At 39.4% G+C, this 141240-nt stretch overlaps 15 protein-coding genes across 22 annotated transcripts in view; 9 read left to right on the top strand and 6 right to left on the bottom strand.

Annotated features, from left to right (window-relative positions):
- The window catches only part of LOC125764191 (insulin gene enhancer protein isl-1), a 29147-nt gene extending 12002 nt beyond the window's left edge, over window positions 1–17145 (top strand). Inside the window, exons 2-8 of the mRNA XM_049428151.1 lie at window positions 8686–8875; window positions 8956–9086; window positions 9198–9419; window positions 12401–12521; window positions 14615–14777; window positions 14884–15096; window positions 15816–17145. Of these exons, the coding sequence (XP_049284108.1) occupies window positions 8686–8875; window positions 8956–9086; window positions 9198–9419; window positions 12401–12521; window positions 14615–14777; window positions 14884–15096; window positions 15816–16022 (1247 nt within the window). The 3' untranslated portion in view covers window positions 16023–17145. The remainder of the gene's footprint in view (window positions 1–8685; window positions 8876–8955; window positions 9087–9197; window positions 9420–12400; window positions 12522–14614; window positions 14778–14883; window positions 15097–15815) is intronic.
- Window positions 17146–17492: 347 nt separating this feature from the next.
- LOC125764197 (mitochondrial import inner membrane translocase subunit Tim23) lies at window positions 17493–18644 on the top strand. Its single transcript, XM_049428159.1, has 3 exons — window positions 17493–17674; window positions 17756–18005; window positions 18068–18644. Exons 1-3 carry the CDS (start codon window positions 17620–17622, stop codon window positions 18360–18362), a joined length of 600 nt encoding a protein of 199 aa, XP_049284116.1. The 5' UTR covers window positions 17493–17619; the 3' UTR covers window positions 18363–18644.
- Window positions 18645–18986: 342 nt separating this feature from the next.
- LOC125764193 (uncharacterized) lies at window positions 18987–20739 on the top strand. Its single transcript, XM_049428154.1, has 3 exons — window positions 18987–19141; window positions 19389–19729; window positions 20021–20739. The coding sequence occupies exons 2-3, from the start codon at window positions 19401–19403 to the stop codon at window positions 20448–20450; spliced, it is 759 nt and encodes a 252-aa protein (XP_049284111.1). The 5' UTR covers window positions 18987–19141; window positions 19389–19400; the 3' UTR covers window positions 20451–20739.
- A 476-nt stretch (window positions 20740–21215) lies between these two features.
- LOC125764200 (prefoldin subunit 1) lies at window positions 21216–21881 on the top strand. The gene is made up of 2 exons (XM_049428163.1): window positions 21216–21382; window positions 21462–21881. The coding sequence occupies exons 1-2, from the start codon at window positions 21362–21364 to the stop codon at window positions 21825–21827; spliced, it is 387 nt and encodes a 128-aa protein (XP_049284120.1). The 5' UTR covers window positions 21216–21361; the 3' UTR covers window positions 21828–21881.
- Window positions 21866–22960, bottom strand: LOC125764194 (protein-lysine N-methyltransferase CG9154). The gene is made up of 3 exons (XM_049428155.1): window positions 22523–22960; window positions 22300–22453; window positions 21866–22242 (listed from the first exon to the last, which is right to left on the bottom strand). The coding sequence occupies exons 1-3, from the start codon at window positions 22724–22726 to the stop codon at window positions 21878–21880; spliced, it is 723 nt and encodes a 240-aa protein (XP_049284112.1). The 5' UTR covers window positions 22727–22960; the 3' UTR covers window positions 21866–21877.
- Window positions 22961–23041: 81 nt separating this feature from the next.
- LOC125764192 (Krueppel homolog 2) lies at window positions 23042–26974 on the top strand. Of its 2 annotated transcripts, none has more exons than XM_049428153.1 (5): window positions 23042–23196; window positions 24630–24797; window positions 25709–25958; window positions 26028–26161; window positions 26236–26974. In XM_049428153.1, exons 2-5 carry the CDS (start codon window positions 24631–24633, stop codon window positions 26471–26473), a joined length of 789 nt encoding a protein of 262 aa, XP_049284110.1. In that variant the 5' UTR covers window positions 23042–23196; window position 24630; the 3' UTR covers window positions 26474–26974. The 2 variants fall into 2 exon arrangements, with proteins under 2 accessions (XP_049284110.1, XP_049284109.1); XM_049428152.1 differs by lacking the exon at window positions 23042–23196 and adding an exon at window positions 23250–24542.
- A 122-nt stretch (window positions 26975–27096) lies between these two features.
- On the bottom strand, window positions 27097–28526 carry LOC125764198 (transmembrane protein 138). Its single transcript, XM_049428160.1, has 3 exons — window positions 28303–28526; window positions 27994–28241; window positions 27097–27927 (listed from the first exon to the last, which is right to left on the bottom strand). The coding sequence occupies exons 1-3, from the start codon at window positions 28434–28436 to the stop codon at window positions 27821–27823; spliced, it is 489 nt and encodes a 162-aa protein (XP_049284117.1). The 5' UTR covers window positions 28437–28526; the 3' UTR covers window positions 27097–27820.
- Window positions 28527–28767: 241 nt separating this feature from the next.
- LOC125764199 (60S ribosomal protein L24) lies at window positions 28768–30398 on the top strand. Its single transcript, XM_049428162.1, has 4 exons — window positions 28768–28899; window positions 28976–29051; window positions 29166–29413; window positions 29587–30398. The coding sequence occupies exons 1-4, from the start codon at window positions 28895–28897 to the stop codon at window positions 29720–29722; spliced, it is 465 nt and encodes a 154-aa protein (XP_049284119.1). The 5' UTR covers window positions 28768–28894; the 3' UTR covers window positions 29723–30398.
- LOC125764190 (protein disulfide-isomerase A5) lies at window positions 30098–32877 on the bottom strand. The gene is made up of 6 exons (XM_049428150.1): window positions 32680–32877; window positions 32126–32560; window positions 31837–32057; window positions 31332–31770; window positions 31112–31253; window positions 30098–31049 (listed from the first exon to the last, which is right to left on the bottom strand). The coding sequence occupies exons 1-6, from the start codon at window positions 32704–32706 to the stop codon at window positions 30409–30411; spliced, it is 1905 nt and encodes a 634-aa protein (XP_049284107.1). The 5' UTR covers window positions 32707–32877; the 3' UTR covers window positions 30098–30408.
- Window positions 32878–32932: 55 nt separating this feature from the next.
- Window positions 32933–39537, top strand: LOC125764189 (serine/threonine-protein kinase 11-interacting protein). 3 transcript variants are annotated; one of them, XM_049428146.1, is made up of 13 exons: window positions 32933–33307; window positions 33411–33640; window positions 33767–34831; window positions 34904–35047; window positions 35150–35644; window positions 35726–35840; window positions 35925–36190; window positions 36262–36492; window positions 36977–37018; window positions 37448–37643; window positions 37719–38564; window positions 38642–38817; window positions 38888–39537. In XM_049428146.1, the coding sequence occupies exons 2-13, from the start codon at window positions 33508–33510 to the stop codon at window positions 39433–39435; spliced, it is 4257 nt and encodes a 1418-aa protein (XP_049284103.1). In that variant the 5' UTR covers window positions 32933–33307; window positions 33411–33507; the 3' UTR covers window positions 39436–39537. The 3 variants fall into 3 exon arrangements, with proteins under 3 accessions (XP_049284103.1, XP_049284104.1, XP_049284105.1); XM_049428147.1 differs by having other exon boundaries at window positions 33380–33640; XM_049428148.1 differs by lacking the exon at window positions 36977–37018 and having other exon boundaries at window positions 32934–33640.
- A 4273-nt stretch (window positions 39538–43810) lies between these two features.
- LOC125764195 (short neuropeptide F) lies at window positions 43811–62443 on the bottom strand. Of its 3 annotated transcripts, none has more exons than XM_049428157.1 (6): window positions 62135–62443; window positions 48475–48565; window positions 47247–47404; window positions 46972–47157; window positions 46630–46842; window positions 43811–45196 (listed from the first exon to the last, which is right to left on the bottom strand). In XM_049428157.1, the coding sequence occupies exons 2-6, from the start codon at window positions 48560–48562 to the stop codon at window positions 45143–45145; spliced, it is 699 nt and encodes a 232-aa protein (XP_049284114.1). In that variant the 5' UTR covers window positions 48563–48565; window positions 62135–62443; the 3' UTR covers window positions 43811–45142. The 3 variants fall into 3 exon arrangements, with proteins under 3 accessions (XP_049284114.1, XP_049284115.1, XP_049284113.1); XM_049428158.1 differs by having other exon boundaries at window positions 46630–46839; XM_049428156.1 differs by having other exon boundaries at window positions 46630–46848; window positions 62135–62439.
- Window positions 62444–65930: 3487 nt separating this feature from the next.
- LOC125766190 (DNA replication licensing factor Mcm6) lies at window positions 65931–68893 on the top strand. Its single transcript, XM_049431913.1, has 4 exons — window positions 65931–66171; window positions 66238–67271; window positions 67348–68552; window positions 68632–68893. Exons 1-4 carry the CDS (start codon window positions 66080–66082, stop codon window positions 68737–68739), a joined length of 2439 nt encoding a protein of 812 aa, XP_049287870.1. The 5' UTR covers window positions 65931–66079; the 3' UTR covers window positions 68740–68893.
- Window positions 68894–69422: 529 nt separating this feature from the next.
- Window positions 69423–70576, bottom strand: LOC125766191 (proliferating cell nuclear antigen). Its single transcript, XM_049431914.1, has 3 exons — window positions 70419–70576; window positions 69832–70334; window positions 69423–69760 (listed from the first exon to the last, which is right to left on the bottom strand). Exons 2-3 carry the CDS (start codon window positions 70325–70327, stop codon window positions 69474–69476), a joined length of 783 nt encoding a protein of 260 aa, XP_049287871.1. The 5' UTR covers window positions 70328–70334; window positions 70419–70576; the 3' UTR covers window positions 69423–69473.
- Window positions 70577–80206: 9630 nt separating this feature from the next.
- LOC125774918 (uncharacterized) lies at window positions 80207–85771 on the bottom strand. Its single transcript, XM_049445288.1, has one exon. The coding sequence runs from the start codon at window positions 85769–85771 to the stop codon at window positions 80207–80209; it is 5565 nt and encodes a 1854-aa protein (XP_049301245.1).
- Window positions 85772–97723: 11952 nt separating this feature from the next.
- LOC125765637 (lachesin-like) lies at window positions 97724–122456 on the top strand. 3 transcript variants are annotated; one of them, XM_049430982.1, is made up of 11 exons: window positions 97724–98715; window positions 103442–103725; window positions 108804–108907; window positions 109253–109460; window positions 110703–110861; window positions 114832–114960; window positions 115074–115211; window positions 117257–117406; window positions 117746–117799; window positions 121426–121506; window positions 121696–122456. In XM_049430982.1, the coding sequence occupies exons 2-11, from the start codon at window positions 103635–103637 to the stop codon at window positions 121851–121853; spliced, it is 1272 nt and encodes a 423-aa protein (XP_049286939.1). In that variant the 5' UTR covers window positions 97724–98715; window positions 103442–103634; the 3' UTR covers window positions 121854–122456. The 3 variants fall into 3 exon arrangements, with proteins under 3 accessions (XP_049286939.1, XP_049286941.1, XP_049286940.1); XM_049430984.1 differs by having other exon boundaries at window positions 97724–98741; XM_049430983.1 differs by having other exon boundaries at window positions 97724–103725.
- Window positions 122457–141240: the final 18784 nt, after the last annotated feature.

Here is a 141240-nt window from a genome sequence, read left to right as displayed (position 1 = left end):
CACCAATACCCCACACAGGAGAAACTGTTGCCTTGTTTAGCGTCTTTTTAAACAATACACAAAGTAGAGATCGTTCTGCGCCCGGCTGGGACAATGTCCCTCGAGGGAAATCGAAATCGATTCCAAACTCGCGGCGAATTTGCTGTAATAACTGAGCCAGATACGCATGAGCTGCATACATATTGCTGTGGGTATCGTGCCACAACACATCAGCCCCATCTGCCGATGATGTGCTCCTCTCGAAGTTGAACAATATTTTAACGCCAACTTACGATCGAAACTCATTGCCACTCGGCCGACGCGCTTTGATGATCGTTGAAGTGTACCACGGCTCGGAGAATGCGGGTTATGGCACAGTCAAGAGGGCAGACGAGACGTTGGTTGATTAAGGAAGAAGCAGCACACTTTTTCCCCATTGAGCTGTGTGGCAGGCGATAGGTGGCGAAAAATCGCCGACGTCAAGGCGCTTCTAACATGGTCACGCTAAGGTCAGTTTGCCGCACGATTGCATCATGCATCATCGGGCGAATGCATTTTTCTTTGATCTTTGTTTAATGGATCACCTACACGATCATTACAAAAATTCTTCTCATTTATGCTTAAGTTTTTCAATTGCAGTGTCGGTCTGGATGTTTTATTTATTAGCGAAACTTATCTTCCAAATTTCTGTTACTGACGTTCAAAGCAAACTGACTCTCCATCCCTAAGGGATATCGAGTGTTCAACTCAACTTTTTATAGTAAAAAACCCCGAAATACTTTGCTACGATAAAAGAACAATCCTACATGAAAACCCAATAAATCGTTCGTAATGAGCTACTCATATCCGTCAGGAGCTAGATTTGTTGAATCTTCTGTTTTCATAAAATGTATTCTACTGTCCGCTCCCGTATCCAAAGTGCTTCCGAAATTCGCTTAGCGCTTATGCTACGTTTTTGGGTCGAAAGCTTCTCGAGACGACTCTTATGATTTATGGATGGTCATAAAAACCGAGCCAAACTACCGGCAAATCAGCATAATTTATAACAAATTATTAATCCATTAAACGAGAATTATTGCCATCCAGCTCGTGGTAGTTTAGTGGTCGAACGGTTTTTCTGGTTTTCAAAAAATCACCAGATCGTTGACTTTCTCCTAGGAACATTTTTTTTGCTCCCCCATTCTCGTGTTTAGACACTTCGATTGTTTTGCTTTATTTGTCCCGTTTCCTTTCCTTTGCCTTGAACATATTCTAGTTCGAGCGTGAACTTTCTGTTCGTTTGTGATTGAGTTTTGTGGGATGGCGCCGTTCCGATTGAAGGAAAGATTGTTTACAATTTTAATCATTTACCTTTGGAGTGGTTAATTTTTTCTCCTTTTCATTTACCACTGCCGCATACATCTTGGAGAACGTCTCGAAGTGAGGATAATTGATTGAACGAAGGAAAGGAAATAACCACACTGCTTTCGTCATTCCACAACCACTTGATGACAGACATTCATTTTCAATGTGTCACCACTCCTGTGGTTGATTGGGTCATTAATAGCGATTACTCACTCGTTTCGAAAATTTGCTAGCATCCCTAAATGCTCTGTTTTGACTGGTTGGTTTTAAACACACTGTCGGATGATCGCACGCAATGATCATCGCCTTGGTGCAGAATATTGCGGTAACATTCTTGAAAATTGCCCCGTTGAATTTCAGTTTCAAAATAATGAACAATAAACAATGCTTTGGAACAGTCATACAGATTGGGCCATGGCGCCAACTTACAAGGCAACAATAAATATAGTAAGGAGTGTGAAAACAGTTCGTATGGTATTTTTTATTCTTGAAAATTTAAACTTTACTGTTGAATATTAGTTATTTATTACGCAGAAGTGTTGATAGGGAATTTAGAAGTGGCCGTTTTTAAATTTCAGCAAAAACATAATTAAAGTCTTTAACTTCATCATAATTTACGAAATGCTGGTTGTTGGCCATGCCCATTTATATTGAGCGAAAGAAATGTAAAATCTGTGTGGCTCATAATAGACCATAACTAACTGATCCCACCAAGCACACGGATAATTCAGCTTTGTTTTTCGTGCTGCGGTTATGTTTACTTTGTTTCTGGTTTTCAATTAATGTAACGGATTCGTTTTAAAGTGTCGGGAACTATTTTGCTTATGGCTTATATGTAATCCAAAAAGGTTATATTATATCAAAACTATACGAACTTTTTTTCACTCCTAACCACATTTTAAACCAATAATTTCTTGTTACTAAAGTTCGTATGAAATCAACTTTGAAAGAAATAAAAAAAGCTAATTGGCCCAAAATCACGTTTTGCGATTCGCTGGAAGGGAAAAATTTAAATATCACTATTTAAAAAAACGGAATCTTAAAATGCGATTCCATGATTTGCAAAGACAGAGAGCGGGAGTAAATTAATCGCTAGGTAATGTGAACAGAATGCGGCTGCTGGTTTATAGATATTTGTTTTTAATATTGCTTTAGCACTACATTGCACAATACGATACCCTGCAGACGTAACAGCCAATAACGTTTTGTTCAGATGCGTATGTTTGGATATTCCGTTGAATTAATGGTGTCATTATCAATCAAATTACTATCATCGAACGGTACTCTTCTCTTTCACATTACAAGCATGGTTGGAAAACCGTGCGAGAGCATGTCACTGGAGGGTACAAAGCGTTCTTTGAAAAACACCGAAACGACACGAACAAGCGAAAGTTACGAATGAAAGATAACCATATTCAAATCAATTCCAACTCATAAACGATCTTCTAAGGTGACACATTTTGTAGGTGTTCAGCATCGTTACTGTAATCGATCGTCTTTATCATCATTAGCATCTAAACGCTGCGAACGGTACCAGCGACAGTTCTTTCCCATCGAATGCCGGAACCGTGCCGTGTCCTAAGAAACAATGAAGGAATAAAACAAAATAACACTCGCACATTCACGCACCAGCATAGAAAAGAAATGCATCGATGCATAGCGGAGGTGCAGCCACAGCTAGTTATCGATGACCATGACGGCGCCTGGGTTGGAAGCCAAACCAAACAACATATTTACGATGGTTCGGGCACCAACCATCAACACAGACCGGCAGCTTTCCTCGTTGACCTTTGCCGCCGGTGGTTTCTGGGATGCTGGGTTCGGTTCTATCGTTGCAAGAGCGTCATGTCTGTTTTTTTTTTGGGTTCTCGCTTCAACCAAGGACAAAACCGCGTGATTGCTTAGCGCGACTCGTCGACGGACAGGCGTCCGTAATAAAGTAGATAAACACTACTGTCTACCCGGCATCATTCCGCCGGTCTTCGGTTGGAAAAGCCGGCTTAGGCAACGGCAGTCACTATACCTATGCTGTCAGAAACGGTCCCCGCAGTCAACGCATTGCGATCGGTTTATCTTGTACCAATCCATCGCATTACTGGTGGCACTGGACTATCGGTGGTGCAGTTCTCCCGTTTTGTTTTTTAATTATTTTGTCTCTCACACACACACACATACATGCATGCACGCACATACGCACGACTGGGGCTCGGATCGGACTCGCCAGTTTTACATCATCCGTTGACGTTTCGCCGTCTGTCTGACGCGCCGATGATGATCTGACTGGCTGTCAGTCAGCCCGCAAAAAACCCAACAGCTGGTGTATTGGACCGAAAGTGACTAGTAGTTATACTTCTACAAAAGATCTCTAGTAGTGCGCTCCATAAACAACGGAATCTTGAAAAAGGAAGATTGGAGGTGATAGCAGGGTTAAAAACTAGAGAGAAGTAAGAAAGAAAAAAAACCTCCGCACACGCGCGATCATCACACTGAGTCTCTCATTTGAAGCAACACGCATCTAAAACTATAAAAAAGTGATCATAAAGATGTAATAAAAACGAGACAACCACGACGGCGGCGACGATCGCTACGGCAGAACAAAAAGATCGCCGAGACCTTTTGGGAAACGATGCAAACGATTCATCAAGGATCAAGGTACGGTACGACGGGCGACCGAGCAGTTTTTGGGTGGCACAGCACGGCCAAAGCTCGGCGAAATTGAAAACAATAAAACAATACAGCAAACTAACAGCACCGACCAAAAGTAACAAAACATTCTCAAATTAACCTAACAAGATACCTGTTTTGGAGTTTATCTTTCCGTCTATAGATTGCTCTTTTCTGTTTATCGCTTCCCTCTGGTTACCGATAGCAAAAGCATTTCCGTGGTGCAACAACACAAAGAAGCCTTTTCGGTTTGAGATATTTACTCGCCCTAGTACGAACTAGTCAAATTGTGGGCCACAGCTCTTGGCCCACGTTCCACCTACCTTTTTCTTTATTTTTTTTTTGGTTGCTTTATTGCCATCGATCTATGGTGTGCTGTTTTTTGTTTATGTTGTGCAAAATTTGTGCATCACATTTAATTTCCTTCTTGTACACTTCGCTCACTGATTTTGGGGTTTGTTGTGTTGGTTTTTTTTTTAACTACCGATCGTGAAGATTTTTGTCACTTTGACATTTTTGTTCTGTTAGCAAACTCCCCAAAAGCCAGGTCGTATACCGCGCGGAGGATGGAATATAAAATTAATCACCATAAAACTTTTCTACCCATGAAAAGTGGACGCGTGCGGCAAATGTACGATTAGCTTCGTGAATTAAACCGGGAAGAGATGGAATGGGAAAGAAAACTTTTTTTTTTTGTTTACATTTTTATCAGTTGTTGGGCTGTCTCATTTTGTAAACGTTCATGATATGATGTGGGAGAAACATTGTAATCGTACATAATTTGTATCCTTCTTTTTGGTTGTTGTTGATGTTTATAATTGTATCCCTTAATCGTATTTATTGTAAAGATTTTTTCCATTTCATATATAACTCCCAAACCAAACTTTCAATTCAAAATGAATGTAACCAACAGTCATAATTGCTTGCGGTTCGGAAAATTACATTGAAAACAGAATCTCAAAGAGACGCGTAAAAGACAAACTTTGAAATATGTGCTACTCTTCAAAAGCGCACACGCCCCACGAACTAAAGAGCCAATTGAAGAATGGAATATGCAAAATGGTTATTTTGGGTGGACGTGTTTCATCCTGCGAGCCCCACAGGCTACGCGGCTCCCACTGTCGGTAAACTTTGAAGTCTCGCCAAGCGGTTGGGACGGTACGTTTTGGTCAATGTAGTTGATGCAGAAACCGGTATGAAGATGGCCGCTTGCCGGTTGATGGTTTCCGTATGACTCCTGGCTGGCCTGTCAGCACTCAAAGACCAGCCAGTTCGGTAGCGAGAAATGAAGATTGTGTGTTAGCCTTGGATCCTGTTTTGCTTATGTTATTTACAGGCGGAGTTCCTTCGGTCGTTCGCCGCACCAGTTGTTGGACTTTTTTTTTTCATTGAATAATTTATTCGACAAAGTGACGGAAGATCATTCGGTGTTGTAACAGTTTTTAAGGATGAAAATAAAGCAGTTCCAAACTATAAACAACGACCATTTATCAGCCAAGTTTGATTGAACTATGCGTGTAAATGTGATTGAAAAAGGAAATAAAACTATTTGAAACTAATGGACAAATATTAAACTCCCCAACCTATGTAGGGTAATTGAAATACGGGAATTGAAACAAGGGTAAATAAAAAAAAAATACTCCCCAAAAAAATTCAAACCACATTCATTCGTCACCCATCGTGTTGGGCATCGTTTTTTTTTTGCACGTGTGGTGGTGTCGGTTTAATGCTGTCACTAATTGAACGAATAATTTGAAAGTATTAAGTTGTTAATGTGGCCCGTGTGAGACGATAATTAAAACGTTTGTCGTTTTTGAAGCAGGTGTTTAAGTTATTCCCCGTTTTTGTTTTTCTCATGTAACCAATGTTCCCTCAGTTACTAAAGTCCAAATTTTAATACCATCTGCCTATGAGTGTTGGAACTTACACCATTCACCGCTAAAAAAAAGTGTGTGCGTTTTTGTACTACTTTATGTGTTGGTATTGAAATACTGAGAGTGATTTCTGTATGTACCATGAAACTTTTTGCTGCTCTCATGCACAATTTTACATTGCAAAAAGTAGCACACAAAGACGCACACAAGTTTTTTTTTCTTTAAAGTCCCTTTCTTTAAACTGACGCAACAGCTTTGCTAATGTTTGACCACTGTTTGGCTCTGGTTCAACGCTGGTATCCTAAACGATCGCGATGTTCATTTATCTTATCATAAAACTCGGAGCAACAAAGTGTTTTAAGAGACTCAACATCCTTTTTCGAGAGCGGAGTTTTTTTTTGTGTGTGTATATTTAAAGATTTTATCGTGAGTTTTAGCAGCCTTTTTGTCTGATACAGTTTTGTTTAAAATTTGTTTAAACTGTTTTTTATGCAAAAGATTGTTTAGAAAAATTGTTCGAACAATCACGAATTACTTATACTTTTAAATTTATTTATACAAATATAATAGATTTTCATTTCTATATTAATTAGTATTATTTTTCATATATTTAATTTAGTTCAACAATTTATCACAAAGTCGACAATCGGGTGAATGTTGTACCAGTCAATTTATCAGGAAACCCTTTTTTTGCAAATGTTATATATAAACTTAAACATATAACAATAATTGTTAAAAATGCATGCCTCAGCTACTCTAAGCAAAGCCGCTTACGAGAGCTCTCCGATTCTGTCGCTGTCGCAGTATAAGTAGGCACCCAAAGATGATGGACAGGCAAACGGAAAATGGTTTCACGGTTTAGAAGGGAAAATCTTCTCTTTCCACTTGAAAAACCGCAGCAATAAATGGATACCAGTGAATCGGAGACTGATGGAAAGATTTGCTTCCCTGCTAGTACCGTCTTTCGGTGGGTTTTTTTTTTGGGGGGAAAACAATCTCCCCGCGGAATGAAGCTGGGTGCTGGGTGTACTAGGTCGAGCTGGGTAGTTGGCAAAAGGGAGAACTGGTGACGAGTGAGTTTCAGTTTTGAGCGCAGACCCCTTGGTTAGTCCTTGCTAGCTTAAGTGTTTTCCGCCATAAAGATAAAAGGGAAAAACGACCAAACGGTTGGGGGTTATCGTTCGAACCTCGGAAAATTCGGAAATGTACACCGAACGATGGCAAAACCTCTCCATAATATCGTACACCTCCATCCCCTGTGTGCGTAGCAAAGAAACGGCTCCGATGAGAACACTTTCGTCGATTATTAGCAGTGGTCGCATACTTTCCCGTGATTCACATGAAATCTCGCTATCGTTCCCTGCTATGTATCGGTCCGTCATCAGGAAGCATAAACCATTCGGGTGGGTTTCGTGCACTCGCATCGCCTGACAGAAATTAGCATGTTTTCTCCGTGTGGTATGGAGGTACTCCATACTCGAATAAAAAACATGCTACAATTGCGTGTCCCCCTTGTTTTTTTTATCAGACAATGCGGAGCTGCAGACCGAAAATGTCTGTTGTTGATAAAACCTTTTTCATATGGTCTGTTCCAGTGAGTTTGATATTGCAAATTTATACAAAATGTATGAAAACAATTTAGACAAGTTCGATAAGCATAAGAATACTATACTCAACTTATATGCGATGCTAATAAGTGAAAATTTATTCTATCAACTGTTGTCAATGTATAAACTATTAATAAATAATCGATAACTGAACAACTTCCATTGCATCAGATAAGTTTGCATAAAGAATTTGTGCATTATTGTTTTAGAATTTCTAGAGATGAGTTTTGCCAAAACAAAGGCCACAAAGTTTTTGTGGGCAAAATTGTACAAATTACAACAATTTAAAAATCACAATGTGTGTAACACTGCTATATACAGCGGGATTGTATATAAAACACTGTGGCAGTGTGTGTGAACTCGAAGGTATTATACGTGCCAGTGTGTGCGTGACATGTATCGCGCAAGCTCCGCCTACAAAGTAAAATTGTAGTGTTTGAGCGGGCTTATATACTTGAGATGTGTAAAAAAAAACATTTTACGCTTTAATGTAAGAAATTCTTTCAAAATTATTGTGCTAAACAACAATAGCAACAGTACGATACAAACGTAATTTTCATATTGATAGGTAACTTTAAATTATACTGGTCGGAGTACTTAGTGCTATTTTCAACTTAACTTTTTTCGTGGCTTCAAAAATGCTATGATTAGTTTTGCTTTACTTTTATATTTTTGTGTAATGTTACTGAAGCATGGAACATTGTTTTAAATTTTTGATTGACAAACTGTTTGACAAAAGTTTATATTTTCTCTGCATTAATCTATGCAATAATAACTGCATTAATCTAAAGTGTACAGATATGAAGGGAACTGCAACAAATATCTTAGCTTCACTATAGAATATGATAATATATAATAACAATATTCAAAATTTAAAAAAAAATCAATATTTGTGAATCTTTTTAATACCAGTATTTTTTTAAAATAAAATTAGAATTACCTAGCAACGTTCCAACACTCGTAGTTTATTTTAATCATTCGTACTGATAAAAAATTTAAACATTCCACACATACTATCACAAAGAGTATTTATAATCAAAATTTCTCTAAGCAAACAAAAAAGTGTTTCCTTCTTTGTTAAAAGACAGTTCATAAATTAACTGACAAGCGTGACGCTTGAACATCATCTGTACTAAAAACGGACATACATCCTGTGTACTAAAAAAGAAGCTTTCGCTACTAACTCCCTGTTTCCTTGATTGTTTTTGAATTTGCAGAAAAAGAACGCCTTTCCCTGTGCGTTGGATGCGGTGGTCAGATCCATGACCAGTACATCCTGCGTGTCGCGCCGGACCTCGAGTGGCACGCAGCCTGCCTCAAGTGCCAGGAATGTCGTCAATTTCTGGACGAGAGCTGTACCTGTTTCGTGCGTGACGGCAAAACCTATTGCAAGCGAGATTATGTGAGGTAAGTTTCGATCACGCAGCACACGAAATTCTTCAGCGCCGGAATACATTTTCCCACTTTCCGTTCCATCCCGGTTACAGATTATTCGGTACCAAATGTGATAAGTGCGGTAGCTCTTTTAGCAAAAACGACTTCGTGATGCGGGCCAAAACGAAAATCTACCACATAGAATGCTTTCGATGTTCGGCCTGCGCTCGGCAACTAATACCAGGTGAATATTGGTGATAGGGACGATTTGTTTTAAAGGGACTTTCTTCCATACTAAATACCATCGTTCTACCAGGCGTACGCTAACATTATCATGCATTATCATCTACTACAGGTGATGAGTTTGCGCTTCGTGATGGTGGTTCGCTTTACTGTAAGGAAGACCACGATCATCTGGAGAAAACGTCCCAAAATGGCCTCATACAGGGCGTGGAGCCCAACAACAATATCAGCGGCAATGCCAACAACAACAACAACAACAACATCAACAGTACCAATAACAACAATAATAGCTTAAGCAATAATAACCACTCGAGTGAACTGGGGTCCATGTCAGGTAAGTGAGCATATCTATATTTGAATATGTTTGGGTTCGAGCGCCGTACTTGTAGACGCAACAAAAAAAACACATTTGGTACACAAATAAATTAACCCAAATGTAGTGGAACGTTTGAACGTGTCGTATAGTACCAAACCAAAGCTGAGTTTTGTGTAATTTTGTACCGAAATGTAAAACAAACGCTTTGGAATATGAAGCTGTGCAAGGTGGGTGATTTCGATGATTTTGTGTACAACCATTTGCAATCGATTCAGACCGCCTGAATATAGTAACGTTCATTAACTGATTTCCCTGGAAATGATCTCTTTACATACACTGCTCGCTTCTCACAACATGTTGTCAGTGTATCTATCGATTGAATAGCTAATCAGTTCTTATCATTATCATCATCAACTCTACAAACAACCAGCAAGCCCATTTTGCAGCACACGTCGCTCTATTCGTTGCGACAGGTGGCTGGGAATGATTATTAAAAGAAAAAAAGTCAACGCAACGAAGCAAAACAAAACCAGCAAAAAAAACAAAAAAAAGTCCAAATAAATACAGTACATATCAACCTGCGCCATCCAGGCGGCATTTAGTCAATCGTGAGTCTAGGCGGCTTGAAGGTAACTCAAACGGTAACAATGATCGGCATCGCTTTATGCTTATGGTCAAGTGGCTTCATGGACAAATATTGTCTGCTGCTCCTGCTCTCCCCTTTCTCCCTATTCTATCCCTAGCGAACGTCCCTTTGGTGTCGCTTTGGTCACCATATGGCAACATACTACGTCCGGGTTGACGACGACGATCCAGTAACGATCCACTTGAGGGCGTGTTTGGGGTGCCCTTTCTTCAACCCAGCATGATAATGTTGGTGTTGATGATGATGATGATGATGATGGTGATGATGATGATGAGTCGTCGCCGTGCCTTTCTCCTTGCATCCCATGCGGGTATCCACTCCCACAAGCTACACCGCAAAATGTCCGGTTTCGGTATTTGTATTTTGCTTCTCCGTTTGCTGCCGTCTCTGGTTTGCTTTGATTCTCGATCAGCTTGTACCCACTTATGTTCCGGTTGTGTAAATACTCCAGACACACGGTCTACATCGACCGAACTTGTCACCCGGGGCCGTGGTTGGTTGTTGTACCGACGGTTGTTCCGCCGCACCGGCCGAACATGCGAAAAAGGGTGACAAGCGGAAAGCCCGATCGGAATCTCTTTTCGGGTTTTGTGCCTTCTGATGATAGAGAGCGCAGCGGTACAACTTCAAACGGGTGTGGGCCGCATTTTTTTTACTCTAGCTTTATCTTGCAGAGAGTATTTTTTTTACATTCTTGTTTTTTCATTCTGTGTTTTGTTTCGTTTGTTTGTAATTTAGTATTTCAATTTTGTTCCTCAATGGGAGTGAATATGAATGTTATTGCGAAATACTTTTCCAACATTAGTATCATAGGATGCAAATGCATCAAAGTAAATAGTTAATATTAAAAAAACTGCCTTAACTTGTTCAACCTTTTCGATCGTCATTCGATACTAAAAACGATAAAACGACACAGGGAACCAGAACCCGGGTGAAAAGGAGTGCAAAGCAGAGCAGCAAAGCAAAACATAAAAACATAAAGCCGAAGCATAAAACAGTGCTACATACAGTACAAATGTTCCAATTTTCGCCCAACATGTTCACCCCCAACACACACCACATTTCGACATCATCACTTCTTCTCCTCTGTGTATACTTGTGTCCCACACGGAGGCCTCCGGCTTTGTTGTTTGGTTGGGCGCGTTTGTATCATGCCGGTTGCCCATGGGTATCGCAGTACCGATAATTGCAATCGCGATCGCGCACCGTAGTACTTAATATCGTTGAAAATGTTGCAGAGAAAATGCGTTCCCCCCACTGGACGGTTGCCGGTGTGCCGGTGTGCTGTCTTTTCCTGCCTTGTTTGGGTGGAGAAGGAAGGTGGGCTGAATGGAAGTATGGGAAAAGGGGGCAGCGGGTGGGCAAGCATTTGGCTCGAGTTTCCGATTTCGGTAACGATTTTCCCGCCCGTAATTAGACGTGTATTGATAATTATCGGTACTGATCGCGGATCTCTACTATTCTGCCGAATTTGGCGGTGCTGTGTTTGTGCGTGCCTTTCCTTTGGTGGCCGTTTTTTTGTTTTGGGTTCACTACTCACAATCTCACAACGGTACGGTCTCTATATCTCGTCCAGCTGTAGTTGTGTAGATAGATTTTTGTTTTTCCTTTATTTTCTTCTTTTGTGGCTGTTGCACCATGTATCTTGTTTAACCCTACACCTTCACCCCCATCTCTTTTTTTTAACTTCTGCTACACGGCTACGTGGCCATGGCCTTTTCCCAGTCCCAGACCTTCCATACAGCGCGCAAACACACTGTGTCTTACACGAAATAATTGACTCACTTCATGGCGGCGGCGGCGTACTACACCTTCTTGGTTTTTTTTTTTTTTTTGGTTTCCCCAATTCCCTGCGCGCTTGCTGGGTACAATTCAATACCGGACTTTGTGGTGCGGCGGCAAATCAATAAAACACGAGAAATAATAATAATAGATGTAATCGCGGCTGGCTCGCGGTTTGTTGTGGTGAGAGATACAACGTACCGAAAGCAGGGTGCAGGGAAGGACAGCATGCAGCAATTTCTTCACCCAAACCAGCGCGCAAATGTAGTTCATGTGAACCGAAGTTTTTGACATGAATTCAATCACTGCGGATTCATTTCCTTTCGGTACGATGTTGATTTTTTTTCCCGGTGGTTGCTCTCCCCATTTTACAATGTATGGTCAAAGGCAACCAAAAATAAAAGACAAGCAAAAGAATTATTTGGAAGATAAAAAGAGATTGGCAGTGCCATAAATTTAACGCGTTTACTAACCAAACTCATAGGCTTTTGTGGTTTAACTAGTACGCAGTATGATTAACTAACTGTTCTTTTTCTGTTATGATATTTATTATTTCTCTACAAACACACAGATTCGGGCAGTGAATCGGGATCTCACAAAAGTTTGCGTGGCAAAGGACCCACCGGACCATCGGACGGTAAACCAACACGTGTGCGGACGGTGTTAAACGAGAAACAGCTTCACACGCTTCGGTAAGTATCAAATCTATCACACCTCAGCAGAAAACTAATGAGATTTCCATTTCCACAACTGCGTCAATCATTTATCGAATCGATGCGATATGTACTATTGTTGGACGTTGGATGAAAAGAATTAATCGATCCTGCTCACCATTTCGTCGTAAACTGCGTATGATTGTAATAGCGGTAATTATGCTGTTTACGATGAAATGCGATACGATGAAATGGTTTCGTACACAATGATGATAAACGTGATGATAATGATATCGAACGTACCGTGTGATCATTACATAGCAGAGGAAATGGATATATTGTGGTTTGCCATGTTTGCATATTGTAGTACTATGGGAATTTTTGTTGAGAACTGTGTCGGGCACTCTTAGATCATGGGTGAAAATTGTCCCCAAAGGTATTGATACCTATCGCCACTTTTGACAACAAAATTTGTACGATCAATTAAACAACTTTGTAGTCATTTTACTATAATTCTAGTCAACTAAGTAATTCATGCAACTCTTAAGTAACCTTATGAATATCGGAGAAGATGCTCAAAATTGCCCAACACCTGTTGATTAGTATTTATTTGGTTAGAAATTTATTTTATTTATCGGTAGTGTCTCGCTCAAAGATAAAAATGACTATTGGATAAAATATTTAATATTTTAATTTAAAAAAAAATAAGAGTAACCTCAAACAAAAGACAACATCTTAGCTAATAACTCTTCACAATTTGTTGAATGGTCGATATTGCTTAACAATATATAAACTTCAAAAAGAACTCCAATGAGTTTTTTTTTTTCAACTGTTTAAAATTAACACAATAGGTTACTGTTATCACGGTATTGTGATAAACGACCCGGTTTCACACGACAGGACCAGGATATCAAATGCCATCCGGATCGGTACCCCCCGTAGCAAGGACTGACTATCTGACTAGTTTGTAAAAATAAGTCCAGTAAGCTAGAAATGGCCGGCGTGAGCCAAAGAAAAGACATTAGTTATTTCCATTTCCAGAGAGATAAATTAAGTAACAAGTATTGCATTTTAAAACAGGCAATTGTAATTTGAGCATTTTTTTTATTTACTAAAAATGTTGGTTTATAATGGGTACCAAAAATATGTTTGATACCCCCTTGCCTTTTTGTTTTAAAATTCGTGTGTTGTAGAAAACGAATCCTAATGAAAAAAAAAAAATATTTGGATAGAACAATAGACAACCAATGACTGCATAAACTCTTTATATCTAATAAATATAATATTTTTATTATTATTTTTCTTCAAGATCTGTTACGTCTTATTTTCTCCTAAAATTTTAAATAGTGATCAAAAAAAGTGTTCTAATGATTTAACGAATTATTGAACGATAAAAGAGAGCGAAGTGTTCGATTGAAATAATTTCATCATTTTGTGCGAAACTTACTCTTTTGTCCCGATCGAATGGTTTGATCTTTTTGTGTGGTAAACACAAACAGCAATTCTACACAAGTACGTTGGGTATACTTTACATTTGCTGTAATTTTCTTTTGCACCAAAGAGAATGCACTACGAAGCGCGTATGTATGCACTATTGAATGCACACCGCCGGCCAACAAAAAGGGTGATCCATCGTCAGACGGCTTAAGCGCCATCGCGTCTCCAGAGTCACTTGAGACACTTCCAAGTCATCACCGTTGCGCTGCTGGATGCGTGTGACCTACCGAACTTCAGTCCAGTCAGTCTGTGAATTATCTCTAATTAGAAGCGCACACATGCACGCGATCACAACAAGCGTGGACGGTGGCGCCCATCATTAATATTGACTGCCCAGCGAAATACAAATTGTGCAAATTATTACCATAATGCAGTAGTTGCAGTCACCGGAACGGCAACTTGTGCGTCAATGAAGCACGCGTCTGCGTCCGTGCAATCTCAAAACGGTACAGACAGTGTTTGCACAGCGCTTCACGCGACCCAAACACATAATGCACATGTGCAATTTGAGATGCATCACTATCGAGTTGTTTTACACTGCCAATAATATGCTCTATCGTTTGCATGTCCGCTTTCTTCTTACGCTTTTCTCACTCTCTATCTGTCTCTCTTTCTCTCGGCCTCTCTCTATACAGTACGTGCTACAATGCCAATCCGCGACCCGACGCACTGATGAAGGAGCAGTTAGTTGAGATGACCGGTTTGTCACCGCGGGTCATACGGGTTTGGTTCCAGAACAAACGCTGCAAGGATAAGAAAAAAACGATCCAAATGAAACTGCAGATGCAGCAAGAGAAGGTAAGCGTTGGAATGGCCGATCCATTTCACCAGCAGCAGCAAAGCCAGGACGAGGATCGGTCTATTAAAGCCAGGTTTTCTTCACTTCTATTCCATTGTACCATAGGAAGGACGAAAACTGGGCTATGGGATGCAGGGTATACCGATGGTGGCCAGCTCGCCTGTGAGGCACGACTCACCGCTTAATCTCCACGGCCTAGAAGTGACCGCCTATCAACCACCGTGGAAGGCACTGTCAGATTTTGCCCTTCATTCTGATCTCGATAGTAACGGATCGATCAATACCCATACACCCGCTTTCCAGCATTTAGTCAATCAGGTAAGTTGTTGATGGAATGATGCCAGTATTAATTACTTTAGAACTAAATGTAAATTTAACTTAAGCGTAAACAATATGTTTCATTTTTGTCATTGTATTATACTGACGAAATAATTATAATTATTTGTGACACTCACACTGCTAAAGACGACTTGTAGTAATATTAAAAGGAAAACTTACCGTACGCTAGATTTAAATTTACACCATAATCCAACGTCGCAACGCAATCAGACGATCATGGAAGACGGTGAACATACAAAATGGAAGTTTTGTCAGTTGAATGCGACGAACAAAGAACAGATAGAGAATGGAATGTATAAAAAAACTGTCTTCTGCCTGTTTTGCCGCCTTGACTAATCCCTTGATTAAGCCGAAAGCCGATGGCAAAAGACGATGCTCGGCGTTGCAGCAACCGAAAGCCAAGCCAATCAAGAAACACGCAAAACGACTCGATCGTATTGTAGCAACAGCTATAACAATCCATGAAATATGCGCTGAATAATATGCGTTTGTGTTGGATCATGTTAGATACCTTCTCTTGGTCCCTACACGGGACCATTTATTGAGCTTAGCAAACTTTTGTAAAGGAGAATCAGCATTTGTTTTTATGTTGTAGTTTATTTGATTTCAACATTGCTAGTTACTGATTATTATTTAATTTGATGGCAGTACATTAGTCCTTAATAATATTTTTTCTCTCTATTTTTTCCATATCACAGATGCATGGATACGACGTCGGCAATGGTGGAGGAGCTGGTGGAGGTCCTGGCGGCGGTCCCGGTGGGATGCCACCGATGCCGGGTCAGGTTGGACAGGTCCCTCCTATTGGATCGCATATGGATCTCAGCGGGCATCACCATCCGGATAGTACGGATTCATACGTAACCTATCTCGAAAGTGATGACAGCATGCAGGGCAGCCCATAAGAATTTTGCTCATACACACCCGCTTTCGACTCCGATCGATAAAGGAGCGAACACAACCGGATGGCAATATACGGCACACAGCTTTTATTGAAGCAACAATAATGTCCTTCAAACTGAAACGCACCAGAGAATGATATTTTAAAGTGTACCAGTAAGCTTTTTGGATCGTTCCTTTCAAGCAAGCAGCTTCTTGAGGCAGGATCGTTCATTTAAATTTCCTTAGACAAACATTGAACATAAAACAACAAAATCGAGCCAAATTGTTCGCCAAGTTACACATGAAGGTTTTTGGTTTCGGTATTACTTTTGGTTGGCATGTTCTTCTTTTTTAATTTAAATTTGCTATAAGAAAGGAATTAACGGGAAAATTTCGACGCAATGCAAGAGGGCTAATGTTACAGATAGATTTATACATTGGTTAGAAACGTTGGCAGAAACTAGTGCGCAAGTAATAGCAAATAGCAAAAAGAGCCGAAATGAAGGCTCGTTGTAAATAATGTAAAAAAACAAAACAAAAATACCACTTAGTAAACGTCCACTGAACACTTCTACCTACCGAATCACTCACTCACGCGCCCTGCACTGTTGCCAGTGGTAATGGAAAATGGTTTTCGTGGAAGAATATTGAAATGATCAAAATAGACAATGTTCTACGGAATAATACAGAAATTGATACGATTAGTATGGTTACAGTTTACGTGTAAAAAAATCTAGAAACAAAACATGGAAAAATATAAACTTCCACGTGAAGATAGAAAATGCACAGGCAAACAAAAAGGTGGACAAAACAAACGAAACCGAAACATATGCATTTCTCATTATGCCAGAGCTGAGGTAAAGTGTGAAAGGTTTTTCACCGACAAGTTGTCACATACGGTACGGAAATAAAAACTTCATAAAGCGCAAAATATTGTGGACTTCTGTGGACAAGCGAGACCATTACGTTGGTACACTCAGTGGAGCAAAGCGAGTGAATCGATTACAAGAAGAAGAAGGTGACGTCCGAGGAAGGAGCTATAGGTTTAAAATATCTAATCATATAAGAAATATCGGTATTTAAAGAAAACATTGAAAAGATAAGCTTAAAAAACAGACAAGAAAATAAAACAAAATACAAACAAAATGTATGTTGTTGAGTTGAATTGATTTCATTTGCTTCACAAATCAATCGGAAGATCCAATCGCCTATAGCAAAAAGGACATCTTTGTTTCGATAGTATTTTAAACGATCCGAAATATTTTTCCCCCTTGCAACGTGAAAATGTGCAAAGATCTCGTTTGTACGTTATTTGCTGTGTTTCGAAAAACTCTTTGCAAATTGCGCCAAAAAATCAGGGTATAATTCGTTATTTCAACAAACACAACATTTCTGTAGCTGCAACCAGCGAGAGTTGGTGTAAAGGTTGCTGTAAAAGCTTTCGGAAAAGCACTACAAGCACTGTCGTTCGTATTGACCGTGCGCGTCCCACAATGATTTGTCACAAACGTCAAAAGGAAGAATTATCAAAACAATACTTTTTTCGGCAGCTCGCACATTTCCTCGATTGTACTTTTCGTGTTTTCATATTTACCAAACGAGCTCACAAAACAAAGCACTATGAGCGACGATTACTTGAATAAACCACTTTCGTTCGGCTCACCTCCGCAATCAGGTATTTATTAGCATTCCAAACTTCGATCGGCAAATTACGCAACATGATTTTACACCACGATGTGTTCCTTTCTGTCAACAGGAATTGCTGCAAGTCCTCAGCTGCAACCTTTGTCGCCGTATCTAAACTACGATGCACGTTACCTTCAAGCGCAACCCGAATTTATTTTTCCCGAAGGAGCTTCCAAACAGCGAGGCAGATTCGAGCTTGCTTTCTCACAGATTGGCTCCTCGGCAATGATAGGTGCCTGTATTGGTGGTGCTGGAGGACTGTACAATGGTATCAATGCAACGCGGCTAGCTAAACAGACTGGAAAATTACGCCGAACACAGTAAGCATTATGAATGTGTAGAAGCGTCCCATCCCAGAAATTAATACCTAAGTTTATTACAGATTGTTAAATCACGTCATGAAGCAAGGTGCTGCGACGGCCAATACGTTTGGCACGATAGCGGTAATGTATTCGGCTTTTGGTGTCGTGCTGCAATACGCTCGCGGTGAAGATGATGAAATCAACACAATCGCGGCTGGTGGTGCCACCGGTTTACTGTACAAATCCACAGCCGGACTACGGAAATGTGCAATCGGTGGAGGAATTGGATTGGCCCTATCGTCCTTGTACGTGGTTTGGTGTATGGCTGGTGGTGGCTCAAAAAAGCTGAGCGATCTTAAGTCGCAGTACTTGTAATGAAACCAACAGAACAGTTATAGAATCTACTGTTAATTTGTAAAACATCCTTAACGTAACAACTGTTCCGGAAATGGTTCAGTGCGGTGTGCAGTCAAATGTTGGAAACATATGAGAGAAAGTGTGGTTCAACTACGAGCATTCAACTAACTGTGTATTACTATAGGCTCAATTAGGTAGTAGACCAATCTCGAAATGTTGGGACATCGCGTAACTCCAGTGTCGCTGCATAAAGCGAAAACATAACCAGTTAATAAACTTATAAGTTTGGAGCTACAAGAAGATTTTATTCCTCTTGATTTGTTATCCTTCTAACGGACTCCATAATGAAATGTTGTTTTGTTACTATTATTTCGTCCCGTTAATTTCTTAATATAATTATTCACAATCCTTATGACGGTTTCAGAGAAAATTAAAGCCTAAAGCTAGTCAGAGGGTGCAATTGGAGCATTACGTTATTTTAATTAGTGACCAAATTAATTATCTTATGTATTCAACGAAGTTCTTAGTTACTCATCATTCCAAATTTAGCATTTATATTTACATATTTAATAAAAATGCTCATTCTATTTGGCCAATTCTTCGCCCGCTATTTCAATGCATATTTAAAAAAGACATAAAAAAACTTGACAGTGTAATTCCGACAGTGGGTGTAACCACTAGCTAAGCGACGCTTGTAAACGTCAAATGCTTGGCTTGCTGTTTACGTTTCATTGTGTTTTTATTTGCAGCTCCTCAGATTATTTATAAAATCTAATTGGAATTTGGTAAACAACCGTGTAAGTACAGTGCACTCTGTTGAACAGAGCCATTAAAGGTGCAAAGTTAACCACAAAGTGCACCAGCCTGTTCTGGATGCCCATCAATTGAGTTAGCCACACAGAAAGTGGAAAGTGGCCAGATGGAAAGCTTTCGGACCAATTCGTATGGTTCCCACGCCCAGTTTTGCCATTTGTGACTGATGACTGATGAAGTATCACATGGATTAAACAGGTTTTTTTTGCAACTTTCTTGTTCTTTTCGTAGACGCCGTTAAGCATGAATCAATATCGAAGCGAAAAACATCTTGCGTATCTGTATCCGATTATCGCAACGTTATCTTTCGTGTGTTGCATATCGACAACCGTAGCATGGCAGCACTGGCGTTATGTTTTGGACACTTGTGTTGAAACGAACTGCGGATGCATTTTACATGGCCGGTCAACACCAACACACTTCACTGGGGGACATGTCGCGTACTGCCACTGGGCGGCCTATGGACTAGTGTTACCCATTATATTCTGCTTTATTTTTGGAATATTTCACGTCTTCCGGGTGTGCTTTGGACGCCGACGACGTTACCCTGAGACAGCCACCGTTAGGCAAAGGTACGTATATATTCGTATTGATTTTGAGGGAGTGGAGTAAGGTCCGAGACGATTCGTAAATGTGGAAATTTTAACTCAATTGCACACCTCGCTCTAGGCGTAGAATCTTGGCTGGAGTGTGCTATTCATACCCATAGTCATCCAAGTGTACACTAGAAGAGGTATCTTTCCGTTTATTTGATTTATGATAGTACAATCATGAATATCGAATCGTTTGGGGTTGTCTAGACGGGAACAGTACAATAAAAGATATTCATATTCATCGATGCCCCCAAACTGTATTCCTCGTAGATCCGGAGACTTAATTGTAATGACTACGAAGACCGATGTGGAAGAAGACGACATAAATCCATACTATTGGATACCGGCCAGCGTTATTGGAAGCTTGATGGCCGCGCTGACACTCGTACATGCCGCAATGTATTTGGATGGATTCTTGAACACCTGCAAGCAGCAACGCAACGAACTAATCAAGTATATGCAGGCCAACGGTAGTTTGGTGCCAATCATTCAAAGCCGCATCTCGTGCTCGTCTGTGTTTGATTTTATGGATTATTTGCATCAAGACGTTGCATTCGATAGACGCCGCGAAGGAAGAATCAATACGGCGGCTGCACTGATCATTGGCTTAGTTTGTTCATGGGTTTGTGTTGGGCTATGGATTTGGACGGTAGTAATTAACGCAAGACGAGCGCGTGCCAGCAAAAACATGCGAATTTAATCCGGAATCAAGTACAGTGCGTAAAAACTTTGATCCATTTTGATCCAATAGTATTAGACATCGTTTTCATAATACCCGGTTATATATGCCATTGATACCGAATGTGCCTGCATTTTAAATCGATGTAATGTTTACAAATTTTACATTTTTACATATTTTACCCAGCACAAATAGTTAGAATTGACATCACGAAGCAACAGAACGACATCAGTTGAATCATTTTTCATATACATGTCTTAATTACATCTAAACGTATACCTTTTTAAATAAACCATATTTTTGGGCTTAAAACATCTTTCGTATTTTGTTTTAGATCGTCTGGACAATATAGCGGAATTTTCAGTGTATGAGTTGGGACTTGTGTTGGTCGTTCGTTCAACTGTTCATTCGGTATTTTTAGTAAATAGTCCAGTTGCAAATGTAGTTCTGTGTAGTTACAACAGCCAAAGCCCTCAAATCACTTCAGTCCGATACTAAGGTATGTATACTATATTCAGTCATGAAGGTTCATTGTCTATAGAAACGATCAGCATAACTATATGTGTTGAATGAATGGATAGACCTTTCAATTAACTTTCTCTCTTTTTATTACAAAAAGTGTTAAGCACTACAAAATAATACCACCTGTGTCGTCCATGCATACAGGCACAACGGATAACATTTGCAGAATGTTTTGTGTTCGATTCGAATTATTCAATTAAAGCCATTCGTGATGACCGCGGCTCGTCTCACAGTGGAGGTATCAAACAAGACCGTCAAATATGACAATTCGTTTTCTTTGTCAATAAAATTGATTCCAAAACTCTCTAATTTGGCCGTAAGCGCACATGCGAAAACAAAGCTTGAAAAAGCGGTAAATAGTGTTTTAAACACATCTAAAAACCAATTCTTGCATTTCGCGCACTGTGAAGATGGATCCAGAATTGAAAAAGGTATGCCAACAATAGTTTCTTGATGTTAATTTTATGTTTCTCTATACATTTGTTTGGCGGCTCCCACATCCATTTTTAGGCATTTACTGAAATGCAGGTGAACAAGATCGATTCTACTAAGAAGATTCGCCTGCTTCACATGAAAACGGATAGTTTGAAGCTTTCTAAGCAGCGTATCGAAGTAACGAATCGACACATCTCCAACCTTGATCCTGCTACCAGAGTGTATGCATCCGTTGGTCGTATGTACGTGTTGAACGATGTGCCAACGTTGACCGAACAGCTAAAAACGAACCAAGCTTCTTACGAAGAAATGATAGCACAGTGTGAGAAGAACAAAGACTTCTTGATTAAAAATCTCAAGGATCAAGAAGAAAGTCTTCGCGAGCTGGTACAACAGAAGAAGGCGGAGACGACCGAAACGAATGGGAAGCCAGCGGAATAATTGTACGGAGTTATAATTTAACCTCAACGAACAATAAATTAATAATCAAATCAACAGCCTTTATTTAAAATATCATCTAAATCGAAATTCGCGTACGAACAAAATTCATTCCCGAGATTGCGTTCATGCTCTGGTCGGAATTGGCACAAACTAACCCCAAGATGTTCCTTTGCCCATTCTTGCACTACGGCCCCAGAGCATAGAATAACTTTTGCATTTTGTTTCGTGATTTTTGTCACGATTGCTCCTATCTTTTCGATACACTCTTCGGACAAGAACGGTGGGTCAGCGATAATCAAATCGAATTGATCGGCATATGCGTCCATGTACTCCGGGTCGAAAGCCTTGTTGTAGTCATACTGTTGAAAATTATCTCCATACGACGCGAATCGCTCATCAAATTCAAATAGCATAGCTAGAATGAAGCGTTAGTTAGTTATTCCATCCGCTTTGCACGTATCAGTAGCCTTACCTTGTTTATTTTCATTAACCACGTGCTTAAACGCAGATGGTGCCGACAATAGCGCTACTCGAAATGTGTCTGAACCACTTTGTTCTTGTAATTTTCTTACGATAAATGCAAGCTTTTGTTTCGTCTCTTCATTATACCAAAACTGGCTCAGTTGCTGTAAGGAATAGGTATGGAATATTAAACAGATGGTGGAAACAATCACAAAATATATCATTTGCCATACCCAATTTTCTTCAAAACATCCTTCTGGCTCAGCTCCAGTTTTTTCAGACCGCTCTTTCAATTCCTTCTCTTGTAAAAACTGCTGCAAGATGAGCATTGTATCTGCCGGTAAAACGTAGGCCTCATCATCGCTCATTTCTTCGCCAGGAACAGAAGACGATTCCGAATTCAGGAGAGCCATGTTGTGGGCAAATTTTGTAAACATAAATAATTAAAAATAAACGTATCTCGCACTGTGCAGAAGAGGTAAAAGGCTGCACAATATTGAACGATTTGACAATAGTCCGCTACGAACAGACAGTTCATATCATGCCAAAGTTGCATTGTTTAGAGTTCCGTTACCTTTGGCCAATTTTATATTCTCTTCAACATTTCATTAAAACTTAAATGGATAATTTCGCAACGTTGTTTGAAAAATATAAAACCAAAAAGGGTAAACATGACAAGCAGAAAACGAACTTGACGCAACCCTGCGCTTGTCCAACGGGCGATGACAGTATGTTGCTTACTATTCGCTCAAACGTCAAACACAGCTAAAGCGAAACGAAAGTGCGTGGAATTTGATTGGATCTCATTTTGATAATTCAGTCTAATTTTTATTTAGCAAGGAACCTGACCCGAAGCAAGCAAGTGATCCGTTTGTTGCATTTCTTTTGGAACCATTCTACAGTGAAGGTAATGTTCGTACGTACGCAAGGAAATCGGTATCTTGAGTAGTGTGTTGTGCTGAGACAGCAATTACTGGCTTTGCGAATCGATTGATTGCTCAGGGTGTGCGTTCACACAGGTGAAATCGTGTGTAGTAGAAGGGTTAATGTGGCTGAAAAGGGGGCACGGGGACAAGCTACCCCGTTAAAGTGGATTCCCTATTAACACATTTCCCATCATCTTGATGAACGAACAGCAATGTTCACATGGCGTATCCTAATTGCAGTTCGCTTCCACCTTCGCGTACCTGGGTGATTGGTACAGCGAGACGCAAACAAAACTTTCGAAATACGCGATAGTGTTTAAGGTGGGGTAGGGAAGGCGGTCAATGATGTATACATGTGTGTTCAGACCGTTCATTAGCTTTTTATACGCATATAAAATATTCAAATCATCACAAACCCAACGTTGCGCTCTGTCTTTTGGCGGACAAGATTCGATATGAATTCTTTTCGACTTTCTTTCCGATGTGAGATAGGTACATATGTTTTATTTTTAGCAACACTATCGTGCTGCGTATATCAAGTGTTTTGCGAGAACATTACAATTCGAGAAAGGTGCAGCGATACACGTCCAATAATTATCATGACGGTTGAAACGCGCTCGTTGTCTATATGTTACTGGGCAGCTACCTAGTCCTAGTGACTGGCACAGTCAGAGGGACCGCCCATTAGTTTATCAGTTTATCTATCATTTTATCTTTAATCGCATACTAGCAGGCGGCGGAATAAACACGATTTCATGTTTTATGACGATCAACGTAATAGTAGGAGGCCTTTGTTTCAATGGCTTGCTTTGCTCTCCGTTTGCAATAACTACGCGGATGCTCATTCAATTGCAACAGTGTAACGGCAACTTTCTTTTTTCTCTGCTTTTCATTTCGTTTTCTGTATTTTAGGAATTAGTTTTCGCTAGGTTTAAGCAAAGTAAAATGCAGCCAATTATTAAATTTCTACTCCAATTCATCTCACATCGTGGTAGAAAACGTGGTGTCGTAGGAATTGATGATTATCGCAAAACCATTTTTTTCATGCTCGTAGATAAATCTCGGTGAATTGAGGTTCACCTTGATTAAATTCCATCCACCCTTTTTTTTGGTTTGTTTGTTACATTACATCATGTGAATGGATGCGAATGATGATAGTAAACCAAAAAGGCGCCGTTGCTTCGAAACGTACGGCTCAATAGTGATCGGTATAACGTGCTGATAATAGTGATAAACACAAAATTGAACACCTTCAATAGCGAACGAGTTACCGCTTATCAGCGACGAGTTTCGTTCGTACCGTCCAGATAGCTTAGCCAGCTTTAATGTATATTTCATGGTCGATGTTTTTTTTGCTAAACCTTAAAGACACTCGCTAAGTAAACATTCGTCTTTCCCTTAACCCACATTGCAGGATGAGCGATCAACAGCGAGATCAACAGTCGCAGCAGCAACAGAGGCAAACTGGTTTTGTCGCACTGAAAGAGCATGTTTTGGCAAACAAACTGGAAACGACGCAATGGGTGTCCCGCGTGCTAACCATCTACTTTGCGCTAGGATACGTTTTACCCTTCCTCTACGGGTAAGTGCTATGGATATCATTACATCTCGTCAAATCGTACATGCGCTCGCTGGATGGCGCGTACACCTTCTCCTTCCCTAACTCTCCGATGATCACCTCACGCGTGGCGAAGTAAAATCCGAGTGTTTAATGGGAGGATGGACAAAAAAATCAAACCTCCCCACCTGCTTTCGCGTCCAAAGCACTTATGTTATGTGAATAACTTGGCGTGCGTTTGAGCAAGCAAAGATGCATGCAACACAACAAAAAGTGCAACACCGGTGGCACAAGGGACTGCTCAGGATCATCTGAACGATTTGCGCGTTTTCACATCACAACACACTGAATGCTCAGCATTTAGGCCTCGCACCAACCCACACTTACATGGCGGCCAGCGTGTGATGACGAGCTACATATATCGGCTTACGTAATGAAATGTCCAAGACAAGAAAAAAAAATCATACTGCGAAGTTACGAGTTCCAGCGCTTGCTGCTAGTTGATTTCCCCACGAGGTGTGTAGGGTGAAAGAAAGAGCATGTTGCTGCAATGAACCTCTTGATATAAGCTAAGTCTACAGGTTGTACTACAGCTAATTATAACAGTTACGTATGATATGAAGTAAAATTAGTGTACAAACTATTGTTATCAATTTACGCTCTGATTCCTTCGAATATTAATTTAACAATGTTCCGCAAATACGAGTTAGTTGGAACACACAAACACTTTTGATGATTCGTGTTGATACATTTCATTGCTAAGTTGAATGCAATCCAGCAGAGAAGATCGAGGTCAAACAAATGTATGATTTGATCAATTCCGCACGTCATGGCGGTTCTGTGTTTCCTAATAACTGCTTTAGGCAAATTAGTAAATGATCTTACATATAATGTATATTAAACCCTATACTAAAACTCCCATTCTTCTCTTACAGTAACTCTGTAAATGCATACTACAAAGTGCTGATGGCAAATGCGGCCACCAGTGCCATACGGTTACACCAACGTCTACCTCCATTTAAACTTTCCCGTGCCTATCTACAGCAAACAATGCTAGAGGATTCGTTCCACTATCTATTGTTTTCCTTAATATTCCTGTACGTGTACCCTATGTTGGTGATAATCTTGCCGGTCGTACTTTTCTCCGTGCTGCATTCCACGAGCTATTCCTTGACCCTGCTTGATGTAAGTTAGTTGTTACCCTTTTTGTGCCATACACATTGATCTTAACGTGTTCCATTTTTCTTGCTGCAGACACTGGGACAGAACTCATGGTGGGGTGCACGTTTACTGATTTCGGTAGTTGAATTCCAAACGCGCAACATTCTAAGATTTGCGGCGTTCTGTGAAATTATCATTATGCCACTGACGGTATTGCTTGTGTTTTTGTAAGTATAGCCATGTTTAGCAAACTAATACGATCTGTGGTAAGGGTGATTTTGATTACTACTTAATTTTTCAGAGGCAAAGCCGGCATCATGACGCCGTTGGTGTACTTCCAATTTTTGGTAATGCGCTACTCGTCCCGCCGCAATCCATACACACGAAACGTGTTCTACGAGTTGCGATTAGTTGCGGAAAACTTTGCCAACGGCACGGGCACACCACCGGTACTGCGTAAAGCTCTACATGCTGCGATCGGTTTCATCAGCCGATTAGCACCACCTACACCGGTACCGCCGCAACAGCAGCAGCAATAGTAGGAACAAAGTACGCCTAAACATTTTATGTTGTTTTGCACATACCACCACCCGCGCATATACATGAGCACGCACGCATAGTGAACATCATACTGGTAGCAGGCCCACTTGGATGGATTGCCGTTCTTTTTTAAACGATGGACGCAGATCTACGCTTTCCTACATGTGCAACGATCGGTAGTGTGCACTGGAGGTTTGTTTTGCTGCGCCGAAAACAATAAACAAAATTCTAAAGAGGGGGGTTTTCACTTTCACGCGAGGCCGCATTCTGCCACATTCGATCAAATATCAATGGTATCAGTTGCGGGCTTCAGAAGCAATCATCTACATCCGTTACATGTAGCTCCATTTGAATTGTGTTTTTCTATCTTCATTTTATGTTCCCCATACCTTACAATATGTTTGTATACAATCAAAGGCCGTTTGTTGATTACTATATTTTTAGGGTGAATGAATGCGTAAATATTACGGAAATGGAAATAAACATTGTCACAAAATGAGGTCAACTGTTTTGTTACTTTCATTTTGTATCGATAAAAACGGGTAAGATAAGAGATTTTGCCGCTATTTAGCTGATTTTAAAAATAGAAGATGACTGTTAAAAAGCCACAAATAAAAATAATCAACAATAATTAATGATTTGGAAAAAGGAACCGTAAACCTTTATACAAAAACATATAAAAAAAGGTCTGCATGGTACTGGAGCTTTCGTTAGTTTTATCTAACAAACCGAATCAGGTTATTCACCAAGCTACTTTCATTACTTCACTAACCTTCTGTATTGAGTTCTGCAATAATCTATGTGGTGTAAGAGGTTTACTGACTTCTATGTTTGAAATTAAGCGCGATTTTCACATTTTCTCAAGGTGTCCATCACACATTGTGTTTCAATTTAAACTCTTTATTCTGATATGTGGAACAAATTAGACATTTATGAGTTTTCACTACATCTAAACCTACCTAGTGCTGGTGCCAGACGAAACACTGTGACTAGAGGCATGACTTTATCAATATCAATTTATAGTTGGATCGGTGCTTGCCTTAAACGACGATTATTTAGTTCCATATTTCTTACAATTAGTTGAACGGACATAATAAGGAATGAGATTACTTTTTCGCACATGAATTAGTGCTTGTGCTTTGGTTAGTTTGGTTGTCATTGGCTAACGCATATGACCTTACTTATTAGCGGAAACTCAGTCTCATAAGTTTAAATTATTCGTACTGAAACTATACTGCCACATAACGAGTTAATACTTTCTGACTAGCTTTGGAGAGTGTAAGTATTATTTTTTCACATGGAACATTTAGTGCGTTTGAGTAAATTATGGTATTCATATTATGAACTTATTTAATCGATAGCTGCGAAGCAATCCAATCCAGATTTTCGTAGAATCGCGGATCACTCATCTTCAAAGCGGATTTCTTGTAGAGGTAATAATAGATGGGCGAAACTGAAGAAATGATAATCATTATCGATAACAATCGGTTTCACCTTTCGAGTGCTATGTTTCACTTACACAGTCGGTGTATGATGAACAGTGCCGTCAGTGCCTTTGGCCATTGGAATTGATACGGTTCGCTAGAGTGTCCAACTACCTGCCACAGGTGGAGAGCGATGCTGAGGAAAAAGTAGATCATGCTTATAAGCAGTGGGGTACGAAATTTTTCGTACAGCAGATTGGCCATTCCCGCCTGGTAGACGTAGGTCGAATATAGACTGAACACGAACGCCGTGAACGAGAGCATTAAGCAGACATCCTGGGCACTAAACAAACGGGAAAGAAACATTTGTTTACGATGCATTTCATAAATGGGGTTTGCCGTACATGAACAGGAAAATCACTGCCGAATGATGACCACGGGCGAGATACGAAAAACTGTTAATTCCCAAATCCACCATGAGAAAAAGCATTTGAAAGAAAAGAACAGAGGCAAATCGTTTTAGCGATAACTTGAGCATTGTAAAATGCTGTTTTGTAAACTTCTATGTTCGATTTTTCCAACACCAAAACAATACTGAACTGACGTTCGTCGAGTTGACAATTGCTTGAAACGAATATTTCCGGCATTGGCAGGGTAGCCAGCTTTACCAAATCGCAGAAATATAAAAATATCAATTGTGGTTTATTGAACACATTCGTGAAATGAGGAAATGAATATCATGTTAAAACGTCGATTTGCATTAACTGTTACAGCATTGAAGGCCGGATTGAAAATAAAACTACCTTCAAAATAACACAATTTAGGAAAACAAAATAGATTGACAACTGGAAGCGTTTCCGAAGCGTTGCGTTTGGTTTGAGGTTCGCTGTGTTGGCAGCATTGTGCGAGCCCTGTCATTCGTAGGTTCTTTTCTGCACACGTTTTCGAAGAGAAACAAGCAGCTTGTGAAACTAAGCTAGTTGGCGGCCTTTAAAAATGAAGTATTTATCGTTTCGAAACAGCTTGCGATAGCGCATTCGATAGTTTGTGGCTCTAACATGTGTTTTTATTCCGCAGGATCGGACTGTGCGCATTCAGCGGGTTCAAAATTTACCCCGCCAGCGGCAAGACTCTTGTCAAAGCCGATGGAAAGGTGAGTGTGAAGGCAAACCTTCTGTCGTAGGGTGGAAGGTTTCTTTGCTTGTTCAATGTTTTCGATGCATCGTGTTGCTATTGTTGTCTGAACTCGTGCTACTATTGTTTTCAGACGTTCACGTTCCTGAACAAAAAATGTGAGCGTTCGTTCCTGATGAAGCGCAACCCGCGCAAGGTGAAGTGGACGGTGCTGTACCGCCGCAAGCACAAGAAGGGTATTGTGGAGGAAGCCTCCAAAAAGCGCACTCGCCGCACGCAGAAGTTCCAGCGTGCCATCGTCGGTGCGTCGCTTTCGGACATCATGGCGAAGAGAAACATGAAGCCCGAAGTTCGTAAAGCCCAGCGTGAACAGGCAATCAAGTAAGTACGATTGTTTTAGGAACCGACATTAGTTTCGAACGAATATCAGAATATCTCCTATGGACAGAAATCAACAAGTTAGTGGATATCGATGAGCTGACCGAAATCCCTCTTGGTGATTGTTGTGGAAAAGTGCACTAAATAATACGCCGCGTTTTTCATTGTTTTCACAGGGCTGCCAAGGAAGCTAAGAAGGCTAAGCAGACCGACAAGAAGCCGAAAACCGCTCAGCAAAATCCTAAGCAGCAGAAAACAAAGGCTGCCAAGGTCTCGCAGAAGGCTGCACCACGCGTTGGAGGAAAACGATAAGAAATGGAAACATGTTTTCATTTCTGTCGATGTGTTGATTGCGTGTCCCTTGCGTGAAGCTTACACCATCTATGCTCAGTTACGTCGGACAGGTTGAAAATGTAATTTTGGGAGTATGAAATAAGAAAACAGCCACCCGTCGGTTGATGGGGCATGTGAAAAAAAATGGTTTTTTTGGAAGATAAGTTGGCTGGCGTAGATGTAAACGAAAGAACTTTGAAGAGATTGCATGGTTGTTTGGAGTTATAATGTTCTCTATTCAATTCGAGGAAGCACTCCAAAAGGATCCTCTGTGCCGCTACGAATAAACCAATCGTGTCGCCCAGGCGGTACGTTGGGAATCGGAGTTCTTTCATCGCACGAAGAAAATGCAAATTTAGAAATGGATGTAGTGAAGTTTGTATTATGTTAAAAAATTAACGTTTGCACAGCTTCCACACAGAGTTTCACGGTACGTGACACGAAGACGATTATATATACACTTAGATTAGACAAAAAGACAATATTGAGGAATTTAAGACAAGAGGTAGAAATATGTTACCTATCCTTCGAAAATGATAGGTAGGTGTAAACTGAGTGAGTACATGGACACAAGGGTTTTCAGCACCTTTGATGCTACAAACAACCCGGTTAAAGAAAATTTGATCGATAATAGAGAACAAAAGTACTAGAAGGAGGCATTTGTTTTACAGCTCATCCTTTGGTAATGAACCACCAGATCGAAGAAACTGCATCATATCCTGGGCAGTGCGTTTACCTTCGTAGTTTTTCTGGAATTGTCCATTGGTGAAAAACTTCAGCGTCGGATAGCCTCGTATTTGGAATTGTTCGGCAAATTTCGTGTGCACCGTACAGTCTAGAGCAGCTACCTTAGCGGGCACCTTTTCATTGGCCAACAGTTTGGCCACCTTCGCAAAGTCGGGCTTCATGTGCTTACAATGGCCACACCACGGGGCATAGAACATAATTAGTAGGTTTGGTTCCTGTTTGGTTACTTCTTCAAAGTTTGCATCCGTTAGAATAAGTATCTCATCAGAGCCAGGAAAATCTCCGAACGGTTCAGCTACTTTATCAGTCTTCGTAGGGGCAGCGTCGGGATCCTTAAGGTAGGCAATAAAATCAGTCTCCGTCCGGCCACCGTTATACTCGCGCACGGTTTTAAGGTAGCTGAAGTACTTAATCGTAGGATATCCGCGCACTTCGAATGTTGAACAAACGGCACTGTGGCGGGTACAGTCGATTGCTGCCAGTTCGGTCTTAGGGTCATCTTTGAAATGTTCTGCCGCCCGAGCAAACTCCGGTTTCGCTCGCTTACAATGGCCGCACCCTGTAAATTAGGATTAGGCAGGTAAAATTATATCGTTTCGAAATACGCCGTTGAATACTTACATGGCGCATAGAACATCACAAGCACATGCTTCTTTTTCTTCAGAAATGGTTTGAACGATTCCTCATTCAAATGGACCACCTCAGAAGGTTCATCTTCCCACGGTGCTTCCGGAGCAGGTGGTGGTGGCGGTTCAGTGGGATTCTACAATATGAAAAAAGCACCAGTCGTGTTAAGATATCGTGTAGCAAAAACAGGGACCTTTGTTAGTTTTAATTTTACCTGCATAAATTTTACGATCTTGTCCGCTTCGCGCACATTAACGTCAAATTTAAATTCACCATTGTTAAAGTATTTTACGGTCGGATACCCTTTCACGCCGTACTGGTGGCCAATGGGGGCTTCCTTAGTTGCATCGAGTGCCGCTAAAACACCGGGAATGTTTTTCGCTTTCATGATCTCGGCCGCCTTTTCGTACTCGGGTTTCATCTTCTTGCAATGACCGCACCACGGAGCGTAAAACATTACTAGTACCGATTTTTCATCCTTAAGCGCTGGTTCGAAATTCCCTACGGTCAGGTGTACAATTTCCGATGAGCTCTCCGACGACCAATCCGGTTCCTTTGGTTTCGTTGGAGGAGGGGCGGCAGGGTTTTTCATGAAAGCTACAATTCCTGCTTTGTTGTTTTCTCCCTCGAATGTGTATTTCATGCGACCATTCCTGCGAACGAAACGATAGCATTTAGTCAAAAATACACAGATATGCCCATTGCATCGGTATATGTACTCGTAGTATAGCAGCGTGGGAAACCCGGTAATGTTGTACTGTTTGCGAATGATAGAATTTTCCGGGCGATTCACATCAATCGCTGCTAGCACGTATCGTCCTTTCAGTTCCGTCGCAGCAGCTGAAAACTCTGGCTTGAGCGTCTTGCAAAATCCGCACCACGGAGCGTAAAACATTACCAGTGTTGGTCTTACTTCTTTTTTCAAAAATTTACCCAAAGTCTGAAAAATAAATTACTCATTACGACGCATTACTACACTAGTAAAACTACGATAATCGAAAAACCTACCACGGCATCAGGAACGTGCATCACATCGATACCGATTGGATCCTCTTCCCAGGGCAGATCACCCGTAGGATCGCGCATAAAGTTGACCATGCTCGTTGCCGTGAGCTGGCGATCGTAATCTTTGTGGAAATCGCCGTCCTTAAAATGTTTCAATGCGAAAGGCGCGGGTGTGGCTTTAAGTTTTTTGCAAATTTTCTTCACCTCGGAATTGTTGCAATCAAGCAACACCATCGTGCCTTGACCTTTTACGGTTTGGGCAGCCTCCTTAAACGACGCCAGTACTGCATTGTTTTCCTTCATCCCGGCCACGAACAGTATCAGTACGTTTGTTTTTGTGCGAAATAGTTTCTTCAGTTCTTTCATGTCGGCTATGTTGTCGATGACGGGGCTTTTTTGCGTTTTGGAATGGACTAAGCAAATGCCAATAGTGGCTATCTGGAATTGTTAGCAAAGCAATTAATGAATAATTTCCTTACATGGTGGGCGATACCGTAGGCGTCATCGGTGCTCGCTCACGGACACACGAATTTTCGGCTCGATAGTTTTGAACTTACTATAAAAAAGTAAACAGACAGCTTCATGATGAAGACGGTGTCTTTTCAGCTAAACTAAACAAACAAGCCAACAACTCCCGTGCTTATCAGCCAAACCTTAACCTAGTGAAACACTTTGCCTGATAAAATACCACATAGCCGGTTTTGCTTTTGTTGCTCGTTGTAAACGTCAACGGGCGCCATCTTTGTACGAGAACGTCAAACTTTGCCTGGAAGTATTTGACAACAGTACGACAGCTGACTTCAAGCGAATGAAGCGAAGCAGTGCGTGTGTGTTGGTACCTAGTTTTGTTTTGGAATCATCGTCCATATTTTTCACTCGTTGTCTATTTTTAATGAAACATAAACATCTAATTGCTCGTCTGTGCATATTGATCTTTACTTTTGTTGCTGTGCTAGATCATTTCGTGTAGCTATTGAATGTGTAAAATAGTTTAAAAGCATTTGAATTTGAGTTAGCTAGCGCTTAGTGGCTTTCTTTGTTTTGCAAATCGAATGAAGGTTATTGTGAAGTGAAAACATTTCGAGAGTGAGTTTGGTGCGCGATTGTGATTTGTTTCGAGTTTGTTTTGCCTTTATCATACAGCGTATAAATTGCTTCAGTGTGAGGAATCCGCTTGTTGGCAAAGTAAATGATCTACGTTTTACGAATTATATAAAAGCTTCCTGCATGAATGGGCAGAAATGAATGAATCATAAGTAATGTTGTTTTCTCCTTTATGCCGTGTAAGTGTATGCATAATAGGATTGCTAGTGCTCTTCTCATAAGCGTATGGCGTTGCATGAATCATATACCACATAAATTCTGTTCCATCTGCGAGTTTATGCATGATCAACAGCAAGTGTGGAAGCCGAGATCAGAAGACAACAATGGATCCGACGCAGATCACGGCGCTGGCAAAGCTTTTGAAGGAAAGCGGTGATAAAGTGCTGAACTCACAGTTCAAACTATCTCTATCAGGTAGGGTTAAACGATTCCATTCGATCGAATTGATAAGACCGATCGATTGATCATGCTGCAAGCGTGTAAGCGATCGGCGTTGGAGTTTTTGGTTTCTTACGAACCCTTCTTTCATTATCTTCACAGGATCATTGCTTCGCGCATTGAACGATTCGTTTAGTTTGATTGTGGATAAAAATGAAACGTTTCCGCCCCAGAACTTTCAAGTGGTGAAACCGAACAATGCGAAATCGGACGTATTTCGCGATTTGCAGTTCGTTTACGATTTCGTCCAGAAAACTGTCATTCTCAGCCTGAACCAATTCGTCAATGATGACCCGTATGAGTTTGCGGTGGATATTAGTAAGTTTCGTAACTTACGCACGCTCGAGGTGCAGAAGATACCCATCAATCAAATAGTTGGGTTATACTATTTGAAAAACCAGCTGCAGGATCTGACTTGCATGAGAAGCATTTCGGACACAATCGATTTACTGTTTGGCTGTGGCGGTGACAAAGCGCCCGATAGCAACCCATGGCGCTCGCTAAAAAGTTTAAACTTGGCCTACAATATGCTGGACTGCGTGGGCTGTTCGCTGGAACGCGCACCGTGGCTTGAGGTGTTGAATCTGAGCCATAACCAACTTGTTAATGTGTTCGCTTTACGAAGTCTTCCAAATTTGCGAGTGGTGAATCTTAGCTACAATCGTCTCAATAAAATCCCTGCCTTTCACGTCGATGCAATGCGGAAGATGAAAGTTTTACTGCTATCGAACAACTTTCTGGAAGATCTGGAAGGCTTGGCTTGTCTGTCGTGCTGTTTGAATGATCTGGACCTGTCCGGGAACTTTATCGTAGATCACGGTGCGTTACTACCGCTTAGCACGCTGGTTGCTCTGCGCAGTGTAAATCTGCTGGAGAATCCGCTTGCTTGTCATCCGAAGCACCGTCAGGCAACAGCACGGTATCTTAATAAAGCTACGTCCGGGAATAAGTTTATATTGGACAACGCGCCACTTTCTCGGTACGAAAAGACGCTGACGGGTAACTACGACAGCTACAAGGCAATATTGGTCCCAAATGCAGTGACAGGCTCGAATTTGAATCTAAGTGGACGAAACACACCAGCATCTAGCACCACTACAATAGCTGCTGGCGATGGAGATTATGAACCTTCCGTAGGGAGCTTTAAAGGAGTCAATGATGAAAGAGGTAGCTTTTTCTTTTGCTGACGAAGAAAGTAAAGATGGAAATTTACCAAAGTTATTATTTTGATTTAAATAGATCAAATGAATCAGTCTGCAGTCAGTCAAAGGAAATTGCGAGTACGACGAGCCGTTATATCGGAGAGCGATAGCGAGGATACGAACGCAAGAAAACATTCTGTAGATGCGAGCAAAGCGATTAACTCTATGCTAACTAACGCAGGTCAGTATCTCGCTACAGGGGCAATATTGAAACGCTATAAGTATAAGTATAACTAACATATAACTAATAAGGAAATGGTTGTGTGTATTTCATATTTTGCAGAAAGCAATCGTGAACATTTGGAGACGAAACGAACGCTGGAAGAACTACGCAGCCAATATGGAAGCGAATGGTTGCAAAGTCAAGCAGGTCACTTGGTTAAGAACGTGATTGGGTTTGATCCGGGCTTGGACAAGGAATACGAAAGTGTAGCACATTATCAGCGAACGAATATGCAACTCAGCAACCAGGTAGCAGCAGCAACTGAAGGCCCTTCAACCGAAACCCATAAACAAGATCAATGTGTTGGACCAGAACGTACCAGTACTCCTGTTGGTGATGAACATGTTCCGTTTCAAATACAAACCTTGAAAGAATCTCCAGTAGAGCAGGATTCTTTATCGGAGACTAGAACTACAATTTCCGACTACAAAAGCGTTGGCGGTAATATTGGTGATACGAAGTATGAATCATTAGATCAGGATACAACAGGCACGAGCACAAAGGGATCGTTAAACTTAACGGATATCTACAGAAATCAAGGAGATATAGATGAAGGTAAATTCAAGTTTGTTTTCACGGTTACGATGTTTTATTTTTGTAATTTAATTTTTAACATTTGCCGCTCTATTGTTCTAGAGTCAGAAATTGAAGATAATGAAGTGTTGTATCATGTTTCCTCGCGTGGGAATGAGTCGAATTTGTCGATCGTAGTTTCGGACAGGAGCATCAAAGAGAAAGACGTAATTGGAAAGTAAGTGTTGTGATGCAAGATACGTGAGATGAATGGTGTATTGTGTTATTAACGTTCCCGTAACTGTTGTCTACCATTTTACAGAACAAAAACACGTTGGGGAATCAAAACGTTAGAAGCATGCGAAAGATCCACTTCGTCACGGATAACATTAACTTTTGACACAATGAAACGTGACAAAAGGGAACGTGTGTACGACATGGACGCACACGATTGTCAGTTGTTGGAGAATCGACTTCGCAATATGCTATCCCAGAGGCCGCTGTCCGAAATGAATCAGCGTTTATACAAATGTGTAGTCTGCGATGCCAAATTTTCACGAGAAGTAAATACCAAGCGTATGTTTGATGGTAAGCTATCCACGTGAAATTGTTTGTTGCGCAATTTGCGTTTGCCTAAAATCCAACTATTTACGTTGCAGATCTACAATGTCCTGAGTGCTTCGGTGGCTATTGTATTGAGATAAAAGAACAGCAGCTGGAGAAGGATGCGGTACTTCCTTCCGGTTCTGGCGCTGGCGAGAATAGCAAAATAGCAATACAACCTGCATCAGGGTCCAATAATGACGTTGCAAGCGCTGTACCCGGACCTTCTGGTACACATATACTGGATCCTGCAATGATGCATAATAGCTCATCGAAAAATAGCCTAGGTACGTATATAGAAATATATATCGAACTTTATGTACATGATTTTGTTGCATTTAATGTCACTGAAACGCTTAACTTAATTGCTCAAAAGTTTGTTTTTGGTTTTGTAGTAGTTTATTATCGATTTAACGGTTTGTGTATTGCATTCTTCTTTCCTAACAACTACTGATAATCCATTTAACAAATAGCTCTTAACGGTCAAAAAATTCTTAACACATCTGTTAGTGCCCACGGCTACTTTTACCTATCTGCAAAATCGATTAAATCAACGACATTTTAATCGCAGTTAAATAAGGTATCTAATGTTTTGTTTGTTTTGTTTTTATTTTTTTAATTGCACGACTTGATGAACAACTTTCAACACTAAAACAAATGGAATTTGGTTGAAATTAACAACTGTAACAATACTTCTTTCTGTGCGCTGTTCAATTATACTGACCGAATTTTGAATGCGGTGTTTGTGCTTGTGTGTATGCAACACTCTAGTGCATCCGGAAATATGGAAATCACCGGTGAAAAATGATCAAAGTAAGCACACGATTAATGATACTTCATCACTTCATGTTTGAACGATTTTTTGGGAATTTCGGAACGTAAAGAATTGTGGAACACATTGGACTCGTTCATTTTACTATATTTATCCTATCATCTGTCGACAAAACATTGTACTATCAAACTGCAATGCATCTCAAACACATGTATTACGAATACAGAGCAAATACACACAATAATATTTTAGTGAAATGGGTCCACGGGTAAAATTATAGTACAAGTAATGATTACTATTTTTTGACGTCGAATAGTAATATTTAAATTGTTATTGAGTTGTACGTAGATTTTTAATAGCATTCATAGTAGTAGGTTGGAAATGAACGAAATGAAAATGATAAGAAAAATTGTCTTTTCCCAACTTTAAACCAAAATTAAAGATAAATTACTATGCTTTCATTTGTTCAGAATCCGGTGAATCATTCAATGATTCTTCATCTGTTTCGCGAATATCGCAACCGGGAAGCTCCTGCGATTCGAATCAAAGCGTTGCAGGCAGTACCAACTCCGAGCGAGATCGAGATGCCGATTTGCTTGGCAACGAGAGTGATATAGAAGTTTTGAGTAACCCTAGTCAGAGCAGCATTGAGGTGTTGGATCGAGGGTGAGTACTACATAAATGCTGCATTCCAACAAAAATACAAGTTACTCTAAACGATATGATTTGCTTTCATCCCAGGTATCATCCCAGTAGAAAAGCTTCCGAAGAACGCCGTATTGCTGGTCTCGAAACAATAAACGATTGTAGTGTGGACTCAATAAGGCAAAATTCTATGATGAGTGGTAATTTGGAGCATGCAGATGTGAGTGCCGGTATAAAAACTAAGCTGGATGAAAGTTTAGACGACACTTTAAAGCAAACATTTGGCAATATTGCCAAAGAGAGTGTCAAAGAAGACACATCGATGGCAAAAAGTGCTAACGTATCGAAACAGCATGCATCTCACGCAACCAAAAAGGCGTTCCTTACGAACGTAAACTTGACAGAAAGTTCTAGTTCCGGCTCGGTAACGGATAGTGTGTGTACGGCTTACGAATCCAGCCAAGGAATAACATCAGACGGATCGGCATTGAAACACGTCGTAAAGGAATCCGCTTTGCCAGAGCAAACTCAACCGCAAGATCACTCAATGGATGATCGTAAAGAGTTGAATGAAAATGTACCGCCGCCAACTAGTACATCAAAGGCGGATAGTTCCGTGCTTACCACCGTACTTGGGGGCTTGTTTCAGTCTACTAATATGCTCATGGCAAAGAATCCGAAAGGAAAATCGGATGACAATTTGCTGAAAAAGTTTTACGAACCAATACGCTACAGCTACAACGATTTTGCCAACGTCGATCATCGGTTAAAGCTGTATCTGTATCAGAACTTGTTTGGGGATGTTCAAGAATCACTGAAATGGCTGGTATCGTGTGTGATTTTTGACGATAATCGTGTCGAGGAGTGGCCTTCTGGGTTCGATGGATTGTTCATCATGTCGACAACAAAGTTCTACATAATGAAGAAAGTGGCAGCAGAAAAGTAAAACCGTGTTGCGCCGTAAGATGTTTTGCATATGTTTAATGGCATTTTTTCGTTACTTTCGGCTTTTTACACAGCGATGATCCCTCTACATGGTTAAAGAAGCACCTTTCCGGGACCATTGATTGCGTTGGAATAGCTCAATCACTGCCATGGAAGATTGGAATAAAATTTATTATAAGTGCGATTGGGGGAGTACACGTCATACTTCAGGATATTCTTCGTACGGATAAGTTGATGTTGTTTTTTAACGGTATGTTACAGTTGCAATCCGTTTGTCACACTTTTCCAATATAAAATCGATGTTTTTTGTTTACTTTTAGAAAACCCTCTACCCCAGTATTGTACCGTTGATTACCAACCTTCGGATCTTTTGAACGGAAAGTTGAAGAAGGCAGCGAAGGGTGAGCAAGTGAAAATGGTAATGGTAATAAACTTTTGTGATGTACTATTGCATGATGAACTGGAAAGCGTGCAGTTGTCGACGCTGATAGTAACAGAAAACCATCTGATGTTAACATCAGACATCAGATGGCTTAACGAAAGCTCGGCCTATCCTGTGGAGCCCAAATTCGCTCAACTCATGACAAACATTGTCGAGCTGGAGGATGTGAACGAGCTATCGTGCCGACTGAATTATATGGACGAGCAGGAGGACAAGTATGAAACGTGGCGTCTTGATTTTGCTACAGCAACGGCGAAAGAAAGCACCGTCAGTACCATTTGCCATCTGTGGGAAAATATTTTCGGTGTGCCTTTGGTTAGTGAAGTGACGGCCGCAGGTGACAATGCCAATAGTAAGAATGACAAAAACTACGGCAATATGAAGAACAACAGGAACAGTGTCAACAATAGTAGTAATATTCGCTAAGTATGTTTATTATAGTTTATTGATTGTACGTGAGTTGATGGAATAGTTATTGACGGTATGATGAGGTTAATAAAATAAAAGTGATATTAGCAATACAACAAATCAATCGTTTCTGGAAATTCTTTCAATATCTACTTTTGCAATAGATCAATTGTTTTTTTCTTTAAAATAAAAAAAAATATAATGAGATGACATTGAAAGTATATCGATTAAAGCTAGAAAGCGAAAAATAAAAACTACAGTACTTAAAAACTTTACATTATTTATATTTGTATATGTTTTATACAATAATCTCAATACAAAAAAAAACTTCAGTAAGCTGTTCCGATCCCTAGACGCGTTGTAGATATTTTTATTTTTATTGTTATTAGAACTTTGGAGGGGCCTGGTGGTGATAAATGGCGCCGGTTCCACACGACAGGATCGGGTATCAAATCCCATCCGGACCGTCTCCCCGAAGCAAGGTCTGACTATCCGGCTACGTGGCTAAAATAAGTCTTGCTAAGTCTTTTAGAAATATAGTACTTAACCTAAGTAGCGGCAAGGGAGAAGGTATCACGAAAACAAGAGCGGAACTTGGGAAATGGAGATACCAAAATCAAAGTCAATTGATTTGCACATTACTTTCCAATATTTTCTTTTTAATTTTTATTGTTTTTACGATTCCTTTTTCACTATTATTTTAATATTCATAATTATTGAATTACTTCCATGTTCACAACTGTTTTCGCACTTATTTCCGAAAAAGTAAATATAAATGTAAATATGCAATAAGTTTTTTTAATACCTAACTAGATTAAATACGACTCTGGCAACATTAGGGAAACATTTAATGCAATCATACCTTTGTCCGATTTTTTTTGTTAAATAAACCAACAATTCATTTGCCGGTGTTAACCCAAGCTTACCGTATGCTGTTTTGTTTATAATTTATAAAAAAATAGTTGTTTGTGCTCAACAACAAAAACAACAATGCATTTCACTCTACAAATCATTTTTAATGTTTGTATATTTATAAACAAAAAAAAATCCCTATATTATGGTATATGTATATGTATTATAATATAATATGTATTATAGTGTATATGAAATACCAGGCACCTCCATGTCAACGATTGAAAAGTACCAGGTACCTCCATGTAAGATGACAATACTTTGCTGAATCGCTTAAAGTTTTTTTTTTAAACTTTCATGATTTTAATGATAAATAATGAAATTTGTCTTATATATTGAATCCAAAATAATTGTACGATTTTACCACAACGAAAATCCCACACGAAAGGCTTAGAAGTTTGTCGAAATGAAAAGTGAATGATTACCTAGCCGGAAATTGCAATCCCTAGCCTTCTGCTAGGGTATCGCTGGTAGTGATCAGGGCTGTATGTAGCTAGCGGCATCATTCAACGCGTAACGTGTCCCACTAAAACGCGTGCAGTCCAAACCATTCGCTGGCTACTGGTCGAACGCAAACGTGTCACCCTTCTGGCCACTTTCCTCGAAAGGCTTGTTTCAGCAAAATGTATCACTGGTTCAAATTACCGTTCGAGATTGTGTGCTACCCAGTTTGATTGGTGATGCCATGTTCAACGAGAAATGGAACTGCAGGAATTCGCCATGCGATTTCTAACCGGAAGTAGCATGTTTCAAATCTACATATGATTGGAACAACGGGTTGCATGGTAGGTTGAAGTTGAAGTAGAATGAGGTCCGATAACGGTATTTGAAATCAATACTGTCTCTAATCACTTTCGTTGCAGAGCATTTTTCATCTGAACATGGTATACCGAAGCATAAGATAATTAATTATCAACCATCTTAATACATGTAACTGTAATTTTTTAAACGTACATATGTTTTATGTTAACACATTTTTATGAAGCATTCTCCAAAATTTTAGGTCTATATGAAAAGCTTCTATTTTTACCAGTCACATCACTGTTCATAAAAATAAAGCAAAGACTGTTGATTAGATTTAAAATAGTTATTAAAACTTGACTATAACCGACGGGATGTGGATAACGCTGTAAGGCATTATCACTAAAAGGTGTGCATAAGTGCAGTTCCTGACTAAGTCACCGGTTGTTTCCGGTAAGCTGAACTGCCGAAGGGAAATGAGAAGATGTGTTATTTAGTCGCAGCTTCTCGGTGTATGTAAACTGAAGGCAGACCAAATGATCCGAGTGGTACACGATCATGACCCGAAAAATGGAGCACTGTAACAGGAAGGGAATGACGGAACCAGGGCCAGAGTTACACAGAGATCCGTACCAAGTAGTCAGTTACCTTGAATTTAGTCTAAGCACCCAAGTACAGCACATGTGCTAGCTGCCGGCAATGGTGCAGCAATGTCACATTGGCCTCATCGTCAGCGCAGGAAGCGCTCGAGCATAATAAAATAATAAATAGCATCGTTCACAGACAGGAGGATTTGGTTTCGTTTCGGACCGTGATGAAAGGCATAGGACTCCCTAAAGTGTTGTATACCAGACGACCACAAGGTAATGGTGGTAGTTTGTGGCCAGTGTGTTCCTATGAAAGTAACACGAATCATTGGAGAGGGCGAGCACTACTGTTAGCTTGTAGGAATGAAAAAGTGTGAAATGAATCCCAGCATTGTGTCAGACATATGGAAAATACTGGCAATTAAATATAACATGAGTTAAGCAAACCCAATAAGCTAAGACAATTCATGGCATGAGGATTATCTGCCACCTGAGAGGTATAAACTTTGATTAGACGTCACGGGTAGATGTTTTTATGGAGAGGCGTCAAGATAGCTTTTCAAACTGTTGCACAAAACCTAGTTGAAAGCTTATGTTTGATATGATGTCTGTATTATTTTCACTGTTTAAATATATTTAAAAGACGATAGCTACTTGCAATGTAAATGGAAAAACAAACAAAAAATCATAATTTAGAACATAACATTTCACATGCATAAAAAGATATTTTGTATCAGCATTCAAATGGATATTAGTTTGCCTATTTTAACATAATTAAGGATCTACGGCTTTGCGCAAAATTGTAATCAAAAGTTTGCATTTCTTTCTTGGAGCCTGTCGGAGACCGCGGGCTAATGGTAGTAGTGATTGGTCATGACAGGGTAATTATTTCCTTTTTGAGGTTTCACCTTACCATGCTCATTGTATGACCTTTGCGAAACGATCACAATACTAGATGGCACGCCTGAGGACACTTGTATCTCATTTATAGAATGCCGCTGGGTGTAAGCAACAAATAAGTTCCGATCAGATGTACCCAACTGCCTTTGATTTGGTAAAAGCAATAACTGAACGAATCAAAATATGGCGTAATTGTGACAATTGTTCTTTTCCATTAAATTATAAAGATTTTTTTGAATGAGCCAAATTCCAAGCCCAATTTTAATCAATTCCATAAACTATTCGTTTCCACAGCTTGCGTTCCCAGAGGATAAAATACGTTTGTGTACAACAAGATGTGCATTACATGTTAACGTGTACCTATGGCGTGTAAAGCATAAACTGCATAAACTGTGCATAAAGATGTTCGCATTATGAACTTTTCATGTTTCGTGAAGAAAGTGTTTTTATTATGGCTGTTTTTACAATGTCCCCACCGTTACAAACATCCTTAGGTTGTAAGATGCATGTGAAGCGTATACACACTTTCTAGAATCTAACAAAACCAACAAACAAACAAAAAATCCATTCATTGAACTGACCTCATTCTCAAAACGTGAACCAAAGACATGCATATTTATAAATTTTTATGGCAAAAAAAATTACTTGTATTTAGTGAAAAGGCTTATTGCGTATGTAATCAACTGAGAGAATTACCAGAAGATGTTTAATACTTCTTGCGTAGGAATAGTGCAACTCATTCAGCGTTACTCCTTAAATGCGTAACGCATAAATTGACAACTAATAAAACTGATGAAAACTAAACTAAACTCTCCGAAATTAATTCTAGAGCAGTCCGATAATGTGTTAAAAATTATGATGATTTTTGAAGTAAATTTTAATTGGTTTGGCTTTTAGCCTGGTTTCGAGAAAGTTCCCTAAACGAAATTACATTTAGATTTAGGATCAATCTAGTTCTTATTTATTTAACGTTATGAAATAGTTATTATCTTAAAATGTTCAAAGTGACCTTCTAAAGTCAAATGAGGATATATTAAATGATATATTAATTTGTCGTATTATAGTTTAAGAATATCAAAGCTCTTTTACAATATAACTGCAGTTGAACCAAGCTATGTAAAAAAATCCAATTTGTATGTGTTTAGTGTTTAATAAGAAAAACCCGTTAGAAGAAATTGCCCGAACGAAACTAATGGCCAAATATACGAATGTCATCACTCTTCTAAAGTAAGTGTAAGATAAAGCAACATAAATGTGGTTGTATCCGCTAGGTAATATTTTATTTGTTTATAAATATATGTACATACACATGATCATTGTTAGTTTATCCTTTCACGATCGGCTGCAGATGCATTAAAAATATGTATTTTTAGACTTGCTTTTATTTATAATATGTTTCAGCTAAGTTTTCACAGTATGCATTGATGCATGCCATCATAAATCTTATAGTCTTATAGCATAACTACTGCTAATATACCGCAATGTATACCGATTGGAATGCATTTGATTTGCTTGGCTTCGAGCAGCAGCGTAGGGTTCGGTTAGGTGTGTGATGTGTGATGTGACATGGCCAACACATTATTTATGCTGTCTCCCTTTTGCTCGGAAAAATTTTACTTCAAACGCATAACCATTGACAAGATCGTGCCCGATTAGTGTGGTATGGTGAATGGTTACAGGCATGTATGCTTATCTATCTGCCTGTATCTTTAAGCAACTAAATGTTTAGCGCGCATTTGTCTTAAGGCAAAAGTATACAAAAAATAAAAGTTTCGTTTGTGTTGCTTGTTGTTCTTTTGATTTTTCTGAACGTAACTCATTTCTTTTGCGCGGTGTTATAGACAGGTGCTGCTCAGGAAAGAAAAAAACTTTCACCGCAAGAGCCGTAAGGTAATCATCATCCATTGAAGGGTGGTTCGCATTATCGCATCTTTAACGTGTAGCTTTGTGTACTTTGTAGATGTTTACATACTAATATATAGCTGATGGAAATGAAATCTGTTGGAATTTTGCTGCAAATTTTCACAAATTTGAATACAATAAAATTTCAACAGATTTGCAGTATGAAAGTGGTGCTGTTAAAGGGTACAGTTAAAGTTGTCATTTGCCATGTACAATCGTTGCTGAACTGTAGAACAACGGTAGCCTTTTGCTAATCAACACGATTGCTAATATATTCTTGCGCTTAGTTTTGTAATTGTTCGATGAAAATGTTCTACTTGCTAGATCGCTTGCTAGACGATCGCGTCTGGATAAATGGCGGCCATCTTGATCGAAACCAAACTAGCCATTGATCAGGGGCAAAAACAAACAACAAATGTCCAGTTGCGTTTATATGGTATTGCGGACAACACGGGTATTATTTGTATGACGATGTCTAGAATTAGCCGCTTCCAACTGTAAGCCATGGCCAACGCATTAAGAGAGTAGTGAAAGATATTCCGTTTGGTACGGAGTTTCTTCCCCTCATATAGCAGCAGGTTTGTCTTGTGTTTCGTTTTTAGGAATGTTCCGGGTACGCGAATGTGCAAATGACGTCGACGACGACGACTGGATGGGATACAGGTAGTTACCGTGCATGTTGTTTACTTGTCATCAACGTTGTTGCCTTCGCTTTCCTCCGCTTCTAGCGCTTTGTCCTGTGGAAGGATGTTGCATTTACAGTGATTTCATTAGTTCGTTTGGTGCAGAAACGCATTGGTCAGGAATGTATACGGACAGTTGTGCCAAACGAAGCAAATAACAATCAATTTAGTGTAACGGATAATTAATTCGAACCAAATAAATGTTAAGGTAAATTTTCACCATTGTAGCAATGGTGATATTTTAAATAATTAATTAGAAACCGAATATGTAATTTAATCAACGATCATAACAAAAATATACATAATTAAACCAAGTAAATAAAGAAGAAACAAAATGTATAATCCAAACTGTTACAAATTTACAAAAGTTTCTTGGAGAGTTGATTGGATTTCGAGATAAAATGAAGTGTAGGATTTCCAAAAAGAAAGAACAAAAACATACAGTTTTTGTGCAATAATGCAACAACCATTAGTAGAATGAGGAAAATGGTTTACTACAAGTAGTACAGATGAACACTTATACGATAGTTATGGAGAAAAAGCCCTTGTTTTTGTATGATCTTAAGTATAAGTTCGATGGCCTTGAACACTTTAATGGATGTTGGCAATATTTTCGAAAACAATAAAAAATTTTGTATGACATGTCATGGGACTCCACAAAAGCTTAGCATTTTAAACGAAGTGCTAGAGATAGGAATTTCACCTTTTATATGTAAATTTCATGTTTTAAATGTATAATACGGTTCTAGGATACTACAATTGACCAGCTCGACTAAAATAACCAGATTGATCGTCGGACCTAAATCTGATGGAAAACTTTAGAAAAATATATTCAATTTCTTTATACTAGAGAAATGATCAAGCTTGGAAGAACAATGTTTAGTACATTTCTTAGAAATCTATCGTTCAATTAATTCTGACACCTGCTAAGATAAAAAAAATTGCTGAAAGTTTTTTTTTGTTTATTAATAACAAATATAGGATTTTCTAGCTTTTCAAATCATGACCATAGAAAAGACGACAAAGTCTTTTTGTTATTAATAGTAATTAAATGTATTAAGTGTTATAAATACATCATTTGAAATTTCATTAAAATGCTGAACGTTACTACAACTTGATGATAATAAAAGCAAAACTAAAGATATACAAGCTCTTTTTCCATAAATTGTAAAAAAGGGGCTCTATAGAATCATGAACGGGGTTTAATTTTAAATAGAACTGAACCGAGAAAATGATAAGAGTGTACAAGTAGAAAACAACAGTTGATTACTCAGCTCAGCTCAGCATACGTTTATGTGGGTCTTATTCAAACGAAACTAATGCGTTGGATATCAAAATAAGATAGACAGACAGGATATTGGATTAGCTATAGTTGTACGACACTGTAGTTATATTCTGTTTTGCGTACCGGAATCTCATATCTATATCTTTCTCACCAATCGCATTCAAACGAATTGTGGTACGAATGTCTAAAATGCGGGACCTACCTCAGAAGAATCTTTCGATAATGCAGGATCGGAACGGCCCCATCGGAGCCTTTGGGTCGGTGCACGTTTTTCACTTGCATCATTGACCACCTGTGACTGCTGACCGGGTGCTAGCTGATGTTCATTGTACATGGCCCAGGATGGATCGGTTCTTCCAAAGCGTAGTCTTAGCTGCGGTGCCCGTATTGCTTTCTGCTGCATCACATCGTCCTGCTGGAACTTGGTGAAGTAAAATGAAATTGGCAAACGAAATGGATATGGTTTTTCTGCGTATTCATAAATGTTCATGGCCAGCGTCTTATCCCATTATCCGATTGGTTGGGCGTTTTTGGGCCCCCTTACCTGGTTAACCAGATTGCCGAATAGGTTCGATCGTCCCCACCGTAGTCTTTGCGATGGTGCTCGCTTTTCAAAGTTTTCCTCCAGCAAAGCATTTTCGTTGAACGAAGTCCAGAGTGGGTCGTTTCTTCCAAACCTCAAACGAAGCTGCGGTGCTCGTATTGCTTTTTGGTCCATCAGTTCATCTTCCTGCGTGTCGAGGGCGGGTTGAGTGAATAATGGAAAAATAAAATACCGAAAATTCACAAGCTGCGTTTATTTACTTGAAATGGTCCTACCTCGGGACGCAATGGCACGCTCGGGTCACTTCGTCTTCCAAAACGTAGCCTCAGCGATGGTGATCGAACTGCCTTTCGCTTGATTTGGTGATCAGCATACGATACGGGGGCAGCATATTCCCGTTGCAGAAGATATTCGTACAAATCTTTGATGGCACCTGCAAATAATTGCAGTTTTTTTAATTGTGGCCCTACAAAAAAGGTGCAACTTTGCATCATTTCTCAATGACGTCATTTAATTCCTATAATTGGGTAGCCTTCTTTGTGCACAAAGATAAATTTTCAAAGGTGACAACAATGGCGTTCAGATGAGGGCACTTTTTTCTGTACTTGTAGAAAGTTTATGTGCAACTGTGTATGGGTGTATGTTGGAATGACTTCAGAGAGGGCAAAATCCATTTGGTGTTTATTTGCAAATCCCACCGTTTTTCCCACCTACAGTTTCACTAGTTAACGCCAGTTGGAAGGATCACTCTTTCCTGTGCACCGCTCAGGAGAGGAAGTGTGCCGAGTAAGATGTAAATACTTAACTTGGGTGACACCGTAAAGTTTGGGGTTAAATTCGCGCAACATTTGTAATTCAAAGACGCTGCAAAAGTCAAACAAAAAGATCCATTCCACCGGGCGTTCCACTCTGCCGTCCGGATCCCGGTCTGATTTCGTTTCACTTGCGGCACCTGAGGCAACGTACCCTTTTGGGCCGCAGGTATCATGCAAACGGGGTAGATGCGGATCGAACCGATGCTCTGCAATTTACTCCCTTTTGCCACAACTCCTCTGCAAATGCTCGTGACCATTTGCTGTGCGGTCACCGTTGGGTATGGGGGGTTTTTCGTGAAGCTTTACCATCCCTTACGGCATTGTGTACCGTACGGTGCAGGGGAAATAAGTTAAAATGTGGAAGCTGCAAACTTAACTCGATGAATTTGGTTGGGAAGGACTAGGTGGGGTGGACAAGGTAGGGAACCAGAAGTACCTTAAAGACCTAATCTGCTTTTCGCCTTCTTGTGTTTGGTGTTGCTGCTGTTTGGGAATGTTTTAGGCGCCATTGTAAGCACAGCACGAGGCAAGATGATTGGTTGTATCGTTTTTTATAGTTTATGAGCCATAAGAAGCTACCTCATCAACAAGTATTGGTGCTGTGTTTGCAAAACATTACGTTAATCTTGATGTGTAGGTTAGGAAGGGAAACAAAAACTGCCGGATAAAACAAATACCAGCCACTTACCATCGGATGGGTGCAACGACTCCGACATCAAACTGCCTACAGTGAGTGCTAAAAGTAATGTAAACGTGGTCAGATTTATTCGATACATAGTCTGGAAAGAAATGAGAATAAAAGGAAATATTACTTTTTTGGCATCACTTGAAAGGGTATTTTTTGTAATTGCTTAATTTAAACAAACCATTTCTCTCTGAAAAAACTCTTTTGGGTGAATTGTAGCTTAATTTAATTTTCAAAAGCCGTAAAAAATCACTCGTTTATCGCAGGGTATAGAGACAGCATCTTAAAAGCATAGAAATGAGGATACAATTCCTAGGACCAAAAGGTAAGCATTTTGTCACCATATTGTTAACGTTACCTCCTCGCGTTAGATTAATGCCATTTTGCACAGCTTTATCTATAAAAATGCAGCAATATAAGCCGGCGTTCGAATGTCTTTCGGTGTAAAATTGCTCAAGGTACCGCGGGGGATAAATAAAAGTGCATTTCATTTGTTTTCCAACTCGCCCGTTGCGCTAGACGAAGGTGCGTTGGCTATTAAACGTTTAGGAAAGTGGAATTGCAGGTGGTTTTACGAAGGTTGTAAGGATCTGCTATTGTAAGGATAGCCATTTTATTGGGCACATCCTACGTACCGGGGATCCGTCGATTGCAACACAGGAACGAGAGGAATCAACGATTGAACCGGAAAAGTTATGTGCATCCGTTCTGGTGGATTTGTTTTTCCGTTTTCAGCTGTGATGCCACTGCAATCATCATTCGGATCGCATTTTTCGCGCACGGCACGTACCCATCGTTAACAAGGGTATTCGGGATGCCAATGATAGTCGTATTAGAGTAGATTACATGGCTTTTTTTGTTTATTTATTTATTTTTTCTCTCTAGATTTCGTCCGCTAGCAAGTGTTTACTTGCTGAGAGTGTGCATGTGCTTTTTTTTGTGCCTCTGTTTATTGTTGTATCATTTTATTGATATTATTTTTGCAGCAATCTGGTTCGATTTTGTGTTGCTTTTAAGCATCTTCGCACTTGAGGATTTTAACAGCGATCAAACCAGCAGTAGAAAAAAAAGGCCAAACACTCAGAAACAATCGTTCGCATAAAGAAAATCACATACCGACCAATTCAAACCACCGCAAGGCGTAAGGCCAGGTCAGGTGAAAAGGAAAACGGCTAAACATGCTCCCAGGTCGATCCGGGTGGATATAAAATCAACAGGTATCTTTCTTCTGTCATCGTTTACGGCGAGCTTCTGGTAGGTTGGTTCCGCTTCCTTTCCTTGGTACCGATGTGCCACCATAGTGGCACACGGTACGGTCTCGTCTGTCCCATTGAATGCAACGGAGCATCACATTCTTGCACATTGGGCGGGCTCAGGATCAGGCGCGCATATGGACATCAGGCGCAACCTTAGTCCCCGATACCATCAGTATCAGAAATGTGGAAGTGATGTAAAATCAATAAAATATTAATAACCCATAGCGCGCATTAAACGCTTCGTGTTGAAGCAATCCGGGCGAAAGTTGGACGAACTGGCCCTGGTGCGTCTTTTGCTTTCGTTGTTAATTTATGTCTCCAAATAATTTGCTACTTTAGATTGTTTTAAATCGATACCAATTTGAAGTTCTTTCGATGAAGTTCTAGGTACCAAGCAATGGTGGAATTAATATGATCGTTACATACCATATAGATTAGTGAAGAAATATTTCTAAAACTCCATATTGTGAAGGTTTTCAAGCAACCTAAAATATTTCCCATACATGCCGAACAGAGTATGGAAGTGTTGAAATGTAAAACAAAAAAACTCTCGTTCGTTTTGATGATGTATCGAAACATGCCTCAAATGATGATTGAATTACAAGTAGGTACAAAAAAAATTAAATCAATTCAAAAACAATATCGCTTATTTACAGCTGGAGCAATCGTGCAAACAAATTACTAATTTATCACTCACACCAGCACACACCAAATTGGTCGATAGAATGCGCACCATCCATTGGCGAAGCTGGGTGAGGAACCATTCCTGGTGGCCGGCGGTACTGGATGTTATTTCATAAACTTTGATCAAGCTCCCGCAGTGCCCGGTTCAAGCAAGTGAAGATGAAAGAAAAAGTTGTATGTAAAATTTTTGTAGCTATCTGAGCGTATTGTGTGATGCAGTAAGCCACTGATGGTGGTACGGTTATATGTAGTGCACGCTGTGAAAATTGAATTGATCATAACTGGTTTCGCGCTCACCACATTCGCGCCCCATGACTCGCTTCTTTCTACTATATTTCAAACGCATTGTTGTGGATAAGTTGTTAAGCGCAAATTTTCATTTTAGCGAGAGAATCTGTCATGTGATATTGCGCCAAAGCGCACATGTTTTTCCAACGAGTCGAGCAAGAACACTAAACCGGGGGGGCCAACCGCACAACAAATACACTCGGGTGGTTCGGAACGACGTAACGTTTTGTGCTATCATTAGTCAGTTTTCCATTAGTAAAGAACAACGCCGTTAAATGGTGAACTAAACGATGCTGCTACTCATCATAGTAATGAGCATAGGTAGTTTAGTGCTAAGTAATGAACAACAATGTGGTAGGTGAAATTGCATCCATATGGAGACGCATGGTAGCTCACTCCGTACAGTGTCAATAACTTCGAGATGGATTTTTTTTACTATTGGAAAATAGTATTGGCAATTGTTGAAAGATTCTCATTACAGATTAAATGAACGCCTTGAATGTTGTAAAATATGTGTAAAAGTTCAGTTTAATTTTTCCTGTTCAACAATACGTCCAATAATATGTATGCAAAGCCATCCCTTAACTGATGTTATCTATTGTAAGCATATAGTGCGTTTAACAAACGCAATAAAACTCTTGAAAATAAAGTATGTTAATGTGGTGCAGTAAAAGCATATAAATATTACATTAGATTGTGAAGCAAGTAAAAGTAGACATGATACATTGCACCAATGGATGTAGATTAATGTATTGATAAGCATATGTTCAATCCATTACCATGCTTTAGCGTTCAGATTAGAAGCCCATCGTTGCCCTTCTTTGAAGTGGTTAAAATTCGTAAAATTGTAAAGTCTAGTTGGATCGATGGCCGGTTCCACGTATTTAAACATTGTTTAACAATAAGTTTGTTCATATAATTGTACATTGTAGAACAATACTCAGATTTACAAATCCTGTTAAGGCAAATATAGAAATAGCATATTATTTTTTTTTGATAATTTGTATATAATTTCAGCTCATTGTTCGTAGAGTGGCAGCTGGCTTTATGGGACTTTCAAACAACAATATGGATACAAAATCCCTTCCAGAAGATAGCTGGATAGGATAAATTATTAACAAGAAAAGTTAGAAATGGCAGGCCAGGATTTCAGAGATTATAATACCACAAAAAGATGTATTAATTATCTGAACAGAAATAAAATTTTCAACACCAATTAACGTTTATCGTTATTGACGCAATATTTGTGGATTTTTTCATCTCTAGTAAGTAATGATAACTCAATAAGGTGAGTTATCTCCGAGTGAGCGGCTCATATAAATGAATTAACTCTTCGACTGACTCTTTAAAGAGTTATACTTTGATTTTTGACTCATGAACGAGTCATGTCACTCTTGAGTTAAATAATTCTTAAAAATGTAATTTAACTGGTAAATTATTCATTAGACTTTTGAAAGAACCACTTTTACGAGATATTTAACACAAGAGTGATCATTATAAGAAAAAGAATGAGTCAAAGGTCGCCACAAAGAGTGGAGACTCCTTCAATAGCTAAATGACTCTTTTCAAGTTAAATGACTCTTTCATGATTGATATCACTCTTTCATGAGCGAAATGACAGTTCTGCAAAAAAATAAAATAAAAAAATGTTCTTTATTTAAATTTCTTTCAGTGAGTTACATTGCTAAAGAATTATAATAATCCTTTGTGGAGATTCAGCTCATTCATTCTCACTCAGTTTGCACATCGCCAGTTCTTACAAAGAAGGCATACACAAAATATCCCGACGGAAAATTAATTGCATCAAATTAAGTTAAAAAAACATAAATCATTATGACTTGACTTGTCATGAGAAAACCAAGGTTGTATAGGCTCAAGTTGATAAAAAACAATTCACAATACTGTATAATGAAATAAGAATTGGGATAAGAATAAGCAACCTTCGAATGTAACCCAGGATACACAAATATGAATGAATTATTTAAGGTTGAATTCCATTTAATCAAAATAATCTTTCTTATTTCTACAATTAGTTAGACAAAAGTTTCTTTTGATACTTGCTTGAGTTGCTTGATACTGTTAAGAATATCGTAAGAAAGTAAATTATTACATGTGCTAGTTTCGTTTGGAAGTAATATTAGAAAAAGTTGTAAATAACTACAATAGTGGTGCTTTGGTTAGGTTTGTTGTTATGTTTCTATTCAACACAACCAACATTAATCATTTCGCGGTGCTGCTTGATTGTATTGGATGGATCAAATTCCAAGTGTATTCATATTGATTGAACTAACGCCATCGATAAACAGGATGTATGATCAATCAATCATCTAAGCAATTATTACACGTGACAGGATACTAATTCTATCAGAGGACCAAGAAATACATTTTATTCTGCGTAAGTAGATATCAATTTGTGATAGCAATTACACATGAATAATCGCTGCAAATTTAACCAATAATTTCTTGTAATGCGTTCTATGAAAATGGTGCGGTTTTGACATCAAAATGATAACATAATCCCACAAACATATATTTTTATTTTTATAATGAATGTAATCTTGTATCATTATGTGAATAGTAGTGAAAACGTCAGAATTTGTTCTGGCTATTTGTAGCATTTTGTTATTTTGATACCCATGCAGTTTAATATAATTGTTTGTTTTACAGGAAAAAATAATAATAAATACTGTATTTCGATGTAAATGTAAAATATGTAACTGATGTGATTTTCAAATTTAAAGAATTTTTTATGGTATTTGAATATTAACTACTTTCTTTTCTTTCAACACAGTGAATGTGTCACGTTATTTTTTCCATTGGTTTACATTCAGACTAACCTATACAAACCCAGCCAGCCACACATGAAAATATCGAAGTGAAAACGAGAAGTAATCCTTTCCTTTCAGAGTTATTTCACTTTCCCGCCAAGAATAAAAGCATTTGCGTAATCAGTGAAAAAGTCTCTATCGAGAAGTAAAATGAGATTTGTTAATGCGATATATATACATACATACACAAACACATACGTATATATGGTATTATTCAATTCATGGGTAAAGTTAGAAGGAGTAAAGTTGTTCTTTTCTTCGCGCGACACAGCACCGTATCGTGTGAAGCATAAAATCCTCGAAAGCAATCATCCGAGCTAAGCGGATCGCTTTGAAGGAAAGTCTATCGACTTACAACAGTGATTATCACTTGCCGCTTGCAGTAGCTATCAATTTAAATGTAAAATTAGTGAGGTGTGGCTTCTGGAACAAACAAAAAAACCGTAAAAAGACGCTACCGTGATGGTATTTTGCAAAGGAACTTAAAGCAGCGATGCCAAATAAATATGTAAGAAGCAATATAAAAGAAGTGAAATTCTAAATCGAAACACTAGTGAAAAGTTAAATTAAAGCATACGTAACGTATCAGACGTAAATAAATGTGTTGATATAGCAATCTGTACAAACATCCAAGCGTAATCTTGTCCTCGTATGGGGTACAGTAACCAAGGAGCACTTTATCATAGGCTCGTACAATAGACGGAGCTTAGCATAAGGCGATAAATATCCGGTGAAAGTCGTTCATTAAACATAGGCAGTAAGTTATCTGTTTCAAAATCTGTTGCTGTGAATGTTGACCGTGCATTTTGTGTAGCTACTGGTGTAAGTAAAGCATAAGCATAAACCACGAATCGAGTATACGAATGCCGCTAGCATGCTGTTTGCCACTATAAACGGATGTACGCGATACATCGGAAGCTCCTCTTAGCGCCTTTGCTCATTATGCAATTAGTGCAAAAAAGGCATCTGTTGCGCCTAATGGATGAAACCAACAATGGTGTATCTATGCAAAGAGTCTCACTAGCACAAAACGTTGGGTTTCATTGGGAAATTTTGTTTATTCGTTATACGCTATACAAATGGGAAGGCTTACGATCATGCAACAAGTTGTTTTGCTGATAGTAAAACGCATGTTGCAGCAGAAGGAATTTACAGCTGGGCCCAAAGTCACTAAATTAAGATCACCTTACTAGAAAGCCAATGAACTATGTTTTTTAAAAATAGCAAGAAATTATGTATACAGTCGCTATTATTCAGCAATAAACATATCGTTTAATAGTTTTTGTGGCTTTCCATTTTTAATTTAATAAGCCGCTAGTGAAGCGAAACACTGAAAGCACGTTTAATGGAAAACGGATGTAGAATTTAGTAGTTTAGTTAAAAAAAAGCTCCCACGCAAAAGATAAGTGATGGGTGATTTTTTTTAAATATATTTTTATTCTATCATAACCCCACAAAGCTGAGTGCTACCTTTTTGAGCAATATTTTTTTACATTATTGCTGGTTGGTATGCGTACCAAGTGGTCCCTGAAAGGCTAAAACGCAATAAAGGAAGGAAAATTAATGGACTGCAAAATTCAATGTAACTAAACAAACAGCAAACCGGACCGGCCATATGTGGGGGCGCGTTATGTGTGTGTGTGTGTGTATTTTTTTTGTTTCTGTAGTCGTCACAATTTATTTCACCGCTTCGAACCACTTCCGCAAATCGGTGACACCTCCTCGCTTAACCGAAGGCCGCGACCAAGCGCAACCTACGTAGTATACGTAGCCATAGCACTTGTTGACTAGCGACCTGTTGGGCTCTAGAACGTATCCGTACGTTCATTCATTTAAGTCCCACAGGTTCGGTCCCTCGTGGTATGTGGTGTAAAACGCGAAAAAATCGATTTAGAAATGGGGTTTTGCTCTAAAGTTATCATTTGGTATCCTGTATAATTTTTTTGTACGTTGCAATACACAACCTGGTGGCGATCATTGTGGGCAATCGGTTCTTTGAAGGCATTATCATTCGCCGTGTTACCATCATCGAACCGTTCGCGGGTGTCGTGTTAGCTTAGAAAAAAAAAACAGGAAAACAAAACCAGCACGACAGCAAAAGTAGTCCTTTAACAAACCTTGGCCGCTATGGTTGGGGCCGTACGAACCTGTCTGCCTTGTAAAGATCAACAATTTCACAAAAATAAGCTTACTGACTCCATAAATTATGAATCGTTGTGCAAACAAAAGAAATGTTTGAATTTGGTATCATCGTGAGAGTAATCGCATCGCGTGCTCTGCTCCCCAACGCTAGTACCATTTTTAGGCGTACATATTTTGTGGCAAAGGGTGCTGGCGGGGGAATGTGAGTTGTGAAGAGCATGGAGGAAGGGGAGAGGTTTGCTTCTCGCTTGGAAACCGCCGGAAACGGGTACAAGGGACATCGAACATTAAAACCGGGACACATTTCCAAACGCACTATGACAAATACGCCTGGGGCAACCCATAGGGTTGGTACGACAGCAAAAACAAGCATGTCGGGACACGTGTTTAAGCAAAAAGGATTATTTTTTTCATCTACCCCAGCACTGTTAAAGGGTTTTAGCCACCTACGAAAATAGCACTCAGTTACAGCATCTTTTAGAAGAAACAAAAGGAAGCATACATCATAACTATTGGCGCTTATGATTAGTGTAGTGAGTGTCGTGAATTCAGTGAATGTAAAGAACATTTAACAGTAACATGTTGCTTAACAAACTCCCAAACGTTGCAGGTGGAAGAATGATTGATAGCGTGACGGGTACACAAAACTGCAGCCGAAGAAGGGATGGGGTTGCATTATTGCAGTGCGCATATTATTGATTTACGTTTAATGAACATATTTTGATGGCAATGCATTCAACCATTCCGATCGTATTGCATATATGTATGCTACAAAACGCGGTAAGAATGTTATGCATTGTAACGTTTTCCCCGTAAGCGTAAGATGGAAACAGTTTAGTTTAAGATTTGTACGCTTTCATGCTGCAATCGTACCACACCACGCAAGAGGCCATTGCAATTCACACCTTCCACAGCTTGCACAAGGTTTGCACCTTAATTCCCGATCTCCATTTGCTGGATGGGATGCTGCTGCTGCTGCTGCTGCGCTCATCTCATCTTATCTCTCCATCAAACAGTCACTCCAGTCAGACAGGGCTGGTAGCATTTGCTACATCAACACTTGAGCGCCTGTCAACAGCGCTGAGGCAACATGCTGTAAAGCCCTCAGAGGTGCAGGACAATGAACATTCTTTTGCTGCAATTGTGTGTACCCTATTGTTAGGGCACTTTTTACAACAATAGTCATGTGTTACTATGCGAACAGGGTGGCGGTTGGGGGGGATGGTTCAAGAGTTTGAGGGGGCCAAAGGGAAGGGTTTTATAATAAGCAGAAACCGTGGACGATAAGCGTATAATTTTATCTTCACTCTCCGCCTGTAAGCGAACACGGTTCGTTTTGTACTGTAAAGTGTAGCGAATCTCAGGTTTCGTCAAAGTTAGTTTCTTATGGCTGTATGTTAGCTTGAGGAATGTGGCGGATTTTGTCCCAAACCTCGCAAAACACGCAGGAAGTCACTGCTGGGAGGGATGAACACACATCTGCAAGTGTGATAGAATGTGGCCCGTATTTATTTAAACACTGTCGACTAATTATTGTGCTTTAAATTGAGCAACGTTACTAAAAAAAGTGTTTTTTTAAGTTACTTTGCAAAAAATGAATGATCTGAATTTCACTCATTTTCCCTTGGATTAGCGTGTTGTGTGCATTTGAATCTAGCCCTGCATTGCTGCTCATCATGGGTAATAAATATTCAAATAATTCTGATAGCATGCCTCCCATGCTATCCCGAAACCGTTGACCGTATCGGGGCGGTGTATCGGGTTTACCAGGACTCCAGGAAGACAAATGAATGGGAGAAAAAGTGTACGTTTGGCAATGTTTTGTTTTATTTTGTTTTCCGTTTTACATCTCTTAACAGATTCACATTCCAATTCCACGGGCCAGGAAAGTATCCTGCAAACGCTCAACAATTTCCCTCCCAGGTTTTACACGATTCATTCGACAGTTTTGCTTGCTCAGGTGCTTGCGCTTTCTCGCTCGCGTTCCTTCTCCCTTTTGCGTAAATTCGTCGCTGCTTTTACGTTAAACACATTCCAACCGGTGCAAGATATCAGTCACCTGCAGTGAATGGTGAAGGTGCGGACACCGGCGGAAACCGTCGTTAGCGAGCGAAAAAGGGAAACAATTTAATTATTTAAATAATTTATTCAACAAACTCCTCCAAGCTCGACCAGTCAAAGCCTGGACAGGTGTACGGTGAGTGTACGCCGTGAATGAAATATAACCATTCCTCATCGGTGCATTGGATTTGGGGGCTGTGTGTACACACATTTGAATGGTCACCGGTGCTGGGATGGTAGGATTGTGCATAAAAGTTGTTTTTTGTTAAGGTGGAAATTTAATTTCCCACGCTTGTGTTTCACGTGCTAGTGCAGATCGTACTGTCTCTGCGTTAGAGCATAAGCAACATCATTCTAAGGGACAAGGCCCGAAATGCAATTTCACCCGATGTATTTGTTTCTAATCTCACACAGAAGTTAGTTTGTTACAGCCAAGCTAACTAAGCTAACTACTACCTGGCAATGTAAATCTTTTTTACTTTATGAAGTTGGGTTTCGATGGCACGTTCCTTTGGCCCGTAATCAATCCACTGAGTCATTGTCGATAGATATATCAATTTAAAACACGGTAAATGTTGCGAGTAATTGTAGGATGAAAAAACTAACCAAACCGAACCGAGCTACACATACACACCACATCAGACGAACACATCGTTATCCCTTTTTAAGATAAATAGAGGTAAGAATGAGATAAGTTTGTTTTTTTTTTGCATTGGTGACCCCCCATCGTCTTACTGCATCCTTTGCCGTAGGAAGTGGTAAGAAACAAGCGACATAGGCATGTTGCGGGGGTCTTTATGCTGTGCTCGGTGCTGTTTGTAATTCGGTGTATCTAGTTAAAACGATATCAGCACAAACAAAAAAAACTCAACCCACACAGCCAGCTGGGAAAACGTTATGGTTTAATGGTTTACAAAATGGTGTATCATTGCACGTTTTCACAATTCATTATCACTTCATTATACGATAAGGGAATAGGGAACTGTGTTACCGGCGGACAAAAAAAAAAAGATCATCACAAGCTCCACCTGCCTAGCGTACGTACTGGTAAATGGTATGAAGTGTGCGAATGTGATGAAAAATCATGAAACATAAATCATGGCCAGTCAGAAGCGTATCTGCGTGGCGGAAATAAACTTTCGCTGGCGCGTATGAAACACACGCACGCACGGTACATGCATTCACAGAACAATATAAAACTCAGCTTCTCAGGTTTCAACCGTAAAGCTTAAGCGTGGGCAATTAGGTGAAAAAAAAGAAAATAACAAAATGATCCATCGCAAGCAACACGCTTGAAGAGAAAGGACGAATAGGAACGAATGGAAAGATATGATTACTTCACCTAGTACTAAGCGTTAATCGAGAATCGTTAAATTGTAAACTGATACTAATCACGCTTCCCTTTACTCCCTACGGGTTCGGCTAGCGTTTAGATATGCACTTTGGCACTTTAAAATAGTTTGTTTACAGCTATTAACCATATTATTCGTCGTAGTGATAACGCTAGACGAGTAATCGATTGTGCGTTAGTTAGTGATATCGATAAAACATACCCATGCTAGCTGTACCGGTTCGAAGGGCTGAAGGGCTCATACAGGTCAATCTAATATTCTAAGATAATTTAGCATCAAAGCCAAAAGGGCAATCGCCATCAGGTGTAACCTTTGAATGATATTATAATAATTAATGAAGCAACCGTACAGGCCAGGCCAGGCTAGTACTATGCCACGAGCGGTATAAAATATTTGTAGAGCTCATTTGCTATACATGTCACATCCATTGATTTATATACACCGGTCATCGAAGCCCTCAAAACTTAACACACCACAACAATTGGGCCCGATTCGACCAACGTTGGTGTGAAGAGTTGACAGAGTGTGTGCGTGTGTGTCCTGTTTAACCAGCGATGTCCTTGGGGATTTTTGAGAAGGGTATTGTTAATAAAACTTCAAAATTGTTCCATCATAACTCATTGTCAAACCACAAATGTATGTAGTCAATGCAGGTCGCAAGATTTCGATTGTCAGCAATTGATGCGATCGATGACGTTGGAATAAATTATAACTGTAGCGCATGGAGCGCCCATTGATCGGCATTATAATGATTGCCGAACATGAAAAGTTGTCTTTTAATATAATTAGGGTGTACAGCACATTACATGCTTTAAAGGAAGCATTACTAACGCAAATGGGTCAATGTACTTGTATTATGTTTCTATTTTAAATTTAAGTTACATTTGAACTTAATTTTACATTTTACCGTTGGGTAAATGAAGATGTTTCTTTGCATTTCGAGGCATATTTTAGAAATATGTTTTTCTACCTTATAGTTATCGCTTTTAAATGTTTCTTGGGATCTGTTGTGAGTTTATAAGAACTACACGTTTTAGTGATTTAAACGTAAAAGATTTATTAAGTAATATTTTAAGTTGCAGAAAAAATAAATTCAATGCAATGTTATACAATTAAAATAAAATTAAAACTACTAAAACAGTCCAATGTAAGTGGTTTTTTTTTGTAAATTTAAACAAAAGAATTATATTTACTTTTTTATCAAATTTACAAAAAATAACTTATTTGAAGATGTATCAAATTCCCTATGATAAACCAAAATGAAGGTTTATTTTACCATTTACATACACTAGACTTTGAATAGATGGAATTAGAATTGAACTGAAATTGAATAGATCATACGCAGTAAACACATTCAACAGAGGCTTATGTAGGTTAAGAACCTTTTCCTATTCTACGTTTTGTTGTGGTTAACCAATCGTTCATTAATTTAAAGTCCGCTAATTGGTACATTAAAACACCTTAAGTGTACGTGTGCGGTTAGTGTGAAGAGCAAGCGATCCTACCCCGTGGATACTTCATTAAACAAAACCACTATTGGGCTCATTGTTAGCTGTTGTTTATACCTATGTTACGCGAGAACTAGCATTTGCCAAAAACCCGGCAACCCACTTCACGGCAAAAACCCTTCACGTAGGTGGCAGTGGCACGTTTCCAGTCGCCCAGTATAATGAATTTCTGTCAGATTTGATTTAAAGCAATTATCGTTCATGTCAACGGATTGATGGGACATGTTTTATCTCGCCCCAGTTTTTACCTATTTGTTTGGGTAATGGATGAGTGCGTTTCTGTGTCGCTATAGGTAAAATGGGAGCACTTTTCGGGCATAAAATAAAGCATTTTGTACGGTATTTATTTTTGCACCATACATACCATACACTGCGGGAAGCAGTCCAGTCAACAAGTGTGAAAAAAGCGGAATTTTGCGATGGATGGTTCGTGTTCTATCTTCATCCAGCAACACACATGAGTGTGAGCTGCTATCGGAAATCATTATTTTTTTATGAAGTTCTGTACAAAATGTGTGCGAGTGTATCGGTCTAGCACCTGTTACACCAATTAAACTCATCGCCTCACTTATTCCATACACTTCACCGTATGCGTGGAATGGAGGAGGCTTTTGAAGCTTACGATTCTGTTTGTAAAATAATTCACCGTGGGGACGAAAGTGTGACAAAAGATGATTTCTTAGAAATTTGCAGTAACACTGATGAAGAATGAATGATTCGAACGTCTCAATGCTATGTGTGTTATCTTTACAGATACGTTGAAGCGTAAATTAGGGTGAGCTGATCTTTAGCATCTTGTGAGCCTGATTGAATGTTTGAAAATCTTTCACTGATTTCACTTACGTTGATTTTGTAGTGAAATCTGTTTTAAAATACATTAGATAAACATTTTAATTTCATAACCTTAGTTTGCTAACTTTTTGTTGTGAATAAAAAAAAACTACTGCCGATCTGAAACAAACGTGTGCAACCAGTTTCAGCCACGTGTGCCACTCATAATAATGTTGTCAAGAAAAAAAAGCGAATGAAAATGGAAAAATATCAACGGGTGATTTTGAATTCATTCCGTGCAACTGTTACATGCACTTATTGGTTCAAAAATTATAATGCTTCTTCTCCTCAATTGCTTTTATTTACTTCTACTACTTTGTTTGCGCTCTAGCTATTGTTGCTTTTTCTTTGGGCACCAACATGATTACGGTTGTACCTACTGATAAATTTGTATCACAAGTGCAAGATTGCGGTGAGGTTCTCGGTGTTTTTGGTAAGGTTCTTGGTTATGATTTTTCTTATGAACCCTTCGTTGCGTGTTGGTTACTTAAGCAAAGTAATATAAGGTTTCTGTAACTATTTTGGAGTTTAACCTGTGTTTGGAGCGAGTTGAAATAGGTCACTATATACATCTGTGTAAAATGATGTACATGCAGGTTTTCATGATGAATAAACGCGATTTTATACATTATAATTGCAGTTATTCAATACAGTTTCACGAAAATGATATGCTTCATTGAATCAACATAATTTATGAGTTTAAAAAGGCTCACCAGAATAATGAGTTAGCACTGTAGTTTTGCAGAAAATATGCACCCTAGGTGTAGCTTTAGGTATATTAAACAAAATGCTGGATGAAACTTGTAAACACTACTTAAATCACCACAACATCCCTCACTTAAAAAAATGACAAACCGACACAAGAACACTGAGTTGAAGATCGCAAGGCTGTGGCTGTGGGCAACACTTTCATTCACTATTTGAATTCTTTCCACACAAACAGGTAAGCAGAGCCAGCGGTTGATCCGTGTTGTCCCGCCGCACGTTGGAAACTTTGTGTCCTTATAAACGGTGGTACACACGTATTTATAAACCGTACGCATCCGCAGATCCTTGCTACAGGACGCATTCCTTTGATACAGGATCCTTAACACTTGCTTGCTCCAGGATGGCGCGTTCGAATGATGAGAACGTTGTGTTTCCATCGCTGATACTGTTAACCGTGCTACATTGCGAGCCTAAACGTGACATCAACGATGCGGTTGATGGAAAAATGACGTCACAGTACGAGATGGTAGGAAAGCAGCAAATAAACAACATACTTATACTGATAACAGCGATATTGTTGATTAAGTGTAGGAGTAATAAGGTGTAAAATGCAAACAAAAAAACCTGCGCATTGAAAAGTTATATATTAAAAATGCAAACCTTACAAGTGGGTCAAAACTCCTGGCATTGATCTTAAACGAAAGGAAATGCGGAAGTATGAAACGTATATAACGCAAGAATTCTCGAACTCCATTCCTATTATTCGGTTAGAAAGCATGTAATAAAAAGAATGCAACTGGATTTACCAACAAATAAATACATGGGGAAGACGACCAAAAACCACGTGGGACTGTGTATTCGACGTGTATCATGCACTTGTTGCTCGAAAAGCTCGTACGTGCAACATTTGAACGTTTCATCTTATATATCAGAGGTGGCAAACATGTCTTTCGGAGGCTGCATTACATACGCACAAATAATGATATTTATTTATCAGTTTCTATTGTCATGCTGAATTCTTGTTACTTTCTTTTAAACGTTAGTATCATACTTTTACGAGTGTATCCAAGTTTGAGTTTTAATGCATTTGTTTTAGCAATTAAAACTAGTTACCCTTTCGTACAACGTCCGACATCCCTGCTATGTACAGTTTTATGCAGATGCAAACATTGTTAATCTTTATTTCAGCATTTTGTAATGTGTTCCAAACACACAACGCTAATTTTTTGGGAAATCATCTCCGGCTTCATTATACTTTTGAATATATGTTTCTATTGATTCTTATATCCCACTTGAAAACTGACGTAGTATTCGATATTGTTTTACAACACTTTGAATTCCTCTCGGCACAATGTAATGCGGTGACTTGTGAAGCGAAAGCCAATGGTCAATATTTCATTATAAACATGCAAAGCTCATTAAAATGACATTTAATACGGATGGCTTATATATCAGCTGATCGATTCGTCGTTTTTGTGACGAATGTTGTGACTTCGTGAACTTGATAAGCGATTAGCCATTTAGATTTGTCATACATCGATCCTAGTACAGCATATCGACTCGGTGGTAGCTATTCATACACAATAGAACATATTTAAAGCTATAAAAATTAAAAATGTCAACAAATTATGACTTTTAGCATCAAATTTATTCTTTGTAACAGCATTCGGGAATATTGGGTGTTAAGTTATTTGAAACTTTTTTATCTTTTTGATGAAAAAAGGAATAAATTCTTTTAATAATTTAAATTAATTGAAAAATTAAATAAATGGCCGGCGTTACCATGAAAAATATAATAATTTACCATCACCACGTTAGTTTACAAGGGCTATTTAATAATAATCGACAGTAATTCTAATTTAAAAAAGTTAACAAAATAATTTAAAAAAAAAACAGACAAAGGTTTTTATTTCCGAAACTGAAATTAAGGTATAATGCGTACCCTTTTTAGTGCTACCAGAAATTATAATTTTTTAGAGTACTGATGATACTTTTTTTAATTTCGATTTTACATGGCAACGAAATGTTACTTGTTGATATTTTTTAAATATTTGAACAGTAATATGTATAAATTTTTTGATAAGAAATGGATTAGCCTTTAAAAATGTTATATCGATAATCTAATCCATTTGTAGGGATTTGTTGCTAAAAAGTTTTTTAAATCGTTCATATAAATTCCCGTTTTTGTTAGTTAGTCAAATATACCATTTAAAAATAATATATGAATATTATTTGCTGTTTTTACCTCTCCATTTGAGTTGTTGAAATTTGGAGAATTGTGTGTTTTTATTTCTAATAATAAATAATCCTTTACATGAGACTTACCAGAAGGCTCCATCAACACACGAAATGTACGATATATCGCACACTGATACGTCCGGTAGTCCTCTACGGGTACGAGTCCTGGACTCTGCTAACGGAGGATGCCAATGCACTCGCTATTTTCGAACGGCGGGTGCTAAGGACTAGAGGAGAATGAACCGCGAGCTAGCTGAGCTGTTTGGCGGCGCAGATATCCTGACAGTGGTCAAAGCTGGAAGGATACGATGGCTGGGGCACGTGATGAGGATGCCGGACTCATGCCCCTCCAGGAAGGTGCTCGTCAGCGATCCGTTCGGCACGAGGCGGAGAGGAGCACAGAGAGCTCGTTGGCTGGATCAAGTGGAGTCAAACCTGTAGGAGATCGGATGCAGCCGTGGATGGAAGACTGCTGCCCTGGACCGAGTTTCCTGGAAACGGATTGGAGACCAGGCCATGTCTACACGACGTGCTCGACCGTGAGCAGGCCACAAAAGAAGAAGAAGACATGAGACTTGCTGGCTTTTCAAAGCCAAACAATTCAAAATAAGTGTTAGTGCGCTGTTATCTGAAATAAAACAAAACATTAATTCAAAACCCTGTTTAGCTAGGAGAATATTACTTTCACGTTTCTTAAAATCACAAATGCCGAGAATAAGATTAAGTTTGAGTTTTTTGCTTACCTACAGATCATTCTATGTTTAACTGCACATGTAAGGTAGAAAATTAGACTGCACATGCAGTAGTTTGTGTAATTCTATAAAATTTAACTATTCTGTAATTGTTTCAAATAGCTTTATCATGTTTTAATGCGTTTTAGTACTCTAATTATTCTAGTTATAGTTATGGTATCCCTATAATTAGTAGCGGGTTTACCGGTAAGCGGCTAACCGACCGCGGGGGCTGCAAGTGTATCAAATCAGAATTATTTTCTTAATGCAAGCATTTTGGAGAACCTCGTTTTCTTTCCCGCTTAGGACTTCCAGAACTTTAAATGCGCCATTGCGTATAATCCAATGAACATTTTCGGCCAATTTAAAATATTCTCTGTTTTGTATTCATATAAGCTTTAAGTAAGACATCGATTTTACTGTATTTAAATTGGCTAAAATCCTAGTGATTTCGTGGCATTTTTGTAGTACTTTTCTTCAGACAATATGATCTGTTTTATAGCCGAATAGATTAAGTTAACAATAATTAGCTACCCGTTTACGTGACAGATCCGGCATAAATGTGTCGGTAGTTCGTTACTCTGAGAATGTATAATTACATACATCATTTATTTTAAAATAAAGTGAGCATGAACGTAATGTGCGTTTTACTAATTGCATTCATTCAAAAATAAACAAACGTATACCAAAACACTTGGTATTTATTATTGAAAAATGGATGAAGGATGAGTGAAGAAAGTTACTACCCCTGGAATACTGGACTGTTTGAAATTCAAATTCAAACCATGTCAAATAAAATGTCCAGTTTTTTAACGTTATGGTAAAATAGACACCAGGTGGCGCTGTGGATCGCGAACGTCATAAGAAATTGGCGCGCGCTTGTTGCTTGTTGGTTGTTTGTGGTTCGTGAAAGGAACATTGTCTCCCATTAAATATAAACTTGCATTTAATTTAACATAACTAGCCATTCGTTAAATTATCATGGACGTAGCAGATGCGCATGTTGGACAGCTTCGTGTACGAGATGAAGTGGGAGTACGATGCCAGAAATTATTCCTGGATTTTCTCGAAGAGTGAGTACGGCAGCAGCCGCTATTGATTGCACTGTGTGTTCATAAGCAACTTACATTGCTCCACAGGTTCAAAGAGGACGGTGAGATCAAGTATCTGAAAACGGTGTTAGATTTGGTCAACCCGGACCGGTCTACGCTGGAGGTCAGTTTTGAAGATGTAGAAAATTACAACCAAACATTGGCTACCGCGATCATTGAGGAGTACTATCGCATCTTTCCCTATCTCTGCCAATCGGTGTCAAATTTTGTGCGGGATCGGACGAGCTTGAAAAAACCGAAAGAATGCTACGTATCGTTTGTGGATGTACCGACGCGCCATAAGGTTCGTGAACTCAGCACTTCCAAGATTGGAACGTTGATTCGCATTTCCGGTCAGGTGGTACGCACGCACCCGGTGCATCCCGAGCTGGTGTTGGGAACGTTCGTCTGCCTGGACTGTCAGACAGAAATCCGTGACGTCGAACAGCAGTTTAAGTTCACGAATCCAACTATTTGCCGCAATCCAGTATGTGCAAACCGTCGTCGTTTCATGCTGGAAGTGGACAAATCGCTGTTCATTGACTTTCAAAAGGTGCGCATTCAGGAGACGCAAGCCGAACTGCCTCGCGGATGTATTCCACGCTCGGTAGAGGTGATTTTGCGAGCAGAAATGGTAGAAACGGTGCAAGCAGGAGACCGATATGATTTCACCGGAACGCTTATCGTAATACCGGATGTGGGAGCACTGCAACTGCCAGGAGCAAAGGCTGAAATCGGATCACGCCATAAGCAGGGTGATAATGCGGCAGAAGGCGTGCGAGGATTGAAGGCTCTGGGTATGCGCGACTTGAATTACAAAATGGCTTTTCTGGCCTGCTCGGTGCAGGTGACTTCGTCTCGTTTCGGCGGTACCGACTTGCCGATGAGTGAAGTAACATCGGAAGACATGAAGAAGCACATGACAGACGCGGAATGGAACAAAGTGTACGAAATGTCGCGCGACCCTAGGCTGTATTCGCACCTAATCAACAGTCTCTTCCCATCGATCTACGGCAACGACGAAGTAAAGCGAGGAATTCTGTTGATGCTGTTCGGAGGTGTTGCCAAAACTACGCAAGAGAGTAAGCTATTGAAAACATTTATAATTTTTTTCACAAATAAGCTAACCACTGGGTTGGGGTTGATTGTATATTGCAGAAACTACTCTCCGTGGTGATCTTAACGTGTGTATTGTAGGCGATCCTAGCACAGCCAAATCTCAGTTCCTGAAACAGGTGTCGGACTTTTCTCCCCGTGCGGTGTACACATCGGGAAAAGCGTCGTCTGCAGCCGGTCTGACGGCGGCCGTAGTAAGAGATGAAGAAAGTTTCGACTTTGTCATCGAAGCCGGAGCACTTATGCTGGCGGACAATGGCATTTGTTGCATCGACGAGTTCGACAAGATGGACCCGCACGATCAGGTTGCGATTCACGAGGCCATGGAACAGCAAACGATTTCCATTGCGAAAGCGGGCGTGCGAGCTACACTGAATGCTCGTACTTCGATCTTGGCCGCTGCCAATCCTATCGGGGGTAGGTATGATCGGTCGAAATCACTGCAGCAGAACATTCAGCTGACGGCTCCAATTATGTCGCGTTTCGATCTGTTTTTCATTCTGGTGGACGAGTGCAATGAGGTGGTTGATTATGCGATCGCCAGAAAGATTGTCGACCTGCACTCCCACATTGAAAATCGTGTTGAACAGGCCTATTCGCGTGAGGATGTGTTGCGGTACATAATGTTTGCACGCCAGTTTAAACCGGTTATCAAACCTGAAGCTATGGAGCTGCTGGTAGAGAACTATGGACATTTGCGTCAGCGTGACACAGGTACGACGGGTAAGAGCACTTGGCGCATTACTGTGCGCCAGCTTGAAAGTATGATTCGTCTGAGTGAAGCGATGGCCAAAATGGAATGCAGCGAGGAGGTAACTGAGCAGCACGTGAAGGAAGCTTACCGATTGCTGAACAAGTCAATCATCCGAGTGGAACAGCCGGACATTCATTTGGACGACGAGGAAGGAGAGGAAAGTGAAAACATTATGGATACTGCAGAGGACACACCCGAAGATACACCAGCAACGAATGGAACTGATGAAAACGGCCACGAATCGACGGCTGCCACTAAGAAGAAGCTCACACTTTCCTTTGAAGAGTACAAAAATCTGTCCAACATGCTGGTCATTCATATGCGTAACGAAGAGAGTCGTATGGAATCAGAGGAGGTTGAACAGGAAGGAATCAGCAAGACGCAACTAATCAACTGGTACCTCGGCCAGGTTGAGGATCAATTGGAATCAATGGAGGAATTGACGGAGCGAAAGATTCTAATCGAAAAGGTGATCGATCGACTGATCTATCATGTAAGTAGCAAGCTTTATTCATCAATTGTTGTAGCGCTTGGATATAGTTTTAACGACTGATGGGTTATTGTTTTGGCAGGATCAAGTCATCATACCTCTGAAGAAGGCTGGACTCGACGAGAAAGGACCATCCGGGGACGAAGATGTGCTGCTGGTAGTTCATCCTAATTACATTGTTGAAAGTTAGTAGTGTTACGAGATTGTGCCGATCCATCGGTGCATACATTTATTATCTCACGTAATTATTAAGCTCAACTTCAGTTTTATTGTAAGTAAGGGCGTGTGTTTCATTTTGCTTTTTTTATACCACATGAACAATAAACATTACAATGATGCCATTACGCTGATATGTTGATGTAGTACAAATAGATGACACGTAGATGGAAATTAATAAAATTTATTGCTTGATATCAAATCAAATACAATCAGCATGCGTTTGTAATTACTTTACTCACATTTATCAAACAATCAATAAACAGTTGCCCTGTATCTTATTTCGTTTTGACCCTTTTTATTTGGTTTGGTAGCCTCGGCCAGTTACGGTGAAATATTGATTCTTAGCCGTAGCGCATACCTTTCTTCTTAAAGTTGGCTACAAAATCTCAGTTGGGTTGAATCTTCCATTTCTCTTATTTACCGTTTGTTTGATTGGACAACAACAGTTATAATGGGGTATGCTCAGACAATTCTTACTTTCCTTAAAACATTTTTAGTTTTTCTTCCTGTAAATCCATGAAAATAATACAAGGATTACTAATCGATGATACAACTCAATTACACATCTGAATTGGGCTCCATTCTCTACGAACGATAAGATTGACCGAGGAGCTAAGATCAACAAAATTTATAGAGCCAAATAAAAAAAGAAAGATTAATTAAGAAGGTACATAAAAGATGGTCTTTCTTGTATTTTTATTTAACTTAATTCTCATCGTCTTCAATCTTAGGTGCGAGATAGTAGCGGATGTGGCCCAAGTCTGGAATTCGGTATTCAACAACCAGCGGCACATCAGCCGACATGGACAGCTGCACTTGGTTACACAGCGGCGTTGCTTTTGTAAAGGAGTTCAAATAGCGGCAAGCGAAGGTAAGTGTTACTGGTTCTTGCATTTCGATGATGACTGATTCTTCCTCTTTATCTACGGTTGCAGTTTGTGCGAGCTTGATGTTGGCCGACCCAGCATCACCAGAAGCGGAGAATTTAACACCTGCCACGAAACATGAGAATATTTATATTATACATCCGCGGTATTGCTTATTGAATCGTGTTGGCTCTTACCTTCTTTGGTGCACGAAATGACTACGGACTCGCCGAACTGGGACAGATCACGACAGATGCGAGCAAACTCCATTGCAGGCATTCGTACCACGCATGCATAGTCCGTTTCCGGGATGCCCAAGTGCTCCTGGTCTAGATTCATCAGTTTCATTTCATAATCAGATACCTTCTCTTGGTTCTGCGATTCGAACATGAAAGTAACGGTGTCAGCATTATCCTGCGCTTTCATAGTTAGGGTATCATCGTTGTTTGCACACTTCATGATCTTGGCCATGTTAGCCAAGTTCATTCCCATCGACAAGTTTCGATCACACCGGTATTTGTCGAATCCGTCGGAGCGTAGCGATAGCGACACAAGGGAAACGTGGGAGTTATCCATCGCTTGCAATTGAATGCCCGAATCACTGCAATCGAATGTGGCTTCATTTAGAAGATCCTTGATAGCGTCCAGGACCTTCTTCAGGACGCTGCTGGCGTCCAGTCGTGCTTCAAACATGATGATGCTACAAAAACAAAACCAGACCTTATTTTAGCACTAAACAAACTTAAACATAAGCACCAAATAAATTATCATTGAAAATACTCACTTTAAATGGGGCGAAACAAACTAGTTTTGAGAAAACTCCACACGTACGTGCGTGCGCGGCCAAGATGTGAAGACAAATACGCGTAGATTCCTGTAATTTGGCGGACCAACATTGATGCCCACAAAAAGGCGCGAAATAACAACAGCAATGTGTCAAAACGAATGGCAGTTTTGACGTTTCGTTAGCACAATGGTCGATGACTGCTTTCATGAAGTAGTTTTTTTTGTTTGATTTTATAAACAAAGATTTTTTTCTATTAATTATGTCTACAAAGAAATAATTTTCGTACGTTATTTTTCAAAAATAAATTTAACACGCTGTGTGCCAAGTCTATCATTTTTGTGACAGTGAATTTTCTTGGGGGCCATGTTAATCATTTTTGATAGAGAGTACTCGCCATTTTCAAACTGTTATTTCTCCCTTTTTTAACTTACAACCTTAAAAAAATATTAAGATAGGACTTTTATGAAACTAATTGTATAGTTGTTTCTATTGTTTGTTATGCGAGTGAGACAAATATATGTTTGCACAACAGACGATCGAACGGTGCGACATAAGAGATAGCAATAGGAACAAAACGTACGGTTTTTCGAAAAAAGGCAGCTCAAAAATAAACTTTTATAAATTGATTGACTAAGGATTTGCGAAAACCAACTATATAATTAGTTTCATAAATGTCTAATTTGCATATTTGTCGAAGTTTTTTTTTGAAAATAGTGGCATCTCCGAGGAGAAATAACAGTTTCAAATTTATATTTCCAAAAATGATAGACAGTTAATTTGTAAACAAAAACGCCGTGTCCTGCTAGGAAACATCACCAAAAACGTGTTAACGACCGTTTCGACAGTCTTGAGCCTAGACCCCCAACTCGCTCCATGTTCAACTCGTGGTGCGATATGCGCAATCCACATTCATTTACTAAATCCTGTTTCACGGAATTGACGATCTTAGCCGACTTGAGCTTATTTGCTCCATTTCGCATCCTTCGATCCAGTTTACCTCTAGTCTTATCAAAACGCCTCACGCAGTTTGATAGAAAATATTTAACTCATTACTATGTGCGTGTTTTCAACAACTTCGCCAATTTGTTTGATTTTAGCGCATATATGTATTTCCAATATATGTATGGTATGTTTTTGTAAATCATACTTTCCTAATCAGGGTGAAACGTGTAAATTGTTCTTTCTTCTATCCGTATGTATTTCTATTATCCCGCTCTAGTGGTGGATTTATACTTTTGGGGTGAACATGTGGCGTGCTAGTCGGGAAAGCAAACGAGCCTTCTGTGAAATACTTGATTAATAGCTTGAATAAAAAATTTGTTGCTGCTGATTTCTTGAGCAGAATCCAGCTGAATCCTGAAACATGAAAACCTAAAAAAATGTCTCAATACACAGGAAATGCTGTTTAATGGTGAAGGAGCAGGAGTTTTGTTTTAAAATTTCAATTTATTTCAATTTAGACTAATTTAATCTAATAAAAGGCTGCTAATCGGCTGAACAATATTGTCGAGTTACTCATCAGCCCGGAGCGAAAAGTCTCAAACAACCCGTTTGAGAGCGACTGACGGTATACGGAAGGACAAATTCATCCCACCGATCGGGCTTGCGCTGTTTCACCGCAGAGGGCGGTAATGTCGATTAAAGGAACCTGAAAGAAGCCGAATCAGCGCTGGAACGATGACCGTAGACGGTAACTTGACGATCGAAGGAACGATGGATATATTTAAACGCGTGTCCAAGAGAGACACGCACTTTTTAGCACGATCTAAAAGCACAAGTGATTATTTAACCCTTCGAAATAAACGTCGTTACGCCGTGTTTGCTGTCCGCGTTTTCAAAGAGGAAAGAAAAGTGTCTGTTGCGTAGACACAACACGTACTGTACAATCTTAGGCATTTTTTCAATACTGAAGAAACTGAACTGGAGACACATATCATGAAACGCGGTTAGGTGTAACATTCTCTACATAGTGGTGATAAACTGAACAGTTTCTGTAGTTTACTGTGCAAAAGTTGTAGAACAATTACGTCATGAAGATGTTTTGTTTGTTAATTTTCTTTACTGCAGATATTTTTGTATTTGGGAAGTATTAGTTTCTCAACGTTTTATATAAGACGCTGTCTGAAAAAGCTCTATAATGGCTTCTATTTTTTTTTGTTTTTTGAAGGAGATTACAATGTTAGCAACATGATTTAAGTTATTTTGCAATGTATAATATTATCAACTGAAGGATTTATTTATATGTTACCAACTTTTTCGAGCGATGATGGAAATATCCAGTATGTCGTAATATTTCACATTCTGTTTAGAAAGAATTATTCTCCTGTTCACCAGCCTTGGCGATAGATTCTGGAGCCATCATTGCCGTATGGAGTTGTTAGACGTATTTTCAAGACAATGTGTACGGCATTCATGTCTATTAGTGTGTTCCAGTGGCTATTCTTTATCATACCGATGCCTTCGTACGTAGCAATGCCTAGGAACAAGGGGCACAGATTTGCCGAAAGGATAATACGCTTCTTACGGAAAGTGGCTACAAACCGCGACATGCAGTAAGGTGAAAGGAGCTAAAATTTAGCAAGAAATTAATTATAAAGCTAGCAGCGTACGTGTCTGATGTATGTAAATTTGATTGGTGTTATCTCATTTGCATATAATTGAGCGTATTACGTATGTATAAACCTTTTGTTCGGCGGTGTTGATGGCTTGCGTGAAGGTGCTTGAATCTTGTTCACACACCAGTGGTGCAGAAAATGGTTAGACCTTTTTGCATCGAAAGAAGGCTACGCGTCCAACCATGGTGCATACAGCCATAACGCATGGCCGTTGCTTGATCCAATGGTTCAATGACGGATGGTACTAGAGCAATTTGAAAGTATTCAAATTTAATACGAAACGGATACAACTATATATTGCGAGTTACTATTAACTGAGGGCCCATTAAAATTGATATATCGATAGTTTGCAGGATCGGTACAATCAAGAATCTTTCGCTGTAAGAATAGACATTATAGCGTGAGTTAGATACGTTGTAAATAATGATGAGAAGTCCGGCTTTCAACACTACATTCTACATATTTTAGTTGTGTACCGGCAAAATGAAAAAGGAAAACAAAAACAACGGAGGGTGATAAGTGCGTCTGAAGCAACATAACAAAAGCATAAAACATTAGTAGTAGAAGAAATATGTGACATTTTGTGTTTTAGTTTAAATAAATAGGTATGATATGATATGAATAAAATGAACTTTTCAATATGTTGCGGTGTACCAATACGTATGTGTGGTGTAAAAGTGGAAAACTCGATAAAAGTGTTAAGTAAATAAAATTGGAAAAGTTGTATCTAATATCGGTTAATAAAAATAGATCTTTTATATAGATTGTTTTTCTCCCATTTGGATAGACATGCCATACAATTTGGAGAAGCTGTTTGATCGTCTACAAACGATAGCATTGCTTGGGGTGTTATTTTCTCATAGCTCTATGTTTCTTGGTAGGTCGATTTAAACGCCTGTGGACGCCTGCAAAACGTGCAAGACTTGTTATGAAAATATCGAACTAAATCATTTCACCACCGTGCTAGTCTTTTGCTCGGAGTGGACACAGTACAGAGGGCATTTCGGTGTCCATTCCTTTGTCGAATGACCGCTCAAATCTAATGCACTTTAAGTAAAAACTGTGGGGGAACCAGAGCTAATGTGGGTTGCATTTTGCATCACGGAGTAATTCCTCTAGTTGACGCTAGGCAGTGCGTTCAATCATTTTTGCAGCTCCTTGCAGTAGGTATAACGTTAGGGTAAGTTTTGGTTTATGTTTTACACGCCGGCCGCACTGAGAACACGCAACGTACGTTGGAGAGAATCGTCATTCACTGGAAACACGTGTTTTGCTTTCCTGTAAGCATGCGTTGGAAGTTACTGAGCGAGTGAAGGGGAAATGGTGGCCACGGTCACTCAATATGCGGACCGTAGAAGAACCCAATTGTATACTTTGCTGGATAGCTGCTTGGTTTGCAAAGGATGTATATACGTGTTCACAATAGCATACCTTTTGTCAGATGAAAGGAAGCTGTTGGTCAAGTGATTAATGAGTATACACTAAAAGACAAAAAAAAAATAAACGTTGCATTGGGCTATGAGGAAAAGCTGAATTGTTTCTAAAAGTGTACAAGTAAAAGTATCGAAAAATGAAAATGAAAAGTGCCTGCAAGCGAAAGATAGTGTCATTGACCACAAGATTGAATACGCTGTGCAGTGTGATGATACAATACAAAAAAAGCATTATTGTTGTGAAATATTGTATTAAAAAGAAGTAACTTTAGATAGTTGAATCAAACTTTAAAACACTTTTGAATCTCTCACAAAATTTATTTTCTTCTAATGTTATCTTCTTGGTTTTTATATTAATAAGCATATGTTAAGAAACATTTGTTAGGTACGCATCACTTCTTTACAGCAAAAGAAAAATGTTCCATTTTAACCCTTTCGGTGGTAAAAATGCCGTTGCAAATAATCATCATCTGTTAATCTAGCCACTGTCAACCTGTAAATTCACGGCACTTCATCAGACCAGCGGAAATCGACCAAGGGCGGTTCGGTTTACGCTAGTATTCTGTACAGATGTGTGAAGAAGTGGATTTACTGGTGTACTAGTAACAGAAAATACTTGCACTATCATCGTTCTGGACTTGGGCAAAGGTTGGTCATCGTGGGTGCAGCCGTATGTTGTTGCCCTAACGTGCGGCATATTACAAACGATCTCCACTAGACTCGATTGTTTCTTTTGGGAGCAATACATCACTTTGGAAAGTTTACTGAAAGAAGCATGCTATCACCTCAAGAAACAGATGAACCGTTTGATTTATAGGGCATTTCTGGTGGAGCTTATTTTGTACGAAGCTCCACCGTGTAAGGAACCAGATTTTGTAGCAGTTCCATCGTCACGGTGGCTTAGTTTTTAAGTTTTTCTTGTAGCTATTTGTATGCTGCTCTTTCATTTATATTTCCATCATAATCGTTTATTTCTGCAACCTTGTAGCGGGTGGGATGAATAAATGAAAGTTTGGCCAGGTGAATTTTGTACCATCGGGAAAATAGCTGAATCGTGCACTAGCTTTGATTTAGTCAATACATTAAGTTTTTGTGCTCCGTTGGCGTTATCATTACACGTAGCATGTCAGACATCTAGACATACGTTACGGGCCGTAAGGTCCACGCACTGATTGTAAGGGAGAAAGGAAAGGAAGGATGAAAAAAACTACGGTTGCAATGTTTCTTTGATTTCTTCGGCGTATTTGGTGTCTCATCGTCCTTTCGTCATTGAAGCAGATATAAAACATGATACCATCAATGCATTAGCGCAGCACAACGTGATGTGCATGGGTATATGGTTGACTGGATGTTGGCCTTTACGCGTTCCATATCTCCAATCGAGTTGACCTGCTATTAGGGTTGATTGAAATCAAGTATCGAGCACCATAAACTACAGATGAGAATCGTGGTGCTTTATCAGATAACTGGCATTGACAATAATTTCACATGCATTTGTACATTACTCACAAAGTAAATCATATTGCTGATCTGACTGAGTGATTGAAATTGAAAAAAAAACAAAACAAAATTTGAAAATGTTTTTTAAACAGCGGTAAAATATCATACATTTGAGAAGGAGCGAAATAAAATTTGTTCTTCAAATGTAGAAGTTAGCTTTGTGGAAAAAAACCCGGATGGGTTGAATTCCTTCAATCGCTGGTTAATAGTAGACAGCACATGTTACCACACATAATAAAGCATTTCGTGTAACTAAAGAAAACCGAATCAACACTTGAATGAAGCAAAGGCTAGTTCTCGTATACTTTGTTCTGGCAGCAAAAAAAGCTAGAAAGAAACACCAAGTTTGATGCAGTGAATTCAATAATGTAACCATATTCCATGCCCCAAAACGACGACCGCAGTACAAAACATACTTCATTCGCACATGTGTAGACATCGATCGGCTTCTGTAGCGAATGTGTATCGTAGGCTTTTACGGTTCACCGATGTTAAGTAGCTATTGAGCAATAGATTTTTTTCTTCTTGCTGTTGCACTCGGTTCCTCGCTGACACCATTTTTGGTGACTTGTTGTGGTAGAGTTGTTATTGACACGTTTTTGAGGAGAAGAAGAAAAAAAACCGGTCACAAGGGTTTAAGGCCACAATGGTGTAAATGTGTAGCGAAGCATTATATTTAGAACGTGGGTGATGAAGAAAATTGAAAATGACTACTACTGGAAAGCACGCTTAGAGGTGAAATTCTGTCAAATTTTAAGAAAATCGAAGCTAAAACATAGTCAAAGGTCGAAAGGATGCCGAAACGTGTTAGTGGGATAGGAAGTTAAAGCGTCGTAAATTGGAAAAAAAGAAAAGCATAAAACTTTAAGTAGTGTTAAAGCAGTGTACTGAAGTTAAATCGGTTGAATGAATTATATGTAGCAACTGAATTTGAATTTGATGAATTTACAACCGACAATAACATTTCGCTTGTTTATTTGACGATTTTTTTGTTGTTTTTTGTACAGAGCTATACATCTTTTGATTACTTTTTAAATCATGTGGTGAAATATTCCAAACAAAAATTTCATTATTAAAAGTAGTGTTGTAGAAAGCTATATGAAATAATTTTTACATAGCAAAAGACACGAAGCGTAACATTGTAGCAGCACCTTTGAGTACATATTGTAATAAGTATTAAATTTTGAAAATTTAACATTCTATGTTTTATGTATGCTTTAAACGTTACTACAAAAGGAACGTCGAACAGAAGAAAATAATAAAACGCCAAGAGTTTTGCACTCCATTTTTAAATTCTGTTTCCTGAAAACAAAAAGGATTCAGCAGCTTGAAAGATGCACCATAAAGATTTTATTAGCCAGCACAGTTGCATGGAAGGCTTTTAGCCATTGCGTAAAGACGAGTGGTCAGTCGTTTTGGTTAATCTGGTCTTGTTTGTAGTGTAGTCACAGGATTAGGGCAGCATTACAGCTATTTTATCAACAATCATAGCACGAGAACGTTATGATGAAAACTACCATCAGCCGAGCTATTCATCACGTCCCGGGTTTGCCATTGAGCCTTCAACTTGATTTGATGCTCTATCTTCTTGGAACGACAAAGATGAGCGCACTTTTCGTTCAGCGGACCATAATCGCGATGCGGAGGATAAATCGTATTTATGCTAAGACAAAAAAGCAGTATTAAACGAATTGAAATAGACAAGATAGTAGTGTGGTAGTAGTAGCAAGAGAAGGAAAAATTAAAAGCAAAGCTGATCAACAGCGTGTGGCATGGATTTTATTTCCATGTTTTTGCTGCTATTTCATTAGTTGCTATTTTGAAAAGCATTTTGCATGCTTTGTATGGAGGTTTTCAGTGTTTACTTAATGATGGACTGAGCAAATGGATAGCATTGCCAATGAATTCATATTCGAAATGAGCGTTCACCACGGAAACAGCAATGTTCACAGTTTGCTTAGCGAAGGCACTTAGTGTACGGTTAATTGCAAACTATTCAGTTTTACATGAGACTGAAAGGTTGTCAGTAATGAATGAATGTATAAATGTGGTGATATTTTATGCAAACGTTGTTAATTAAAAGTCTAGCTTCCAGCATGATGCGTCGATAGGAGTTGCGTTGCGTAATACTGATAATTGTTAAGAGTTCTAGAATGACAAATTGTTTTCATTAAATTTTTGTTTCTATTGTTAGCTACTACCAAAAAAAAAAACAGATATTTGACGGACCTTTTATTAATTCCAAATTTTGTGTGTAATAATACAAGTTGTTTTTGTGTTAATAAAAAAATTGGTTTATTCCATAAAAACATTGGACGAACATCTGTGAATTTAAATGTGCTTATCATAATAGAACGTTGTTTATTTCCCAGCAGAGTCCGTTATTGGCCAGCAAACGTGTTGCAACAATGATATTAAAATAATTGTTACCGAATTGGCGTTCAAATATTTGGCACAACTTTATCTCTTACCTCTTTACGTAGCTTTACCATGAGCTCGAATGGCGAACCAGACCTGAGCTGATTGAACTTGATTCGGGTCAATTCGATTATTGTTCAAATAGCGTTGTTGGTGCACATTCTTCGACATGATAACAAATGTCAAATGTAGCTTCTGGACAATGGACGGGTTTGGGGGTTTGCAATATGAAATAAGAGCTCAGCATGGCTGTTTGCTTGCGGTTGCCACAATCTGCAGCAAACTTCCCTTGAAAATGAAGCTGTTGATTGTTATTGCTATTGTTTCAAGGGATGCTGTTTGGTATAATGCATCAACTTCGGCCTGCTGGCTTGATATTTGTATGCTTTTGCTCGAGGAGAAAACGATTTAATAAAGTTATGAATTCGATTGTCTCGAGCACATAATCCATGAATAATAGAGGAATGAGTTGGACCGTAATGAAATAAACGTGTCGCGTATTGCATCCCAGATGCTACTATATTGCCAAGGTGGTGTACCACGTGTACAATGGCATGCGGCGTTCGTGCACTTCTTCAATGTGGCTCTTATTTATTATCTGGTTAAGCAAGAGTATGAGAGTGAGCGAAAGGCCAGCATGCGAAAGAAAGAGATCGAAAATTTGTGAATTATTAACATTTTCATTTCCAATCAATGAACCAAGCGTGAAATTTACCTTAAGTTCAGGAAGTCTAATTTCGTGACACAAAAGCACGGCATAGTTGTGGTATGTCTTGAAGTCTGGAAATTACGAACGCCATTATTGTTTGGAAGTGGCGGAGGTATCTATAGACCTAACATAGAATATAACTCTTAACTCGTCATAAAATAATCGAATTTATTACAATTATCGGAAACGCTGGAAGTTAACAGTCTGATCGAGATTACCTTACCCAGCCGATCGAAGTTATGCTATTTCACCGTACGTGGAGATCCTGTTGGATCACGTAAGAGATATAACCGGAGAGGCTGAAAAGACGAGAGAGGATCGAGAAGGTGATATAAGCATTTGATTTACTATAACTGACTAAACCTCCTATAACGAGGGATTAGGTGAGCAAAATAGACCAAATTTTGTTAATCAATTAGTGAAGTACATTTGAATTCAGCAAACTTTGGAAGCTTGGTAGTACATCACAGTTCGTAATGCTCGTAATTAAAATATGCTCTTATACTGAGCATTCAAGTAAATGTATGTGGTGTATGTGACAACGGTGCCAATTTCAATCGACAGATTAACAAATCTCATCAGGACCGTCCCTCTGTAGCAAGGACTTACTATCCGGCTAAGGACTTACTACGAGGTTGAAATAAGTGTAGACTGGTCGTTCCTAAAGAAAAAAAGTATTCGAATACAAAAAGTGTAGATGATGCATGATTACTTTTGATGGCCTAGGTCCAAGATCATGTCACACAAGTCCGGAAAAATGATCATATTCAAGAAATGTTCAAGATAGTTTACACTTTCATAAAAGACATGTTAACTATTTTGTAGTCTGGGTGTAAAGATAATTGCGGTCAGGTTCGGCGTTTTGAAAGTAATATTTATTAATAAGTTCCTCTAATAGTTCACGGAGGGAAATATAACAAAAAACAACTTCAAAAAAAAGGTCCGCCTCAGATCCGCTGCCTTTATCTTTTGCTCTCTGACTGCCGATCGAATCCGCGCCGCTCACACACCCACACACGCTACTAATTCCGCTCAGCAGCAGTGTGGCCAGCTTAAGCCGTGTCGGAGCGGGCGCTTCCGACAACCGTTTCGCCCGGTTGCAGGGTTCGCTTACGTTGCTTTGTTAACATCCCCCAGCCCGTGACCAGACGGTTGCTGGTCACCATGTCTCACTTCCAACAATGCCAACTTCGCCACCGGTCTTCTTAGGGTCCCCGTGTTGGTGCGTACCCAGGCTTGCCGCACACGTCCGTCTGCTCCAGGTATCACGCGTTCGACCATTCCTCGCTTCCATTGGTTCCTTACACCGGCATCCACTATTAGTACCAAATCTCCTACCACCAGCTCCCTCACCGGCTCAAACCACTTCGTTTGTCGCGCCAAAACTGGAAGGTATTCTCTTATCCATCGTCTCCACATTCCGTCCAGAATGTGTTGCGTCATTTTCCAGCTGCTTTGGAGACCTGCCTGCAAGCTTGTTGACGCCACCGGTCGCTGTTTTACTCCTGACGAGCTCCCCATCAGAAAGTGGTTGGGAGTAAGGGCCTCTTGACTCGCCGAATCCAACGGAAGATACGTTAAAGGTCGAGAGTTGATCATGCCTTCCGCCTCCGCCATGACGGTAAGCAATGTCTCATCGTCGGGTGTACGTTGAAGTTCCGCTACCGTTCCAATCGCAGCTTTTACCGAGCGCACCATACGCTCCCATACCCCTCCCATGTGGGGTGCTCCAGGTGGATTGAACGTCCACCGGGTGTTCGCGTTCGTGAAGGTGGTAGCCAGGGTCTCATTTCGCGCGTCAATTTCCCTCCTCAGCTGTTGGCTGGCGCCCTGGAAGTTAGTCCCGTTATCGCTGAAGAATTCAACTGGTGAGCCCCTTCTCGCCACAAATCGCCTTACTGCCATAATGCACGAATCCGTGGAGAGACTACTGACAACTTCCAGATGAATGGCTCTAACGGTCAAACATGTAAAAAGCGCTACCCAGCGCTTTTCTCTCGCTCTACCCCTTCGAACAAACAATGGTCCGAAGTAATCCAGACCTACGTATGTAAAGGCCCGTACATGGGAAGTAAGCCTTTGTGCCGGAAGAGGTGCCATCGGGGGGATCTGTGGCAAAGAACGTCGGATCAGGCAGAATACACAGCATCGGGCCACCTTTGCCACCAACCGTCTCATCTTGGGAATTTGATACTGCTGCCTCAGCTCGTTCACCACGGTTTCGTTATTAGCGTGTCGAAATCGTCGATGGTACATATCCACCAATAGATGAGTAATCCGAGAGTCACGCGGTAGGATTACTGGAAACCGCGCGGAGTATGGTAGTTCGGGAGCCGCACCAATGCGACCCCTCATTCGCAAAATACCGAATTCATCCGCGTAGGGTAGAAGTCCGTATATTGGGCTGTCCTTTGATACCGTGCGACATCTAGCTTCCTCGCCCATATCCTTCAAACCTCGTACTTCTTCCTGAAAGAATTCTCCCTGCGCTCGTCGCCACATAACCCTTTCTGCCCGTTCCATCTCCTCTTGCGTAAGCAAGCCAAAATACTTGGGCTTTCCATCCACACTTCGCTTCAAGTTATCTGCATATCTGATGATCCAAGCCAGTGTTCGAAGCATTCTCTCCAGACGGCTGAAGCGCTCCGCATCGAGAGGTAGAAGATCATGATTCACTTTCTCCAGATGAAGATGAACCCGCCGTATTTCCTCCTCTGGAGTAGTGGAAACCGGTTTTTTCATCGGCCACGATGATTCATCCAGTAGCAAAAACGTTGGACCCTGGAACCAGATGCTGTCCCAGCCGAGTTTAGTCGGCCCCTTCCATTTCGTCGTCTCGTCCGCTGGATTCTCGTGAGTAGGCACCCATCGCCATTCGGTGAGATCCGACTTCTCGCGAATCTCCGCCACTCGATTGGCAACGAACGGTCTGTAGTTCCTCGGATCCGCGTGTATCCATGACAGTGCCACCATACTGTCCGTCCAAAGAACCCTTCTCTTGGTGCGAAATGGGTGATGGCTTTCCATTGTTCTCAGCGTTCGCACCCCCAATAGGCAGGCCTGCAGCTCCATCTTCGGGATAGTCAGCGGTTTCAGAGGAGCTACTTTGGACTTGCCGCATACCAATGTACAATGCGGCTCCCCGCCGGCGTCGATGACCCTCAGATACACCACACACCCATAAGCCAGCTGACTAGCGTCCACAAAGAGGTGCATCTCCGCCTGGTCGTACGTCTCTTCCAGCGCTCCCGGGAAATAGCATCTCGGAATCCTGATTTGCGCTACTATTGGAAACAAGTCCACCCATCGGCGCCAATCACGAATCTGTCTCTGGTCGATAGTTTCGTCCCATGCAGTGCCTGCACGCCAAAGATCCTGAATCAATATCCTACCGTGGATAGTATAATGTGCCAGCAGCCCTAATGGATCGAAGAGCGACATCACGCATTTCAGTACCTCTCTTTTAGTGGGCGTGTGTTCTGTGTCGAAGATCCTTGCCATTTCCTTGCACGTCTGGGTGTAGAATGTCAGTTCATCTGATTTCGGGCTCCACCGTAACCCCAACACTCGCTCTCCTTCGTCCGTGGCCGACGTCAAGCTCTTAGCATTCAAGAAGGTGTTGTCAAGACCAAGTTGCTCCAGCACATTTCCATCATTTGATAACCAGTTACGCAGTACGAACCCTCCATTTTGGAAAATTCTGTGGACATCTTTAGCAACTCGGGCCGCCTCTTCCACTGTACCAAAGCTGTCGAGATAGTCGTCCACGTATGTGCTGGAGACAATTCCACTCTCAGCCCTAGGATACATTTCAGCGTGCTCTTTTGCGTTACGGTTCTTGACGTATTGTGCGGTGGCCGGGGAGCATGCTGACCCAAACGTAACGACGTCAACCAGATAGACCTCCACGTCATCAGCGGGATTTTCTCGCCACAGGAAACGTTGTGCATGCGTGTCCTCCTTCCGCATGCGGATTTGCAGGAACATCTCCTTTACATCAGCACACACCGCTATGCCGTACGCTCTGAAACGAAACAACACTCCTGGCAAAGACGCCAGTTCGTCCGGTCCTTTTAGTAGCATGTCGTTAAGAGAAGTTCCTTGCACCTTCGCAGCCGCGTCCCAGATAATGCGCACCTTCCCGGGCTTTTTCGGATTAGTTACCACTCCCAGTGGCAAGTACCAGATACGTTTCGGATCCGCCCCGGAAAGCTCAGCAGCCGTGGCCTTATGAATGTAGCCCTTTTCTAGCAGGTCCTTCACCTGACAATGAACCACGGTTTTCAGATTGATATCTCGCTCCATCCTCCTCTCCAGACATTCCAGTCTGCGACGCGCCATCCCCAGGCTCGAAGGTAGCTCGAAATCGTCCAGTTTCCATAACAGCCCGCTCTCAAATCGATTACCGATCCGTTTAGTCGTGGACTCCAGGATAGTCTGTGCCCGCCGCACGTCCGGGTCCTGCGCCTCACTGGTAACCGCCCCGAGCTGCTCCAACTCGTAGAATTTGCGTAAAGCTTCCTGAATGCAGGGATTTGCGTCCCCTACATTGCACTCGCAAATGTGCAGTACCTTCCCAGAATGTGCGCCACTGGCTTTCCCGTACACACTCCATCCAAGCCTACACTTTACTGCTACAGGATCCCCCGGGGACCCCTCTCTTGTCTTTAACGGCACGGCCAGCCGGATATTGTCCAGTCCGATCAATATTCTGGGTCGAGCATCCTGATACTCCTGGATAGGCAGCTGTTTAAGATGATCCCACGACCCGTCACCCATCTTGAACGTCTGCTGCGGAAGGCTGAGCCTGCTCACGGTTCGTACAGCTTTCATAGGGAATCTCTTGCTCGCTGTAACAGGTCCAATTTCGAAATCGATCTTCATCGAGGAGGGTTCCATCCGGGTGGTATCGCCAGTCCACTTAATACACAGAGGCTCCCTCTCTCCCTTTACACCCAACTGCACGGCCAGATCCTCGTCCACCAACGTCATTGAAGACCCCTCGTCCAGGAATGCGAATGTGTTTACCGCTGCACTTGCCCCGTAAACCGTTACCGGGACTATTCTAAACAGCGCTGCCGCCGGACTCATCTGATGAAGGTTATGAACCGCTTGGCTGCCCTCCGACCCTTGTCGTTTCAGCTGGTCCCGCCGAACAACTGAAGATGACCCGGCCGGTTCATTTGGCTCATGAAGCAACACATGATGCCGGTATGTACAGCCGTTGATGCCACATCGATGACGATTTTTACACGATCGCCAGTTGTGCTTCTCCAAGCACCCGAAACACACCGAAAGCTCTCGTGCCCTTTGCCATCGTTCTTTCAGTGGAAGCTCCTGAAATTTAAAACACTTTTCCAGCGCATGGCCCCCAACGTTGCACAACAGACAACCATTTTCCGCCGTTGGTGTAGTTGCGCTCACAGGAGGTTCCGCATGCGCGTGGACGTATCCCTTCGTAGGTCTTCCTTTGCCGGTACCACTCAGTGATACAGAATCAAGCACCGTCAGCCTTGCAGCGTCTTCCGCCAACTCTTCCATATAGTCGCCAAAGGTAGCCAGGTCCACCGATGCCATATCCCGTATGTGCCGTGACCAGAGCATTTGCTGGTCCACCGGAAGCTTATTTACGACCTCCTCCAGCAGAAGTGGGTTGGTGATGTGCGCCCGTTCACCCGCCGCCACCATGTGATCCACCATGCACTGCACCGCCTCGCCATACTCGATGATGCTCTCCAGTTTATCCATTCTCGGCACCGGAATCCTACGCACCTTCTCGATCAGGGATTTCAGTAGATGCACTGGTCGCCCAAAACGTTTCCGAAGCTTTTCGATAACCTGTGGCACTGCTTCCGGTAACACCAACCGACTTCGCACGGTTTCCAGAGCTGGACCCTTTAAGCACTTCTGTAGGCGAAGCATGTTCTCCCAGTTACTGTAACCGCATCGTCTGGTAGAGTTTTCGTAGTTCGATATAAACATCGGCCATTCACCAGGGTCACCGGAGAAAATAGGGAGCTCCTTAGATATGGTTTTCCGCGCAGCTTCCTGTCGGTTAGTCAAATCGGGTTCTTCTTCTTCTTCGCCGTATTTCACCGCTCTCTTTCCCGGCTGAAAAGAGTTAACTTGAGGTGAATTTGAAGATAAATCGTCCCGACCCAACCCAAGAAGAGCTTCCTCTTCCTGCACGAATCTTAGCTGCATTTCCAGTTCCAGGCGTCTCCTTTCCACCTCCTGACGTCGCTTCAGTACTGCGAGCTGACGTGCCACGTCATCACCAGCAGTGTCCTGATTGAGGTTAGGCGATGGTTCTCCCACGTGTTCCTTCGTCACCGATGGTGTTCCCTTGTTCGCCCCAGCAATCGATCGTACGCTCTTCGTGGCGGTATTCCTGCCTGCCACGCCTTCCCCCGTAGTAGCCAGTTTGAGGTTAGGATCCACTAGTTTCGAAGGATGGGGCTCCTCGGTGGCTTTTGGTAAGGACAAATGATCCTTGCGCGCCCTGGTAACACACTTTTTACACAGCCAAGGATAGTCCTGCATGGATTCGATTGGCTTGGTTACACCGGCGCATGAAAAGTGCCACCAATCGTCGCACTCGTCACACTGCACATACGTATCGTCTTCTTTTTTATCACCACATGCTTTGCAACCACGTGCGGCTTTCGGGCCCATTGTTCTACCTTTAAAGCACAAAAATACACGTCGGATACGCACTGAAGGACTTTTTTTTGAAGGCAAACGATTGTAAAGATAATTGCGGTCAGGTTCGGCGTTTTGAAAGTAATATTTATTAATAAGTTCCTCTAATAGTTCACGGAGGGAAATATAACAAAAAACAACTTCAAAAAAAAGGTCCGCCTCAGATCCGCTGCCTTTATCTTTTGCTCTCTGACTGCCGATCGAATCCGCGCCGCTCACACACCCACACACGCTACTAATTCCGCTCAGCAGCAGTGTGGCCAGCTTAAGCCGTGTCGGAGCGGGCGCTTCCGACAACCGTTTCGCCCGGTTGCAGGGTTCGCTTACGTTGCTTTGTTAACACTGGGTTTGTGGAGGAAGATGAAGTATACGCAGCGTTTTTGCAGTTGGTATAAAATAGTTGTAAAATTTATTGAAGTAATTATAAATGTAATCAACCTTTAAAACAATTTCGAAATGCAGATTGCTGATCAAACTCAGCGAAACCTATCAATTGTTTTTTGTTGTGTGTCATCAAAATAACATCGTATTTTCTATTTATTTATTTTTTTATTTATATGCTTGATTTTTGCTATTATCAATTATTTTAGTAAATAAAACCGTTTGGTTTGTGAAAGTAAAATCAATATATCATGACTTTCAAAATTTAATTTAAGACAAGAATTCTTTGTAAAAGGTAAAAAACGAAATAAACTGCATATTCTAATCATAGTTAATGGTACGAGCTGTAAAACGCAATTGCATTTAGAAAATATATGGCTGTTTCTCGTTATTTGGTCTAAAATAAAGTTTTGCCACAGCAAAACCCAAGAGGCCATACTGTCGGCTCATGTCTTTTCGTACCTAGTAGAGTTACCTATGAGGCAAGGTTAGTTCCATGGATTTGTGTGCCATGCTAGGTGTGGTGATTTTCATTGCAGAAAGTGGGAAGTTAAACATATTAACGACGATTTATATGCAATATCATGAATATTACAGCAACTGGACACTAATAATCGTAAATCGCGAAAAAGGACAATAAACAATGGAACCTTAATGGGAATCAAATCGCGTCGGAGGTAGCGTGGAACGGGTCCGTGGTTGCTCCAGAAGGTGGCCAAAGAATTGACCGGTTTGGTGCACTAGGGGACTATGACGTTCCCAAGACGTTTCGGAAAATGGCCATGTTGATTGCCAGCAGAACCTAATAAAAATAGTTTCACGTTCCAATGTGGTAATGTGCCGTCCTAAATCGGAGCCCTCTGGTTTCCTTAGAACAGGAAGCAACCTGGTGACGGAAAATGTTTCGAGCTGCCAACCTTCCTGCACATTGGCTGTGGGGATTAGTTCTAGCTTGAACTCCGCACAACCGCGGCATGGCACTCGGAAGAAATTAGCATTGCAACATTGGTCAATCGGACATGATGGAAATGAAGTGTCGCTAAAGCTTTAACAATGTAGAGCTTCCGAGTGAAAGCTTGATGAAAACTCTTTTCTGCCAACATCGGTATGGCATCGGTTCCGTGGCAACCATTGACAGGTAAATGTACGATTCAAATGGTTTCCATTTGATTTAGCTTTGAAAATGCCTTTTTGTGAGCGTTATTCTAAACATGGTGAAAGCTATGACCAACTGGATTGCGCGACAATGAGCAGTATAAGCAGTAAGGAAAATCGTATCCGGAAGTCATTGAATCCGAAGGTTTAGTACCAGAAGGGGTCAATAATTTCTAGCTGTCTGCATTGGGTACGGTGGGTCGTGTTTCGGCAATGGTGATGTGTAGTTTGGCGTGAGTGTATTTATCGATCGGGAGTTTACCACGCGCAGTGTGGTAGTTTCATGCTGATATTAAAAAAAAGGAAACTTCACAAACGAAATATGATGACTGTTAGTTGTTTGAACACCATAATAACAAGGAAATCAGAGTTTTTTGGTGGAAGATTTGAATTTTTATTATGGCATGTTTTACTGTAAACAGCAATTAATTCTATTTATAAGACACGTAAATAACGTAAATTTAAAAAAAAATAAGAAAGATAGGTGTTTCAAAACAACCGGTTCCGGTATGTGCTGTGAAAGCAAAAAAAAGGTTTTTTTTTGGTGGATGTAAAACAAAAATGTGTAACTCATCTGAAATTATTTCATCTAGTTTCGTATAAAAATGAAAACAGAAATTAAAATCACAGATGAATGAATTTGAATGTTTATGTATCTGCCAAGCAACCAATTAAAAGAATGCGAAAAGCTCAAAATCTTCTATAAGTTAAAATACATGTTTGTAATCTTGTCAGAATAATTAAATATGTTAACACATTAGTATTGATAAAGTGGGTTTAATAAATTTAAACTACAATATCAATCGATGAACCTTAAATACATCTCGTCTAAAAATGTCCTAATGACAAAACAAACGATTTTCGACTACAGGAATAAAAATGACTTTAAGCAAATCGATACACCATGGATTAGATGTAAATAATTAAAATGAAGGAAACAGTATCCAGTTTTACAACGAAATTGTTACCTTGTGAATAAAAACCTCGTACCTGCACTGACCAGGTAGCGTACATCGCATAACCCAATCATTTCCAATAATGAGTAGGTATTATTTGACAATACAAAAATATAATTATATAGCATGCGTTTTGGAACGATCGCACAGAAAACCAGATTTAAATACAGTTTTGGGCTGGGTAGGTGTACAAATTCGGGGTTTTAAGGGTTTTAAAAAATGACAATACCTCACTCAAATTAATGGTTTTTTCTCGCCAGCGTATTGTAGAAAATACGTTTAAGTTAAAGTAAAAGTAGTATAGGAAGTTGTTTTTTATCTTTCTGTTGTCAGTTGGAAAAGATAGTAGAACGTTTATTCGTATGTTATAAAGTCAGCTCTAATATTCTACATTCATCTACTAAGGCATATGGATTCTTGAATTGCTTGACACGCTGAGAAAACCCTGAGTGATAAGTACCGCCCATTGACCGTTGTGTATTATGTAAATTGGTGTTTGATATTCATTAGAGGTTTTCCAGACATCCAGTGTCAGTAATAGCTAAAGAATCGGTTGAGTTGATAGAATGGAATGCATATGTTCGGAGCATAAACGATTGAGGAAGCATAAGAATGGTCCTTTTATTTGCTCATATCTCACTCAACAAAGAACTCCGCTCAAAAGTCCGAGAACAATAATCCTGAATAGAGTTGTTCTGGTCACTTGCAGTAAGAATAAAACAGATTGGTTGGCTCAAGCACGGAAGAAGTATTCCGGTCATGGGTTTCCGAAAATTGGGACTTAATCCTATCGCTGCTCCTTTCAAGGCTGGTCATAATCAAGAATGCATTATTCATGAAATAAGTATGAAAACTCCTCCACTTAATCGCCACTTAAGGCATTAAGACATTAAAATATTTATTTATTTTCTCACTCTCCGTGATGCTAAAACTTTGCATTCTGGCGTTTCTTCATGCAAAATGTAAGCAAAACGCTGCAGAAGATTTGGCTAAACAGGGTCTGAGAAGGGAAGCGACAAAATCAACTTTCCACCTATTAATTGTTATTATAATTTCCGGACTGTTCGGAGTTTGTTCTCGGTTCGTTCGACGGTTCGACCGATGGTGACTTTCGAAATTTCTTTCTCATCTAGTTGTTGCGATCGCATAATGCTAACTTGCTGCGGCAGGGTAGGCAAAAAAAGGTCTTAGTATTTCGTTATTGATATTAGTACTGCAAAGTATGTTTTTTTTTGTTCCATGTACAAAACAAAACACACTGAATGCGATGAGAAAGCGCGCAAATGTTGTTGCCTGCCAGAAGATTTATTATTATTTAATTCTGAAATAAAATGCTAACGTGTGTGTAAGTGGTATGAGACAGAGGAAGAGAGGTAGAAGGAGGGAGCGAGTGGCTTCAGTTCGGATTGGCACGAAGCAAATGGAAATGGTTCACTGCACGCCGATTGTAGAGGAGAAGTTTTCACAGTACCGAATGAAGCCAGCGCTTTCTCGTTGGGCTGGAAGAAAACAGACGAAAATCCAACACAAATATTGAGGGAACCCCTTGGTGGAAGCAGCAGCAAACACCGATAGCTTACAACAAACTCACGTTGATGGCTGCTCGCCTAGGTTAGCAACACCCCACACAGGTTAGGCATTCAGATGTACCACAATTTCCGACAGATAGTGGGTTTTTTTATAGCAGAAATTCCGATCGCCGACGACGCGTGGAAAGACACGGCACCGGCAGACTGTTGCCGGTATGAGTTACCGCAATCAGTTGTCTTGTCCTCGCTATCAATGTAATGTGAATGAATTGTTTACGCTCCTTTTTGCATGGGTCGTCGAACAAATGCACGTTGTGAATGGAAAAATAGTTAAGTTGTAATAATAGCTCAAACGGTTACCTTGCGATCGTGGAATGTCGTGGAGACATTGCACAGTTATTTGAAATTATCTTTGAAAACTTTTGTAAGCGAAAAAGGGGTGGGAAAAAACGGCTCAGTAGACGCGGTTTGCGGTTTGCATTCGCTCCGCGTGGTTTAGCAATGACAAAGTTTGGGTTAGATAAAGGTGAGACGATACGGTATGAATTATGGGAAAATTAAATTAAAATTCACTAGTTACAGATTTCATATTTATTGAACAGGTCGTGAGATGACGGTATGAATCGATCAGAGTTGAATGCTAAAGTTTTCATTTTGCGGTTCCGTGGGTTAATGTGTTGCCAGGGATGTTGTACATGCAGTTTAGATATGTTATAAATTAGTGGTAAGTATATTAGTGGATAGGAAATTTAGGGTTTTAATTAAGAATTAATTGAATATATTAAAAATAAAGAACACCTGAACAGTACATGAACAGTTAGTTAGAGCAAATGCTATACAGATCGTAATCAGGACTAACCATCCACTTACGGGTCATGAGAATACATTTAACATTTATTACATCATGGTTTTTATAATTCATTTTTTAAATAAAATAACAATATCTTACTATCATTTAAAAGACAGCATCATGCAACATTTTACTGAATGAACACACCTTGACTTTTTGTGCATAAAATAACATTAGAAAAAAAAAATACTCCGCTCTTACATGCGCCTGTTGTAAATGTAAATTCTGTATCTTTAAATGAATTCGTTGCTATGTATTCTCGGAATTTGATATCTGCTTCCGGAAAGGTACCGAAACGGACGTCTAGGGTTTTAAACCGAGTCATCATTCTACTAATAAAATCAGCTAGGCACGTGCAAACATTCGCCACTACAAAAATAAGCAAGAAAGAAAATCCTGAAAGTCTAAGTCTAGTGCGTACGGAGTTGCTTCGGTTTCATTTGATAACATTTCCATGCTACTGACCCCCTTGGGATGCGTCCGTATGCATGTGTGTTCGTGTGTGTGTTGTATGGCTTGATGTGTACGGCATGGCATCGTGATAAAAGAAGAATGAATTTCGTACATGTTGACATACAAAGAAACGTGGCAAATTGATGAAACGCCACATGATTTTGGCGAATGTGAATGTGGCAGGAGCGAGATCTACTGTTGTAGTTTATTGTAACTTTCCACAGCCACAAGCAGAAGATGTTTGACTGTTGGGGTTGGATCTCGTTGGCGGCAAACGATACTTTTACGTGTAACACATTTTCGTTTTATGACTTTTTATTTCACGATCACACGTTAAAGCCTTGCGAAGGTTCGCTTGTTTCATGCATTGCCATGTGCGTATGAAAGGAAGTGTTAGGTTTCCGGACGTAGTTAAGCATACGCAATATAAAACAAACCAAATGTTAAATGTTAAAAGCCGAATGCTTGAAATCAATCCCGTTGCTATCTTTGTCCAGATGTCGATTTGACAAGCACATTGACTTCACATTTGACGCTACATTGCATTCATCCCCTCACAGTGAAAGTAAAATCTTTAGTACTAAATATCAAACTAAGGATGGAGTTATGGGTTTCTTTTAGGTGGGACCAGGGACCAAAACAAGTATTTACAAAACCCGCGTAGAACATGGCGATGGTGTTAAAACGGGGATGTGAGAAAATATTCAATTTGTGAGAACACGGTCGCGACATTCATTACGTGATTGAAACGTGATTATTTGACATATTTGTAGTACTGTGCGAATCAATCAACGGAAGATCATGTTTGAATTTACCTGATATCACGAACGATATCGAAGCTGTTATGCTTGAGAGGAATGAATAGAGAAAGAGTAGATGGAAAAATAAGTTATTCCAATTTAATTTCTTTCATACATTTAATTGGTTTTTTGATTTTTTAATATGGTACGAATGTAAATGTAAAAATGATCTGTTAGTTTATTGGTGTGATAGTTTTAGTGCGAATAAAGATAAACATTTAATTGCCATTAAAACTTTTCTCTTTCCAGATTAGTTTATTGTTTTGCTGTTTACATTTTACATATCCCAGTGTTATCTATTGCTCATACATTCATAAAAGCATGATGGGATTGGGTAGTCTGTACTCTAATTAAATACGAGCAGTGATCGTTCGCGTGAGCAATTTGTTTTGCTTGGTAGAGTATATTGATAATAAAGTTGGATGTGGTAGTTTTTTGATAATTGTTTACACACTGCCAGTAAAGTTGTTGTGAGCTAGTCCCCACAATCAGTGCAAGGTGAACGTTTGGATAGCAAAGCAAAGCACCGTTGGTTGGGATGCATTCGGACAAACTGCACAGTCGAGTTTCCTTTATTTATGTATATAACGTGTAAAGACACTAAGGCATCTCTCCGGCAAAACGTAAATAAATCAAAATGCAAATGACAATGAATTTCACCCGACTTCTCTCATGCATTTTGATACGGAGAGATTTACATTGTACGATGAGCTAAATCAAATAATTAGTTTCAGTGCAGATTTCGATCTTTCTCACATTCGCCAACCAACCCGTCTGCCGGTTGGTTAGGTGTTCTCACTCCCGCACAATTATTGTGTTGCACTGTTTTCCATCCCTGATGTGCCCTGTACGAGTGGAAGTCTTCACCGTGAAAGGATATTTTCATTTATGCGCCATATGAAGGATTGACGTTGATAGCAGCATTGTCGAGGGTGATGTTGTTTTGCAAATCAGGAGATGTGTAAGACGTGGTCTTGCGTGTCGGTGTGGTGAGGCAGCAGCAACCACGTTTGAGGGAATGTTTTGAAAGTCATACAAATCCAGTTTTGTCCAGTGCTTAAAATTCAGTCCACCAGCAACGAACGATCCAAGTTATACAAAACAATGGAATGGAATGGAATGGAAGCAACATCAAGTTAGCAAAACTCGCACCGTATCAATGGGAGCTGAGTAAGAGTTGTTTCAAAGAATCTTTTCCAGAGTGTTGTTTCTTCTCCAGGCTGGTGTGTATGCACGAGAAAAAGGATAGCACATGTGCGTGTTACGAGAGAGCTAAGCAAATTCTTACTGACATTGAGTTACCAAAGACTCAGGTTAAGCAAAGCGGGTCTGATTTGGTAAACATTAGCTTGGACACGATGTGAATGAATGGCAACATGGCGATGCGCATGGTGTGGTGCAAGTGTGGGTGCCCATACCCCATCTGGTGCTATACCTTGTTAGGAGAGGAATTCGGACTCGGCCATGGTCGGTTCTCAGGTGTCAACCGCAAACTTCGGTAACCCTTACCGTTAATTTGAATAAACTAAGCATAAATAGTTGCAGTTTGCTGATGATGGTGAGATGGCGATGGTCAGTGTAGAGCGAATGGGACGAAATGGTGCAAGGTTTGCATTTCGCAGCAGAGAACATCTTCATTCAAGTGTTTGGCTTGTCAAACTGTGGGCAAATAAAGTAGCATTTTTCGTACCTCGGACGAAGGAGAATGCTGACATAAAATCCCACACATAAGGCACGAGTATGTGAAAGTGGATGATGTTTAGTGAAAGTTTGTATGCAAACTTTAATGAGAAACGCATGAAGAAAATGAGAATTTGTTAGAGTCTTACAAATTTACGACACAAGCTTTGTATATTTTATCCTTTTATTCAGGTATGAATTTAACTCAAAAAGAAACAATCATTAGGGATGTACTACAAAAGCAAATATGTCCTTGAATTTTACTATGGTTCAAAGTTATTTCTGCCTCAGGGTTTATAAAGGCGATATAAGTGTCAACATTTTCAAAGTACCAAAATCAAAAAAATACACTTTATAAAATATGCAAATTTTATTACAAAACCAACGGTACTTGAGGACGGTTAATTACTCATTTGTGTCAAATGTGTTAAATGCCACACCGTAATGTGCGTGTCCGTAATTAAAAAATCTAATTGAGCTTAGAATGGCTCTAACGTTGGTATTAATTTGCCATTATGCTGCTGAGGAATAAATACATTGTAAACATTTACCTTACTCGCACAAATGGACATAGCGAAATAGAAAAAAAAGAATCATCAAATAAACCAAATCAAATTGCTAAACTTTGAACTTTGATGTTATATAATTAATCTTCCAACGTGAAAGAAGAGCGAAGCAGAAGGACGTGTAAGCAAAATGATATGGAAGGTCAATACGCTACGCAACGGGGAACAATCATTGTTCGGCATTGCGCAACGAAACGCAGTTCCGTGAAGAATATTGATTAACATCGTTACCAAATAGGTCGTGTGTTGTGTCAGGTGAAATGAATACAGACGGCACTGATTCCTGCTAGATGGAATTTCCACTATGTTCGCATCTCACGAATTGATTCGCTTGATGGTAATTAATAGATTTTATGATGAGATTAATCACATATGTGTGTGCGCGGTAGCACCGGCAGGTCGATTGATTCTATACTGACCGTTGGATGTTATGCTGCGCGGTACTATTGTTAATGTTCAATCAATCAACTAGTGCTCATCAAATTTTGCAACCGTGATAAAACGCTATGGACACGATGGAGACGCCTGGTGACGTAAAGCAGTATTGACGCGAAAATTGGGCAAAAGCGTCTGGGTGGATCGGTTCCATTTTATTCGCGATGCACTCTAATTTGCTGTTCAGCATGTGAAGAAATAACATTAATCAGCACCAGCGCTGGTGAAGCGGCTGGAAAGGGGAAAGAAATGAAGATCAGGAATTGGGATTGATTATTCCCATGAGTCATCGTTGCTTTGAAATGGATGCTAGTTCGAGTGTTACGCAATGTGGCCGGCAAGGAAACGGCAAGACGATGGTTGCATGTATGGCAAAGACGTGGGAACTTTAGCCTTCCGCCGAAAAATCGAAAGGTACATTAGCATTCCGTTCATCGTTGTAGGATAAACAAGGATATCAAAACGTATCGTGTATGCGAGACGAAATCTTTCGATATAAAATAGTCGTATGTGATAATGAGCCATATAGCTTATGTCCTTTACCAGATGGAAGTTGCGGTTTTTGTTGGCGCATTCTGCTGCGTAACAAATTGTGTGCCACAACTTTACGACATTCTGCTCCAGAGTATTGGAAATATTCATACCGACAGCATGGACGGGTGAGGCTGGAATAACAAAATGATTCCATTCCACTTTGATCGTTCGTTCGGGTGTCGTTTTCTTGTTATCTTGAACGAAAAAAAAAGGAATCTAATGCTTTGCTGAAAAATAAAGAGCAAGGGATGTAATTTTAAGAGACCACAGTATGTTCTACCGCCACACGTTATTCCACACGGTGCTGCTGTGTTCTAGCAGCACAATGCAAAGAATACTCTACTCATCCGTTCGTTCGTTCCGTAGGTTCTGATTTGACATCAAACTTACGACGTGATGTTATAATGATAATATCAGCCGTAATGTAGAATAAATATTTATTCCATTTCGTACCGTACCGTTCCATTCCTGTGCTCCCGAAACGATGAGACACTCGGATCTGAGGGCGGCTGGCAACAAAGGATGGATACATTTGTATTTATTACGCGACTTCACCGGTACCATGCCAGTGTGGTGGGAGAAATTGAGCGATAAAATTACAAATTTTGATTTAATAATGATACCACAGGGGTTGTTGAAGTGCGATTATCCATTTGCTGCTTGCTCTCAAGAAAGGCAATAAGCTTAAGGTGCCGTTTGATGCTAATAGAATGGCAATAGAGCAATTCGTTTGAGCTTTTCGACGATTTGCGTATAATTAAGTGATTGCAAGGTAAACATTTAGTATGTGATGGTGATAGTTGAAGCAGCTGTTAAGAAATCCATTGTAAAAAAAATAACAGAGCAGTGATATACTTTAAATAAGTTTTATCAAAAGGAACAGTCAAGACCTTAATTATTTTTATGTTTTAATTCATACTGTTAATAAACTAAACAGTATTTATGTTGTGAAAAAACAAGAAAAGAAAGCAAACAATTGATTCGTTTATACATTCGTTACAATTGCAGAAAGAAATCGCAACATCCCGAAAAACGAAAATTGAATCGTTCCGTTTGTGATGAGAAAGGTTGAAGGGAAATTTTACGACATTGTTCGAAACAAGCACTGGTGAGTGTTTTGTCCGTGCTTTCTGTGGTATCGTCATTGTCACCGAGTACTTAACACTGATTCCAACCGGGTGATAACAATCATGGTTACACTTAGTTTTATATCAAGCAGCGACGTGTACGAACAAAGGCTACGTTCGTTTGCCACAAACGAGCATAGAAGCTAATGCTGCTTGTAAACCATGGTGTTGGTAAATGAGAAGTAGCCTCGGCATGAAGAGCTCATCGTCATGTGGGAAGAATAGTCATGCCTATTTTTCCTTTTCCATTGACGTGCTTTTTATTCGAGCTCGTGTGTACCCGAGACGTTGAATTGCCCACTGAATCATCGTAGTGATCTCGGGCAGTAGAAATGAATCGACAACGGAAATATACTATGGTTTGAATCAGGACAAGTACAGCAAAGAAAGTGAAAGGCACCACAAAGGAAGGACTTTGTTGTGGCAAGGAGTGTAAACAAACAGAAACACTAGCAAGCAGACGCGTGTGCGAGAAACAAAGACGTTCGGCGTGGCTTTGTGCTTGAAGATGCCTTACGGGTGTGGCGAAAGGATGATGAAACGAAGTTACAGCAAACAATAACAAGAATGACTGTAAAAACACTTCACAGCAACAGTAGTAATGAGATTTAACAGTTATACGGCTCATTAAGTGTGTGTTACTACATTTATATTGTGTTGGCGCCAAATAAAGCGTGTTGCGGTGTAGTCGCTAATCCCTGCTCGTTCCCATTGGCGGTTTGCTCTCCATACTGTGCCCTGGCCAACTTTTTCTTCCTTTTTGGTGGTAGAATGTGGATAGCATAGATGAAATGGTTGGAGAAGGATGAACAGCAAGGTGTGTTTATTGCACTTCGTTGCGTGTTACTGTGAGGTTCAATTTAGTTCCGATATTGGCGAGACAAAAACGCTTAGAAAATTTCAAGAGTTTTTTTTCCCGTTAGGGTGATTTATAGTTCAGATATTTAGTATTAAACTATGAAATCCGATCAAATTTAGGACAAATAAAATTAAAGAATTAGGTTTTGAACAAAACCTGATAAACTGATCGAATGGATCATACAAGGTGAGTGATCCAGAGATTCAATAATTTTCCGTGATTAAAAAGGAAGAATATTTCACAAATTTATGATTCCAATCAACAATACTTATCTATTGCCTAATAAAATAGATTAAAAACTAGAGCAATGAAAATATCAAAAACGAGGTATAAAATTAGGCCTATATGTAAAGTTCTCCCTCTATTTTACTGATAAAATAACATAATACCTAATTGAAGTCACAGATAACCATCCACCATGTAGGGCACAGCTTAAATATTACCAAAATAGTGGTCAGAACAATCGACTGGCCATTCAACGCTTAATTAGGAAACTTAGTGTGGAATGCGTGACATGGGGAACAAGCCAAGTTAATGTATCAGTTAATTAAAAAAAATTAAATTAAATAAATTATGATAAAAATTAAATTAAATAAGTATGATAATAATCTTTCTGTTCGTGGCGTAACAATCTAATTGGGCATACCTATGTACTGTTCCTTGTGGCTTCCTTCCGTACTATTGTTTACTTGTAAAATTGTAAAAGTATGTAATTGTAAACCTATAGGGATTGTAAGCTGTAAAAATATCGTCGCAAAACTTTTTTCATTACATTGGAAAAACATTTTACCATAGAGGCGGATAGTTAGTCTTTGGTCCGGATGGGATTTTGTATCGACCCCATCGTGTGAATGATTGTCACATTCTCCAGCAGGTTGCGTTATAACTATAAAAAGTAATATATTGATAAAAATAAAACTATAAAACATATCAATAAGAAAAACTAAAAATATAATTCTCTAGAAAGGAATTCTTTTCACTTCGTTCCACTGCATTCATTGATTTGTTGTGGATTTATCTGTTACCGACAGGTTTGGCTCTAATTGGCACTGGAATATGTTAGTTGCATCAGGGGAAGTTCTGGAATGTTGAGTACCGAGTGGTCGGTATCTCAACAAAAGTGGGGAAAAAAAGACTGATAAATATCAGTGAGAAATACGAATGGAGTTAAAAATATTAAATATATTTTTGAACATTGTAAAAATAACCTTAAAAACTTTTACATTATAATGATTACAAAAGTTTTGTTGTAATGCAGACCTAGTAAAATACCACGCGGTATTGTACTAAATTAACGGTTTCCCTGAGTATCCTTTTCGTGCACATGCGCAATACGCAACCATTCCACTGTTGAAGCACTCAATCAGAATTTAAACCTTGAGCGCTCCAGAACACGCGACGCCACATTTCATCCGTTGGCTCGCAATCGCAGCAAACCAGTCGATCGGTAGTAGTTGATGTGATTGGTGGCAATAGTTGGAACACGGTTGCGGCAAAGCAACGGAACAAGCAGCTAAACTATTGGAAAACAAAAATATAAAATCGTTCTACGTTTGTAGTGGCGTTTGCTTGCTCTGTTGATCAAGTGCCAGGTTTGTTTTTGCGGTTCGGTTACCGTGTATGTTAATATGGCGGCTGATAGTGTACAGATTGGGTCGAATTCCGTTCCGTGACGTTGTGTGCTGTTTGGAATTAAAACAAACCATCATACAAGTTTGTGTCGGTTTCCCATTTGGCAGGGTGCTGTAATTTAGTCACGAATGGAAGATATTACTCGTCGCTTCTTACGCTGTGTATGTGTGTATGTTTTGTTCGGCCGCGTGGTTTTGCTACTAATTCTATTGTACTTTTACCTGGGAAAGCCGAAACTTGTTTTCTACGATGTGTTTAGCCGTTTTTTTCCGCCACATTTTTGGAAAATTTTCTTTTCCGCAAGCTTTCCTAGTGATCGGATATCGCGTGTGTGTATATGTGAGACTATCGTGCTTTTAGTGAGTCAGTGTTTTAGGCAAAGTGATGGTTTTCTTAAGAAATAAAAAAAAGAGACGAAAATTACTTTTTACGTCGGCAATCTTTCCGTTCCAGTTTTAAAGCAATGATGCTCCCTTTGAATGTACCTCGTGCGTGCAATCTTCATCCGTTATCAGGTGTTGTCAACCCGTGCCCCATCAGGTTATAGATAATTTCAATTCACTTAGCTGCCATAAAGGATGTAAATAATAGATTGAACACGGGGCAAGACCGGTGCCAAGGTGTCTCATTACCTTTTGGTACTAGCATTGGTAAAAAGAACAGATGTACAATCAATTGATTTATGTTGGAATTATGCCCAACAATTTTGAATGTGCTGCTTATTTGTGGTGAAAATAAAAAAAATCAATAACGCTTTCTGCTAGCGTCTCGCTTTTGGCGCCAGAAGAGTAATCATATGGGGGATGGATTTCAAAATGAAAGCAACAAAACAAAAACTAAAAACTTTCATTTGTATGCTTCCATGCACTGCCCAGTTGTGGTCAAAGCGTTCGGGTTAAATGAAAGGTTTGTAGCAGAAGAACTGTGTTGAAAAACAAATCAACCCCCCCATATGTAGTTTATTGCACTTGCTGCAAGAATAAACCAGAACCCACTGAATCGACTATCACGTGAAGTTTCAATCCGACCACATTTCAAATACACACCGTTCGACAATGCACCCTATGTAATTTTCGAACGGACAAACAAAATGCCGCCGTTTGCGTGGAGAAACTCGTTTCTTAGAAGTGATCAACATTTTACAACAACATTCCAAGAATGAACGAACCCCATTCTGTCCAAAGTGTTAGTAGCAATCGAAAGCCACATTATTAGATTGCCATTTATTTTCTTGTTACTTAATGGATGCACTGGCGTAAATGCGAGAAAGGTTTTACAATTTCGAGAGCAAAATTATTTTTGACATAAGGAAATTTTTTTTAAATTTTAAATTGTTCGGAATGTTTTATAAGCTCCTACAGAAATACCGGACAGCTCAAGACCTCTTAAGGTTGAAGCGTCACAAAAGAAGAAGAGAAATTTGGATGAAATAAAATTTTGTTTTCTTACAAAAAAAATACAAATAAATGTTTATAAATGGCAATGTTATATAAAGTGTGAATATAAATTTCAAATAGTTTCCCAACAAAGTAATGAGGCTATGTAAAAAGTATTTTTTTCACGAAATAAGGAACGAAATGTGAACTCAAAATGTTGAAATTCGATTAAAACCCCAATCATGGAAGCGAGTTTTAATTCAAAATTGCGATCCGCATTGTGAAATGAATGTTGTTACAAAATAAACGCACCAAGTTCTCTGGCTTTTGCATGGCACCAAATGGTCCTTTGATTGTTATAAAATTCATCCGTCACGATGCACGCAGAAAAGGTCTAATTATACGTTGAACATAGATACACTTGATATACAAGCAATCTGTACGTTGCAAACTGCGTGCAAGTGCAGTTTTGTAACGTTTCGTACATTAACGTTGTTAATTATAATGTTAGAAGATGATAAGTGGAATGTACCACAGAAATAGCCGGTTAGCTACGTTTGTACCATCTTTCACAGGTTTCACATTTTGTGCCATTTTGTGCATGATGGTGTGCAGTTTAGCTTCTGTGCCGGGACAGTGATAAAATCTGATCCCTGAATGAGCGTGAAGAAGTATGATGTTTTGAATATGTTGAAATATTCAAACCCCAAAACGATTATGCATAATTCACTCAGTTGTTGTCGCGTTTGTTATGTCGTTTGCATGTTGGATTATAATTGATGCTGTAGTTGGCACTACCGGTACATTTGCCTTTTGCATCTACTTCTGTCTGATGGAACATGATGAATAATAATTGCAATAGTTGCAGGTTGCAGGTGCCTGTTGTTGTTTTTATTGTTGATTTAGGGAAGTTAGCTTACTGGCTTTTACGTTTAGAAAACATGGCTTGTATTTTATATTTAATATGACGCAAATCACTGAGAGATTTTTGTTAGGAAAAATAAAATGTGTTTTAAGTCTGTAAATCAGCCAGAGTACTGGCAGCATTTATATTTGCCATACCTTTACATGTTATTTTCTGTTATTTAAAAAAATCTACAGCCAGAAGTATTGCTCAAGTAATATTAACACTTTTGTTGATGAGTTTTGACTTGAACAATGAATGTTATACGAATATCTTCATAAAAAGTATGTAGTACGCTTTGAGAATGTACCGTATGCCATTAACTATAATAATCATAAATTATGGTGTGTTGAATTTACTGGACCTCACACACACATACACACAGAATTCGAATTATACATCAGTAGTGCGACCGAAAAGCATAAGGCCGTTAGTAATAGGTTTATGATTGACAAGCTAGTTGAAACAAGCTAGCTGTTGGAAATTATACCGATGATGGCTTAGAAAACATGGTTCGGGTTAACAATCATTGCACTGCGTATGGCAGACGCATGAAAACACCCGAGCGAACTTCTCTAACGAACGCAAACACCCTGTAGCTCATGTCAAAAGCAAGGAAACAGTTTACTGTAGCCACTGCACTGGTACATACATTCATTAGAAAAAAAGAAAATCAATTTGTGCAACGAGAAACCCAACCACCAGCTGACAAACGTAGTTCAGAAGTCTAGTTCTATTGATTTTGCCGGCACCAACGGGGGGTTACACTGCAAGCCCTGCGTCTAATCAGTACGATGGCGAATTCTCGCCTTGGCATTACTCCAAGTGCATCGTGACTGTTTGTACATTGCAGCAAGTTTATTACAAGCTGGCTTCAGATGGAAACCTGAGAAATGCGGTATTTCCGAGCTGAGAAAGTGGCCGGAAGATGCTAGAAAACGGTTTAAAAATTCCATCAGTAAACTGGGAAACAAAACCGGTCAGTAAACATTTCCGATGTGGTGTAATTTTACTGTCACGCTTTGCCAGGCGGTGTTTTCTGGCGGTGGGCGGGCCAGGAAGGTGAGATGCATGTCCAAAAATGTTTGGCAACTGTGGAACATTTCTCATGCTCACACGTATCGTGTCCGTATCATCATATATCAAAAGCAGAGATCACCGAATGTTTGCAACTTTTTCGGGTGATTGCGGTGACAAAGTTATTCGAGAGAGCGTTTACCGTGTTTATCATCGTATCATATCAACGAGTTGCTGTGGAGCATGCTTCACTATGGTCTGGTTATTGGCGTTAATCAAGTGCCAAAGTTCATTTCAACACCGATGCCCTTCCTTATTACACCCTTTCGTGCTTATGTTTTTTCCCGTTTCGTACGAGCTGCCACGAAGCATCCGTGCAGCATGTCAATTGGTGTCGCTACGGATCGAGAAGTTTTATGTTTGTGTTTTCGTTTAATATGTGAGTTTCGACGCATCATCATCATCATCATCGTCGGTGGCGCACTAGCCACTGGTATGGCGATGTGAGCACCTAAATTCGTACCGTGGTGTGATGGGTTTGATGCGAAAACAAGAAATTTTGCTCATGCAAAACTCGTCCAACCGTTCAGCCGGCAGTAGACAGATGATGCCCGTAAGCGACCGATTATCGCACATGGATCGAATCGAACCCTTTTGGTGTTGGTGCTAAAGGCCAGCGCATTGGCCTCGAGCCTGACCTTCTTATTCCACCTGCAATCACCTTTTCGGATGTGTTGATTGCCCTAGCCGTTAGCAGTTAGCTCAGTGTGTCATTTGTGTTCCTGCTACGAGGATGATTTGCACTCGCAAATGTTAAGCCATTCGACAGATGGTAGATCGATGGCAGTGCACGCTTTCTGTTCGGTGCCGTATCGGTCGGTTTGCTATACGCATGTATCTGGGAATGCTACTTTCTCAAGCATTCGTGCGAGGTTAGGCTGTGTTGATAGTGCTCGATACGAAGAAGATTTACCCCCCAGGAAGATTAGCAGTTGCTTTCATCCGGCAGGGTTCGCATTTTTTTTTATTAGCTCGAGTTGCTGCTCGATCGTGTCCGGGAGTTGGTGTCCTTTGGCTAATTTATGAACCGTGTGAAAGTGGTTAGAATGCAGTAGAAGCACCACAGGGCGTCTAGATAGAAATCGTGTTAAATATGTGCAAATTGATGATGAGCAAGGAACATTTCTACACAGGCTACGACTTATGTTATTCAATACTTATTCAAAGCATACTCAATGTATGTTGTAGTTTATGCAAACTGTATTTGTTTTTAATGTATTTTCTGTGGGTGATATAAAGAAATTATTTGTATTTACGGATGATGTGAATGAAGTTATGGATTTAAAATTTGAAATATAATTTAAAAAAAATCATGTATTGTATTTACAGCGACATGCCGTTCGACAATGCACACATTTCGAATGTTATCGACTAAAAGTTCATTGATAGGCGAAGAACATAGGCAAAACCATATAAAGAAAGCTACATATTTTAAAATGGTTTTTGTGAAGTGTTTGGACTGATGTGGAACTACTACGAAGATAGCTTTGCATTTGCTACCAACTTAAAGTGTGTTTAAGCAATGATTTGTTCTAGTGTACTCGAGACGTTGTGGCTGCTTCTATTCATTTCTGCATCTATCATTTGTCCAGCATCATTATCCGAAGTTACAGGTAAGTGCATTGAGCGATATTGAATATTTGTTTACAATTGCATATAATTATTAATTTTCAATTAATTTTAATTGTATTAAATTATTTACTTACTATCATACAATGTATACGTCTGTTGTTATGCAGACCTTGACCGTTGTAAAGTTTAAAATTAATGTTTAATTCAAGATTTGGCTATTTTAGACGTTATGAAGCTAAGCACTGCATACTGCTCCAGTGCCCCAGTGATTGCATGCCAAGCAAAGACACTAAGTCACCATTTTTTAGATCATCAAGAACCCGTGTTAACATTTTTTTTACACATTTCAACTGTTTCAACTCAACAGAGAGGCTTTTAAACATAAAGGATCACTGAATTCTGCAAACTGTCCTGTTACAAAATCAATAAATAAATATTTCTAGTAGGTCCTGGTAATTTATAACAGCATGATTGAGCATAGAAAAGAATCAATCGTCCAGGACGACATTTACCCTTCTTGTGCTTCGTGCATATGGCTTAGCATGAACGCTGAGTTTATTGTATTAAAAAATGATTTAAATACAGGATGTGTTGTGCATTGGTAATGGCGTAGATCTTTCAAATGATCGGATCGTTTTTTTTCGTATGCTTTCTTGTTCAGCTAAGGGTAAATAAAAGTCATGAAATGTCAGTAATGGCAGAAATACAGAATAGAAGAAATTGGCAGGGCAACACTGCCAGGGTTGTGCAATTTAAAAAAAATCAAATTTAATATGTTTTATTACATTTATTACAATCAATTTGTGTTATTAATTTGAAGGTTGCTTGTTCCTTTGGTTGAAATAAATTGATTTAGTACTGAGGAGGAAACTCACTGCAACGGGCGACTGGATTATAACTATCAACATATTTACTTATTAAATGAACTTTTGTTTGTTTCCAAAAACGTATATTTTACATTTTTTATATGGAACATGATTGAAAAAATCTCTTGAAAAATGTTGAAATTTTCTCATAAATGTGCAACATGCACTACATTGTTAGTAATTTATTGATCGAAAAGAATGTGCATTTTATGTTTGTCTGTATGTGTGTGTGAGAATGTATGTTTGTGAATAGTAAATCGTAGGCGTAAGCCATGAACATGTAAAATAAATGGACAAATCAAATTCTGTTGTATCCACCGTGTTGGGATTGATTTTTTGGCATCGGGTTTGGAAATAGGTACACGGATACCATTTTGGGCTGCTTAATTGGTATGCAACGGTCCACACATCTGCTGATTGTGACATTGTGGCCGACATTGTGGAATTGTTCGTATGTAGAAAAAAGAAACAACAGCCGCTAGCGTTGGACATCTAGAGCGATAAACAAATGTGCTAACATTCTTATCTCATTTAGTGCCGTAAAAATGCACCATGTTTCGTAGTTTCTTCCTGCAAACGGGTAATTGATATTTGGCACCTGTATCAGAATGATTATTGGTGGAATTGGCTGGAGGAGCACAAGTGCATGACATGTTAAAATGACCATTTCCACCATTGGACTCACTAGAATGCTTTAAATAATGTCACATATACGTAGGATAAGGTTGACGCGTATGTTGGGAATGAGGAATCGGAAGGAAATTAGCTTTTACACCATGCAATGTTTCACGCAAGACCGCGCATTACGATTAGCTTACAGTTTGCCTATTTGACCGCTGGTAGTTCCTTCTCTGACCATATATCACATACAACACAGATGATACATTGTCGTGGTTTTCACTGGTTCATGACTGATAAATCCATAATTTACTGTGTGTGCATCAATCTGTTTCCGTATTTCAGCAGTCCGTGTCTGATGAGCAGTAGTTTCAATCAGTGGTGAACGTTTGCTAGACTCAGTATTGATTATACTGTATACTGTATACTGTATAGTATACTGAGAAGCTTCATCTAATATCAATTCTTCTTTATAAAAGTATGGTGTTAATAACAAAAGTTTCTAAAATTGAAGAAATATTTAAAAAGTTATGATAAATTTGTTGAGATATTTTTTGTTGAAACTGCGCGGGTTGAATTATTTAAATGACACTGTGGGTGAGTTTATTTTTACTGTCATTTAAACCCAATTTACTATACTTTTGTTGAACAAGCCTGATAATTTTTCCACAAATAGTTCACCAACCCTTGCAGTAATTTTATTGCCTCGCAGGATTAAAAAAAGCTGTTTTTAAAGTCGAGCTTCAAAGAACAATTTAAACAATCCTAAACTTTGGAAGATATTTTGTGCTAATCACTTTCTTTTGGCAAGTGTAGAAGAAAAACACGAAAATCTATGGAAAGTTAAGACTTTTAAAGGATCCTTTTAAACTTTTTTCCAAACTTTTGTGGCGTTTCGTTTTCTCGGACCATTGAGATACTCGGTAGTTGGAACATGAACATGGAACGATCGCACGACATTATAACATAAAATAAATCGGTGTTGCGACCAGTAGCAGAAGTAGAATGCCAGCAGTAGTGTGGGGAGGAAAGCGTAACACCTAGGAGTCTAATTAATATGATGAGTTTTATTTACTTTACGACAGCCGTTGAGCTGTGGTGCCGGAGGAATATTTCACATGACCTACAACGAACACTTTTTGTGGGGTGTTTGAGTGAGCTGCAGTTATGAAATTGTTCTTGCGAACTGTCCAACTGGCAGGTGGATGGCGGAAATCCATCGCATACGTACGTTGCTGGTCGCTATTGGTAGCGGACGAGAAAAATCCCAACGCCACAGATTAGAGTAAAGTTTTGTGGCACGGGATTATAACCTAACGCACACTGACCATTGGACGCTCGTAAGGATTTCGTGTTTTAGTGAGAGACACACGTTAATCCTTTTCGGGCGTACTATCTACGGGCCCAAGGTAGGTTGCTCAAGTTTCCGATTCACTTACATCCACGCATGCAACTGCACATCCGCAGATGCACCTTCCAGATCACAGCACTGGACGGGGTCGGAACAGCATCACTATGACAGGAGTGAGAGTGATGGAATGCTGGTAGGAATTTTTGCGGAAAAACAACAGACAAACGAGTGGTCGAGGTGGATCTGGACGGCCGTATTCATAGCATTTGCGAGAAGCCGTCCAGTTGTTTGAAGGTTTATAGCCACGGTTCCAGGAAAAGATGAATGGGCTGACAAAAAAGGGAATATAGAGCAGAGAAAATCCATTACATAAATTGAGGGCAGATTTTTGCTTTCCAGTTTATTATATATTGCCGTTTTTGCGCCACACAGTGATCTCTGGCCAGCGGAATATGGAGTTGGTTTATAGAATAATACTGCCCGGGAGCCATTCACTACCCTTTTGGTGCTACACCTTTTGATGAACGGTTGCCAGTTAGCATCGTTTTCTGTTGCCATGAATGAACAACCGGAAGTGCAGTATTCATAAGTTACGAATGAAATTTGCACTGTGTTTACGATGCCATTTTAAACTGTCCATTTGTAAACTATTTAACAGTAAACGTAGTAAATTGTTTTCAACATGTTAATGTTTTAAATTGCACGTTTGGTTTATATTTGATTACATGAAAGAAACAGTGAAATTCAATTGATTGTTAAACGGAAATTTACGAGCTTTTTTTTTGTAAAATATGACTTAATATTGTTACTGTTACGTATGATGTGTAGTATTGATTAACAAAAATAACATTAAACGCCTTTAATGTAATATTTAATTCTGGGATTATTTATTGTTGCTCTTGTAAGTTACGACTTGGTAATTGCATGTTCTAGCTAAATTTCTTTTCTTCTCGCATATTATATTTTTAAGTTTTTTTAAACAGTTTCAAAAGTATGCAGTAATATTGAAGCAGTATTATAAAATTTGTTATTGTACTTATCAAATATTGAAATTAAAATAATTACTGTTCAGAAATTTCCTCAATCAATAACAGAAAACTTAATCGTGACAACGGTTTTAGGTGTTTAGTACAATTAAACATTCTGCAATTTGCAACAGATGTGGATGTATTGCTTACAATGACCAGTGCTTGGGAGTCCAACAAGCATGTTTGTATTGTTTCGTGTATCAAGCACACGAAGCGTAGTGGCTAGTTCAATCGTAAAAGTGTCGTCGTTTGTTTGTTTGTGCAATGTGCAAAACCGATGGCACTCGTATCATCATGAAAACACCAATTGCGTACTGGGCCTGTCTAAAACGGAACACCGACTAGGTACACAGATTCATCCTTTTAGAGGTTCGAAATGCAATTGATATAGAAACACAAACGGTTCGGTTGGCTACGTTTCGCCCAAACCTTTCTCTCGGGTAAAACGGGGTAGATGTAGGTAGCTGGCAGCATATTGGTGGTCAAACAAATACGTTGGGTTTATGGAAAAGTCAAATAGGTCTTTCCCTTCTGCTACACGGATGCGTGTATCAGTACGGGGTGACCAAAGTAGGAGATTGAAATTGTACTCAATATGTGGAAATTCGAATTATCGGCTAGCACCACTTTGCATAGGACACTGCTCATGATGTTTCCCTATTTCCTATGCACCGATATTCCGCTGTGCACGGTTCCAGACAGGAACGTGCTAGGAGTATCGTTAGGTTTTTGCATCACTGCTCTGTTTATGTGATACCATCCATCGTACATTCAATTATTTCGTTTAAACGTCGATTTTCATTAGGGCGGTTAAATACACCACTAGACTGTTTAATAAATTGTCAGCTGCGTGACGAGGCACTTACTCGGAACCACATCTTTTGCATTTCCTATTGTATGAGCAACATAGCTCAAGAATGAGTTCATTATCCTATAAATAAAGTAGAATTGAACGTTGGTTAATCTCAGTTTTGATTCAATGATATTCCTGCGATTAAGTTATTTAAATGTACTAAATGAATTGTTGTACATCTTTATCAAATACTACAAAAGATGATAAATCTACACTTTTGATAAATAATTCCTCAGTTATCTACAAAACTGTTCACTCTGTTGCAAACATATTTTGAATATTTACACAACAATAGCTAACCATGAAAAGCGATTGTGACGATTTATAGAATTCACACCGAAAATAAATCTGGTTTATAATCATCAGGCACATTAACTGTACTTTTTCTTCCCGTTTCTTCCAGTGATCACCGATCCAAAGTTCAGCACACCTATCACCAACGTGACGGCAGCCGTGGGACGTGAAGCAACCTTAACATGTGTAGTGCATGATCTAGGTGCTTATAAGGTTTGATTAATAAAGTGAAAAATTTAGATACTATTCATATAAATGTTATCAAATTCATGCTCTGGATTATGCTTAATATCATTTTTAACAAATATTTTAACGAACGAGTTTTTGTTATTTTTTTCCTTTCTCATTTACATAATGCATATGGACCGTAAATAGTATAGTAACATTCATAAAAAATTCGCATAATGTGCCAATATGTATAACCGTACTACAAGAATGATGAGAAAAGAACGGTGCAAGAAAAGTCTATCGTCTGTTTTTGTTCAATAATTTATTGCTTTTTGAAGTTTAAAATGATACCTTAACGAGTTGGGTTTTTTCTGCTTTCTCTATAAACAGGTCGCATGGTTGCGGGTGGACACACAAACCATTCTCACCATCCAAAATCATGTCATTACGAAGAACAAACGAATTGGTATTACATATACAGAGAAAAAAACTTGGCAACTTCGAATCAAGGACATCCGTGAAACAGACCGGGGATGGTACATGTGCCAAATCAATACGGATCCAATGAAAAGCCAGATGGGATATCTGGATGTTGTAGGTACATATATGCATATAAAATGAAAAAAAAACTGTTACCAAACAAGCGGTTGCAACCTCATCATTGTTATGTAGAAAAAAAACTAAAGCACAAAACGCTTATAAAAGAATGGTACTCCATTGCGAGAAACTTCGTTTTGGGAAAAAGATGTTTTCACCCCGATGAATGAGTCACCAACGGTGGTGGAAACACGAATCGTTTCTGCAAGCAACAAACCAATGCAATACATGTATCGAAAGAGAATTATAATTATGAGTGAATTGGAATGTGCAGGACGCTACTTTTGTATCACGACTTACTACTGGCAGTCACGTGATATTCAAATTGGTCACCATATGGCATCGACGTGTGGGTCGACCATTTTTTGCTTGCTGAAACCACCTAACCCGGCAAAAGGAAATGCCAAACGAAGAAGTTGGACGAATGGAAAATGAAACAAAACAAAGAAACAAAAACAACAACAAAAACATAAATAGTTTCTAATGCTTCCGCCATGCAACTTTGGAAAGAAGAATCGACGGAGCAGGTTTGTAACAATGAATATAAATCCAAAACCCCGGGGTACGCCGCATTTTCCGCAAATGTATGCGAGCTATGCCTTCTGTGATGTTGCAATTTACTAAATGTCTTTGCACTGTCATCGTGGTGATAATGCATTTTAGTGTAAAGTAGTAGGGAAAACGAGAGGAAAACGAGAGGAAAACTAATCGTTCAAGTATGTTCTCATAGTTTAACCATTTTGTGTTAAAGACGTTTGGTGCTCAAAAGCTTAAGCTTTGACGTGGTCAAAAGGCAAAAGGGTCGAATAGAAAAAATCAATTCATTGAAGAAGTTACACCAAAATGGAATTGGGTAGAAAATAGTACATTTTTATAATGAACTTGATAATACGAGACAGGACCGGGTATAACCGGGCTGTTTATTAAAAATAAGTTTAGTAAGCCAGAAATGGCTGGCATGATCTGACCTGTAAGGTTAAGCCAAGAAGAAGAAGATGTAAGCAGTCAAACAATCGTTCCAAGAAGAATGAAATGTTTTAGTATTATGTTACATTCCTTAGGATCGTCTAGCTAAATTATCTGACCACGAATACCTTCAAACAATATATGGACGATCACTCTTGATGAAAGTGTATTGAATAACATTTTATTGCATTGGTTTGGTTGTGAAATGGTTTTGTAAGCACATAGTTAACATCCAGATGATAATCATAAATTGCTGAACGTATGTTGGAATTTTCAGTACCACCGGACATTCTGGACTACCCAACCAGCACTGATATGGTTGTACGCGAGGGCAGCAACGTGACGCTCCGATGTGCCGCCGTAGGATCGCCTGCCCCAGCAATCGTGTGGCGCCGCGAGGCTGGCGATAACATCTCACTGCAAGACGGTGAGCAAGGTGAGTAGCAGATGGTACCTCTACCCTTTAGCTAAAGTAACTCACAAATAAATAAAATTGGTATAAATCTACTAAATGATTTACGAATGTGTTTGTGCATGATGTCAGAACGATAAAACAAAGTACTGCTCAATAAGAGGTGTGCAGATATCGTGGTTACGGGATGTACTAAACTGTTGAGCTACCCGAGGGGGGGTCATAAGTCGATGTAAGCAAACCGACCAACCGTCCAAACTAGAACGATTGGTTGGTACAGGTTTGCTATAAATTTAAACTACTCCGTATTTTTATGTGTGCACGGCCATTAAATTTGAAACTTTTTGCTGTGTTTTTTTTTGTATCAAAAAGATGATACTTGCTGCTTGTGAGTGAGTGTAAAACATGTGCGAGCGTGGCTCTGGGAAGGTGTGGGAAAAAGTAAAGAAGAGTTCAAAAGTATCGAATTGAAAAAAAAGAAAGAGAGAGAGTCAGAGGTAACAAGGGCGTCGAGATGTAAAGCAATGATATTTGATGGGCTATATAATTTATTGGCCCCGGTGATGTGAGGGAGTTGGCAAAGAGTGCACATCAAGCTTGTTTATCAAGGGCGTTTTATTTCCAACCGCCCAGAGCTCTTCGTGTCGCTGCGTTTTTCCACCGGTGTGTTGCCGGTGCTCGTATTACTTCAGATATGTTTGCATCCTGAGCATGATATACGAATCGGTGAGATGAGTTTAATTTCAATAATAGCCCGTTACGTTGGGAAGCTGCTATGAGCTAAGGGAGACTGGTAGGCGGTTATTTGTGTGTGTGTGGTAGTGGTTCCAGTTTGCAAACAAAACTCCCATGTCGATTGAATTTTGTTAGCAGTCAGAGCGCTCTTATTATCCGCTGTTACAGTAGAGCTTCGCACAATCATTGGAAAAGAAACAGATTTATGCTACAAAAATAAACAATCGACCACTAGGGTAGGGGGTGGTGTACACTCAGAACGCCAATCATCGTGCTAAGCTTGATTTGATTGAGAGCGAATGCTGTCGGTGATTGGAAACGAGAAAGTCAGCCTAATCGTTGTCAGTATGCTCAAACCAAATCCACAATCCCATCGGTCATCAGACGAGCTAACGAATGGGTGCAAATGAATTATTTGTTTGGTAAATGTAGTTCGACGGCGCTGTTTGACGGGGCCCCATTTATAGGGCCTGGGTGTGAAGGACAGAGGGGAGAGAGAGAGAAGGTAAACATACATCATGATAGCAGAAGGTGAAGCCTGTTAGAGAACGGAGGAGAAGGAAAAGGTGTAATTGAGCTAATTTACCGTCGAAATTTGGCAAATGCTTTTCACATTTTATTGTTTCCACTTGAAACAAGCTCGGATTAACGCTGTCGATTGTATGTATGTGCGCTGAGGATGATAGAGCAAACCGAAAGCACAGTACAACTGAAGCAACTCCGAACGACGTCCGGAATGTTTATCGAACGTTATACCGAAAAAGTTCAAACGACTTCCCGTCAATATCTGTACATCTTCACTTACTCGTCGAAGATATCACAATCTGCGGTTTTGCTCAGGAGTCTAGTTTGTCTAGACAATGGACGAAGTTGAATGCTATGAAACATGTGCTAACTTTTTTTTCATGAAGGTCACACCATGGCACAAGTTAAATCGATTGGTTCATTTTCAAACGTTTGTCTTTTGGCAGATCATTGTGTTGGCTAGTGGTAGAAAAAAAAGGTCTGTTGAGCTAAATTGAATATTTAAATATTTCTACCATTTGTTTGTCGTCGATATATCACAAAAATTGGTGTAGCAGTTTTGAATTTGATAATACTAGTTAATAGGCCCGGTTACAGGGTTATACAACAAATCTACGTAATGCCGATGTATGTTCTAAGGAGTTCTAGTAGAATTAGTTCGTCACATCTAGTAGAATTTTTTGTATTAAGCTGAAAATTTTCTGATGTAATTACGGCTTACGTTGGTGATACTACGCTACTTACAGTGAAATCCAGCCTTACAGACTGAACATGCCAATTTGCTTCGAACATCAGGTGAATTTCATCTGTTACAACCAAAAGGAAAAATATCCTGTAAAACAATTTTTAATCACATCGAATGATTCGTTACCCTTCACCGCGAGCTCCTAATAACCGATTTGAGAATTATTCGTTCGTTTTGAGGATTTCAAAGTTGGTCAAGGAAAATGTCAGCCCGGCCATCGTGGTTTTTAATTGCTTCTTTTCAACCATCTGAAATGTTCAATTTACTATCTTGGCTCCGTCAGAATTTCTTTACAATAGTTCTGCTACAATCGCCGAAATAGGGAAAATCCAAACATTGAAGATGTTAGTGGAAGGCTTAGAAAATTCCGTTTAAGATGCACTTCGGGTCTCTTCAGTTTTGGTTTCATGATGTGTGATTGTAGGATCGACCACGGAAAAGAAATATTTTCGGAGCGCATGACATGTATTCCGTTTTCTACAACCATTAAAAATAGTAAATTGTTGAATAAAATGTCAAATCAAATTCAAAAATTCCTTACCCCTTACCGATAGCAAATCAGATCAGTTTAACTCAGTATATTAACGGATGTTTTCACTGTTTTTCAAAATTTGCAGTGGTCAATGGTGGCCCGGTGGCCCGGTTGCCCGATCCGGGTAATATTATCTCCATCTTCACCAGCTATTCCTTTTCTCCTGGATGGGCATCACCATTTATTCTTCTTCTTTTTTTAAATTCACTACAACTTGAAGAGGTCTTGGCCAGCCATTGCTAACTTTCCTTGGCTTTATTAACCCGTAGCGAGGCAGTCTGTCCTGCGTACGTAAGTTTAGCCCGGAAGGGATTTGATCGCCCGTTCTGTGGTGTACAAACCCGCGCCGCTACCATTCAGCAATTCCCGCTCAGCAATTAAAAATGACAAATCTTCGTTGAATTGCTTCAAACTAATATTCTGCTGTTAAAATGTAGTTAATTTTGCTTTCTTGAATTTTTGCTTATTTTCACTTGGCCAACACTCTCTGAAAATCGTATCACTTGTACCATTTGTTGAGCCAGCCTACTATGAAATATTTAGCATCGTACTACCGTAAGACATCATTTGGTATAATCCATTCACATTTCGATAAGTCGAAGTAGGCTTAGATCCTATACAACAATCAAAAAACGAAATCAATCCTAGTGAACACGCAGGGTTTGTTGATTGAGCTTTCATATTGGGCAAATTAAAGTTTTACAACACTGGCTTAGAAAAACAACTATACCAACACTGCAGTAACGCTGCGTTACTGCACGAGTAGAATTTATATAGCGATTTTAGTTTTGCGTTGATCTTCGTCAAATCAACCAGTATCTTGTCGTTGGTATTCGCACGCATCACCAAATCAGTCGCCGAAGGTTCAAATGCTCCACAGTATGGGTTCACCAAACCCATCCGTGTGTGTCCGTGTGACACAGCCGAACAAAATGAGCGTAGGGAACGGAAAAAATAATTTTGTTTTATGACAAGTTTATTTCCCAGATCCAATTTTCCAGCCAATTGAAAATTTATCATTCACACCAACCCTACGCTAAGGGTTAAGGAGACAAAGCACCTTTTAGTATAAGTAAGCGTCTCGAGCTGCTTCTTACCAAGAGATGGTACCGCACAGTAAGCCGCAGCGAGCAGTATGCTGTTCCGAATTCCTTCATCTTACGTGTGTGGTTCTTGGGAATCCTTAGGTATTGTGATACGGTTCAAATTCCTGTTGTTATTTGCTGCTCCTGAGCATTCCAGATGCACTTGTGAGGTTCTTCCGATGTGGAAGAGAATGTTGCAAGCGTTTAGTAACTCCACAGACCGGTGACAACAGACATATGGCCGAAATATTTGTGTTTGGTGTTGTGTGCAACTTTAACGAACAGCTCTTTTTGCCCTAGAAAATGCAAGCATTTCCTGATGAGTTGGCATTAATTGTTTTTGTTTGCTGCTTAAACGCCGTTCTCTTCCAGTCTCATCGGTCGAAGGTCCAACGTTTACAATACCGAAAGTCAACAGATTGCATATGGGTGCATATCTATGCATTGCATCCAATGGAGTTCCACCGTCTGTGAGCAAACGGGTAATGTTGATAGTGCACTGTAAGTACCATACGAACTGCATACGGATACCAGCTGGACAGTGACGATAGCGATGAGCGCTTAGTGTGGATACCATTCGCGCATAATTCACTTCCCGCGCTATTTGCTTACAGTTCCGCCGATGATATGGGTGCCGAATCAGCTGGTCGGAGCAGTTGAAGGTCAGCGGATGACTCTTGAGTGCCACTCGGAAGCATATCCCAAGTCAATTAACTATTGGACTCGCGAAAAGGGTGATATTGTTCCCCAAGGTAAGTGAAACCGAGATGTGTTGCCATTTTGTTTGTTTGTTGTGTTCCCAACATTCGTAATATGTAGTAAATTTTCCAGCATGTAATCTCTTCCTTTTTGTATTGTTGTGACTCTTAACAGATGCAGTTTACAGACACTAGGTAACACGAAGGCACACCTTCTAAAGTGAATTAAAATCTAGCCTACGTCAGATAGTTCCTTATCATAATTTTTACATATCACGTTTCATTGATTACATCTGTGCTACGTGCTAAGGGTGGGAAAATTGAAGGGAGCTCTGGTTTGTTTGCAAGGGCACAAAATTGTACGAATGTTCTGATGGTAAATTGCGAAATGGAACGCAACGTTTCGTTAAGGATACGAGCGCACTGTAGGAGCTTCCACTGTTACGTAGGGATTGTTATCAGAGGATAAGTGAATGCTAATGGGTGTTAGGGGTGAGAGGAGTGAAAGAAAATGGTTTGTTTTGCTCTTATTGTCTTCGGGAAAAACGAAACCGTAACACACCATTACCATGTACGTGCTCTCGATGTTGTTGCTTGTGCTGCGTAAAGGCCGGTGCATCAATGTTTATATGCGTACTTTCGAGTGTGACAGTGCGAAAGGTTGGATAATCTTGATATCCGTTCAAGGTCTAGCGGTTGATAAGTTTTAGTGTTGTTCATGTTCACGTTTGCCAGTGGGGATAAACGAATGATGCAAAACGTTAACAGAATGAAAAGGTGTAATGGGTTGGGACGCACCATTCACCAATGAGACGCGCACGGTTGATAATGACATTGGCGGGTTTGCCTGAAAGTTCGCTTTCTAATGTGTGAATCGAGGTGTATAATTAAAATGACACTGTAAATTATATTCAAAACACACGAAAGTTTTGCACATCTTAAACGCATAATGACTAACAAGAATACAAATACTTACATGTTTTAGGAAAGGAGCATCCGGCACTAGGGTACCCAAGAATTATTTCTCTCGAAGTGTTTATTATTAAGTAGTATTCCAGGAAACACTTCCATCTGAAAGCAAAGCTGACAAGAAGGTTTAACCTAACCCATTAGCTTGTTCGTTTTGATTTCTACCATTGATTTCCTTGAAGCTTTTCCATTCAGTTCGCTGTGAATGTCACTGTGGAAGGAGATTAACCTTCCCGACATCGGGACCCTTCTACGCTTCGTAAACCTGCACAGCGCAGCTAGGCGACAGGATTTAGGATAAATGATTTGATAAGCATAATTTATGCTCGCTGTGTGTGTTCCGATACTTCGCTGTCCCTTTTGACCACACACTGTTGGTTCGTGGTTCGACATTTCTTTCGTACAGTTTCTTTTGCCCGGTTTGTTTCACACCGTCGTCAGAATACCGTGAAAGCGATAGATGTTGTGTCGAAAGTAATATCTTAATTGGGCTGAAATTAGGTTAATGCCACATTATTAGTTGCTGTGGCATCGAAGCTACGTTACACACCATTACAATAGCCAACGGAACCGTTGCTGGCGTGCACAAATAGCCAATGAAGTTGACAAGTTTAGTATTTAAGTTTTTGTTTGTTTCTTCTCTCAATCCAACTTCGATTCCGCTGTTTTAGAGTTCGACAAGGTTGACGGTATGCTTATCGGAGATGTAATCCTTGTTTTAGAAACAAGTGGTTATAAAAGTTTGATAGCATTTCAACCGGAACACAACCTCTTCCGGTAACCGAAATGGTAATCGTTTTAGTCTGACAACGATTTTTTTCTTTGGCAACGTTTTTGATTCGCCTGCGACACGTATGTGATTTCAGGTGTATTATGAACACATAATTTGATGGCGATCCAAAGATCTTGCTAGCTAGTGTTGAGCTGTAGCACAAGAGTTAGATTTCTTCTTGAATAATTATGCAAATTTTGCAGTAGGTACGAACAAAAAAGCCTTTCAATGTTTTTGGCACATCTTTTCACTGGTTTCGATTTTTTTTCTGTTCGTTTAGTGCTTTTTTCCGCACTAAAACACAGTTTTTCTCTGTTTGTGTTTCTCATTTTTCTCACCTTCCCTTCTTCGTTTTCAGGTGGTAAGTACGAGCCGGTTCTGATAGACAACGCGTACAAAGTGGTGATGAAGCTGAGCATCAAGGTTGTGAGCCAGGCCGATTTTGGTGCCTACAAATGTATCGCTAAAAATTCCTTAGGGGAAACCGACGGAACCATCAAACTATACAGTAAGCCAGATAAATCCTTTCCAGTAGCAGTTCAGTTTTTGGTTTTTGCGAAATCTTGTTATTTGGCTTTTTTAAGCAATTCTTTCCGTGTTGTTTTTCGTTTATATTTTCCGTCACAACGAGACAAATACGATTCAGACGGAAACTCTAAGCAGTGGTTGAGAGTTTGCTGTACAATTTTAATAGATTATCATATTAACGTTAAAAAGCATAGCTGTGAGCAAAATTTGAGTCCTTTATTCGTCTGGAATGTTTGTGCATTTTAAAATGCTGACTTTATACTTCAAACCAATGTATATATTGGCGGGATTTATAGTGTATATTGTTTTCCAATTACAGAACTACCCAAAAGTGCAATCAACTCAGTGGAAACTATTGATGGCAAGCGAAGAAGTAAGTATTGCCGATGAAAGCTTTATGGCATGTACTTGAAGTGTAACAGTAGCGAATGTAGAACTCAAAATCACGCAACGCGATTGTAATTTTGGGCAGAACGTGAATTTTGTAGACCATGAAATGGAGAAGTCTTCGTTAGTGTTACCGTCTTGATAGCATCTTTACAGCACCGAAAACATAGTAAAAATATTTAGAAAAAGTGCACTAATCAGCGTTAAAGCAGTCATTAACCAAATCAAGATTAATGATGATAACACACTATTGTGATAGAGCAATCAACCAGTTTAGCGGTAGCTTGTTTCAAAATGGTGTGCGTTCACATCCACAATAATTCAAAGCAATTATTCCGCCATCAGATCTGAGCCTTTGGTGGGCGCCAATCCTGGATGGATGGGGTGGGAAAAATTGGGTTTAAATTACAACGCGCGTGTAGGGAAAAGGATGCGTGCGAATGTTCATTTGACTGTTGCTGTTTGTGCGATATTTGTTGTGTACAGCGATGTACAGCACACGGACATCCTGTAGCATTAGCGCAACGATTCAACCACAGCATTCATCATTAATCACAATAAAAATATAATTGTGAACTGTGAAAATGAGGCCTTTTTCACGCGATGGACCCGTCTGACGGTGGTCTGGAACTTTATTTCTGCCCGCATATCGCTGCACGATTGAGGCAATCGTCCTCAAGGTTTGGTAGACATAGTGTTTATGATCTGCATGACGTACATTCGTTTGATGTGCGCTAAAAGTAGCTTTTGGCTCTGCCGAGATCCACGGGGTATGAAATATATGGTCATCCTAATGAAATGCGGCTGAATCGGTGGCACCATAATTTTCCGCAAGGTAAACGCTTCTAGGCGGGTTTTTTTCTCTTCACACCAACCTCCCAAATACACGCTTTTAGTTTATGCCATAAAGAATGGGAATGGACGTCAAGCCGATCAACGGACGTCTAGCCCGTTCGGTGCTGTAGTGTATTGTTTATCGTTGCAAAATTGAGTGAAAGTAAAATGGCACATAAAAGCCCAATTCGTAACGAAAGCGAAACGCAACCCGACGGCATTGGAAAAACTCGACCACTCAGGAGCGGCTCATTGGGGAATTAGTGAAATTTACTGACCACCGATGGACTAGTGAAGGAACTAGCAAAGGAAATAATAGAACCAAAGCCGCAACCTCTTTCAAACTAATGAAAGGCATACCTTGCTGGACGGAGGTGTCAATGTCAAGTAGAAAAGGCGTTTAAACGCTACACCCCCCAGGGGATTGTGTATTTGTTATTGTGTTACAATCAGCGTAAGGGTTGAAATGCTACTCGTTCATTGAGCCACTTTCTCGCCTCGCACTTTGGTCATATCTTTTGGAACGTTCTCAGTATTGTGAGGTTATGTGTGTTGGATCTCGGAACGAGTTATCGGGGGTGGGTTTGTAAAATTGCAAACGGCATTAAATAATATTTAAGAAAACTCATTTGAACTGTTCCATCACTAGTTTGGGCGCTCGCAATAGACTGATGTCCAACCAATTGTAGCAAAAACCAACACGCAAATGACCCGTAAAATCTCATGAACTTTGTCGACCGACAAGCCAACCATGCGGACTAATTATATTTAGTGTAGTCGATCGTACGCCCTGTTGCCATTCGGTCCCATGGAATGGGAGTCAATACATTTCCTGTTTCCTGTGTTTCCATTTTCGTTGAGCGATTCGGCTAGCCCAAAAACGTATGCGCACATTTTGTAGCGCAAATGATGATGGCTAACAATTAGGTACATGTTAGTTGCATAGTACGATTGTACAAAATTACAAGTTATTTGTGATTGCTGCCGACAATTGGTTTGGTACGCTAGAGACGCTCGAAGCACACACACACACAAAAATACTTTGGACGAAGTTGGTAATTCCTTGTGCGGTAAGGTCAATTCGGTTCCGGGAGTCGAATGGCGCAAGACGCCAAACCTCATTTGTGAAATAATACTCATTAGACACGGCTTTACACATGTGGAGCATTTTTTATGACTTCGTAGGTCACAAAGGCCTTCCGTCAGTATTAACTTACGTATCTACACGTACGTTTGGACTTTGCTGTTTGTTTGTTTCCATGTCAAATCGGAGCGAAAACGAAAATGAATGGCAAACGCAAGCTAAAAACAGTGCCGCACAAAATATTTCAGCCAACAGATTGGAACAATACACCGTGTAAAATGTCTGCAGAATAAAATTGATGCATTATGTTTAAATCTCTTCTTCTATTCCTCCTAAATAATTGAAAATTTGATTTTACTTTGCGCTGCCACAGAAAATAATTAGCGAGAGCATTAGATATTTGTTTGTTGTTGGAAGAAAAAAATAATCCAAACTGTCTTTAATGATGTGGGCCAACTGCATTGAGTACAATGCTGCAAATTTTGCTGTATAATATTTGTCGATTTTCGTCAATGTGTAGCGATGGAAAGAAAAACTCACTGTAGCGTGCTTTTCTTTCTGTAAAAGTAAATGACGGTACCGTTTGGAAGCGAATTTTTCCCCCTTTTTGGCACCAGCCGTCTGAAAGCAGATTCTAAACAACTCCCAGGAGACCTGCAGACATTTGCTTTGGTCTTTCTTTTATGTCTCACCTATTTGGTTTGGAGCAGGAAGAGTAAAATTTGTTTTCCGACCGTCGAATAAAATGTGATATAAAAACAGCACTAGCCCTTTATAGTTTTTCTGGCGGGAGAAAATTTAATCCGACGAATTCGTTGTGCTGTTGAATGAAAACTTGAAATCTGAGACAAATCCAATTGGATTGTTTGTTTGCGGAAAATGAGCGTAGCAAATTGGATGATAATTTTTCAGTGTGTTTGTTTTAGTTTCCGCAATATTGATATGGCATGCATGACTCTAGTGGCAAAAGGAACACTTTCAATTATACTTGTTCGGGTTGTTTAATCTTGTAAGGCGGTTGTCATTACATGACTTAGTCTTGTTTAGCACAGGTTGTTCAACATACGAGGCTTTTTAATTATGAGTTACGAATTAACTTACATTTTTTTAAAGGGTAAAACCCGTATGGCTATGTGTTGAAATAAAGACCAGAATTATATTTTATTGTTTTTTTGGAGTTCATACTAGAGAATAAAATGCAAAAATATCAATTCTTTTCAAATGAAGCGTTCAAGATGACCGATCCGGTAGTAATAATAGTAATAAAACAATCTCTATAAATTTGTGATTCTTAATTTTTTTTGGTTTTTTACTTGTTGGCACAATTGACCCATCAAATGACAAATAACTATCAAGCACTGCATTTATTCAACAACAAGAATAGCATATTCCTTTTTGTGTACTTATCCGGATTTCTTCTGCATTAGTTCGATATAATCATTTGTTAAAGTAGTGAAATGATCTGTCTTAGCTAACGTTTAGACTACGTCATAATTTAAAACTTTGATTTAAAACAATCTGTAAGGAATATGTATTTGCTCCAGGTATCATCTTTCATTAGTTAAATAATAAACTATTCATAAATTTAATCTATTTGTAATCATTTATCCAGCATGTCTCGTTCAGTCTGCTATTTAATATTGAAATACTTTTATATCACCTACTAACTTGAATCTTTTCTCATTAAATTTTAGATAAATCACGGAAAGGTAGTAACTTTTACGAATCAAATGATTTCATGGATGACGACTTGGACAGTACTAGCAAGAGGAAAGGTATACAAAATATATAATTACTGCTTAAATATGTTGACATGCTTAGGATTTTCGGTTTATATTCTTTGAAATCATTATCGCATACCAGCATTGCAAAAATTAAAAAGAGTAATGTATTAATATGTAAAATTGTTTTCTCTTTTCATGCTCTTCTGCATTGTTCTATCTTATTGGGCGTCTATTGAACAGATGTAATAATAAGTGGTAATCGCAATGACGACAGCTATGAAATTTCAACAACCGGAGTAAATGGAGCCGTTTGCTTCGTAGAATTGTTGTATTGCAGGATGTATATAGTAACAGTTTTGACGGTTGCCATGCTTGCTCTGAAAATTGGAACGATATGACGCTTGTAATGAAAAGATACAGTCAATAGAATAGCATAGAAAGTCAATAGAATAGTGTAATTGTTTATTTCTGTCGTTCCGTTCGTGTTGATTGGGTTTGGTTTAAAAAGCTATTATGATTCCATAAAACTATTGTACTGTAATATGACATTGAGTTAATTTTGTGAGTTGTGTTATATTGAACACGAATGTAAACGATACAATTTATGCAGGCAACAATTAAAACTGCAAACCAAGGTATAGGGAAATATGCGCTAGAAACGAGGAGACAGAAAGCTAGTTATGAATTGTACATATGCTGCTACGATTAGAAAGTTCTATCTAAACCAACAAACCAAAAGCAACATCGATACATATCCTTAGGCAAATGAATAAGATTAGATAAGAATCAACTCACCAATAACAACAAACCAGCCAATGCTTGTACAACAACAATGCTTAATCGGCATCGGCTTCAGAAAATAAACAATGTATTGAGAAAATATAGGCTTTAAGAACTGGAACATAAAACAAGCGAATCATAACGCTTATTGTCAGGTAATATGTTATTAGGATAAAATATTTTGATGGAAATAAAGAGACGTAGGAAACGATCTATGAAACAATGCGGTAGAATTATTTTAAAAATACTGTTGTTGGGAAGTTGGAGTGCCTCCTTATTGCATTATTAATGCCATTGAATTTTCCACACGACAGGACTGGTACCAAATCCCTTCTGTGCCAATTGCACTGCCGATGCGACCCATAACTCTTTCCGCAAACAACATGCGTGATTAACAGGTAGTCAATTTAACAATTAGTTTGAGATGCTCTTGGATAACAAATTAGTTTGCTTCATGTACCAATTAATTATTTTTTGGATTTAGTCAGATTTACACCACGTAATCGAATTACTCGGGGGCGGCTCGGTGGTGCATGTGATAAACGGCGCCAGTCCACACGGCCGGACCGGGTTCAAATCCCATCCGGACCGTCCCCCCGTAGCAAGGACTGACTATCCGGCTACGTGGTAAAATAAGTCTAGTAAGCCAGAAATGGCCGGCGTGACCTGTAAGGTCGTTAAGCCAAGAAGAAGAAGAATCGAATTACTACTATTAGCTATTACTAGTCTCATGTATAGTAAAGTTATGATTAACACATTTTGTTATGCGAAGTTGAATGCATATGCAACGATCAATTGCATGTAAGCATATTTTAAATGTGTCGGTTAGGATAGCTGTGTACTGCGAATGAGAGTTGGTGCTGGTCCCATCGGGTGCTAAAAGTTATGTAAAATGTAATATATTTACTTACCAATTTCTCACAGAAAGGCTAATACATAATTTTATTTTCAATCGTATCTACACAGCTGAAATTACACGTTTAAATGAATAATCGTTAACATAACATTCGGCTTCCAACGTGTGTATGTATGGCGATATTTAAATCTCATATTATCTCCTTGACTTCTCTCCTTCATCTTGCACTTTCTACATAAGCTTAGGTGGTATTATACCCTTAAACGATACCTTAATTGTTATTAACCTGCATTGATAATGGTTATGGTGTTATGGTTTAAGGTGCTGATTTATGTTTATTGAAACTGATCTCGAAGATTGCATGCCGACCAATGTTGTCTGATAAAATATTTTTGTGATTTTATGTCTGTAACTGTGCTTGCTTAAATTAAAAGATTCAGAACTGTATATATTTAATATATGTGTTTTTGGATATTTAGCAGTTTTCTAGGTATTTTTCAATTATTTCTATTTAAGGGTTAGACGTTCTTGGTACCATTTAATTTTCAATATTTAATCAGATCACAGTCGGGAATGTTAATAGGAATAACCAGAAAATAATAAATAATTAACAGGCCATTCAAAGAAATGTTTATAAGTCATAGACAGTATTAATGATTAGTGATTCACTCCGAAAGCGTGAGAAGAATTTCGAGACACAAAAACATGGGTTTGAAAATTTTTGGAAGTTTGGTAGTTTTTGGAAGCTCTTGAGGAGCATGGAACATCACAATCCTCTCGATATACTCGAAGATGAAAGCATTGAATTTCAAAATATATAATCTAAAAATACAAAATCTGAAACACTTGATTTATGCATTCTGATGAATTGTGATATGATGATTCTGATGATATGTAAAACGTTCTATTGTTCAACCAAGCTAGATTTTGGTATGTATCGTGTCTCAGACATGACAATTCTAACAACAAATCAAACAAACAAATCAGTGCAGGTTAATAAGAATTAAGGGCTCGTTTAAACGTATAAGGGCATAAGGGGGAGAGAGATAAAGGTAGAATATCACCTAAGCGCTCAGTATGTACTCCGAAAATTAAACTTGAATCAAGGCCCTAACCAAATGCAGGTTCTCCAGAGGAATTTGTTTGTAGCTTAATGTACCGTCAACGAGTGCAGTATCAATTGGGGAATTTCTTAGTTTTACGACGCCTTCCTTCACGACATTGCCATTAACATTTGAAGAATCTTCTACGATTGATTTTAGACATCAATGGTAACAATATTTAACATTTGTAATGTTATGCTATGTTAATGTCATGTTGTAATGTAATGTTTTGTCGTTTTGTCATTCCTTCAGTTCATATATACTCCTAATCCTCGATGCTTACTTATTCCATTGATCTCTGAGTATATAGCGATTTTTTTGATTTTACGAGAATTGTTTTAGCTTTAGGGACCTTTTAGGGAACAATATTAGGAAAACGCGATGAAAAAGTTTTTTTTTTAATTTTTTTTAATATTATTTTACATTTTGTCTTGAATTGTTCGTATACTTACTCGGTTTAAGAGATCTTCATCGAACCATAATGTCGATCTAAGACAATACGTTTATCTTAAACCATCTCATGTCTTCTTCTCATTTACTTAACAATTCGGCATAATGAAGCTAGGCTATATTCTTGATGACGCATCTTGATGACGGATGAGCGATCTACACTCCTGGTAGAAGGATACTTTGCCCTTGGTCTCCATCCTTATTTTTTGTTGCACTTCAGTGCTGTCCAGAGGCTAGAACTAGGTTACTGTTTTTTCGTTCTAAACTATCTCGATTTAAGTTCAACGCGATCTTCTGGCTCCGTGGAGATGTTGATATTATATGCCGTCTTCTGAAGAACGGCCTGAGTTCATTTCAAGGGCTTTCAACGTTTCGTCATATACCTAGGTTACGCATCGATCGGATACTCCTTAATACAGTTTCGCTTACTACTACGCTATATAAAGTTTTGTATCGCCGTGGAATATCTCTAATTCTCATTTATTCAAATCTTCTTCTTATTATTTGGCTCTTATTCTTATCTTATTCTTATTATTTGTCACTACATCCTCAAGGGAGGTATTTGTCGGTCATTTTTGGTTGCCATTAAATTGATATTCTCGTTATTTTAAAGAGATTGATAGTTGCCTCAATATTTACGATTTCTTACATTTTGTTTTAGGTACATGATTAGCTCGCTCTATCCGTTCCTTCATTGCGTCGTATATAATTATAGCATGAGTTGAAATTATGAGACTTCTAGTGATGTTCATTTGAAGGTTGTTCTTATCTTACTTATAATCCATTTTTCTTACAAAACAATTTTTTTGCGCAACTATTAGGCGCAAATATTAGTTATATCTTAAGAATATAATTTATTAACAAAATGTCAGTTTACAGTGTTGCATATATAAGCTTATCATTAATTCACTGGTGGTATACCTATTTTTGTAATACTTTCGTCCGTTTGGAATTTAAGCTTTAACTCGGCCGATTTAGTTTATTTCAACGTACGATACTTTTATTTTGAGCATAGTATATGAACAGTTTCTGTTATATAGCACTTAATTCAGTGTTTTTTTATTCTTGGTAGAATGAAAATATTTTACCATAATCTGTGTAAAATGCAAAAGACTTTATATTGCATCACTTTAATAGTGGCATTTGTCCTTTAAGTTTTGGTCTATATTTGAAATTTAACGATCATCTGATGGAAATTGTTACAAAAGAGATATTAAAATGCTTTCTGTTAAATACTGTTATTTAGCAATCCTTTGTAGCGTTTGCCATTTGCGAGAGTATCCTAACGAACATACACCGTGACATGTTAACATCATTCACTAGAAGTAATTCATATTTTCACCCGCAAAAGAAGTAAGCATAAATTATGCACACGTAGTAAAAAATATCTCATAAATAACGAAAGCAGCTTCCCAACAAAAACGAAATTTAGACTAGCTAAATCATCAATTATTCAGTCAACAATCGAACAATTCATTGAAATTCAGTTAGTCGTTTTTTGGTATCTTGGTAATCCAGTTTTTTCATCACCTTATCCATCCTGGCATTCTGCTACCAACGTCCAATAAATATAGCGTTAACAGTAGCATCTCTATCCTCCCTCTTTACAATGGGAGGACTCTACCCACTGCACTGTTATGGTGATGAACATCCGTTCATCATTTTTACTTCATGTGTACTTTTTTGCTATCGTATATTGTTGGTAGTGTATGAAAATAATTCGCTAGCTCAGAAGTGAATAAAATATACAACAAAACAACAACGGAAAAAAAACTCATACACGCTGGTTACACAAATGTATGCAGTTGTTCAGTAAAAAAGCGAGGCGGTGATTTGTGGCATATTGAGAGAACGGATGCGAGTGAAAGCAAGCGATGAAAAACCAAACAAAGTTATCATCGTTCAACTTTCTCTTTGGTCACGCATTGTGCCCGCACGTACAAATGGTGGGTCCAACGGGTATTTGGTAAAAATACATTCAGTAATCTGTTTTATGTAGCACAAAACGCTCTTTGTCTAGTTTGGCAGTAGCTAGCACTTCAATTGGTATGCACAGAAGTTTTGGTGGTACGTTGCGAAGTATTGAAATCGTTCACTCAGCATATCTTTGGTTGGATTTATTCACTATAAGAAGAATATGCTCATAATGATCGTTTATTGGGGTGTATGTAACCAATTAATTGAATGTTATTAAATGCAAAGCTTCTGATATTTAGTAACAGATATTTTTTAACTATTTGTTTAATTTGACAATTAGCTAGAAAATTAACTATGTATACTTATCAGATATGTCACGATTCATTTGATTACAGATCCTCCAGAAATTTACTGTTCATAGTATTAGTTTACATTTATTAATCGTTTACTTAAGATTTAGTCGCAAATAAATTCCTTAGATTTAAAGCAGCTGCTGTGCATCGCCGAAGTTATCTAAAATGATATAGGAAGTGTAATGAATAAATTGATTTACAATAGTGTACGTTCACCTGCTATGATGACACGGTTTCTGTAAAGCGATCTGTAAAGAGAGAAAAAGAATTAACTTAGTTTTTTATTTTTTGAATAACTTAAGTACCAATGGATTTATGTATTAGAACAATTCGTTTAAATGTTATGCGAAATATCAAGGATGATGGCATATTGATTAAGATGCGCATTTAAATATTTATTGTTTTGTGTTTCATTACTTTTTTCGTAATTATTATGCACCTATACAAGCATCAATCTCAGTCATATTAAAATCATTAAAAGGAATTACAATTTAAATAGAATAATTTCTGATCTCATAACAAAATAGGCGTCACATTGAACGATTAGCACGATCCAAACCATACAAATGTTTCAACAAAGCAAACAAAAATTGCGTTATCATCGTTATTATAGTTTGAACAGTAAAAATGCAGTGCCCAGCAGGTATTAGATGCAAGGATTTCTGTATTAATCATAACTTTTACATTTATTATTTCATTCATTTGGTATAAGTTGTTATGAACGACAACACAGCTATCTTAGGTTGGATCAGAAAAGCAAAATTTCTGCGTTTGCAGCGACTTGGTTGCAAAAGAAAAAAAATAAAACCGAGATTTGATCGACGCGCTTGTCATTTTTGTGCGAATGGGTATATGAGAACTTTATAACATTATTTGTATTGTCTGTGTTGCAACTTGCAACAGCTGCGTTTTCTCACATAATACATGACAAACAGTAACAAAAAAATGTAATAGTACATTTTATTACATTTTTTGTTAGGTGCTGCTCTGGGATTTGTCGTATACAACGAACGACAACGACAAGTTTTATGGGTGCTCTAGAATTTGTCGTCACACAAACTGTCAAACAGAGAAGAGACGTCAAACCGTAAAAATAAGAAGAAAAACATCAAATCATCAAACATACAAAACCAACAATAAAGCGTCCTCAAATCTGAGTTCCATTGCCTAAACTTGTTAGACTGGCCGCTTTAATTAAAATTCAGTTAGAAATGATGCACATTGGACAACTTGCGTCCATTTAATTTTTGCTGCAACAATTTGTTCTGTTTTGACAACCAAGATGCTCGTTTTGAAAGATGTGCCTACGACAAGTTTTACGAGGTTTGTAAAAAAAAAATTGATTTGTATAACGACAGATGTATGATCATGTTTTACAGGATTTGACAGAGCACCTTCATACAGCTCCATACGTTTGTATTTGTCGTTCGTCGTATACGACAAATCCCAGAGCAGCGCCTTACTGTACAACAACATATTTTAGTGATTATTAGCTATTGACTAACTCGATACTTCGTTATGTCATGGAACATTTTAAATGTTGACAGATTGAACGCTTGATAATAACGCGGGGTGTAAGAAAATATTTTTTTTTTGTTTCAATACTAGGTTACTCATGCACAAATTGTCACGAAAACAGCCAGACAACTGCTCTTCTAAGCCTTGTTTGTAAAATCAATTCCAGATCGGAGCGAGGAAATCGTAATGCACTTTGTGTCTGTCATATATTACTTGTCTAGCATTTAAAATATTTTATTTCGTTTAGCGAAAGATTAGAACGTCAAACAGAAGCCTGGTTCTGGCTGCTAGCGTAAAGTGTGTAAGTGAAAGAATGCCACCATGTAAAATTCAGGTTCCTTAAAATTACAAACAGTATTGTCCTCCAAAGCAAATGATTTCGGGAATCTCAATTTACATCGCTTATTTTCATCTGATTTTTTGCAATGAAAAGATTGTACAAAAACGGTAAAGCTTGATAAGTGATTATGCAAAATGAAAGATGCTATTAAAGAAGGTGTATTGAGGTAGTGTGTTTGCTCCTTATTAACTCTTTTGGGATTTAATACATAAGTTATAAATGCAGTTTTGGATCTAACGGTATGAGAAGCAGCAGCGCCGTTCTCCCCTGTCCGAAGAACGAAACTAAATATGAACGAATGTTCTTAGCAGAAAAAAGATAACGCACACAAAATTATAGTACATTCTGACGTGTGCTAATATCGATCGTGGTTAAGCGATAACAAGATTTTTCCATCTCACGCTTACCGGAACAGGAAATGTACGTTCTTGCGTTATTACTCCATCGTTAAAGCCATCATTGTGACCAGCGCGGATTGCTGTACTCTAACGCCAGAGTGGACTAGTGTGGGACTAAGCAAATTGTAGCCGAGTGTGCTGTTTTAAATGTGTTAAAGCGCATTGATGTGTGCAAGTGAAAGAAAAACGGCAATGTGTAAATGCAAAGCCGGGCCATGAAGAAGCAGTATTGTCTTTTGAAGTAAATGCTCTGTGTTATGAAACTAAAATGTTCTGCGCTAAAACCATTGTTTACCCGGGTTAAGTTTACCACATTCAATCAGAAATATCAGAAGTAAGGTTTTTACTTTGGGGCGGCTCGGTGGTGCATGTGATAAACGGCGCCAGTCCACACGGCCGGACCGGGTTCAAATCCCATCCGGACCGTCCCCCCCGTAGCAAGGACTGATTATCCGGCTACGTGGTAAAATAAGTCTAGTAAGCCAGAAATGGGGGGCGGCCCGGTGGTGCATGTGATAAACGGCGCCAGTCCACACGGCCGGACCGGGTTCAAATCCCATCCGGACCGTCCCCCCGTAGCAAGGACTGACTATCCGGCTACGTGGTAAAATAAGTCTAGTAAGCCAGAAATGGCCGGCGTGACCTGTAAGGTCGTTAAGCCAACAAGAAGAAGAAGAAGCCAGAAATGACCGGCATGACCTGTAAGGTCGTTAAGCCAAGAAGAAGAAGGTTTTTACTAGAAGCAATTGATAGGACAGTTTCTGCCAGCCGTGAGTTTATAAAATGTGGTGTATTTCGTGTAAGGCTACAAAAAACTTTGCTAAAAGCTCAAGTAAATAATAACTGCCCCCATCCTACCGGTCAGCAGTTTCGTATTGATAGGGGCCGCCCCCAATAGATATTCCGCCTAGGGTCTCCAATGGGTTTGATTCGCCACAACTCACCATAATATCACTCCAACACAAACTATGATAAATAATTGAAAGGTGATTTTTAAACTGATTTGAACGTTAATTATCGATAATGTTATTTATGAGTCATGAGAACCATCAAAGCGACTGTATTTATCAGATAGTTTTACACAGCGAATTTGCATCAAAATATGAAACTACTGTTTTTTTGCCATCTCTTAACAAACGAAATATAAATAATTTTTTAATTTGCTATACAAGTATTTAAACAATTTTTAAGATGACGACAAATTCTGAAGCAAAAAAATACAGAGAAAATGCTGATGGACAAGTAATGAAGAAGAAAATGAATCGCTACTATATCCAGTGCGGTCGGGCAAAGGGGAAAAAGGTGTTAAAACGTTTAAAGCACGATTGATTTCTAGATAAGGGGTAACATTTTTTGCAGACAAAACCCATCAGGTGCACTAGGGTTAGCAGGTGTGGTGATGTTCAAATGCATTCAGTGCTTAAAGATTGTCGTTAGAACCGGGTTTAAATGCATTATTTATTTACGTTTCGTCTTTCGGTCGATTTTCAACCATCTTTTTTATTGAATCGCAATGGTTCCCTCGGTACAATACACTACTGTTCTGTTATTTTCTATTTCCGGGTGTAGTTGCATTCGTAAGTGAGTTCTATCGCTTAGTGCGGCATCGGTGGGATACTAAGACTACGGCGAGAGTGAGAGCATTTCATTCTTAAAACGAAGTATATAGAATCGGCGCGAGAACAAACGCCTCAAATACCGTTTTGGGTGGCAATATGGACAACGGCAAAAAAACGTATGTGGAAAAGAAGGTAAAAAGCCCAACAACATGGAACGGGGGAACATACTCGGCGATGAAAGTTCGATATCGTTCGGTTAAACTAGCGCTAGGAGGCTCACTAGGTGAACGTGTGTACTTATGTGTTATTTTGGAAAGCATTTTATTTTTATGGTTAAGAGATGGTTCTGCATTTTCCATGAACTCGGTTTTCTTTCCAAACCACTACCGTATGCAACGAAGGCCGTAGGATTTACCGCCGGTCTCTTAGGTATCGCATGGTTCGGAAATGAAACGATTGCTCGTAAGTAAGTACAACCCCGAAATAATACCCAAGGTAGGTCAACGTAAAAAAATGTCCGACACTAGAGATAGCACCAGCAACGGGGCCCGTTGCAAATGTTGATTCGAGAGAGAATTTCGTAAACGGTACTAAAAACATCAGGCATTTCGAACTGTGAGGGAAAACAGTTTAAAAAAGCACAATGCATTTCTTTCTCTAGATATTTAAGTGATAATTGAACAATCCAAAAAGTAACCATATAAAACCCTTTAAGACTGTTTTTAAACTTAGTGTTTCATCGCTTAGTGTCGTAGCAATTTATAAGTTATTAATATTTATCACGGTATCGAACAATGTGCTTTTGTATTTCGTTACTTATCGAACATTTTGGTATCTTTCATAGATTGCGGTTTGCTTCTAGCGTACCATGGTGAAGCGTTTTAGAAAACAGGTGCGATGAAAGTACAGGGTAACAGACACGGATGCGTAAACAAGGATGCACACAAAATTCGTCAAAATACGACTATGTTGACTATGTGAGTTTCACCTATCCATCTATCCATCCATCCGATCAGATCTGTTGTCAGCTTCGAGCAAAATATCAAGCCGCACTGTTAAGCAAATTAGCTCGTTTGCGCGTCGGTAATTCAACTTCCACGAACTTTGTCTTGGAGCTGCTTTCATTATGAGAATCCAATTTCCGGTGGCGTTGGAGTTATTTACCGCTTCTCCGTCATACAGAGCAGGCCGGGTTGGCATCGCGTACCCGTAGCAGCCGTCGCCGCTGGGACCAACGTTAACTTTGGTGCGCATACGAAACGGCGGTGGTACATATTCGTCTTCGCCCAATCGATGGCGACACGAGACTCAAGCCCAGGTGCCGTAGGTGGCACAGGGCATGTTTATACCCGTATGACTGCCCGAAGCAGTTCCGCAACAGAAGTATCAGAAACCGATAAAATTAATTTCATTTCCCGCAGCTGCTACTTGCTTCTGCTAGTGGTGGTGCTGCTGCTGCTGCTACTACCGATGTTGCCGTTGTTTGGTCTTGACTTCCAAACGGTGTGACGGTGAGAAGTTTTTGGTTTGGGGGGTGGTTTGTGAGTTCTGGAGCTATCTTTCAATGTGGGCATCCCGGGCATCCTCTAACCCCGTGTTCTTATGGGTGCTGATGAAACTTTTCACGCCAAATACATTTAGAGCGCCTTGTGTGAAGTCACGTAAGGTGGCGTAACGAAAGCGTTAGACAAAGCAATTGTTGATTTGTTTTGAAATTCAACGCACATCATCGAACGATCGTAGACATTGGTCTTATTCAAATTTGTGCTTGATTGAGATTCCGTTCGTATGCGATTATACAGTAATCATTTGGTTAGCACAAACATGATTCTCTGTTTGCAGTACAGGTTTGTTAAACGACTATTGCAACTAATTCATTAACATTTAATGAAAGGTTTTTTAGTAAACCTTTTTTTTACAACTATACAGGCGTAATTAAAGGCAACCGAAGACAAAAACGGAAGTCTGAGATTAGGGTGTTAAAAATAAAATGAATAAGTTTCTTCAACCGCGTAAAAGAGACCAAGGATATGTTGAGGTCAATCATGTGCAAACCAAGGTGTTGTATTTAAATATAACTTTACTCATCTTAGCAAATGTAAAATTTTCATCACCTTCGTTTGGACAGTTTTTTGTGGTAATATTTCTATATCTGCGTTAACAATTATTTTCAATTCAATTTTAAAACATAAGATAAAAAACAGTTTAGGATATTTACCGACACAAATGATATATTTCGAAGTAGAAGTAAACTGCGTTAGAATGTTTCAAGATTCTTACTTAGTTTATAAAAAAAAACTCTTATATTAAAAACTAATATTTTTGCAAAAAATAAACTTAACGGAATTATAAATCAAAATTTAATTTTCTTCTAATGGTTTACGGCGGGAAAATAACAACTATTTTTAAATGAGCTTCAATAATCATTTACTTCGGCACTTAACACTGATTTGCATGATACAAAATGTTTTGAATCTATTGTTTCAAACTATACTGCAATTAGAATGTTGCAGGCAAATCAAATCTTACATCTCAAACACTGAGTTTGTGTCTCATAAACGAAATTGCGTTCCATGCAAAGACATGTAACAAACATGAAAACAGTAGTTTTGCCCATTCACGCATATTGCTGGTTAAATGCAATATTTGAGTTAAAATTAAATTGAAGAAAACGATGGTATGAAATGGTAATGTAATGCGGGAGAACAACACCTTCTACACATAAACTCACACTACACGCACTAAAAAGGATTCGGTCAGAAGGTGTTACATGTGTCTGCAGCGGTGCATTGATTCACATGGAAATTATCACAAGAATTGCTACATTGCATGAATCTAGCACTTTTCCGTTTATCGTACGAGAATATGCAAGTCGTTCTGCATGTGTGTTGGCTCGGAATAATGTGCTGTAGCCGGTGCTGTAGCGAAATGTTTCCGGTCTTCGAGAATCGGCGCCGTACGTGCGGTGCTGACTACCGTACTCGAAGGTGAAAGCAAAACGAAGCGATGATAAAATCAAGCAGAATTTTAAATTATTTCCACAGTCACGCTGTGATTAATTAATTTCATTAGCATTACACCGATTTCGGTTCGCCCGCCCTGCTTAGTCACTATCGTTGACCTTTGCGATCCTAAGCGGTTCTTCGGTCGATTGCCAATTGGGTTCTGGAGTGTGGTGTGGTTGTGTACTAGTATTAGTTATACTAGTATTCTGACTAGTATCACTCTAGTATTCAGACTACTGTTTGGTGTTTATTGGGTGTAGCGAGCGGAAACCGTTTAGAGCACCGCCATGTGTGAATTGTGACACTTGTGTACTGGAACAATAGCCATATGCCGCACATCGTGTTTGCGAAACGCGATATATTCACACTCCGCTACCGACAAACGCCGGTATACCAGGACTAGACTGATCGTAACTAAGCGATGAAACAAAAAGACCGTTTTTCAACTCACACCGACTCGGTCGGTCGGTCGGTCGGTGTGCCGGGAAATGAAGGGGGTTAAAATGCCACGAAAAGGTAAACGTTAATTGCGCTAACGTGTCGCAAACATAAAGCATGTGTATGGGTACGTGCGATGTTGATTGATTATTTATCCCATTTAGATTTTGTTGTTTTAATTAGCCAATTAAGCAAACCCTTATTTCATCATAACACTTTAACCACAATTACACCAGCGCACCAGTGCAGTTGGGGTTTTGTTGTTTTGTTTTTATTGTAACACAAAATTCCCTAGCTTATGGAAATGAAATGCAACTTGTCTAAGTAGTTTCTAATGCTAGAACAGTATACGATAGTGCTAGTTGGTAATTATATTTCATTGGTTCATATATGAAAATGAACATGTACAAAATCCGCTGGCACTAGTATATATTTTTAATTCAATGTTTTCACTTCCTGTGTATGGTTTATACCATTCCAGCCACCAACCAACAGCTCTATTACCCTGTGTAAAATGTTTAATTGCATCGCTTTCATATCTAATATTTGGTTGCTCTTTCGAAATCATTTGTGTGAGTTGCAATAATGCAAACAGTGCGAACTGTGCCTCCATTGCAATGAATGCTAAAGTGTTTTTATTCTACCTTGCTTCCACCCTTGCTGAATACAGCGTCGGTTCTACCATTTCCAACGACGGGCAAAGTATCGAGAAATTGCCAACGAATGATTATGATGGTAGAATTCCATTAGAGCCGATGCATAAATAAGCATCAATATGCTACTGAATCTATTTACACGTGGTATCGTTTTGTGCAATCGAAATGCTGCGGTCGGCCGTCCCCGGTGTATTTTGGGACGTATTGTACCTGCCAGACCAGAACAACGGCTACGATCCCGACCCGGGTCTGGTGACAGATTCAACCAGATGCCCACGATTGGCCAGGTATTTGGATAGCGGTGCACCACCACCGGGCGACAGATTCATCGAAGACATGGAGATTTTCATTTAATTTTACAGGATTACACGTTTTGTAGAATGGCAGTAGATGCTGTAGCTCTGATTAACCCGTACCGAAACATTTCGCCACAGTGGTCCATTATGGGCGGGTGGGCGTAGTATTGGAGAAGGGCCACTCTCTGGCCGCAGCATTGGATGCGTTACGGGAACAATAGCTTCGTTTCGATTGCCACAACTACTACCGCCGGAAGAACTGTCGTTATGCAGTCGAACAGTTAGCAGGACAGTCAGTCTTAGTCATCGTCACCGTAGTCACAGATTGGTTAGTTCATTAAACTTGTACGAAAGCTTGTTACACATGGTTGCCTTTTTCCCTAACATTCACTGGACCTGGGCATACGCGCTGAAGGAGCTATCTGGAACTTTGTGCCTGTAACGTTTGGGAACTCCTCAAATGAAGTAGTAAATGGGATACACATTTCTTCGTCACCAGCACATCACATTCTACCCCAACTCGGCTGAGCGGTTCTACGACTGCCGTGACTAGGAAATGTCAATTCTCAGCTCAGGGACTTCCGGGGGAGTCCAAGTTTCAGGCCTACCGATGTTTCCTGGATAAGCAATGCATTTATGTATGCGGAAGTAAAGAATCGGGACAGAAATGAATGACAAATTTCCCGTACTACTTGTGTGTGCATGTTGCGGGCAATTTCGCAACAGTCACAGTGGATCGCTATTAGTTTGGTGATGCAAATATACATCAAAACTCATTCTTGTGTTTGAAGCTTTAAAAGATGTTGGAAAAGCACCTCAATATTCAACTTCAATTGCTTTTGCAAGAAAAATTAATAGGAAGTTCAAACATAAATGTACATTTTTTCTTCTTTTTCCACCATGCCTCGGGGAAAAAGAAACTCAGCAAGAAGTGGGATAAATACTAGCGAGCGCCATGTGTCCGCTTTTGACACTCTTGTGACACGTAGCTAATTATTGGCTTCGATCTTTTTTGTTTCCTTTTGCCGTATGGTGTCGCTATGATTGGAGACGGATTGCCCTTTTCCATTGTGGCTTCGAGAGGATTTACGAGAATCTGAAGCAAGCAGCACCAGTCTTCAGGTGGATTGAAATGTAACGAAGCACAATCAGCTTGCACCGTAGGAAGAAAGAAGCGAAAGAATCGACATCCCAAACAAGAACGGAACGTTTCGACTTGCTGGAATGTGGCTGAAACACAAGTGATAACTGCAGGACTAAGTAATGAAAAATGAATCGAAAATTGTCAGAAATAATGACACGTTCTTCGTTCTTGTTCAGTTGTCAATTTGCTGCTGATTTTTTACCCTCTGCTTTTGTTCGATTTCTTCACGAGCTCATCTCAGGACTTGTGGCAATTGCTTTATACCGTTTCGTACCGTTCCTGCGGCGCTACTATCGTCAACAGGGTGAAACCATCATTGCCAAAGCTGTCGATTGTAAGTCGTGGTGTCCCTTGTTCTTCCGTTTCAGTCTTTTGCACGTAGCCGATTTTTCTAGGCACCTGCTACCTCGGTGTGTTGCTGCGTCTCGAAAAAGATGGAGCCATCGTCTGTGCAGCACCCGGCCTCCGGGCTGATGGCCGTCGGTAACAAAAGTAGATAGTAACATACTAAAAGCTCGCTTGAAATGGCACCGAGAAGAGTGTAAGTAATTTTATCAATTATTATTTCGCTTGGCTGCATGAAAATAAAAGGACAGTGGAGTTGTGTCGAGCAACGGGGTTTTACCTACACGCGTTGTTGGGAAAACAGAAAGATGAAGCTAGACGGAGAAAACCCTATTGATGACGAAAGTAATAAAAACAGCAAGCACGTGATCGAATGAAGGCGAGCTTGTTTGGTCGTGTCACGTCGATCTTGCGAGGAAATAACGCATATTCATACCGACACATAGTTGGCCCAAAAAGGACAGCCTACAAACTGATGCTACAGGTCCAAAAAGGGTCTAAAAAGCGCCTAGACACCCGAAGGCTTCCGAAAACATTTGCCGTGTACGAGTGGCGGAAACAAGATGTTTATCACACCTTGTTTCATTTTTTCCTGATTGAAAAATCAAATTTGTTACTCAATTCTTCCACTCGATCACCCGGCCTTATGTACGCATGTCTCGCACAGTCTCGCACCGGTGCGATGTATGGAAGGAGGTAAATTTGTTTTCCATTGATATGGGTTGTACGACCAAATGATACGCCAATCACGATAATAAGTAGAGCTCGGTACACGGCGAGGCACATATTTTATACTCCACACGAAGTAGACGTAGAAGAATAATTGAGTAATTTAAAAATGGACCAAATTCGACACAGCTTCAGCATGGAAAAGACTTAGCTTTAAGCAAATGTACGAGTGCTCTATACCAAACTAAACGTGCTGATAGCTATGAAATTTTACTTTGTCGTGCTTTTGTACGCGTGTACAATGGAAAAGAAAGAAACAACAAAACCATACCACCCACACAAAACACCGTTTCGTTTGATGTGGAATCGGGATAAAAGTTTGAAACACACAAGTGAATTTCCAATTCCGTAGGAAATTTCCTGTGCGTATGCGCTTTCCTACGTAAGAACGTCATCAGTTTCTTTTTACCATATACATATACCTATCTGTTTTTTGCAGCAACCTGTCAGCTCAATACAGGATATGCCCTTCGGTATGGAACGAAGAAGAAAGCTTTTTTTTTGCTTTACAACAGCTCTAGCAATCAGTGGAATGGAAAATCGTACTGCTGAGCGTAATTATTATCGAAAGCGCACATGTTGAGTGCAGTGCATGAGCAATCGTAAAGCCACGGCTTAAACGTTTGGCAGCGAGCGCCAATAATCCGGAACAAGGGCTGAATATCTTTTTATGCTTCATTCTTATCACGATGCGGATGTCAGGAAAGTTTTTCTTTCGTACGGCTGTTGCTTTTTTAATTCCCTTCCATTGCCGGTGTGCCAATTTAGGAGAAATCATGGGAAAATTATAAGATGCAGGACCGTTTCGATTGCATTTGCCTACAGAGCTCAGTTTTGCTCGTGCACAGTTCAGGCGTGGGCCAAATGGCCAAATGAAGATGGAATTTCGTCTAAGTCTCGGTTGCGTGGGATAAAAGTTTTTGCTCCACAGCTTAGCGCCTCACATATTTCATTCTTTGGAACACTTTCTTGAGGATATCTTTCGCTTCTATATTGATGAAGTGATTTAACAGGTCATGTGGAACAATTTAATGAGCGCCAATACCCGTTAGGCTGCGCTACCACTAACAGCTATAGTTTATGTGTGATGAAGGTTTCGAAAACACTCACCTTTGGCGCAGTGTTGGTTTGTCCGTAGCAACGGGAAGACTTTTTACGATTCGATCTAAGGTAATTGATTTCTTTTATCAAAAGTTAGCGATTATTTACGGATTCAGGCAGCAGAATAGAGCATAATGATTTATCACGTATTTCGCAGCCAAGTTTATAGATATTGTTCGCTAATGGCAAGTGCATGATGTATTGCGATGATGTAAGTTATGGCGATTTATTCACACCTGCTTTTAATTGGATGACAAGCTCGTTAAGTATTATTGCACACAAGCGCGTCAAAATTAGATTACCAAGTTGTTTTCCATAGAATTGTGCACGGATGGTGCTTTCTTACGATTAAATGCACTTACTTAATGATCTTTACACGCTGAAAAATATATTACATGAGAAGGCAATTATAAAAATAATAATATGCATTGCAGTTATGTATTGTAATATAGGTAACGTCAGGATGTTGTATTGTATTATATAAAGATTTTTATTTCTCTTCACTACCCATAATTCCTTGAGAATTTTATTTTGGTTGAATATGATTTTTCATAAGCATAATAAAAAAAATATTCATGTTACAGAGGTCCCTCTGGCTATTCGTATTCGTTGTGAAATGATGTCAAAAAATTTGTTTTCTTAACAACGGCCAAGCCGTATCTAGAAATGATGTTGAAATGGATGTTGTTAAATAGTATATATCCTTGGTTGGGTATTTGATTCTTTTTTAAGTGTGAGAATAAAGAACATCAAAATGCTAATTTAACTCAAGCCCACTGAAACTTATTGATGGACAACAGTTCTAACCATCAGTTTAACTATTAAGGTCACGGTTGAGATTGTATCATGATTTTATTCTGCTAGTCATATAACCTCCTTGATGTAAGTTCGTCTGTGGCTTTGACGAAACGTTTCGCAAACAGCGTCCGTATCAAAATTCTTTGATTACAAAATTGACGACTACATTTGTCATGGAGATCGTCTGTTGAAAGACATTTTTAGACACAGGAATACAGGATTATAATCAGAAAAACCTTACTTAATGAAATTCTTGTTCGATACTATTGAATGTTTGAAATATTATTGGCAAGAAATATGACAGAAGGGATTAGTATTATTGATTTTTTACCAAACAATCAACATCTGTTTTCAAACTACAAATTACAACACCACTTAGGTATTATAAACCTTATATCAATTAGGAATAAAATCGACAACAATTAACTCAATTGTTTACGAAATACCATTTACGAATCCATTATTAGCATTCACGGATTACAATTTAATTAGAACTTTTATTTTTTTTGCTGATCTGCTTTCATTCTGTATAAAGCGCCAAGATTCATCGCATCGCATTGCAATCACGTTGGACGTTTTGTCTGTAAGTAACATGAAATCTGAATTTCAAAATAAACTTTGATGTACTACTTTATAGCTCTAGATTTATAAAAGTTTCTCACGAATGCCCCACTCTATATGCACATAGCTAAGAAATTAACCATTAGTGATTGTTTAAATAATAAATGGTTTTTTTTATAATATAGTTCCTAAAATCAAAAATATTTAGTGATTCTTCACCATATGATCAATTAGTTTTGTTTAAATTAACAATAATCTCACCTAGTGGTTATTAATTGTGAGGTACTATGCTTATTTCTATGAAAAATTCGTTACACGCATTTACAAAATAATTTCTTCATTTATACGAGAGTGTGTAATTACGTTTGCTGATAAACTTTCTACCTTTTATAGTTCAGTAAAACAATTTATTTTTAAAACATACCTTTTGGTATAATTTAACAGAAATTCGAACAACTATTAGCCATAGCACGACATCTGACACGTAATTTTAAGGTAGTAAACATGAAGGTTATGCTGCAATCTTCATTAACCATTTTTGTCTAAAGGCTCAAATTATGACATTAGGTAGCATTAGGATTATTATTTTCTTTGATTACCTCGGAAAGCGTGCCAGAATAAACTTCTCAACTTCGTTTGTTATTTTTGGAGTTTCGGTATCCTGATTTTATGTGCAAACACTTCACTAGCCACCCTTTTCACCTTGTAGTAGCTTACACTAGGAAGTGACCGATATCATCTTGTTTACACAAAACCTGTAGATAAACAAGGGATCAAAACATACGTTCCAGCGGTGTTTTGTTTTCCTGCTTGTTCGGCGTAACAAGGCTGCACTGACTCAGCCGGGTCGCCGAAACACACCCCAATACCTAGCGCTAGGTTTTTGGTAGTTCATAATTTTCCCGTTTAATAATTTTATGCTCAGCTTAGTATTGTTTACCCTTTAGGGATAGGCCCGTTGGATAAAGGATTTCTCTGTGTATATTTTGTTATGGTTCCATCGCTTAAGTGCATGCCGAGAAACTAGCATTAAACTTTAGTAAGAAAAACATTCCGGCTGAATCGGGTAGCGGGCATGGCGGGCATTATTTGTTAGACGCTGGTAGAAGATCTTCCAGTCTAGAGACTTGCCTGAACCAACGAGCGAAGGAAGAATGCCGAAGAAAGGAAAGAAAAGGTTAAACCACTGCAAACATGTTTATGATTATCCTTCGTTATATAGAATATCCTTGGGTGCACGGAAAAAGGTGTCATAACGAAGCCGGATATTTGGTTAATATATTTCTATAGCTAATAACCGTGCCTTTAAGATGGACGAGTGGGCAGCACAAAGAGTGGGTTCAAAACAAAGAACGTACAGAATGAAAAGATTATGTGCCCTTTTTGCATATTAGTAAACTTAGTAAGCGAAAGTGTTGATGTTCTACCTTCACGATTT

The sequence above is a fragment of the Anopheles funestus genome, chromosome 2RL (genome assembly GCF_943734845.2).
Source record: "Anopheles funestus chromosome 2RL, idAnoFuneDA-416_04, whole genome shotgun sequence".
NCBI lineage: Eukaryota > Metazoa > Arthropoda > Insecta > Diptera > Culicidae > Anopheles > Anopheles funestus.
The sequence above is the reverse complement of the archived record's forward strand: the minus strand, read 5'-3'. Positions and strand labels throughout refer to the sequence as shown.

Excerpts from the sequence above, each read along its gene's own strand:
- LOC125765637 (XM_049430982.1), top strand. The coding sequence starts at position 103,635 with ATGATTTGTTCTAGTGTACTCGAGACGTTGTGGCTGCTTCTATTCATT. Across the intron at positions 110,862-114,831 it reads ACTGCAAGACGGTGAGCAAG|TCTCATCGGTCGAAGGTCCA; the intron begins GTGAGTAGCAGA and ends GTTCTCTTCCAG. Across the intron at positions 121,507-121,695 it reads CAGTACTAGCAAGAGGAAAG|ATGTAATAATAAGTGGTAAT; the intron begins GTATACAAAATA and ends TCTATTGAACAG.
- LOC125764193 (XM_049428154.1), top strand. The coding sequence starts at position 19,401 with ATGAATCAATATCGAAGCGAAAAACATCTTGCGTATCTGTATCCGATT. Across the intron at positions 19,730-20,020 it reads ACAGCCACCGTTAGGCAAAG|ATCCGGAGACTTAATTGTAA; the intron begins GTACGTATATAT and ends TATTCCTCGTAG.
- LOC125764190 (XM_049428150.1), bottom strand. The coding sequence starts at position 32,706 with ATGAAGCTGTCTGTTTACTTTTTTATA. Across the intron at positions 32,058-32,125 it reads TGCACGTTCCTGATGCCGTG|ACTTTGGGTAAATTTTTGAA; the intron begins GTAGGTTTTTCG and ends TTTATTTTTCAG. Across the intron at positions 31,050-31,111 it reads TGTGATGTTCTATGCGCCAT|GGTGCGGCCATTGTAAGCGA; the intron begins GTAAGTATTCAA and ends CCTAATTTACAG.
- LOC125764189 (XM_049428146.1), top strand. The coding sequence starts at position 33,508 with ATGATCAACAGCAAGTGTGGAAGCCGAGATCAGAAGACAACAATGGAT. Across the intron at positions 34,832-34,903 it reads AGGAGTCAATGATGAAAGAG|ATCAAATGAATCAGTCTGCA; the intron begins GTAGCTTTTTCT and ends TGATTTAAATAG. Across the intron at positions 38,818-38,887 it reads GTTGATGTTGTTTTTTAACG|AAAACCCTCTACCCCAGTAT; the intron begins GTATGTTACAGT and ends GTTTACTTTTAG.
- LOC125764195 (XM_049428156.1), bottom strand. The coding sequence starts at position 48,562 with ATGTATCGAATAAATCTGACCACGTTTACATTACTTTTAGCACTCACT. Across the intron at positions 46,849-46,971 it reads TCGGCAATCTGGTTAACCAG|TTCCAGCAGGACGATGTGAT; the intron begins GTAAGGGGGCCC and ends TACTTCACCAAG. Across the intron at positions 45,197-46,629 it reads TATCGAAAGATTCTTCTGAG|GACAAAGCGCTAGAAGCGGA; the intron begins GTAGGTCCCGCA and ends ATCCTTCCACAG.
- LOC125774918 (XM_049445288.1), bottom strand. The coding sequence starts at position 85,771 with ATGGGCCCGAAAGCCGCACGTGGTTGCAAAGCATGTGGTGATAAAAAA.
- LOC125764199 (XM_049428162.1), top strand. Across the intron at positions 29,052-29,165 it reads TTGTCAAAGCCGATGGAAAG|ACGTTCACGTTCCTGAACAA; the intron begins GTGAGTGTGAAG and ends TATTGTTTTCAG. Across the intron at positions 29,414-29,586 it reads CAGCGTGAACAGGCAATCAA|GGCTGCCAAGGAAGCTAAGA; the intron begins GTAAGTACGATT and ends TTGTTTTCACAG.
- LOC125764194 (XM_049428155.1), bottom strand. The coding sequence starts at position 22,726 with ATGTTTACAAAATTTGCCCACAACATGGCTCTCCTGAATTCGGAATCG. Across the intron at positions 22,454-22,522 it reads GATGTTTTGAAGAAAATTGG|CAACTGAGCCAGTTTTGGTA; the intron begins GTATGGCAAATG and ends TATTCCTTACAG. Across the intron at positions 22,243-22,299 it reads GGTTAATGAAAATAAACAAG|CTATGCTATTTGAATTTGAT; the intron begins GTAAGGCTACTG and ends GCTTCATTCTAG.
- LOC125764192 (XM_049428152.1), top strand. Across the intron at positions 25,959-26,027 it reads ATTCCTTGACCCTGCTTGAT|ACACTGGGACAGAACTCATG; the intron begins GTAAGTTAGTTG and ends TTCTTGCTGCAG. Across the intron at positions 26,162-26,235 it reads ACGGTATTGCTTGTGTTTTT|AGGCAAAGCCGGCATCATGA; the intron begins GTAAGTATAGCC and ends TTAATTTTTCAG.
- LOC125766191 (XM_049431914.1), bottom strand. The coding sequence starts at position 70,327 with ATGTTTGAAGCACGACTGGACGCCAGCAGCGTCCTGAAGAAGGTCCTG. Across the intron at positions 69,761-69,831 it reads CATTTCGTGCACCAAAGAAG|GTGTTAAATTCTCCGCTTCT; the intron begins GTAAGAGCCAAC and ends GTTTCGTGGCAG.
- LOC125764200 (XM_049428163.1), top strand. The coding sequence starts at position 21,362 with ATGGATCCAGAATTGAAAAAG. Across the intron at positions 21,383-21,461 it reads TGGATCCAGAATTGAAAAAG|GCATTTACTGAAATGCAGGT; the intron begins GTATGCCAACAA and ends ATCCATTTTTAG.
- LOC125764198 (XM_049428160.1), bottom strand. The coding sequence starts at position 28,436 with ATGCTCAAGTTATCGCTAAAACGATTTGCCTCTGTTCTTTTCTTTCAA. Across the intron at positions 28,242-28,302 it reads GCAGTGATTTTCCTGTTCAT|TGCCCAGGATGTCTGCTTAA; the intron begins GTACGGCAAACC and ends CCGTTTGTTTAG. Across the intron at positions 27,928-27,993 it reads GTTCATCATACACCGACTGT|TTTCGCCCATCTATTATTAC; the intron begins GTAAGTGAAACA and ends TCATTTCTTCAG.
- LOC125766190 (XM_049431913.1), top strand. The coding sequence starts at position 66,080 with ATGGACGTAGCAGATGCGCATGTTGGACAGCTTCGTGTACGAGATGAA. Across the intron at positions 67,272-67,347 it reads TGCCAAAACTACGCAAGAGA|AAACTACTCTCCGTGGTGAT; the intron begins GTAAGCTATTGA and ends TGTATATTGCAG. Across the intron at positions 68,553-68,631 it reads TCGATCGACTGATCTATCAT|GATCAAGTCATCATACCTCT; the intron begins GTAAGTAGCAAG and ends TTGTTTTGGCAG.
- LOC125764197 (XM_049428159.1), top strand. The coding sequence starts at position 17,620 with ATGAGCGACGATTACTTGAATAAACCACTTTCGTTCGGCTCACCTCCG. Across the intron at positions 17,675-17,755 it reads CGGCTCACCTCCGCAATCAG|GAATTGCTGCAAGTCCTCAG; the intron begins GTATTTATTAGC and ends TTCTGTCAACAG. Across the intron at positions 18,006-18,067 it reads GGAAAATTACGCCGAACACA|ATTGTTAAATCACGTCATGA; the intron begins GTAAGCATTATG and ends AGTTTATTACAG.